General features: G+C 42.4%; 4 protein-coding genes and 1 pseudogene across 5 annotated transcripts; all 5 read right to left on the bottom strand.

The window, feature by feature from the left end:
- Window positions 1-3507: 3507 nt before the first annotated feature.
- On the bottom strand, window positions 3508-7476 carry s1pr1 (sphingosine-1-phosphate receptor 1). Its single transcript, XM_064952451.1, has 2 exons — window positions 7305-7476; window positions 3508-6523 (listed from the first exon to the last, which is right to left on the bottom strand). The coding sequence occupies exon 2, from the start codon at window positions 6325-6327 to the stop codon at window positions 5209-5211; it is 1119 nt and encodes a 372-aa protein (XP_064808523.1). The 5' UTR covers window positions 6328-6523; window positions 7305-7476; the 3' UTR covers window positions 3508-5208.
- A 44182-nt stretch (window positions 7477-51658) lies between these two features.
- On the bottom strand, window positions 51659-92522 carry LOC135524695 (zinc transporter 7). The gene is made up of 11 exons (XM_064952450.1): window positions 92365-92522; window positions 91701-91802; window positions 91167-91280; window positions 87916-88003; window positions 87599-87731; window positions 80307-80525; window positions 78826-78873; window positions 77688-77823; window positions 53345-53435; window positions 53102-53251; window positions 51659-52704 (listed from the first exon to the last, which is right to left on the bottom strand). The coding sequence occupies exons 1-11, from the start codon at window positions 92442-92444 to the stop codon at window positions 52657-52659; spliced, it is 1209 nt and encodes a 402-aa protein (XP_064808522.1). The 5' UTR covers window positions 92445-92522; the 3' UTR covers window positions 51659-52656.
- A 14005-nt stretch (window positions 92523-106527) lies between these two features.
- Window positions 106528-121621, bottom strand: LOC135524694 (vascular cell adhesion protein 1-like). Of its 2 annotated transcripts, XM_064952449.1 has the most exons (11): window positions 121213-121621; window positions 120595-120870; window positions 118918-119208; window positions 118281-118541; window positions 117802-118077; window positions 116456-116725; window positions 113843-114154; window positions 113213-113488; window positions 110804-111064; window positions 110265-110405; window positions 106528-110102 (listed from the first exon to the last, which is right to left on the bottom strand). In XM_064952449.1, coding segments are annotated over exons 1-11 (2403 nt in total). In that variant the 5' UTR covers window positions 121250-121621; the 3' UTR covers window positions 106528-110100. The 2 variants fall into 2 exon arrangements, with proteins under 2 accessions (XP_064808521.1, XP_064808520.1); XM_064952448.1 differs by having other exon boundaries at window positions 106528-110405.
- Window positions 121622-124022: 2401 nt separating this feature from the next.
- Window positions 124023-131955, bottom strand: LOC135524693 (vascular cell adhesion protein 1-like). Its single transcript, XM_064952447.1, has 6 exons — window positions 131750-131955; window positions 131368-131649; window positions 130878-131168; window positions 130035-130292; window positions 125822-126097; window positions 124023-125337 (listed from the first exon to the last, which is right to left on the bottom strand). Exons 1-6 carry the CDS (start codon window positions 131895-131897, stop codon window positions 125222-125224), a joined length of 1371 nt encoding a protein of 456 aa, XP_064808519.1. The 5' UTR covers window positions 131898-131955; the 3' UTR covers window positions 124023-125221.
- A 402-nt stretch (window positions 131956-132357) lies between these two features.
- On the bottom strand, window positions 132358-133416 carry LOC135525327 (G protein-coupled receptor 88-like; annotated as a pseudogene).
- Window positions 133417-144179: the final 10763 nt, after the last annotated feature.

Here is a 144179-nt window from a genome sequence, read left to right as displayed (position 1 = left end):
TGGAGGTGGAGAAGGCGGAGAGGCGCTGGTATGAGGAGGCAGCCCGGCGGTGTGGATGGAAGCCTGAGAGTCAGCCCCAAAAATGTATTGGGGGGTGGCACACAGGAAGTGTGGCAAAGCCAGGTAGGAGACCTGCGCCAATTTCCTGTGCTTACCGGGGGACTAGAGAGACCGGGCAGGCACCGTGTTATGCTGTGATGCGCACGGTGTCCCCAGTGCGGGTGCACAGCCCGGTGCGGTACATACCAGCTCCGCGTATCGGCCGGGCTAGAGTGGGCATCGAGCCAAGTGCCATGAAGCAGGCTCTACGCATCTGGTCTCCAGTGCGTCTCCTTGGGCCGGCTTACATGGCACCAGCCTTGCGCATGGTGTCCCCGGTTAGCCTGCATAGCCCAGTGCGGGCTATTCCACCTCGCCGCACTGGCAGGGTGACCGGGAGCATTCAACCAGGTAAGGTTGGGCAGGCTCTGTGCTCAAGAGCTCCAGTGCGCTTGCACGGTCCGGTCTATCCGGTACCACCTCCACGCACCAGCCCTCCGGTGGCAGCCCCCCGCACCAGGCTGTCTCATCCCTGCAGGTGCTCCCGCCTGTCCAGTGCTGCCGGAGCCTTCCTCCTCACCAGTGCTGTCGGAGTCTCCCGCCTGTCCAGCGCTGCCAGAGCTTTCCTCCTCTCCAGCGCCGCCTGAGCTACCCGTCTGCCCAGAGCCGCCAGTGCCGCCAGTCTGCAAGGAGCCGCCAGTCTGCAAGGAGCCGTCAGTCTGCAAGGAGCCGCCAGTCTGCAAGTTGCCGCCAGTCTGCCAGGATCTGCCAGAGTCGTCAGCCAGTACGGAGCTGCCCCTCTGTCCCGAGCTGCCCCTCTGTCCCGAGCTGCCCCTCTGTCCCGAGCTGCCCCTCTGTCCCGAGCTGCCCCTCAGTCGAGTGGGTTCATTTAGAAGGGTCGCCGTGGTTAGGAGGCCACGGAAGCGGACAATGGGGCGGACTAAGACTATGGTGAAGTGGGGGCCACGTCCAGCACCAGAGCCGCCACCGCGGACAGATGCCCACCCAGACCCTCCCCAATAGGTTCAGGTTTTGCGGGGGGGTACTGTCACACCCTGACCATAGTTTGCTTTGTATGTTTTTATGTTTTGTTTGGTCAGCGTGTGATCTGAGTGGGCATTCTATGTTGGATGTCTTGTTTGTCTGTTTCTGTGTTTGGGCCTGATATGGTTCTCAATCAGAGGCAGGTGTTAGTCATTGTCTCTGATTGGGAGACATATTTAGGTAGCCTGTTTTGTAGGTGATTATTCCTGTCTTTGTGTTTGTTGCACCAGATAGGGCTGTTTCGGTTTTTCACGTTTCTTATTTTGTATTATACATTGTTAAGTTATCATCTTGATTAAAGATGTATAAAAATAACCACGCTGCGTTTTGGTCCGCCTCTCCTTCCTAGGAAGAACCATGTTACAGAAAGAGCAGCAGATTCTTTAGTTTAGGCAGGGGATGCACATAATGCAATTTTTTTTATTTAAAAAAACGCTGGATTCCAACTCCGACTGACAACTCTATAACGATCAGGATAAGCACGGATACACAGTAAATGTTAGAAAGGATCATTGAAAATGTATTGAGTGGTAGCGCAAGGTTGTAGTCGTAATATTTGCCTTCATTGGGAAACAGTGGATTACGGAGCGCAATTTGACAGACGTCACAACAAATGGTGTTTTAATCAAAAACTACGGATTTCAGCACACAAAGAAAAGCCTACATGTACACAGGACAAACATAGGTACACGACAGGCATTTAAAGATTAATATTAGTTTTTACAAGTATCGACTGACACTCGACACTCATTGCAACTCAACTCAAACCAGATGTCTATGGAGTTGAGTTTACTCAGTAACACAGTTCTATGTGATGTCTCTGTATACTATGTAGGTAGTAGTTTATCCGCAAAAGTTTAAATAAAGACTTGCCTGCGAAAGTTGCAAAAAACGTATCCAACAGCTTGAATCGAGTTTGAAGGGCTCGATTCCCTTGTCAGTTTGTCTGATAATGAGCAGCAGTATTTGACATTATTAAGGATCCCCATTAGTTACTGCCAAGGCAGCTGCGACTCCTTCCTGAGGTCCAGCAATATTAAGGTAGTTATATACAATTAAAAATATTACATGACAAATAACACTTCACAACACATTAAGTGTGTGCCCTCAGGCCACTACTCTACTACCACATATCTACAATACATGGTAGTAGGCTCTTACTGGAGGGAATTATTGAGTATTTTATTATTTCATTTAGGTAGATTAATCTCTTAAAAGATAACTAAGTTAGTTTAATCTTGCATAGAGCAAGCTAATTCAATGTAGGCCTGAATACTAGCTAGCTAAAACATGCAAGCTAGTTTAGCAACAGCCAATGAAAGGACAATAACAGAACAGCCGATGAAAGGACAATAACAGAACAGGTGGTGGACAAGGAGAGTAAGGGCCAGGTAGGTCATTTTCATTCAAGTTTTTCCTAAATAGTTGGCGTTAAACATATGATACATAATATGAACGTGATGTCAGTAGCAACATTGTTCATTGGTGCAGGCGCAATCTCATAATGCGTTTGAATTACACCTGCCATACATATTAATGTAAAGAAATGTAAATGTTGTACCAAAAAACAACTTTATGAAGCAATAACAGCAGATAGCCACAGGGAGGCGCTAAGTATCTTATCATAATCCAGCACGACTTGAGTTTGCCTCCCCATAGACTTTAAAGGCCCAGTGCAGTCAAAAATGGGATTTACCTGTGTTTTATATATACGCTACATGAGTATGTGGACACTTGCTTGTCGAACATCTCATTTGACAAACCATTTCTGTATGGACTTCGCTTACTGCACAGAGGCATTGTCATTCTGAAACAGGAAAGGGCCTTCCCCAAACTGTTGCCACAAAGTTGGAAGCACAGAATCATCTAGAATGTTATTGTATGCTATAGCGTTAAGACTTCCCTTCACTGTAACTAAGGGGCCTAGCCCGACCAATGAAATACAGGCCCAGACCATTATTCCTCCGCCACCAAACTTTACAGTTGGCACTATGCATTGAGGCAGGTAGTGTTTTCAGCTGACCCTTGGCATTGCATATGGGGATCTTAGGCTTGTGTGGCTGCTCGGTCATGGAAACCCATTTCATGAAGCTCCCGACAAACAGTTATTGTGCTGACGTTACTTCCAGAGGCAGTTCTTGGAATTTTGCAACCCTATTCAGGACTGCTGTTGAAACAGCTGGGTAAGTTGTTGGACCTGTCCCCCAAACTAGTTGCTTTCAGATGACTAGCCTATTATTAACAGATATTTATCCAATTTCCACTACTGTCCCCCACCTTTAGGTGGCAGTATATAGTCGGAACCCCTCATTTAACCCAACTTTGACAACTTTAACAATATGACCACTTATGTTACAAAAATGTTTTTTCTTTAATGTCACAACATTCTGTACTGAGCCTGTCCATTAAGAAAAGACAACAAGAGAAGACAACAATACATTTTTTTAATTTCCAATATTTATTAAGAGCTAACCAAAACACGTGCAAAATAAGACTTGGGTCCAGATGGGAGTTTGGCAAACTGTGATTACGTGACCCCTGAAAAGCGACATTGTACTTGTCCACGGGTGTTTAACGGTGCTCTCAAAAACACATCTATATGGGAGGATTCCAGTGAGCTATTGGTGATGTGTGTGCCCATTGACATTAACTTATTCCGTTATGAAAATGTAAGTAATTATTGGGCTCGGTACTTTCAGGAATGGACCAGTGCTATTGCTTATCCTTTGACGTCAATCTTTTTTTGTTTTCAACCTCATGACCTTCCCTATTACTGGGGCATGCTGGTTTTCACAAGAGAGTTGAAATGATTTTTGAGAGTGGTAACTGAGGGACATACAAATATGTTGAATACGGTATCTTCATCTAAAAGTGAAACAGAAAGGACAATAAAATCATGACTGGATAAAAAAGATAACCTTTGTCACACAAACCAAACGCCTTTTTCACTTTTGAATATAAATTATTATTGCAACTACATTGCTTTGCTACAAAGAACTTTATCCAATGAGAGTGAAATAAACCAAATTACAAGTACAAAATACATTCTCAATCAGGGGGAAGAATTGACATTGTACTAGCCTTCAGAGTTAAGTCGAAGATACACAAGCACTTCATTCATTGTATTTCTTAAATATTTCAATAAGAACAATAAGCACTACAAACAATTTTTACTCTTCCATCAACACCCATTATAGAGAATCAGTAAACGCCTATAATGGGTTGATGGTTCTTATTTAGCCCTTTACAACAAGTGCTGTACTAAATACAAAAAATACCTTTGACAAAAACGTCTTCTCATAATACTGTAAACCAGGTTTACAATGTAGGTGCTATACTGTAAATTAGGTTTACAATGTAGGTGCTATACTGTAAATTAGGTTTACAATGTAGCTGCTATACTGTAAATTAGGTTTACAATGTAGGTGCTATACTGTAAATTAGGTTTACAATGTAGGTGCTATACTGTAAATTAGGTTTACAATGTAGGTGCTATACTGTAAATTAGGTTTACAATGTAGGTGCTATACTGTAAATTAGGTTTACAATGTAGGTGCTATACTGTAAATTAGGTTTACAATGTAGGTGCTATACTGTAAATTAGGTTTACAATGTAGGTGCTATACTGTAAATTAGGTTTACAATTTAGGTACTATACTGTAAATTAGGTTTAGGGTTTAGGTGCTACACTGTAAATCAGGTTTATAGTTTAGGTGCTATACTGTAAGCCAGGTTTACAATTTAGGTGCTATACTGTAAATCAGGTTTATAGTTTGGGTGTGTGTGCTTCCCATTGTCTTTTGAATATGAACATATTCAGATCAGTGCTGGCAGTCCAAGGTGTGAGGGGAGAAGAAAACAAACTAAACAACTCTACATCTCTACTCTGACATGGACAGACACTTTGTGAATTGATAAAACAAATGGAAACTGAAGAGGCAACTTACTGTACATACTGACATACTGTACATCCACACATCCACAGGGCAACAAAACCACACACACAACGTATACACATTTATATACATAATGTACAAACACAATTGCACACTGCACAAAAACATATATACATCCATACTTCCTAAGCAGTGGAGCTACTTTTCACACAACAGTCCAGAAGGTTCTTTAAGAAGAGGAGGTGATATTCCCAGAGGATACGATGGTCTCCCTTGGCAAGTACTCCGGCTCATCCTTATTGGGGTGGGATGAGTTGTCCGACTTGCTCCGGCTGAACTCGGCACCAATAATGGGCTGGGAGAACTTGCCGGAGGGCTGGGTGCAGACGCTGCAGCACAGGAGCGTTTTGAGGAAGGCGCGACGCATCTCGTTGCTGGTGAGTGTGTAGATGAGGGGATTCATAGCCGAGTTGAGCACGGCCAAGGCCAGGAACCACTCGGCCTTGTACAGGATGGGGCACATGCGGATGTCGCAGGCCACGTCCAGCAACAGAAGGATGAAGAGTGGGGCCCAGCAGGCGATGAAACAGCTCAGCACGATGATCACGGTCTTCAGCAGGGCCATGGACTTCTCAGAGCTCTTGCTGCTAGTGCTACCCCCGCCGCGGCCGTTGGAGACCTTGCGGAACACCATCTTGCGGCTGCGGGTGCGCACCAGGGCATAGATGCGCGCGTACAGCACCACAATGGCCATGAGGATGATGCTGAAGACGGTGGTGCAGAACAGGATGTAGGTCTTGTGGTAGAGCGGCAGTACGGTGGAGCAGCTGGGCATGCTCTGGATGCAGTTCCAGCCCATGATGGGCAGGCCGCCCAAGATGGCTGCAATCAGCCACACGGTGCTGATGAGCATGAAGACACGGCACGTGTTGCCATTGTTGTGTAACTTCATCTTCAGCATGGTGAGGTGGCGCTCAATGGCAATGGCCAACAGGCTGAAGACTGAGGCTGCCAGGGCTACAAACATACTACCCTCCCGGAAGAACCACTGTGTGGGGGTCAGTTTGTATGTGTTGGCACCTGACAGCAGGATGTTGGCAGTGTACACCACCCCAGCCAGCAAGTCTGATAAAGCTAAGTTCCCAATAAAGTAGTACATGGGCTTGTGGAACTTCTTGGTCCTCCAAATAGTAAGTAGTACCAAGACATTCTCAAGAATAATGAAGCAACATACAATGATGAAAACCACAGAGTCCGCTTTGAGCCTGGAATCCTGCTCAACTTTCCGGAGCTTCCCTGTGAAGTTGTAGTGTCTGGCTATCAAGTCAGAATACATGGAGTCACCCATGGTTCTGTTTTTAATGAAATCCCCCAAATTCTTTAGTTCAAGATTTTAGTCCATTGAGTGGAGCTGGTGAGTCAAGGCACAGCTGGCAATGGTAATCCTACACGCTTGATGGGTTGTCATTGCAGACGCTCAAATCAAATAATCCTCAATGCCACAGGATATTCTGAGAATGTCATTGGACCCAATCATGAAACTCCTGGAAAAAAATAGAAAATACCAATTTAGAACAGTCATGAGATAATGTTTTGTTGTAGATTTTTTTTATGACTCCAAAAATTAAATCTATTTACTAGTTCATTTTTATATGGAATGGTGATTGAGTATTCAGTAGGCTAATCGAACAAAAGACAAAGACAGAACAAAAGTCCTTCTAAAAACAAGTGAACATCAGAACGAGGCAATTATTTTGTAAAAGAGTTGAGGATAAATCTATTTTCTTTTTGAATATGTGATAAAGCAAACAATCAGAAAAGTCGGACCCAGATCGGCCCTTTATGGACATGACGATCATGATACCTGATTTTGAACTGTGTGCTGAATTCCACAAGATGGAAAAGTATCGCGATGATGCATATTACCATCATAATAGGCTATTCTGATTTTGAACTGGGCTAAGAATGAGATGGAGGTGACGCATTGGTAAACTATGAAGTAACCTATAAAAAAAAATGTGTTTGGAAAAAAAATGCATGAACTTCAGAACAAACTTGTAAGAACTAACTTGCAAAACTATCTAACGGCGTCTTAACATTCACTTGAAATGCGTTTAAAACTCATGGGCAAGTGATGAGCAAGATTAACGTTATTTTTGTTCAAACATGTTTTTTCGATTTCTTCTGTAGGCCTATTTAAGATATGAACTTAAATTACTTTAGAAAGCAAATAGTAAAAACCTACTAATAATGATGGCCAGACATATAATTAGGCCAAATACATTGATAAAATCTAGACATTATGTCAATGTCATGTTTCCTTACCTTTAATAATAGTCGTCATCAATACGAATATTCTTTACAAGTGTCAACCTTTTATATTGGTACAATTTGCTAAGTAAGAAACCTTTTTGTGCCTTTCCCAGTGGCTGAGTTGTTTCTCCACAGTGATCCCATGGACTGAGCACGGTGCGCAAGATAGGCTAAGTAAAAGCGAATATTTTTGTCAGTTCAACCCACTCAACTCAACCCTCCCCTCTCATACCGTCCCAGTCGCGTTGTCCAGCAGTAAATTCACAGAGATTACATTTATTTAGAAATTCTAAATTTAGTGTGCCTTACATTTAGAAATTCTGCCAATTTACCACAAGAACACATACATTAAATTAATATAGGCAATGAAATCAGTGTAATTTTTTTTATATATATATTTGTCAAATGTATGTGCTTTCAAGCTATTTAGCGTCTGTTAATGAAGTGGTGGTTTGATATGGCCATTTGTGTTGCACTTTATTTTAAAATGCATAAATGACCAGGTACATACAAGAGATTACATTGTAAAATGGTAATTGCGTAATAATAATCTGAGTTACTAGATAGATAGATAGATAGATAGATAGATAGATAGATAGATAGATAGATTGTGTAGATAGCTTTCATATCCATGGGAAGATGATTATGGCTTCAACCCAAATGTTCCTCCATTGTAATCTGAACAGAATAGCCTGCCAAAAAATACCAACGTCTGTCCTGACGATGTGGTGCAGTTGATTTAGTATGCTTACTAACATGAATTTAGATATTCAAATGGGCACAGATGAATAATTATTATGATACGTCTACTACAATTACTTTAAGTATTTGCAAAGCCAGCAGTCATTGTGGTAGTAATTATAACAAAACAATAATGATACAAAAATACCATTAATAAATTCAGTTATCAGAATTAATTGTGCTTTTATCTCTGGGAATGCACCAGCTGTGCACATTATTCCACCTCCTGATGACACCCCCTTCACCAAATTAAGTCAAGCTATATGTGCATGAGAACCCCCCTCCGTCCCCTGTGCTCCATGAGTAATCCCCCTCTGTCCCCTGTGCTCCATGAGTAACCCCCCTCCGTCCCCTGTGCTCCCAGAGTCCCAGCTCCGTCCCCTGTGCTCCCAGAGTCCCAGCTCCGTCCCCTGTGCTCCATGTCTTCTGCCCATTAACGTGTGTGTGTGTGTGTGTGTGTGTGTGTGTGTGTGTGTGTGTGTGTGTGTTTCAAAACCACCCTTAGTTTCAAGCATGATGGTGCCTGCATTATGTATTGGGAATGATTTAACCAGAAAATGCTCACGACTGTAATTGCTGCCAAAGCTGTTTTCACCAAGCATTGCCTCAGAGGATGCATACTTAGACCTATGCAATCACAACATCAAATGTTCTTGTATTAATTACTTTTTTTTTTTTTACTTTGAATTAGTGGGGGGAAATCCTTACGTGTTTGTGTCTGTGTGAGACAGAGAGCAAAGAGAGAGGAAAATAACTCAAAGGAAAGAGGATAACATGGAAAACTTCCTTCAAGAGGTCTCTTTGCTGAATTCTTTGACAGGGGGAGAATATCTATATCCCTGCTCCAGTAGGTTGTCTGTGAGCGAGCGTTGGCACCATCGCTGTCAGCTCTCTGGACCATCAAACCAAGTGAGATCACAAGCCTGCTTGCAGAGAGAGACATGGTCTTTATTTTGGGAAGTCCCACTGCCATCTCCCTTTCTTTGTTTATATTTGATCTCCTTCACATAGACAGTCTTTATCCACCACAGGACCCTGGCCCATTTATCCTCCAATAGTGGTTGCTCCCAAAGTAGCCTAATGGAAGCAGAACATCAGCATGAATATAAAACAAATTGACCATCCAAATAAGCCCTCTAGACTTTATATACGAATCATTTCACAGTAATGCTTTGCTACAGTACACATTGCTGTTGTATTTGATACATTTGTGTGAATGTGATCCAAAGCAGCTGGGACCTTAGGCATGTTAACCCCCCCCCCCCCCTCTCCAATGTCTGAGAGGTCAGAGGGAGAGTAGCCATGCAGAAAGAATACGTGGAGGGGCGAGAGGAAGAAAGGAGAAGGGGAATGAACAAACAGAGGACTGTGCTTTTGAGCTCCAAGGACTTAGTTTCATGACTCTCAGAGGAGAGAGTCGAGGAGGTGAATAATGTTGGCCCCATAAGGAAGAGGAGAGGCCCCAACATAACAAGCTCCGTTAACACACTGGTACGGTTTGAGGAAAACCAAGAGATGTGCTCATTGACATTGATCCACCATGATACTTCAACTGTGACATTCTTTACATCCATGTGCCAGCTGAATTCGGCATCTCACCATCACCCCATTCTACTCCCTTTCTTGCTATCTATTCATTCTGTTGCATCTGGTTGGTTTATCCTTATCCCAGTCCTTCTCCAGGTGCAACCCCACCAGAATCTGTATGTCAAATACCCTAACACGCACACCAACACAGTCATTGGATTGTGAGAAGATTTGAAAGTCTATTGGTTGATCGTCCTTTATGCAATAAATCCCTCCCCTCCATACTAGTACTGTATGCGTTTGATAAATGTTAACATACCCAGACTTAAATTGATTTATGTTTGTGTAGTATATTTTTCACAGGGTGCCAAAAGTTATAGTAGTTATATATGAGCTACAGAGACTTTACATCAAGACAAAGTCACACGTTCAGAGGCCACCCCTGAGCATAGCCTAGAAAAATATGGAGATGTGACATATGTTGGACAATGAGAGCACATTGGCCACTCAACCCAGTAGGCGGTACTACTCTAGGTTATTGTTGCAGTTTAGCTTCATAGCCATAGGTTTAGACAGCTAGACAAATCAAGTTTGAGTGCAAATCATCTGTTTAAAGAAAGCAATAAATACAAGAAACAGACTAAGTGCTGCAGGGCAGGTTAAGTGCAGCAAATCATTTATGGAACACAGCAAAGTCAATTTAGTGTCTGGTAACATGACTGTTGTTCTGTTGACCATGTCAGATGTCAGTGTGGAAAAGGAATCCCCCCAAAAAAGAAAAGCAGGAGTGGAAAGGAAAGCCTTTCTCTCAAACAAGTGATGGATTTACCTCGAGGTGAAGTAAAACATGTGGGAGCTGTAGGTGTTTTTAGAACTCCCTCAAGTCATGGGTTGTAAAAAATACCGATGGCGTGTACTCACAGCGTTACACTGCTCTCATAAAGCATTCCACAGGAATATGATCGCAGGAAATGGTCAATGAAGGAGAGGACAGAAAACAAAAGTAATTCTGGAGGTTTTTACAAGGCCCCCAAGGGTTTCATGTTACAATTAATAGGCCTAAGTGTAAAGTAAAATAAAAATGGCAACAAAGTATGTCCTTATATCAAGATGTTTATTAGTCCCATTTAAGACACACGGATAAGCACAATTAGTATGGTAGGAGTAATTGAAAATAGACTGAAAATAATACACTTAGTCCTAAAGCAGGATTTCAATGTCCCTGACTAACCTCAAGCACAGACATTAAAGTGAGTCCCAATTCTAATCATCTACCCCTTCACCACTTATCTAAAATCCTTCACCAGTTCAACCGGGTCAAATATAAGTTGTAAGGGGAGGTGAAAGAACAACATTTCACGAAAGATAACAATCCCCACATCCTTGTCTTTTCCTTCCAATGCCCTAAAAAAATATACCTTTTCTCCTTCCTCTATCCGGTTCTCACAGTCGGTATAGATAGCGCGAATCAGGCCCACACTAAACATTGCTATACTAACCATAAAGGCCACATACAGAAAGAACTGTCATCAAAATGCAGGTCAAAAGGACAACGCTGGCAGGTCAAAAAACTTAGGATGATCAATACAATGCATTGAATTATTGAATTTTAGATGAGCATGTTCCCATTATATGTATCACCCAAACAGAGGAAGGTTTACAGAGCATGTAATTGAGATTGTCACCATTTAAGAGTCTGTGTTAACCTGTAAGGACAAACAGTATGCAATGGCATGATCAGTAGACACAACAATGAGATGTGGTCCTGTGTGCCTCAGTTGGTAGAGCATTGTGTCTGCAATGCCAGGGTTCTGGGTTCCATTCTCACTGGGAACAAGTATAGTATTAAAAGAAGGTAAGTCACTCTATATAACACTATCTGCTAAATAACAAATAAAATGTGATGCCAAGTACAATATGGGGTGAGATTGCAAGGCATATGTTACATGTTCTTCACGTCATGGCTAGCTGTGAAGTCCCAGGAATGTCTCTCACCCCCCGAGAGTAAAATGGTTGACAGTGACACTTCAGTCTTTTCCATTTGATTGACATATAAATCATGGGAGCTTCATTCTCAAAGGGAGGGATTCATCAGCAAATGCAGGACTGGGATGGTCAACATTGTTGCTGTTCATTAGGTGTTGTGATAGAGGCTTTGCAAAGCTAACAGTAATTGAGGACCGCTGGTTATTTCAGTTCAATTATTTGTTACAGCATGAGCATCATTAAAGTGAGCATTGGGGAAAGGCTTGAGAAGTAGCTAAATGCTCAGGGTTAACCACCATTGCCTAGTTACATTTTTAAAAACAATATAAAAAAAACAGAAGGTCTATAAGATGGAGACTGTTCTGGACATGCCAGGACTGTGTGGAATACTGGAACCATTTTGGCTCCATGAGAATGTGCCAGACTTTTCTGAAACTTTTGAAAATGCTTGTATCATATACATCTGTGTTCCTGGACATGCAACTGGCCACACACAAGTAAGTAGAACAAAAGAGTAAGAACCTCCCTTTGTTGTCGTGGGCATCAAATCAGAGCGTGACGTGATCCAGCTCAGCGTAAGCCTTTTGGCTTTTAGAGGGCCTTTTCAGATTGGTCCGACAAAATAATGCTTTGTGTTTTAAATGCAGAAGAATAAAAAAATAACCACACACACTCGCCCAAACACACAGATCTTGAACAGGGAGGGGAGAAGTGAGAACAAGCTACAGAGAAATCACTAGTCTTCCGTTATCAAACTGTGGGGTTCAATCCAGTTATGGGAGCTCTTAATATGATCTGTCAGCTTCAGTGGAAAAGATTAAAGCAGAAAAGTATTTCCTAGTAATAATCTCTGCAGGAATTAAATACATCTTTCTGTTTTGATTGGTTTCTCTGGAGTTAAAGTAGAATAGGAAATATGAATGTGTGCATTGCAATATTCAGTAACATCAAGCAAACTATGTTTTGGTCGTACTATGTTTTGGTCTGATATGTAGACCACCATTTATTTTTCACCCCACTTGCTTGTTAATTTTCTCTAGTTCTGACATGGCAAGCCGTATACTCTTATTTTTGACTGTCATGGATAATCATATTCAGAAAGGTTAATGGCTACTGTACACAGGTCTTTGTCATGATTAGTTTGATGATTATTTCAGGCAAAATCATTGTCCTGTAAAGGGTTAATTCTATATTGTTCAAAGTTCAAAGACCAAGATGCATGTCCTGTATTGTTTCCATATAACTTCCTGTTACCTTGACACGTCTGTCGGTCTCATCCATATAGCTTATAACATAACATGGTGTCAGAAGTGGCATCCAAACTCATGCCATTGGCAGGGCTTGCTGACTGACATTAGAATGTAAACTGTGGAAGGACATCATCTCCATCCCTCACTGGAAACTCTAGAGAACTGTGCCACTCCCACCATCTATCTAATTGGAACTATTCTCCAAAAAAGCATTGGTTTGGAATCAGGTGAGAGGCTATATTTTGTGAAGCTCTCTGTCAAGTTTGGTCTCTAAAACTGTTATAGGCAGAAGTAAAGAACTATGCACTCGACCACCTAAACACACCTTAAGATTAATTTCACGTGTTCCTGTGTGTTTCTCTCTGATGAATCTAACATTACCGTAACTTTGGGAAAATTCACTTCCTCCAGTGGAGGTTTTCTTAAGGCACCCAGGAGAATGAAATGACACAGGCGCATTGGCACTGCTAGTTCTTCAGCATGTCGCCATGGTGCTTAGTAAACTATGCCAAGCTCTGAAAAGGGTGAACTGCACTCAGAGGAAAGTATTTTGTCGGAGGAACGCCCCCTTCATAACTCTTCTCTTTCTCGTCACCTTTTCTCTGATTTTGAGAGTCTTTCAGTTGAACAGGAAATGGGATTTGGACAGGTCATGAGCCTTGGTCACTTGCCCTGAACTGCCATGTAAAAATACCCCATGGACAATTAGTTCAGTCCTACCCCAAGTTGAGATTAGCTAACATGCCAAGATTGCAGCAAACACTACATTGTAATGTCTAGTTTTTGGTTTGAATCCAACTTTCAATGAGTCTGTGTCTTTGAAACCTCAAAACACAAATGATTGATGATGATCCTAAGAGGTCTACTATTACTCAATGCTCTGGAGCGTAAAGGACTGGTCAGTGGCAAACCAAAGCCTGCCTTCCAAGACCTGGCACAAAGCCTTCTGGTACAAACCAAACTGGATGTTGTTTATGAAGGAATGAATTCCATGCTGGCAGGTCTCTGTTATCACATCTAAAATGGAGATGTTGCTACATATAAAACTCTGACTCATGTGAACTCAGCAAAAAAAGAAACGTCCTCTCACTTTCAACTGTGTTTATTTTCAGCAAACTTAACATGTGTAAATATTTGTATTAACATAAGATTCAACAACTGAGACATAAACTGAACAAGTTCCACAGACATGTAACTAACAGAAATGGAATAATGTGTCCCTGAACATAAGGGGGGTCAAAAATCAAAAGTAACAGTCAGTATCTGGTGTGGCCACCAGCTGCATTAAGTACTGCAGTGCATCTGCTCCTCATGGACTGCACCAGATTTGCCTGTTCTTGCTGTGAGATGTTACCCCACTCATCTACCAAGGCACCTGCAAGTTCCCAGACATTTCTGGAGGGAATGGTCCTAGCCCTCACCCTCTGATCCAACAGGTCCCAGACTTGCTCAATGGGATTGAGATCCAGGCTCTTCTCTGGCCATGGCAGAACACTGACATTCCTGTCTTGCAGGAAATCACGCACAGGACGAGCAGTATGGTTGGTGGCATTGTCATGCTGGAGGGTCATATCAGGATGAGCCTGCAGGAAGGGTACCACATGAGGGAGGAGGATGTCTTCCCTGTAACGCACAATGTTGAGATTGCCTGCAATGACAACAAGCTCAGTCCGATGATGTGTGACACACCGCCCCAGACCATGACGGACCCTCCAACTCCGAATCGATCCTGCTCTAGAGCACAGGCCTCTGTGTATCACTCATTCCTTCAACGATAAACTCGAATCCGGCCATCAACCCTGGTGAGACAAAACCACGACTCGTCAGTGAAGAGCAGTTCTTGCCAGTCCTGTCTGGTCCAGTGACGGTGGGTTTGTGCCCATAGGCGACGTTGTTGCCGGTGATGTCTGGTGGCCTACAAGCCCTCAGTCCAGCCTCTCTCAGCTTATTGCGGACAGTCTGAGCACTGATGGAGGGATTGTGCGTTCCTGGTGTAACTCAGGCAGTTGTTGTTGCCACACGAGGTGTGATGTTCGGATGTACCGATCCTGTGCAGGTGTTACATGTGGTCTGCCACTGCGAGGACGATCAGCTGTCTGTCCTGTCTCCCTGTAGCGCTGTCTTAGGAGTCTCGCAGTATGGACATTGCAATTTATTGCCCTGGCCACATCTGCAGTCCTCATGCCTCCTTGCAGCATGCCTAAGGCACGTTCACGCAGATAAGCAGGGACCCTGGGCATCTTTCTTTTGGTGTTTTTCAGAGCCAGTAGAAGGTCTCTTTAGTGTCCTAAGTTTTCATGACTGTGACCTTAATTGCCTACCGTCTGTAAGCTGTTAGTGTCTTAACGACCGTTCCACAGGTGCATGTTCATTAATTGTTTATGGTTCTTTGAACAAGCATGGGAAACAGTGTTTAAACCCTTCACAATGAAGATATGTGAAGTTATTTGGATTTTTACTAATTATCTTTGCAAGACAGGGTCCTGAAAAAGGGACGTATCTTTTTTTTCTCAGTTTATATACAGTTTTTCGTAAGAAAACAAGGTACCCTTGTACTATTTCGTCTCGCTGTCAACAGAAAGGTTATAAATGTCCACGACTTGTTGGTCTCAGGATGTTTGAGTGACCCCACCTAGGTGAACCTTGACGCCATTGTCCAGAAGACAACAAGTTACATATTTTGTAACACAGTCTCTGTGATTTTAAAATAAAACATTCAGCACTTGCCGCAATGCAATCAATATATGATGAACTGGAACTCACAAATGGAGTAATGGAAATTGCTGTTCTGTGTCTTATTTTCCAGCCCCATTTCCTGACTTGGGATCTGTTGGTATGCACTGTCCATTCTAGAGGCACGACGCCCCTAAACAATGGCTTGGCTCGAACTGACCGGCCACAACACTTGACCCAGGATGTGTGTGTGTGTGTCGGAGGGCTTATTCAAAGAGGTAGTGAGGTCAGAACGCATACACATGCCTGAGTCCTAGAATGGCTGGGAACCTTCCATTAAAGGTAGGGCAGCCATGTCACCCAAAATTCAATCAAAACACATGACCATTGCTACAATCACCATGGTGATTATTATTGTTGTTGACTTCTGACTCTCTCTCCCAGGATGTAATTCCTGGTTTTCAGTTGGTACACTTTATCTGAATCCCTTTTTGTGTTGATTAACATCCATGGGTTATTAACTGAGTAGTTTCTCTATCATGAAATTGCGCTCAAAAGCAGAGACCGAGATGCAGTTGTGCTCCCTGTACCTCAAAGGGCCTCTGCAACAGCTAATTGGGGAGCCTAATAAATACTACTAAATACTACCAATGGACATTTTTGCAGTGGTTGAATTTTTCGTAAGGGAAAATCACTTTGAAATTTCTAAGTGGAAATTACAAACTTTAGATGTCTTTTTAAACCTCAAATACACTACAGGTTGTACATTTCCTGCATTACAGGAAAGTTATCCAACAACAGGAAGATGTTAAATTAAGATCCTACATCTGTACCATCATCTCTCAAAGTGAATGTCCCTTGTTACGTAGCCTTACATGGAAGACCCCTCGCTTTGTTGTATCTGTTTGCCTTGGCTCAGGTGTGACTGAAATGGGCCCCGATTGTTCTAGGGAAATCTAATGGTAACCGGAGTGAGAAATGTCAACCTCTGGCGAGACGCCAGACGGTACAGTCTATGCCACTACAGATGCTCCGAAGAAAGTGGGATAATTCAGTGGAAGTAACAGCTGGCACCTGATGTCACTAGGAACAATAGTGATGTTTGGAAACATCAGGGTCGGCCCACTGAGGTCTCCCTGCTGGGAAATAAAAGGCACGCTTGCTGGTTTTGCTCTTCCCAAGCTAATCTTTTCAATTTAAGCTATTACAACCCATCCACCAGCACAATATATTCATTAACATAGAATGGAACAATCATGTGTAACAGAGAGGAAACATGATTACAAACACTCAGATTTGTACAATAAAAAAGCATTAATTAAGTTAGCTATCCAGTTTTGGGGAGATGAAGAAAATTGACTGACTCCATGCCAAAAACACATGTCCCACCATCCAAGATTTTGTTGAAAAAACATGCAGAATTGTAGGTTCGGTATAGTTGTTGATATAATGGATTAGTTGAATAGACAAACACTTTAACAACACATTTCAGCTAAAAACCTTCATCAGGGTGCTATGAAAATGATATCAATTATCATCTTGAATCATCTGTAAATCATCCAATAAAATGTCAGTCTCTTGTGAGAGGACAATGTAGTGATTGGGCCAAACTCTACTCTTTGTAGTCTCGAAAGATAGATGTCCGGGTCCCTTTCCAGGGGACTTCCTGTATCACCGTGGAGAGTTGGACCACAGGGAGATCCAGCTCACTCTCTGCCAAGTGACAAACCCCCTCAACTCGGTGTTCATCATTTAGCTTTGTCCTCATGTCTCACAGTCTTTCAGTTGATGAGATACTGTGCTGTCAGACAGCCAATGCCAACCAGCCAAATGGTACATAAATAAAGAGTGAGAATATGGCACAATGAACACCTTGATCTCTAGAAAGTCAAAGATATATTATGAGGATACACTTGAAGGTTAACAATATAAGGCCCAGTTAATGCTTTCAGTAAACAAGCACCCAGTGGAGATTACTACATCGTAATCTGTAAACACCGGTGTGCCACAAGGATGTGTGCTATCCCTAATGCTGTTCATTCTTTGTTCTATCAACTGCACAAGCCATAGCCCCATCTTCTCCATTGTTGGCAGCAGCACAATCTTTAGCCATAGAAGGCTGGACTAGACATCAACTAGACTCCTCCCATCAATTTACATAGCAAAAATGTATTGTTTGAATGCACCATGAGAGCATAAATCATGTGTTGTACATAATTTAATATTACAGGATAGCATAGTTCAGTTGAAACCAGCCTTCTATATAAACACACAATGAGCATGGAATTTTCCAAACTGTAATCACTCCAATTATTCCTTTATCGCAGGCTACCAGCTCTTGGCATTGGTGTTTAAATTCATTATACATTTAAATGAAATCAGTGTTATCAACAATGTGCAAATGTAATCAAGTGCATGTCATTAAAAGCACATCTCACGCATGCACTCTACTCTAAATCACTGGTCACGATGGCAACACCCACCCATAGCACGTGCTCCAGCAGGTGTATCTCACTGATCATCCCTAAAGCCAACACCTCATTTGGCCGCCTTTCCTTCCAGTTCTCTGCTGCCTGTGACTGGAACGAATTGCAAAAATCGCTGAAGTTGGAGACTTTTATCTCCCTCACCAACTTTAAACATCTGCTATCTGAGTAGCTAACTGATCGCTGCAGCTGTACATAGTCCTTCGGTAAATAGCCCACCCAATTTACCTACCTCATCCCCATACTGTTTTTATTTATTTACTTTTCTGCTCTTTTGTACACCAGTATCTCTACCTGCACATGATCATCTGATCATGTATCACTCCAGTGTTAATCCGCTAAATTGTAATTATTCGCCTTCCTCCTCATGCCTTTTGAACACAAGGTATATAGACTCTTTTTGAAATTTTTTCTACTGTGTTATTGACTTGTTTATTGTTTACTCCATGTGTAACTCTGTGTTGTTGTCTGTTCACACTGCTATGCTTTATCTTGGCCAGGTCGCAGTTGTAAATGAGAACTTGTTCTCAACTAGCCTACCTGGTTAAATAAAGGTGAAATTAAAATGTAAAAAAGGTCAACAGAAGACAAACCGAGCCTCTTGACATTTGAATTCAGTTGTCTTTCAAGATTTTTCTGGATTATTTTCATTATAAACACTATGCTACCTCCATCTTTGACTTTACTCTGACTGAGATCTTGCTATAAAATACAACTCAGGTGCCCTACTCTACTTACATATGGAAAATATTTAGGTAAATCTTTGATGAAAATGTAATATAGGGGACCTTTTAAAAAAAAGAGCTAATAACTGATTAACAAAATCAGCAGGCCAAAGGACACTCATCAGCACAATGTTTGGACTGCTCTAACAAAAACCTCTTGTAATGTGTAGGAATGTCACAACCAACTGCCACTGTAGCTATAATTACTGCCAACTGTCTAAAGAGGGAACAAACTGGAACAAGAACTGGAGAAAAAGAGAACAGTACTGTAGGACCCTTGCCCCAACCATACCCATGGAAGGCTTGTTGGGGGAGGAGGGATGTTGAAGTAGTGGCTGGGTTTGGGCGGCTCACTGAAGGATAGAGGGGAATTGGGGAAGAGGGTGGTTGATTTAAAGGGTTAAGCATGTCATAGGAATGTAAATGTATTTTGTCTAATTGAAGCGAGCCATTAGATGGGTTAGGAGCAGACAGAAGAAGTCCCAGAGTTGGAATGCGCAACCTGTAAATGAAAAGTCGGTCTATGAAACAATAATCAGAACCCACCTACCACTTCTTCCGACATACTGTAGCAATGTTTACACAGTTGATTTTGTTTACACATTTCTGCCTGTGTGTGCATGGTCTTACGTGAAAGTATCTACGTCTGAGGGGAGTGTACCTGGTGGGAGTAGTAGGCTACTGTTGTAGTATATATGAATAGTTGCATCATTTTATTTGGTATGTCAATGCTCTTCATAAACGACAAGCGTTATATTGCTACTATTGTAGGTCAGTATTATGACAATGCCTGGGTCCATAAAGTCACGTGTAACCAAAGTCACGTGTAACGCAGTAGCATTAGAATGAGTCAGTGAAACTTGATTGTACAAATCACACCCATGAAAAAAAGTGCTTTTAAAGTGCTCCTCTAACTATGACAGACTAGTTACTTCTTGTGGCCTCCTTGGGAGGTAACTTTCTATTGGTTAAATAGAAAGATATAAAGGCAGTCAAGCTCTCTGGAGTCTGGGAGAGGGAGGGGGTGTAGTGGTGACGTGACCACAGGAGCACAGGAAAGCACTAGACTGCTCCCTCTCCATCACTTCCTCTGATGTCATACACTGCCCTTTCTGGTAACATAGCGGTGCTTTGGGAAGGCCTACTGACTCGTCATATCCCACATTACTTCAAATTCTAACTTTGGAATAGTCAGGACTCTATGAAGTCTGTATGGTTGAAGTGTGATAGAGATGTAAAGGTCATTTCCAACTGAGCCGACATATACCACATTTCCGGTGAGTTCAGTCTCTGCTAACGCAGGAACATTGCCTTTAATCACTCTGTAACGGTGAACCTCCGCGATATGGGTTGAATAAGGCTCATAATAACACTTGTGGGGAGACTGATTACAGTTGCGTGTTCATCAGATCATAGGAAACAGTTGTATCGTGCTTACTAAAGGGAACCTAAGAATTATACGGCATGAATATTTATAAAATATAATTATTTTTCTAGTAAATTTTCATTGTCCTCCAAGATATTATGTTGGAACTGATCAAATGAATGATGTGCTATAATTAAGCTGGAGACCAAAGTGGGGCATTTTTCCTCTTATATACTGTACATAGCAGGTGAGCTTAGTTTCTTTGCTCTAATAATAACATGCTATTATCCAACCTCACTGATCCCAACAGACCACCCATTAGATGCTCTTAGTGGACCAATGGTGAAAGGGGAAACAATCAAGGGATGTGGACTCAATGCATAATGGTGAGCTGAAGAGATCCTATTGCAATTATTAGTTGTTGTTTTAAGCAAACATGGTCTAGTAATACATTTTGTGATAAAGGCACAAACATACATAGTATACTGTACATTCACACACTAAATGCCAATACAAACGTGTGTGTGTGTGTGTGTGTGTGTGTGTGTGTGTGTGTGTGTGTGTGTGTGTGTGTGTGTGTGTGTGTGTGTGTGTGTGTGTGTGTGTGTGTGTGTGTGTGTGTGTGTGTGTGTGTGTGTGTGAGCTGAACAGCTTCTTGTGAGGGGACACTGTGTTCCAAGTGACAATAGAGCAACAAGAAATGTTATCAGCAGAGGAAATCTGTTGGACAACTGAATTAAAAAAGAGGGGCGTGGTCAGAACTGTGGCTATTTGCTATAATTAACATGCTTTACCAGCTTTCACAACCGTGGATTCATGTGGAACACTTAATAATGTAGACATCCAAAGATTTGGAACGTAGAGGAAAATGTTATGTAGTGCTGTGGTATATCATTATATCAGGGTTAATTATTATGACAAGGGACATGATGATCATAGTAATGGAGCCAAGCCTTTTGTTTGTCTGATTAATACCTGGTACGATGACGGAGCTGAAACATGAGAGTGATGTGTATCTGTGACTTCTCCCCGCTAATGTCTCCATTAATGTTGCCAACGTACTGATAAGCAGAAATGCATGGCATTCATAAGTGTGTATAAATCACATTACTGCCTTTCACATTACTCTGTCATACACACACACACACACACACACACACACACACGCACACGCACACGCACACGCACACACACACACACACACACACACACACACACACACACACACACACACACACACACACACACACACACACACACACACACACACACACACACACAAATTCTCATCCAGTGCTGCTTCTCAAGCCAGTACTAAGACAGTGCCAGTGGCCTATAACAATGAGAACCAGGAACACCAAGTCCACAGAACAAGTGCAACCAAGCCAAGTGAGCGGGCCAGGGGTCCTGAGAACAACCTTTATTACCACTAAATGGATTAGGCATTCCCTCCAGACAGAATCTGTTTAATAAAATCCCTCTTCTCCTACAGAGAAAGACATATCTAGAGATGTTAAATAAGAGTGTTAAACAATGTGATTTCTGGTGTGTCTGCCATTTACTGTAGAGGTCCAACATCAGGACCCAGGCTGGATCATAAAGATGGCTATTAGATCTACTGGATGTTGTGTCTGGGGTCTACTGGCCTCCTTCCTATGTCACTGCTATAAAATCTGACATCGATCCTGAGTCATTAGTTTAACCCAAGACTGTGTTGGCCTGCCAAGCTAAAGCCTGCATTATATCTCTGGTAGCCCACATGTCTCTCCTAACCTATGGAATCTCTTTGGTTGATTTTCATCTTCTTACTGACAAGTCAGACCACAAACAGAGAGAGAACCTCCTTGGCGTCACCCATTCAGGTGCATGTCAGTCACTGACAGTTAACAGTAGAGAACTCCCTTGGCGTCACCCATTCACGTGCATGTCAGTCACTGACAGTTAACAGTAGAAAACCCCCTTGGCATCACCCATTCAGGTGCATGTCAGTCACTGATAGTTAACAGTAGAGAACCCCCTTGGCGTCACCCATTCAGGTGCATGTCAGTCACTGACAGTAAAAAAAATGTCTGTCCTGTCTGTCTGTCTGTCTGTCTGTCTGTCTGTCTGTCTGTCTGTCTGTCTGAATGTGTGTGTCTCTGTCTTGTGAATGTGTGTTGATTCAACATTGTGATTCGATGATCCTTATTGGGGATTAATTAATTGTTATTGACGCACACTCTCACCCAGTGGCCTCCAAGTACAATAAGAAACACAATGTATTGGGCTTAGAAATCTGCACAAGAGCTGATCTAAGGTCATTTTCATGTTTTAATTCCTGGTGGTTAATGCTATAAATAGGGGTATGTTAAGCTGATCCAAGACCTCAGTGGTGTAAAGTACTTATGTAAAAATACCCCAAAAAACGACTCCATCTGTACTTTATTATATATATTTTGGATTACTTTTATTTCCCTACATACCTAAAGAAAATAATGTACTTTTACTCCAAAGATTTTCCCTGACCCCCAAAAGTATTTAAGTTTCCAATGCTTAGCATGTCAGGAAAATGGTCCAATTCACTAATTTATCTAGAGAACATCCCTGGTCCTCCCTACTGCCTCAGATCTGGCAGACACACTAAACACATGCTTCAAATGTAAATTATGTCTGATTGTTGTAGTGTGCCCACTATTTATACATATATTGATAATATATATATATATATATATATAAAATCCTCCACAATTCTGGTTCGTCCTTGGGAGCAATTTCCAAATGTGCCCACTATATATATATATAAAATCTTTAGATTTTTCCCATGATGTCAAGCGAAGAGGCACTGAGTTTGAAGGTAGGCCTTGAAATGCATCCATTGGTACACCTCCAATTGACTCAAATGATGTCAATTAACCTATCAGAAGCTTCTAAAGCCACGACATCAATTTCTGGAATTTTCCAAGCTGTTTAAAGGCGCAGTCAACTTAGTGTATGTAAACTTCTGACCCACTGGAATTGTGATACAGTGAAATAATCTGTCTGTAAACAATTGTTGGAAAAATTACTTGTGTCATACACAAAGTAGATGTCCTAACCGACTTGCCAAACTATAGTTTGTTAACAAGACATTTGTGGAGTGGTTGAAAAATGAGTTTTAATGACTCCAACCTAAGTGTATGTAAACTTCCGACTTCGTGTGTGTGTGGTGCGCTGTCTGGTTTGCTTAATATAAGGAATTTGATATGGTTTGATACAGACGTATATTTAAAACCAAATACCTTTTAGACTTTTACTCAAGTAGTTTTTTACTGGGTGACTTTTACTTGAGTCATTTTCTATTAAGGTATTTTTACTTTTACTCAAGTACGATAGTTGGGTACTTTTTCCACCACTGCTTGACCTGAGCTGGTGGGCAACTCCTTACTAGAGTTTGTGAGTGACTTCGGGCTGCTGTGTTTGTCTGTTATCATGGGTGTCCTGCACCCAATGAAGACGTCTGGGTAAGGCATTAAAACTCTAAACAAACACAGAGCTGGCTTATCCAGATAAATCCTGACCAAGCAGACGTGCATGTTTTTTCTTTGCTGCCCCTCTGGACAGAACTACAGCAAAGTAATAATCTAACAAAAATCTTTATTGAATAGTAATGTCTAAAGTTGGTTTAAATATGTCTTACCCCTGTAGGAAAATGCACATGACAATAAGGGGAAACAGAAATACTGAGGCTCAACCCTCCATATTATGTCAGCTGAACTGAGAATTGCTGTTATTGTTTCTCTCCAATAATGATACAGAAATCAGCTTTATTTGTACAATCGTTAGTGGTAACTAAGTTTAATCTTAAACAGTAACCAGGCTATTCATTTCACAACTACTACATGCTTCTTACACAATATGTTGTACCACAGACATACAGCAGTTCAGCCTGAGAGATGTGGAGTAGATGATCAACAGTTCAGCCTGAGAGATGTGGAGTAGATGATCAACAGTTCAGCCTGAGAGATGTGGAGTAGATGATCAACAGTTCAGCCTGAGAGATGTGGAGTAGATGATCAACAGTTCAGCCTGAGAGATGTGGAGTAGATTATCAACAGTTCAGCCTGAGAGATGTGGAGTAGATTATCTGCAGTTCAGCCTGAGAGATGTGGAGTAGATTATCAACAGTTCAGCCTGAAAGATGTAGAGTAGATTATCAACAGTTCAGCCTGAGAGATGTGGAGTAGATTATCTGCAGTTCAGCCTGAGAGATGTGGAGTAGATTATCAACAGTTCAGCCTGAGAGATGTGGAGTAGATGATCAACAGTTCAGCCTGAGAGATGTGGAGTAGATTATCAACAGTTCAGCCTGAGAGATGTGGAGTAGATGATCAACAGTTCAGCCTGAGAGATGTGGAGTAGATGATCAACAGTTCAGCCTGAGAGATGTGGAGTAGATGATCAACAGTTCAGCCTGAGAGATGTGGAGTAGATGATCAACAGTTCAGCCTGAGAGATGTGGAGTAGATTATCAACAGTTCAGCCTGAGAGATGTGGAGTAGATGATCAACAGTTCAGCCTGAGAGATGTGGAGTAGATGATCAACAGTTCAGCCTGAGAGATGTGGAGTAGATGATCAACAGTTCAGCCTGAGAGATGTGGAGTAGATGATCAACAGTTCAGCCTGAGAGATGTGGAGTAGATGATCAACAGTTCAGCCTGAGAGATGTGGAGTAGATGATCAACAGTTCAGCCTGAGAGATGTGGAGTAGATGATCAACAGTTCAGCCTGAGAGATGTGGAGTAGATGATCAACAGTTCAGCCTGAGAGATGTGGAGTAGATGATCTGCAGTTCGACAGCTGGCCTTGGCTGTCCTGGGAAGCATTGCCCGGTGAGACTAACCTTTCAGACTGAGTCAAACATCAAAGTTGGGAGCCCCTGTGTATACTGTGTATGGCGGTGATTGACGGTAGGGTAATAATAACAGTATGTAACAGCATTTAGCCACCTTTTTGAATTTGTGTATTTTTTTACGAGGGGCTCCATTGTGTGGCATTGTATTTCTTTCCACAAGGACTCAAATGTCACATTCTAAGCCGGGGAGAAGTGTAAGGTCTTCGAGTTATTTTCCCAGCCTGGGTCAGAACAATGCAATAGCTGTCGACCAGCCGAGGTGACTTCAGGAGGAGAGCAAAAAACAAACCTATTGAACAATAACAATTGCCTTTTCACATGGTGTGTCCTGCACTTTGAGTGGCACAACGCTCTTGCTGGTTGTAGCATTTCAACTCTTGTTCAGTAGAAACTTGTATAATGACTGGTTTTACAGCTAGCACTTGCGTTTTATGTGAGAATGAGGAGAACATCGTAGCACAAGAGAGCGAGAAAGACCTAAAGTCTTAAAGGAATGTAGAATTACCTAGACTGACTCCACTTCAATTGAGCAGTTTAGAGCGGTAAGGCCCCTCTAATGATCACTATCTACCTGTGTCCCCAAATACACTTTCAGTCAATACACTTACAAACTTATGTCTACATTATTGTCTGATTTATACACTACTGGTCTAAAGTTATAGAACACCTACTCATTTAAGGGTTTTTCTTTATTTTTACTGTTTTCTACATTGTAGAATAATACTGAAGACAAACTATGAAATAATGCATATGGAATCATGTAGTAAACCCTGGAATGAGTAGGTGTGTCCAAACTTTTGACTGGTACTGTATTTAAAAAAAAAATATTTTCCCCTAACCCTACCATCCCTCCCGTAATTGGAGTAAACTACTGGACAACAACTCTTAGGCTTCTACTTCCAGTTTATACATACTATACATACATTTTACGGACACAGTATACTTTACAATAGATATATTTTGTTTGTTTTTAGTCACATCCTTCAAAACGCATGGGGCTAAAACTGTGTCTAACCAGAATAGAAAGAGGAGTGGGTGGCCCGGTGCACAACTGAGCAAGAGGACAAGTACATTAGAGTGTCTAGTTTGAGAAACAGATGCCTTACAAGTCCTCAACTGGTAGCTTCATTAAATAGTACCCGCAAAACACCAGTCTCACAGTCAACAGTAAAGAGGCGACTCCGGGATGCTGGCCTTCTAGGCAGAGTTCCTCTGTCCAGTCTCAACGTCAACAGTGAAGAGGTGACTCCGGGATGCTGGCCTTCTAGGCAGAGTTGCAAAGAAAAAGACATATATGCCAGTTGATGCGTCTGTTCCTCAAACAAGACACTTTAATGTACTTGTCCTCTTGCTCAGTTGTGCACCGGGCCACCCACTCCTCTTTCTATTCTGGTAGGGCCAGTTTGTGCTGTTCTGTGAAGGGAGTAGTACACAATGCTGTACGAGATCTTCAGTTTCTTAGCAATTTCTCGCATGGAATAGCCTTCATTTCTCCTCATTTTTATTTTGTATTTAACTAGGCAAGTCAGTTAAGTTAAGAACTTACAATGACTGCTTAGGAACTGTGGGTTAACTGCCTTGTTCCGGGGCAGAACGACAGATCGGCGATTCAATCTAGCAACCTTTCAGTTACTGGCCCAACGCTCTAACCACTAGGCTACCTGCCACCCCTAGAATAGACTTTCATAGGAAAGTCTTTGTTTCTGGCCATTTTGAGCCTGTAATCGAACCCACAAATGCTGATGCTCCAGATACTCAGCTAGTCTAAAGAAGGCAGGATTTATTGCGTCTTTAATCAGCACAACAGTTTTCAGCTGTGCTAACAATTGCAAAAGGTTTTTCTAATGATCAATTAGCCTTTTAAAATGATAAACTTGGATAAGCTAACACAATGTCCCATTGGAACACAGGAGTGATGGTTGCTGATAATGGGCCTCTGTACGCCTTTGTAGATATTCCATTCAAAATCAGCCATTTCCAGCTACAAATAGTCATTTACAACATTAACAATGTCTACACTGTATTTCTGATCAAGTTGATATTTTAATGGACAAAAATGTGCTTTTCTTTCAGAAACAAGGACATTTCTAAGTGACCCCAAACTTTTGAACGGTAGCGTATATAACATTCTATTCCTACATTTTGAATCCAGCATTGTTTTGTGTATCAGTTCATAAACCATCTGCCATGTAATTGCTACATCAAAAATCTCTTCCCTACTATTTTGTCATCTGTATGACACAGCTGTCAATGAAACTGGTATACTTTTTTATTTATCACAATTTCTTTAGCCAATTTTGGTCTTTAATGCAGGTCCGACAGACAAGTTCCTTACTTTCTCCCCCTTCCACTTGCCTCTTCCATTTTTTGCAGTAATGCTGCAATTAGTTGGTTGTAATTATGAGTAGAGCAGACATTTACAAAGATTTAACCCTTTTATTTTATATCCAAAAAGATTGGATTTTTAATCATTAGTATATTTGAGTTTAACCATAATATTTGTTGTAATATTTATTCTGTCTTTTCTGGTTGATTAAACTGAAATTGCAAACAACTTTCTATGGCTTGTTTAAAAATAGTGATTTTTTTTTAGATTTTCAAATAACTGAAAGTGAGAGGTTGTAATCTGAATAAAAGGAAAAAGGCCATTCTTGAACATGGGGTGAGACATTCTTACTAATCTGCTAGAAAACCAGTTCAGATTTAAATATGACTTTTTGAGTGACTGAAGCTTTAGTGAGAGTTCTATCTTGCATCTTGTTTTACCCAAATATCTAGAATTGCTGAACAGGAAACTAAGTTACTATCTTACTTTAGTTATGACACTGTCTTTTCCATCTAATTGTATGTGTTAATCTCCCATAATCTTCTACTTGTAAAGTGGATTCTGGATTTTCAAATTCAACCTTCCGCCTCAGACAGGACATTCCAGCTGAGACAACTATAATTCCTTGCTTCAAGATCCTGTTTGCATAATGTATGAAGGTGGGAAAAGCACTTGACCAGAAATTGGACAGGAACTTATGGATTCTCTTGATGTTGATTCAGCTGTAGCAGAAATAGGCTATATACAAAGTGCATTCTGAAAGTATTCACATCCCTTGACTTTTTCCACATTTTACAGCCTTATTCTAAAATGTATTGAATATAATTTTTTCCTCATCAATCTACACACAATACCCCATAATGACAAAGCAAAAACAGGTTTTCATAAATTTTAACAGATTTTTTAAAATAGAAAACTTTATCACATTTAGATAAATATTCAGACTCTTTACTCTGTACTTTGTTGAAGCACCTTTGGCAGCTATAACAGCCTTGAGTCTTCTTGGGTATAATGCTACAAGCTTGGCACACCTGTATTTGGGGAGTTTCTCCCATTCTTCAATTCAGGTCCTCTCAAGCTCTGTCCGGTTGGATGGGGAGTATCGCTGCACAGCTATTTTCATGATGTTTGATCGGGTTCAAGTCCGAACTCTGGCTGGACCACTCAAGGACATTCAGAGACTTGTCCCAAATCCACTCCTGCATTGTCTTTGCTGTGTGCTTAGGGTCGTTGTCCTGTTGGAAGGTGAACCTTCACCCCAGTCTGATGTCCTGAGTGTTCTGGAGCAGGTTTACATCAAGGATCTGTTTTGTACTTTGCTCCGTTCATCTCTCCCTCAATCCTGACTAGTCTCCCAGTCCCTGCCGCTGAAAAACATCCCCACAGCATGATGCTGCCTCCACCACCATGCTTCATCGTAGGGATGGTGCCAGGTTGTCTCCAGATGTGGCTCTTGGCATTCAGGACAAAGAGTTCAATCTAGGTTTCATCAGACCAGGAAATCTTGTTTCTCATGTTCTGAGTCCTCTAGGTTCCTTTTGGCAAACTCCAAGTGGGCTGTCGTGTACCTTTTACTGAGGAGTGGCTTTTGTTTGGCCACTCTACCCTAAAGGCCTGATTGGTGGAGTGCTGCAGAGATGGTTGTCCTTCTGAAAGGTTATCCCATCTCCACAGGGGACCTCAGGAGCTCTGTCAGAGTGACCACAGTGTTCTTGGTCACCTTCCTGGCCAATGCACTTCACCCCCGATTGCTCAGTTTAGCTGGGCGGCCAGCTCCCGGAAGATTCTTTGTGGTTCCAAACTTCTTCCATTTAAGAATGATGGAGGCCACTGTGTTCTTGTGGACCTTCAATGCTGCATACATTGTTTGGTACCATTCCCCAGATCTATCTGTGCCTCGACACAATCCTGTCTTGGAGCTCTACGAACAATTCCTTAAATCTCATGGCTTGGTTTGTTCTCTGACATGCACTGTCAACTGTGGGACCTGATATAGACAGGTGTGTGTGCCTTTCCAAATCATGTCCAATCAATTGAATGTACCACAGGTGGACTCCAACCAAGTTGTAGAAACATCTCACAGAGGATCAATGGAAACAGGATGCACCTGAACTCAATTCAATTTTGAGTCTCATAGCAAAGGGTTTACAAATACTTACGTAAGTAAGATATTTCAGTGTTTTTTATTTTTAATACATTTGCAAAAATCAAAAAAACAGTTTTTACTTTGTCGTTATGGGGTATTGTGTGTAGATTGAGTAAAATGTTAATCCATTTTAGAATAATGCTGTAACGTAACAAAATGTGGAAAAAGTCAAGGGGTCTGAATACTTTTGAATGCATTGTACCTGCAAATATCTGCAGTATTTAGCAGCTAGAGAAATAGGTTCACAAGTGCTCAAAGGAAACAATGTCAAGGACTTTGAGAAAGTTATTTTCCCAAAAAACATAAATCAATCCCAGACATTCGTGCTCTGTTTGTTTATATGCATTTATGCAAAAAGTTACACAATTGTTGGAGCAGAGTGTTTGGAGAGCGTGATGAGAATGACAGTGGTGAAGAGAAAGAGGGGAAGGAGATAGGGAGAAGGAGGGGAGGCCCAGCACTTCATTGTTTCCCCCCACAGAACCATCTCCAATTACTGCACAAAGGGGGCTCATTCAGGCCCCGTGGACTTGAACACTGTGCTTCAATGAATGCTAAGAGGAGCCCAGAGAACGAGAGGGCCATTCTACAGGGATTCACTCACAGACTGGGGTCTGCTATCAAACACTACTCTACCCTGCTAAATCACAACCATACAGGCTCATTTACCTATAGGGCCAGATTCACTAGACGCTTTGTGTCACTGCAAGGTTTGCACAACATTGGCTGGCTACAGCTTTTAAATCAACCTGCCAAATTCTAAAACGACGCTGGAGGCGGCTTATGGTAGAGGAATGAACATTAAATTATCTAGCAATAGCTCTGGTGTACATTTCTGCAGTCAGCATGCCAATTGCACGCTCCCTCAACTTGAAATATCAGTGGCATTGTGTTCTGTGACACAACTGCACATTTTAGAGTGGCCTTTTATTGTTCCCATGACAAGGTGCACCTGTGTAATGATCATGCTGTTGAATCTGATTCTTGATATGACACACCTGTCAGGTGGATGGATTATCTTGACAGAGGAGAAATCTTCACTTACAGGGATGTAAACACATTGTGCAAAAAATGATAGAAATAAGCTTTTTGTGCGTATGGAACATTTCTAGGATCTTTTATTTCAGTTCATGAAACATGAGACCAACACTTTACATATTACATTTATATTTTTGTTCAGTGTACATTTTCACTGTTAGCATTCATTTACTCCTGAAGTTGGGAAATGTGTGCGGCCTCAAACATTTCCGAATGCCCCATGATGTAGTGGTAACCTTTTTATTTTCAGGAGATCCAGGTGTAAAAACATCTGGTTATAGCATATTAAAAACCCCACTAAGGAATGTATGGCTGGATGCTATTAGTCAACACCAGCTAAAGGGCGTTAGGTTACAGTAAAGCTATGGCCTGAACTACTCACTACTCACTGCCTCGTCCCCTCAACTTTTTGATCAATTGCCCAGAGAACATCCCATTGTTACCAGAGCCATATTTAGGTTGTCACATTTTGCAATTGCAAACTCACCTCTCCAACTTTTTCCTTTGAACTGAGTCCGTGTGTGTACCCTACAATTGTTGGAGAACGATGTATGTATCACTGTGGGTTAGGACACGCTACTGACAGGAAACCTGGATGTCACCAGGAAATTAGACACTCTCGTCTGTACATCCCATTGCATCACATTTCTGGAAATGCATTGAATTCCTCTCATAGTTTCAGGGATGCAATTGTAAAGGTGTTTTCTCCTGGTAGTCATCCACATAGCGAACAGCTTTGTCACCTCTCACATTGACCTTCCATTGTTTGCATGTTGGGTTTATCCGTCGTTAGGATATGTGTTATGATATGTGTGTGTAAGGACTTTTCTAAGTCCAACAGTTTTGTCTCATTGCTGAAACATGGTTATCCTGCCATGAACATTGCTCGTCAGTCCAATGAAATGCATTTGGTCGAAATAATCGTTGTCATATTTCACTTAGTTATTTTTATAATTCACTAAGGCTCATTAATAAAATGTAGTTTTTATTTTTAGTCATTCTTATCCAGAATGACTTGCAGGAGCAATTCAGATTAAGTGCCTTGCTTAAGAGCACAGACATATTTTTCACCAAGTTGGCTCAGGGATTTGAACCAGCAACCTTTTGGTTACTGGCCTAATGCTCTTAACCACTAGGCTAACTGCCACCAGGAATGCTTCAACTTGTGAAGTACTCCATCCACTTTTCTCTTAGTCTGAGACAAAAATGTTGTCTCCATGGTTCCAGTGATAAGACGTCATCTATGTTCTTCTACCCTCATTTCCTTGTTACAATACCACATCCACCATGTCAAGAGCAGGTTTCTCTCCAGTGTGAGCCTTGGGGGTTGTTGAGGGCATCGGGGTGCTATGACAACAGACCAGGTCTAAAGAAACACATTCTTGACAATTCCCCTGACATACAGTTTCTGGTTCACAGTCAGCAACATCTACCTGACATAGAGGTCACTGTGAGATGTGGGAGAGGTCTGACTGCAGCCAGTGGAGGAAACTAGTCGTTTCATGCCCAGATAAGAGCGTAGGAATACAAGGCAGCCTTCCTGCTGTTTATATTAGTTGCTTGTAGTTTGTGCTAAATTTGTTTCTACTAATTCTAATTGTTATACTGCACTGTCATGTTGACATGTGGGCAGTGATGCCTGCTGGCTAGGCCAAGGTTATTGGTTCTATTCCAGTGGGATCGCATAATTGTAAGTGGTTTTGGATAAAAGCATTTGCCAAGTGGCATATATTATATTAAAATAAGATTGGGAACTTCTTTTTAATAAAATGTCTCCAAACAGCCACATTCAAACACCATATTTACACCCACTCTCTTTTAGTCCACACTGTATCTCACTTTCTCTACACATCTCTCCCCATCCCCTCTCTGACTCCTATCCTTTTTGGGATACAAACAAGTTGCACCTTTACTCTGAAAGTCCTCCCGATGCTGAGTTATAGTAGATTTAACCAAGGGGCTAATGACTGGGAAATAGTTAATGTTCATGTGTGTGAGGACGACACTCACCAGAACACAGTCCAACCATATTGCCCCTCACTGCAAGGACAATTTTCCACTGGCTGACTGGACTCAAACAAAACGGGAGAGAAAAGGGAGCACAGGACAACAGAGTTCCAGTGAAAGCTGGCAGACTGAATCCACTCAGAGGAGCACAGAATTCCATTACATAATCAGCCACTAAAAAAACAACCACAGCCATTAATTGGGCCTCAATCACAGGTTTGCGGAGGAGCGGTGCCAGGGGAGAGCCAGGCTGTTTACCACTTGAAGGGTTAATCAGAGAGTCTTGCAATATATGGTGAATTCTGTAGAGCTGAAAGCTTGATAAGCCTAGATACCTAATACGAGACAGAGAAGAGTGGCACGCTTCAAAAGTGTATCATATCATCTACCCATTTTTCCAGTACAATTATAAGGAGAGACAAAGCAACACATCTATTATACTTCATAAGGAAAAGAGCATCATTGCAGTATTGTATTGGGAGCCGAGAAGCATCAAAACTGCTGCTCTAATAGAAAAAGAACACCGTGGCCCAGACATTATTCCTTCAAGTACTGTACATAAACAGGCACAGGGCAGTCCATGTTGTGTCCAAGGAGCAGAACTCAATTCCTCTTTCCGTCATCTCTCCCCCTCTCTTTCACCCCCCCATTTTCCCACACCACTTGTGTGAAGTAAATTCTCATTAAGAACCAAATTGTTTTCAGATGCTGGCCGGGTGAAGTTTCCCAGGAAACGGCTGGGAAGCAGGGAACAGGCTGGGGTGGCAGGCAGTGTTGGAATGGGCAGAGGGAGAAAGAGAGAGATCCGGGCATGCCTCAAATCCCATTGCCAGGGTTCAGTGAGCTCCTTTTGCCATGTAAAATGTCTACTGCCAGGCTCTTTTTGGAACTTTACAAATGGCAAGGAAGAAGCACTGTCAAGCCCTTAAGGAAATCATTTTCTTTCACGTGCATTACAAAATATACAGTATTTAATTCCTCACTTTTAGGGAAAACAAATCATTCTGATGTTTTGCTAGAAACAAAGTTTAAAAATGTGAAGTAGATCAAATCAAATTTTATTTGTCACATGCCCCGAATGCAAATGCTTACTTACAAGCCCCTAACCAACAGCGCAGTTTTAAAAATAAGAGTAAGAGATAAAACAAACAAGTAATTAAAGAGCAGCAGTAAAATAACAATAGCGAGACTATATACAGGGGGTACCAGTACAGAGTAAATGTGCGGGGGCACCGGTTAGTTGAGGTAATATGTACATATTTAAAGTGACTAAGCCTAGATAATAACAGAGTAGCAATGGTGTAAAAGACAGGGTGGGCAATTCAAATAGTCTAGGTAGCCATTTGATTAGATGTTCAGGAGTCTTACGGCTTGGGGGTAGAAGCTGTTTAGAAGCCTCTTGGACCTAGACTTGGCGCTCCGGGTACCGTTTGCCGTGCGGTAGCAGAGAGAACAGTCTGACTGGTGGCTGGAGTCTTTGATCATTTTTAGGGCCTTCCTCTGACACCGCCTGGTATAGAGGTCCTGGATGGCAGGAAGCTTGGCCCCGGTGATGTACTGGGCCATTCGTACTACCCTCTGTAGTACCTTGCGATCGGAGGCCGAGCAGTTGCCATACCAGGCAGTGATGCAACCCATCAGGATGCTCTCGATGGTGCAGCTGTAAAACCTTTTGAGGATCTCATGACCCATGCCAAATATTTTCAGTCTCCCGAGGGGGAATAGGTTTTGTCGTGCCCTCTTCACGACTGTCTTGATGTGTTTGGACCATGAAAGTTTGTTGGTGATGTGGACACCAAGGAACTTGAAGCTCTCAATCTGCTCCACTAAGGTCCCGTCGATGAGAATGGGGGCATGCTCAGTCCTCCTTTTCCTATGTCCACAATCATCTCCTTTGTCTTGATCACGCTGAGGGAGAGGCTGATGTCCGACAGGAAATACAATAAAACATTTTTTTAATTAACTTTATTTAAAGGGAATTAAATATTGACAACCATGTTTCAATTAGTAACTTGAATCACAAAGAAACAGATAATTTGACACGCTATTCAAATAACAACCTTTTACCAAATGGTTCATTGGTGGATGTGTAGGGGATGTGTTCCAATTCTTTCAACTCTCACTTCAACTGTTAGATCTATAATACCACATTCAATTAAGGGGCCCATTTAATCAAGCCGGGAAATTAGGTTTCTAGAGAAATCCAACCTTGGTCTTCAAAGATGAACGTTTGGATGCGTGTCCTCAGCAAAACAATGCTTAGAGTGAAACCAAAATCCACATTGATTGAAAAAAACCTGTGAATGAATATGTGACTGAATGGTATGTTTAACTAACCCCGAAACCCAGTTTGCAGTCTTGATTGAGTAGCTTCTAATAAATAGAAACCACCTTCATCACATGAAGTAACCCTTCCTCTTTTTCCTGTTTTTCGAGATGGAAGACAAAAATATCTGATCTTTTTAAATTGGTGCTCTTTTAATTTACACCACATAACTCTTCCCCAGACAGTCCTGATAATACCTTTTATTTGTTTCTGCACACAACGGCAGGCTATCAGCTCTAGACGATCTTTACAGGCAGTTGTATGACTGCCCTCTGTCGCTCTTCCTTCAACCAAACCCTTTCTCTAATCTAGATTTTCATTACCAAAGTTCTCCATTTGGTGCCAAAATGCTCAACATGTAGGAAGCCTACATGGAAGCAATCTCACCATCATCTCACCATCATCAGGTTTCATATGTCTTCAAATAGATCATAAAATAGTCTTAATTTCCTCACTTGGTGTCAGTGAAATCACACTCTGATCTTGTGAGAGTTAACCCCTGTTTACTGTAAATTTTGTTGGCTGAAACGCTGAAACGCTGAAATGAGTCCAAGACTGGAGGTTTAGGAAACACACACTGCTTCCCCATCCCAGCACAATGGTAGTGCCTCACTCACTCTGTTCATTCAAAGCAGGTCATTGAAAGAGCTGTTGTGTAGAGACAAGATGGGGCCCGCAAACCCCTTCACTGTTGCTGCATGTTGGCCTCAAACCCTTTCTCTAAATCTAGGTTTTCATTACCAAAAATTCTCCATTTGGTGCCAAAATGCTGCATTTCTCTGAACATTATATTGATTTAATGAAACATGGTCAGATAATGTCAAATACTTTATTGAAGGGAAGGAGATTGGATTACAGGTCTTTTCCACATCATCTCCAGGCATCTTTGTTTACACTGTAGGCTACACTGATGCAAGAGCTTGGGTATTGCCTGAACCAGCCCCATAAAAGTTCTGCTCCCTGGGTATAGTTTTACAATACACGAATGACCTAGAATACAATGAATCAACTAGAATCTAAACTCCAAACACATTCCAGTCAGATTGGAGCAGGGGCCTCAAACTCTTCTTCCTTTTTGGTATAATGTTGTTTGCAACAATTTTATGTGCATTTCGCCACCTACTGTACAGGTGGATAATAATGATCCAAAAAGGAACAAATGTGGGGTAAAATATTTAAATTCCTTACAAACTATCAGTAATGAAATATTAAACTAAATCAGCCTGGTTTTCTGTTTTAATCAGGTCCCGACACATTCTCAGAAGGATTCTGTGATGGCAGGACATTTCCTGGCAGTGCTTCTGCTGTTAAGTCTTGGAGGCCCAAAACCTTCTCTGCTGCAGATATAATGTCCAGCTTCTTGGACTTCTTGGACACTTGTGCAGTACAATTAATAACTGTGACTATAAATGCTACAAAAAACACCTTTTCACGATAAGTGTATCCAGATCACTTGATTGAAGAATAACATCAAAGCTGTTAACTTCATGCGTCGATAATTTCGTGAGGCACAATGCACACTGCTTTTGCTCTTTAGATACACACCATATTACTCCTGGTTACTTTGACTACATCCACTTTTTCCAAGGCCGCCTTCACCATCCTTGTGGCTTCAAAAGGGTTTCCCAAATAAACATCTTGATCCAAATAAACATCTTGATCCAAATAAACATCTTGATCCTAATTGATCCAAATAAACATCTTTATCCAAATAAACATATTGATCCAAATAAACATCTTGATCCAAATTGATCCAAATAAACATATTGATCCAAATAAACATCTTGATCCTAATTGATCCAAATAAACATCTTTATCCAAATAAACATCTTTCTCCAAATAAACATCTTGATCCAAATAAACATCTTTCTCCAAATAAACATCTTTATCCAAATTAAACATCTTTCTCCAAATAAACATCTTGATCCAAATAAACATCTTTCTCCAAATAAACATCTTTCTCCAAATAAACATCTTGATCCAAATAAACATCTTGATCCAAATTGATCCAAATAAACATATTGATCCAAATAAACATCTTGATCCTAATTGATCCAAATAAACATCTTTATCCAAATAAACATCTTTCTCCAAATAAACATCTTGATCCAAATAAACATCTTTCTCCAAATAAACATCTTTATCCAAAAAAGTACTCTAACAAACAAAATTCATCACTCATTTTCCACAACCATTTTAGCCCTTTTTGTTCCATTCTTGGACTTCAATGTCCTTTCATCTTCAAACAACACTTCTGCTTCCGTCATTTTACGGTCATCGCTTTCCAGCCACAAACTGATTCCATGGAGGGCCTAGTGTATGCTGGTTTTTGTTTTTTCCTTTCAAGTAAAACCTAGACAATCAGGTGAGGGGAGATACTTACTTACTTACTAATTAGTGACCTTAATTCATCAATCAAGTACAAGGGAGGCGCTATGGAATGTGTTTGACATGTGGATTAGAGGAACTCTGTGGCACAGGAGGTTGGTGGCACCTTAATTAGGGAGAATGGGCTCGTGGAAATGGCTGGAGTGGAATAAGTAGAATGTTATCAAATAGACTCAGCAAAAAAAGAAACGTCCTCTCACTGTCAACTGTGTTTATTTTCAGCAAACTAACATGTAAATATTTGTATGAACATAACAAGATTTGACAACTGAGACATAAACTGAACAAGTTCCATAGACATGTGAATAACAGAAATTGAACAATGTTTCCCTGACCAAAGGGGGGGTCAAAATCAAAAGTTACTGTCAGTATCTGGTGTGGCCACCAGCTGCATTAAGTACTGCAGTGCATCTCCTCCTCATGGACTGCACCAGATTTGCCAGTTCTTGCTGTGATATATTACCCCAATCTTCCACGGTTCCCATCGTGAAGCAAGTTCCCGGACATTTCTGGAGGGAATGGCCCTAGCCCTCACCCTTCAATCCAACAGGTCCCAGACGTGCTCAATGGGATTGTGCAGGTGTTGTTCGGATGTACCGATCCTGTGCAGGTGTTACACGTGGTCTGCCACTGCGAGGACAATCAGCAGTCCGTCCTGTCTCCCTGTAGTGCTGGCTTAGTTGTCTCACAGTACGGACATTGCAATTTATTATCCTGGCCACATCTGCAGTCCTCATGCCTCCTTGCAGCATGCCTAAGGCATGTTCACGCAGATGAGCAGGGACCCTGGGCATCTTTCTTTTTTGTGTTTTCCAGAGTCAGTAGAAAGGCCTCTTTAGTGTCCTATGTTTTCATGACTGTGTCCTTAATTGCCTACCGTCTGTAAGCTGTTAGTGTCTTAACGACTGTTCCACAGGTGCATGTTCATTAATTGTTTATGGTTCATTGAACAAGCATGGGAAACGGTGTTTAAACCCTTTACAATGAAGATCTGTGAAGTTATTTGGATTAATACGAATTATCTTTGAGACAGGGTCCTGAAAAAGGGATGTTTCTTTTTTTTGCTGAGTTTACATCAAACATGGCTTCCATGTGTTTGATGCCATTCCATTCACTCCGTTCCAGCCATTATTATGAGCCGTCCTCCCCTCAGCAGCCTCCTCTGGTACGTGGGGCCCAGTTCCAGAGCTAGACTTGGGCTGGAACATTGACAACTGTATCCTTTTTACTTTCACTATAGTCTCTACAATCAGAGCAAATCACAACCCCATGATCTCGTCTGACTAAATAAATTGTGATTGTGAATAGAGGCTAGTAAAGGCTTAGTGACTTTAGAAAGTGAAATATGTATATATTTGGTTAGCAATGACAACATGCCCTCTGCACTGTGGTTGTATGATCTTCCTACATGCCATTAACAATCCCATTACTTTGTGCATTTATACTTATTATAAACAATCCAAATATGCAACCTGTGCCTACTATACCTGACAGTCCACGGTTGTCTGACTGTTCTAATGACGGCTGGAAAATGGCCACATTGCAGGAAGACATGCAACTCTGTTGTAAAATCAATAATATTTTGAGTCAAGACGTACAGTACCAGTCAAAAGTTTGGACACACCTACTCATTCAAGGGTTTTTCTTATTTAAAAAAAATATTTTCTACATTGTAGATTAGTAGTGAAGACATCAAAACTATGAAATAATACATATGGAATGTAGTAACCAAAAAAGTGTTAAACAAATTTGAGATTATTTCTAGAAGTAGTAGTAGTTGTATTGATGACAGCTTTGCACACTCTTGGCTGTACTTGGTAGTAACCTAGAATGCATTTCAATTAATAGGTGTGCTTTGTTAAAAGGTAATTTGTGGAATTGCTTTCCTTATTAATGCTTTGAGCCAATCAGTTGTGTTGTGACACGGTAAGGGTGGTATAAAGAAGATAATCCTATTTGGTAAAAGAACAAGTCCATATTATGGCAAGAACCGCTCAAATAAGCAAAGAGAAACAACAGTCCATCATTACTTTAAGACATGAAGGTCAGTTAATCCTGAACATTTCAAGAACTTTGAAAGTTTCTTGAAGTGCCATCAAGTGCTATGATGAAATTGTCTCTCATGAGGACCGCCAGTGGAAAGGAAGACCCAGCGTTACCGTTGCTGCAGAGGACAAGTTCATTAGTTGCCAACCTCAGAAATCGCAGCCCAAATAAATGCTTCACAGAGTTCAAGTAACAGATGCATCTCAACATCAACTGTTCAGAGGAGACTGTGTGAATCAGGACTCCATGGTCGAATTGCTGCAAAGAAACCACAACTAAAGGACACCAATAAGAAGATACTTGCTGGGGCCAAGAAACATGAGAAATGGACATGAGACCAAGAAACATGAGAAATGGACATTAGACCAGTGGAAATCTATCCTTTGGTCTGATGAGTCCAAATGTAAGATTTTTAGTTCCAACCGCTGTGTCTTTGAGACGCAGAGTAGGTGAACAGATGATCTCTGCATGTGTGGTTCCCACCGTGAAGCATGGAGGAGGAGGTGTTATGGTGTCGGGGTGCTTTGCTGGTGACCGTGTCGGGATTTATTTAAGGCACACTTAACCAGCATGGCTACAGTACCACAGCATTATGCAACGCCATCCAATTGGTTTGCGCTTAGTCCCACTATCATTTGTTTTTCAACAGGACAATACCTCAACACACCTCCAGGCTGTGTAAGGGTTATTTGACCAAGAAGGAGAGTGATGGCGTGCTGCATCAGATGACATGGCCTCCACAATCACCCAACCTCAACCTAATTGAGATGGTTTGGGATGAGTTGAACCACAGAGTGAAGGAAAAGCAGTCAACATGTGCTCAGCATATGTGGGAACTCCTTCAAGACTGTTGGAAAAGCATTCCAGGTGAAGCTGGTCGAGAGAATGCCAAGAGTGTGCAAAGCTGTCATCAAGGCAAAGGGTGGCTACTAGGAAAAATCTAAAGTATATTTTGATTTGTTTAACACTTTTCTGGTTACTACATGATTCCATATGTGATATTTCATAGTTTTGATTCTACAATGTAGAAACTTTTGACTGGTACTGTATGTGAAAGTGTATAGTGGCTACACAAGCTTTTAGTGCCAAGTGGCTCCAAACAGTTTTGTAAGAATTGTGCTTTTTATTCTTAAGTGAATTCTTTAATGAATGCAAGCATGTTGTAGGTACCAGCTTGTATATCTTCTGTCATAACTAATGCTGGACCATTTTAAAACTGCAGCGGTCTGTTTTCTGCTAGGTTTAGCACTTTAGCTAGCTAGCTAGCTACTCTGTGGTCAAGACAGTTGTTAAAACGTGTGGTGTTAGTCACACATAAAAAGAGTGATATTTCGACATTACGAAGCAGTACTTTATTGGGCTTGGGTTAGTAGGTGCAAAGGACATCACCGTAAAGGGATTAGAAATGGTAAAACAATGAATTTGTGTCAACCCGGAAGTGTCCACGTCCACATTGACAGTTGGCAAAGATGCACTGGTATGGTTAATATTATATACTACTTGTGAATGCGGTGACAGTGATATTGTGTGCATGCTACAATCCCTCGATCACCTATAGATTTTGAAGTCAGCCCTCAAGTAGTCCAGAGCAGGTGAGAACTGCATCAGGGTATAATCCCTTCTGAAGTGCATGTTATTGACTTTGCTTCTAGTTTCAGATCAAAACAAGAGTACTGGTATGACATTACATTCAAGTTTCTTTAGTTGAAATGACCATTGTACTGAGTGGCTGGAAATCTTACAGACTGCGGCTTCAGTGATTGTTCCCACTCCTAGTGTTTTCTTAAAAATGGAGTAAAGGTCACAAATTGTATAGTTTATAGACACACACGGTATGTTTGCTAAACAACAGCTCAAGCTGGCAGAATGGGGACAAAGGTTGCCATCAGATAAAATGAATCCATTATTGCATATAACATGACACCACTGTTTTTTAAGCAAATTCAAAGACATTGTGTGTTTTGAGTGTGATGATCTTTGACCTTAGGAGGACTATGGACGGAAGCTGATACTGGCTGACGGGGACATGGTGAAACAGAAGGCTGATGAGCTCCTGAAAGAGTCTGAGGTCAGTGAGGTGGAATTTCTTGTGGTAGGAGATCCATTTGTGTAAGGGAGACCATTGATTACTGGACTTGTTTTTTATGCTGTAAAAGTTGTTCATTAACCTATTAACCCAGGCCTTAGTCAAACTGTCTCACCACTGTCTCACCACTGTCTCACCACTGTCTCACCACTGTCTCACCACTGCTCCACCACTGTCTCACCACTGCTCCACCACTGCTCTGTCAGAATGAGGCTCAGTAGTGTGTGTGTGGCCTCCACGTGGCTGTATGACCTCCCTACAATGCCTGGGCATGCTCCTGATGAGGTGGTGGATGGTCTCCTGAGGGATCTCCTCCCAGACCTGGACTAAAGCATCTGCCAACTCCTGGACAGTCTGTGGTGCAACGTGGCGTTGGTGGATGGATGAACATGATGTCCCAGATGTGCTCAATTGGATTCAGGTCTGGGAATGGCGGACCAGTCCAAGCATCAATGCCTTCCTCTTGCAGGAACTGCTGACACACTCCAGCCACATGAGGTCTAGCATTGTCTTGCATTAGGAGGAACCCAGGGCCAACCGCACCAGCATATGGTCTCACAAGGGGTCTGAGGATTTCATCTCGGTACCTAATGGCAGTCAGGCTACCTCTGGCGAGCACATGGAGGGCTGTGCGGCCCCTCAAAAAATGCCGCCGCCAAACCGGTCATGCTGGAGGATGTTGCAGGCAGCAGAATGTTCTCCACGGCGTCTCCAGACTGTCACGTCTGTCACATGTGCTCAGTGTGAACCTGCTTTCATCTGTGAAGAGCACAGGGCGCCAGTGGCGAATTTGCCAATCCTGGTGTTCTCTGGCAAATGCCAAACGCTGTAAGCACAACCCCCACCTGTGGACGTCGGGCCCTCATACCACCCTCATGGAGTCTGTTTCTGACCGTTTGAGCAGACACATGCACATTTGTGACCTGCTGGAGGTCATTTTCCAGGGCTCTGGCAATGCTCCTCTTGCTCCTCCTTGCACAAAGGCGGAGGTAGCGGTCCTGCTGCTGGGTTGTTGCCCTCCTACGGCCTCCACCACATCTCCTGATGTACTGGCCTGTCTCCTGGTAGCGCCTCCATGCTCTGGACACTACGCTGACAGACACAGCAAACCTTCTTGCCACAGCTCGCATTGATGTTCCATCCTGGATGAGCTACACTACCTGAGCCACTTGTGTGGGTTGTAGACTCCGGCTCATGCTACCACTAGAGTGAAAGCACCGCCAGCATTCAAAAGTGACCATAACATCAGCCAGGAAGCATAGGAACTGAGAAGTGGTCTGTGGTCACAACCTGCAAAACCACTCCTTTATTGAGGGTGTCTTGCTAATTGCCTATAATTTCCACCTGTTGTCTATTCCATTTGCACAACAGCATGTGAAATGTATTGTCAATCAGTGTTGCTTCCTAAGTGGACAGTTTGATTTCACAGAAGTGTGATTGACTTGGAGTTACATTGTGTTGTTTAAGTGTTCCCTTTATTTTTTTGAGCAGTGTATATGTCACAGGCGCCACCCTACTTCCGACACCAGTGTAGTGAATAGCATCAGTGTGGTTCTTGAAATCATGTCTCCCTGGCAGTGGGCAGAACAAATCAGCAACACTTCACTTGAAGTGTTGTTCAAAATCATGACGCAGCCATAACAGTAGCTAGGTTTCCATCCAGTTGGCGGCAGATTTTCATGTGAATATTCTGTGGATGAAAACGGGCTTAGTGTCATAACCTGCATCTTAAAATGTCATAACGTCATCATTTTATTTCTATATAGAAGGAACTGGAATGACGTGACTTATTGTCCCTTGTGGCTCAGTGGGTAGAGCATGGTGCTTGAAATGCCAGAGTTGTGGGTTTGACTCCCACTTGCTGTAAGTTGCTCTGGATAAAAGCATCTTCTAAATGACTGAAATGGACTTTTCCTGTTTACACTGCTCTAATGAAATGAATGTACTAACACTTCTTGACACACAGTGATGGACTATGGTGAGATGTTATATCACTCACACATCACTCACCATCATACGTTAGTAAGTTTTTACAGTTACCTCATTATAAACAGGTTAGAATCTGGTTGAAATAACATCATTACAAACTGGTTGAAATAAGTTGCTTTGATGAACACCACTGTTTTTCCTCTAAACCTGCAGTTGATGCTTGCCATCATAAGCAACATCGCATGCCACAAATATTTAAATCTCATGACCTTGGTATGTTTCAGTCCGCAATGACTACCAACTGCAGTTTCCATTTGCTTTCCATACAAATGGAAACGGAACTAATTGAAATTGCTACAAAAACACTATCTCACAAAATCGTTTGGTATGACTGCGATGTTCAACGGAGCACCACACAATTAAGCAAAGTGTTTTTGCAGCTATTTTCCAATGGGGAAATGTTCTATGGAAACTAGTAGGACAAAACTGGACCTAACTGCTGTGTAAACACAGCAAAGTCTCTGGAAAGATCCACTGATTCATTGTACTGCACTCCCATCTGCTAGAGCCACTTGAATGGTACTCAACGTCCTGGTGAAGATCAGAATGTTTCTCTGCTCTTCTCCCCACCAAAACCACTGACCAGGAGGAGGGGAGCAAGAGTTCAGTCAAATTCTCCACTTTCCATCACGGTCACGATTTGCTCCAAGGAATGTTGGGGTTTAATAATGTTAATGACATCTAAAAACCAAGGATTCTGTTTGGGCCAAGTTTGGCTTTTGAAATAAATAAATCAAGCAGTCGAACAATAAGAGTCTGACTGCCCAAAGTACATCCAAAACCAACCTTACTGTAGCAAACTGCCAGTTGGTTTGGAACGGAAATAGAGCAGCAAAGTGAAATGGTAGACTTCATTGCTTTGTGAGGTTTCTAAGGCAGCATCAGGCCATGTTTATAGTAACACTTGATGTTTATTTGGTTCTACCTCCACCACCCACAGTGACATGGTCCAGAGAGAAGTGAATGCTGGAATACAATGCAGGGTCATCCATAATGCCTCCATGAACGCAGTTGAATGCTGTGGCCTCCAGGTAAGTCCACTCAAAGACATGTTGTAACCTAAAACTCACTACATCCCCACAAACATTGTCAAAAGAGCCATCATATTACGTCTGGTCTAGTAAGCCCCTTCATCTTAACTATTCTGTAGCAACGTCCCATGAAAGCAATCAAAGAACATAAATGCCATTGGGAAAGAATATCTTTGAACTGAGACGGCAGAGCAGCACGTATCCCGCTGAATGTCCAGGTCAGCCCAGGACATCATATTGTGGCCCTGCATTGACCTGTCAGGGGAGCATTGTGAGCGCGCGAGCCCAGCTGTCCCACCCTGCCTCTGATGTGGGGGCTGCTAGCTTAGTACAGCTGTGTCTCTCTCCAGTACCTCACGGATTAGCGTCGCTAACATCAGTGCTGGCAATTGCCAGGGTCTTCTTTAGTGGGTAGTGGAGCACATCAGATGCACTAATTGGAAGCGATCTGGCATCTCAAAGCCATTACCAGTGAGCAACGACCGAAGAGAAGGAGGCTTTGCTTTTCTAATGAAGTGCCTAATGCCCGTCACAAGGGGTCAAGATTTGGTGTGTTTTCCCTGCCTGTGGAACACATTGTTTCTACTGTGTTTCACCATCTCTCTCAGGGGAGGGGTATACTCCCTGAGGGCGTATACTATATTTGCCTGTAGAATTTACCTTTCTACTGTGTTTTAAATGTATTCCTCGTGATACTACTAATAACACATGTTAGAAAATGACCAAATTCAGCTCATATTACTTGGAATATGTGGGTGGAGAATTAGTATATTTTGTAAAACATTAGTGTAACAATTTGAAATTGGTTTCAAATAAGAGGTAAATAGATGGCTAAAATGAGCTATTACATCTGGTCTCTAATTCATTTTTTTAAATGGTAAGAAATATATTATGAAAATGCCGGTTTAATGTGTCTTATCAGACCGGCCCTATCAAACAGTGTTTTGTTCTTGCACTGCAGGGATCTTGTGTTAGCTTATTGGGGAAAGGGGTGGGTTGGGTCGGGTCCGAGTGCATGTCTTGGGTCTGTGTGCTTGCACGTCTTTGCCATGTGATTTTTTATATACTGAAAAACGAAGTTGGTTAAAAACACACACACACACACACACACACACACACACACACACACACAATCGATAAGCTCACAGGAGCACTAAGAGATGCACTGATTTTCAGACAAGTGAACCAGAACCACAAACTCTTTATTTGAGAAACTGACCATTCTTGTCCAATGCTGTTGTACCTCATCAGAATGCAAAATATAAGCTTGTTTTACACCAATGTTTGTAAACAATGTAAACAAAAACGGTATATTCTCAACATGGTTAAAAATATTGTCATGATATTCCAAAAGTTTCCCACAATAAGTTGGGGGAATTTTGGCCCATTCCTCCTGACAGAGCTGGTGTAACTGAGTCAGGTTTGTAGGCCTCCTTGCTCGCACACGCTTTTTCAGTTCTGCCCACAAATTTTCTGTAGGATTGAGGTCAGAGCATAGTGATGGCCACTCCAATACCTTGACTTTGTTGTCCTTAAGCCATTTTGCCACAACTTTGGAAGTATGCTTGGGGCCATTGTTTATTTGGAAGACCCATTTGCGACCAAGCTTTAACTTCCTGACTGATGTCTTGAAATGTTGCTTCAATATATCCACCTAATTTTCTCCCTCATGATGCCATCTATTTTGGTAGAGATGGTGTTCTTCGGCTTGCAAGCCCCCCCCCCCTTTTCCTCCAAACATAACGATGGTCATTGTGGCCAAACAGTTCTATTTTTGTTTCATCAGACCAGAGGACATTTCTCCAAAAAGTACGATCTTTGTCCCCATGTGCAGTTGCAAACCGTAGTCTTGCTTTTTTATGGCGGTTTTGAAGCAGTGGCATCTTCCTTGCTGAACGGCCATTCAGGTCATGTGGATATAGATACCTTTGTACCTGTTTCCTCCAGCATCTTCACAAGGTCCATTGCTGTTGTTCTAGGATTGATTTGCACTTTATGCACCAAAGTACATTAATCTCTAGGAGACAGAACGCGTCTCCTTCCTGAGCGGTATGACGGCTGCACGGTCCCATGGTGTTCATACTTGCGTACTATTGTTGGTACAGATGAACGTGGTACCTTCAGCCATTTGGAAATTACTCCCAAGGATGAACCAGACTTGTGGAGGTCCAGCATTTTTTATTTTTTTTTATTTTCCCATGATGTCAATCAAAGAGGCACTGAGTTTGAAGGTAGGCTTTGAAATGCATCCATTGGTACACCTCCAATTGACTCAAATGATGTCAATTAGCCTTTCAGAAGCTTCTAAAGCCATGACATCATTTTCTGGAATTTTCCAAGCTGTTTAAAGGCACAGTCAACTTAGTGTAAGTAAACTTCTGACCCACTGGAATTGTGATACAGTGAATTATAAGTGAAATAATATTTCTGTAAACAATTGTAAACAAACTGTAAAAATGACTTGTGTTATGCACAAAGTAGATCTGCTAAACGACTTGCCCAAACTATAGCTTGTTAAGAAGAAATTTGTGAAGTGGTTGAAAGACGTGTTTTAATGACTCCAATGTAATGACACCAACCTAAGCATTTCACATTAAAGTATTCACCTGTTCGGCGCAGGTAACAAATAAAGTTTGATTTTTATTTTATTTTGTGTGTTTGCGTGTGTGTCATTCATTTCTACACACTTTCACCCTTGGGAGGCTGGGACTGAACAAAGCCCTCATATTATGACTGTTTCTGCTCCAAATACAAACAGCCCTTTCCCCCTGTGTGTGCCATCCCTGGGTGCATATTAAGCAGGCCTCAATCACAGTCACAATAGCAGACTGTTTGTTTCTGTAATGGGGAGACGGCTATGAGGCAGATGGCCCGAAAGCTCATAATTTATATTTATTTGAGCTAGCGAAGCGCACACGGGAGAGCCCTATAATTCAAGGTAATGGATGCTGGTTGAAGCGGAGTCTGTGAGTTTAGGGTCACTCCCCTAAGTGTCCTATGTGTCCCCAGCTGCAGAAGGGTGTATGTGTGGGTTTCTATATATGCGAGTTCTCTGATGTTAACCCCATTGACATTAACCCCCTTATTCAATTGTGTAAGTGGGGAAGCCTGGCATTAGCAGTCACCTCCACACCCCAAAAGTGTGAACAAGTGCAGACAACAAAAGCAGAGGCATGCATTACTCTGATTGGGTCATCTATCATGATGACTCCCTCAGACAACATGTACTCCATAATTCTACATGACAAAGAGGGAATCCCCATCACTATAATGGAACTAGCAGGACCATTGTTGATTGTCTTTGTGTAAGTGTCAGTGAAATTTGATGTGTCATATTATCCATCAAAATGATGTATGACTATTATGCTGGTGTGGTTTTGCATTCACCAGAAGCATTTTCCTGAAAATGTAATGGTGCAAAGGTGACCAGAGAAAGCTAAAAGAGATAGATAATCAAATTGGTCTTGGGTCATTTGGAAAAGAAGTTGTTCATGGCCAGTTTAAGGGAAAAAACAAATGGTCCAGATCTGTGGAATGATTCTTCACCACTAAGTAAATCACTTTGTAAATCAACTGTTTTGGACAACAGTTAATCTTAACTGTAACTGTAACTGTTACTTAACGTAACAACATCTCCTCCCCGCTGATCCTCAACACTGGGGCCCCACAAGGGTGCGTTCTGAGCCCTCTCCTGTACTCACTGTTCACCCACGACTGCGTGGCCACGCACACCTCCAACTCAATCATCAAGTTTGCGGACGACACAACAGTGGTAGGCTTGATTACCAACAACGACGAGACGGCCTACAGGGAGGAGGTGAGGGCCCTCGGAGTGTGGTGTCAGGAAAATAACCTCACACTCAACGTCAACAAAACTAAGGAGATGATTGTGGACTTCAGGAAACAGCAGAGGGAACACCCCCCTATCCACATCGATGGAACAGTAGTGGAGAGGGTAGCAAGTTTTAAGTTCCTCGGCATACACATCACAGACAAACTGAATTGGTCCACTCACACAGACAGCATCGTGAAGAAGGCGCAGCAGCGTCTCTTCAACCTCAGGATGTTGAAGAAATTTGGCTTGTCACCAAAAGCACTCACAAACTTCTACAGATGCACAATCGAGAGCATCCTGGCGGGCTGTATCACTGCCTGGTACGGCAACTGCTCCGCCCTCAACCGTAAGGCTCTCCAGAGGGTAGTGAGGTCTGCACAACGCATCACCGGGGGCAAACTACCTGCCCTCCAGGACACCTACACCACCCGATGTTACAGGAAGGCCATAAAGATCATCAAGGACATCAACCACCCGAGCCACTGCCTGTTCACCCCGCTATCATCCAGAAGGCGAGGTCAGTACAGGTGCATCAAAGCTGGGACCGAGAGACTGAAAAACAGCTTCTATCTCAAGGCCATCAGACTGTTAAACAGCCACCACTAACATTGAGTGGCTGCTGCCAACACACTGACACTGACACTGACTCAACTCCAGCCACTTTAATAATGGGAATTGATGGAAATGTAAATATATCACTAGCCACTTTAAACAATGCTACCTTATATAATGTTACTTACCCTACATTATTCATCTCATATGCATACGTATATACTGTACTCTATATCATCGACTGCATCCTTATGTAATACATGTATCACTAGCCACTTTAACTATGCCACTTTGTTTACATACTCATCTCATATGTATATACTGTACTCGATACCATCTACTGTATCTTGCCTATGCTGCTCTGTACCATCACTCATTCATATATCCTTATGTACATATTCTTTATCCCCTTACACTGTGTATAAGACAGTAGTTTAGGAATTGTTAGATTACTTGTTGGTTATTACTGCATTGTCGGAACTAGAAGCACAAGCATTTTGCTACACTCGCATTAACATCTGCTAACCATGTGTATGTGACAAATAAAATTTGATTTGAACATGCAACAATTTCTAAGATTTTACTGAGTTACAGTTCATTTAAGGAAATCAGTCAATTTAAATAAATTCATTAGGCCCTGATCTATGGATTTCACATGACTGGGCAGGGGCTCAGCCATGGGTGGGCCAGCCAATCAGAATGAGTTTTTCCCCTCAAAAAGGGCTTTATTACAGACAAATACTCCTGTTTCATCAGCTGTCCGGGTGACTAGTCTCAGACGATCCTGCAGGTGAAGAAACCGGACGTGGAAGTCCTGGGCTGGATTGGTTACACGGTCTACGGTTGTGAAGCCGGTTGGATGCACTGCCAAATTCTCTGAAACGGAGGCGGCTTATGGTGGAGAAATTAACATAACATTTTTTTGGCAACAGCTCTGGTGGACATTCCTGCAGTCAGCATGCCAATTGCACGCTCCCTCAAAACTTGGCATTTTTAGAGTGGTCTTTTATTGTCCCCAGCACAACATGCAGCTGAGTAATTATCATGTGGTTTAAACTTCTTGATATGCCACACCTGGTAGATGGATGGATAATCTTGGCAAAGGACAAATGTTCAGTAAGAGGGATGTAAACATATTTGTGCACATAATTTGAGAGAAGCCTTTTGTGCTTATGGAAAATTACAGGTATCTTTTATTTCAGCTCATGAAACATGGAACCAACACTACATGTTGCACTTATATTATAGTTCTGATCTAGCACCAGAATGAAGCACTGGCAACAACAAAAAAACAGCTAGATTTCAATGTGCTGAAATAAAATAGAGATATTCCATTTGACCTACACAGTACAGTACTGGGTGCTTGGCATAAGGCCACGTCCTTCATTGTGAATGTCTTTACTGCTTACAAAGGGCTTGTCTACACCTGTCAATTAGATGCAGCTTTTAAATTCCGAACATGATGTCTCCTCCACAGCACTTGTAGCAGTGGAACCTGCTGAGGGGAGGACAGCTCATAATAATGGCTGGAACAGAGAGAATGGAATGGCATCAAACACTGGAAACCATGTTTGATGTATTTGATAACAATCCACTCCAGCCATTACCATGAGCCCTTACTCCCCAATTAAGGTGCCACCGACTTCCTGTGACTTGTAGGTCTGGTCAGTATGAACCCATTGGCCTTACATTACTCCAGACCTCCACGGCAGCCATTGCATTGTTTTTCAAACGAAGTAGTGGGCTTTGAATGTAGACATAAAAGCAATAATACTGTCTCTCTCCCTCCCTCCAGCCATTAGTGAGGAGAAGATATGCGTGGGTCTGGCCAGGGTGGGAGCCGAGGACCAGGCCATCCGCCATCCAAGACAGCATCTTGTGACCTGGCGGCCCGCTACACTCCATGATCCTGACGGGTCACCTGCACCCGCTGGAGATAGACATGCTATGTCTGTCAGCCATCACCCCCGACATACAGCAGGACCTCATGACAGACAGCTCAACGTACAACTCCTAATGCACACACCCCATCTCAAAACTGACTCTCAGGATCTCTGAAGGTTCTCCACAAAGACAGTCTGAGACAGTTCCACCCAGGGCCATGTGTTGTATAGGCCTACCAACTCTTATCCATACCGTTGTTGACTTGACTCGCCTAACAAATGAACGACACAAATGCAGCAGTAGGGTCAGGGTGATGGATCAACATCATGCCATAAAAGGAGAGCCAGTGATTGCTTTAGGGCTATTGTACTCTGAATACGCCAATGTATCCGGTAGTTTAATCTCACTATGGCCTTGGAATCAGGATCAACAAATTCTTGACGCTCGCTGGTCGTTGTCTGTATTGTCATAAAATGTCATTAGCCTGATTGAGGAGGAAATGAAGAAAATGTCATTAGACTGATTGAGGAGGAAAAAGGTCAGAGGAACACAACTGCTCAGTAACAGTGTCTTGGTAAAAAGTGAAGCTGTTCTGTAGTCTTGTATTGAAAAATGACAACACAGACTAAGGAAAATGCAATCAGTTATTTTAGGGTCAGTTACCCAGACCAACCAATTCCCGGTCTTTAGAACCACTTTCTAATTGAGATTATCCAAAGAGAATGCTTTTAGGTGATCAAATTGTTACGAGTGTTTGCTACTTCCCATTTTTATTTTCTTAGGCAAATCGGAGACAACCTGGAATGCTATAGCCACCTTTTTCTGGGTCTGTAAAACCAGCCTTAATAGTATGACATTTGGTAAAGTAATTATTTACAGATAGGAAATCATGGATGACAAACAGAGCAATTTCCTTGTTTAAAGATATGCACCACCTGTGTCAAATATGTAACAATTAACAGTGGAACTAAACAAACATTGAGATATAGACAAGCTTAGCCAAACCTTTTCAAGGTGAAGTTTAAACTATTATCCCATGTCAACCTCCATTCCTGCAAACACAAATAATGAGAAAGAATATAAAATGTGCAGTAAAATCATTTATTACATTTCAAAAGAAGATTGGAACTGGCCAACTGCAAACTTAAGACCAATGAGGATAATAAAATCCTGGGTTTTAGGCTAACTTCATTTTGATGTCTGTTTCAACCATCCCCTTTAACAAGGTGGTGAGCAGCTGTTCATGGTTCAAATAAAGCTGCTGTGTGCCATCCAGGGAATTATGTCAAGCGTGGTCAAGAGGAATTCTTACAACTTTCCCTTAGGAAAAATTACCCTGACAACTCTCAAAAGGATGTTCGATCAAAGATGGAACCAAAAGAGTTGGAATAAGACCCATGTCGGCCGTCTGATTCCCTCCGGGTCTTGAAGGACATGATGATTCCAGTCGCACATACGTAAACGAATGGCTTCTCACATGAGGATATGACTGATTGTCCATTATTTGATTCAAAAGGCACTTAAGAAACCCAGAATGACAGTTGAATGGCTCAAATGTGCAAAGTGCAACTAAATAGCCAAACGGAATATGCCCCCTAGTTAATTATGTGGGACTGGTATGATAGACGTACAAACGTTGGCTTAACACAAAATGTCCATTGAAGTGTACTTAAACTCCTATCAGACAATAGTTAAATTAATTAAAACCCCATCTTAATGGGAAAAAGGATCTAACCAAGACATGCAGTATGGCCCGTGAGTTCTCAGACAAATGTCCTAAACAGTAGAATGGGTGGAAGTGTGTGTGCGTGTGTGTGTGTGTGTGTGTGCAATGTCTGAAGCAAAGTTCTTGTTTTCCTCGCAGACGTCACATAATTGGCAGGTTTTGGTTTACATCGTTTTTTTGTTTCCTCCCAAAAGTCAGTGTACTTGTCCTATAGCTGCTTCTGTCTTGGTCCTTGGTTTGGGATGTAAACTTTGAGATCCAGAGAGATGCGGGGGGAACATGGTGGGAAGGAACCCCCACAGCAGCACAGAGGGCTTTGGTCCCAGGACTCCCGGGGACATAGAGAGGAACGAGTCCCCCTACATCGCTGCCACTTCAATCTGGACATACAGTTGCCGTATTCCAGCCTGTGGATAAGTACAATTGAGACAAACTGTCAAGCTTTGCATCAACATCGGTCACAGTGAAGATGTTTTCCTTTCATGTCTCTGACATTTGTGGCCCGTCATTACCTAGTACAGGTGTAATGTCATTCTAATGTGGTCATGGCAGAGCTCTTAATACCTAGCTTGTCGAACTTGGCTGCTACATCTGTTTCACACCTTCCACCTGGACTTGAATAGACTGATCATCTGCCCATAAACCAAGGAGCAACTTCATTTTGTCTGCTGACCAGTTGGCTGCTGTTTTCAAATGTTACCAGTGATTTTGTGGTTTCCTATCTGCTGCTGGCTAATCAGTATGTGTACTTTTAGGAGAATGGCCATGTGTGTTAAATTACAAAGGGATGGCGTCCGTTCCTACCTGTGTGAAAATGTTGTGTGTTTGGCTAAGAATCCATTTGCCATCAGCATCGGGTGCGATTAGCAGCTTGAGAGTGCCGATATAGACATCTGTGCATAGGGTCCAGAAGTGAGGCTCCTGCAGGTTGTACACACCCTGTAACTGCTGCACCTGCAAACACACACAGATGTATAGTACCATTACCCACCATGTTTTCAGCTTTGATGTGAGGGTATGGTTGAGGCATGGTTGTGCAGCACTTACCCTCTGGTAGCACTCTGGCAGGGTGTTGTCCAGAGAAGGTGGAGTTCGCTGCATCAGAATCCCAATGGACTCCCTGAGCAAGGGCACCACACTGGCAGAGGGAAAGGACCAAATAAAAGTTCAGCGTGACTCATTTACCCCAACCCTACACTTTCCTGTTAACACTCACTGACCTGGCAGGCCCAGGGTACAAGGCATGCCAAAGTGATATTTGTGCCACTGGGTCGGAAGTCAATCTGAACAACATGAACCCTGGACAATGACAGAGCTTGCTCGGCGAGGCAGGCAGGTAGGTAGGGACCCATAACACAGGAGTGACAAATGTTACTTTAAATTAGTGGAAATATGGGTAATATTTCTGCTCTAGGGCTCAATTCAAGCCCCATCTCACAAGTTCAGTTTTACATTGTGATTTAAATTTAACGGCAATGGACCTGCTCTAGCAGAGACCGCAATAATGGTAAATGCTGCATATGAAGGCTTTCGGAAATTCCCTTCCCATTTCTATCGCGGAATCTGTAACACTTAAGCTTTCCAGATTGAAGAGCCCCCAAGTCTCTTCGTTCCAACATAAACCTCTCAATTATCTAGAATTCCTCACAAATGGCATGTCTAGGTCAAATAGGGATGTTTTTCCATCAAACCACCTAGCCATACCTTGCAGAGTTGGAAGTCACAGAAGCCTCTATCAGAGAGCAGGAGAAGTACTTGGCAGACCAAGCCGGCTGCAGTCGAAACTACTCACATACTTGGACAGTGCCTTCATGAGGCTGGACAGTGCCTTCATGAGGCTGGACAGTGCCTTCATGAGGCTGGACAGTGCCTTCATGAGGCTGGACAGTGCCTTCATGAGGCTGGACAGTGCCTTCATGAGGCTGGACAGTGCCTTCATGAGGCTGGACAGTGCCTTCATGAGGCTGGACAGTGCCTTCATGAGGCTGGACAGTGCCTTCATGAGGCTGGACAGTGCCTTCATGAGGCTGGACAGTGCCTTCATGAGGCTGGACAGTGCCTTCATGAGGCTGGACAGTGCCTTCATGAGGCTGGACAGTGCCTTCATGGAGGCTGGACAGTGCCTTCATGAGGCTGGACAGTGCCTTCATGAGGCTGGACAGTGCCTTCATGAGGCTGGACAGTGCCTTCATGAGGCTGGACAGTGCCTTCATGAGGCTGGACAGTGCCTTCATGAGGCTGGACAGTGCCTTCATGAGGCTGGACAGTGCCTTCATGAGGCTGGACAGTGCCTTCATGAGGCTGGACAGTGCCTTCATGAGGCTGGACAGTGCCATGCCAGCCACTCTTGCGCCTTTCTTTCGTCTCCTCTCAACAATCTTGCGCCCACAGTCTCAAAAACCCATCTGTCATGACACGTTCCGCCAGACCTGTATTCCAAAGCCACAAGGCCGACCACCACAGCATATGTGAGCCATTAGAGGGTTTGGAGTCTTTCCCTGTCCCCAAAACCACACCCTCTCCATCATCCCAGAATCCCCCCCTACACTCCTTGCCAACATGGGAAAAATAAATGTTGCCCTTCCTCCACATCTACAGTCTTCCTTGCACTACTGTACACCACACATTAGTAACACTACTATAAACAGCTCATCAGCATAATGTGTTATTTAATCAGGCAAGTCCATTAAGAACAAATTCGTACTTACAATCACAGCCTGGCAAGAGGCGAACAGTGTGTGTGAAGTAAAACATGCTTCCATACATAAGGCAACACAAACTAGTGACATCGGGTGACAACTACGTGTCAAACTATCAATTTGTCCTTTGAACTCCTCCAGGGACACCAGGTCCTGTAGTTTTAGGTTGGTTTGAAGGGAATTCCAAGACCAGGGAGCTGAGTAATGAAAGGAACGTTTTCCATGCTTGGTTCTAATTTTCGGGACTGTTAGCATAAAACAATATTGAGATCTGGCCTTGTGTATGTTTTCATTTCGAGCTCGGAGAGATGATAGATAAAATGGCCTTATAAATAAGAATGTACCAGTGTTTGAGCCTGCTTGTTGCTAGGCTATTGTACATTCTTCAGCTTCACCTTTGATGAGTCATACGAGTCTGGTCCAAATGTAGCAAATCTCTCTACCCTACAATCCACCATGTAATTATGAAACCGAATATGGGTGAGGAGAAAAGAGAACCTTTGAGCAAATTTGAAGTCAGGAACAACTTCAATCTGCAAACAGATTACTGCACTAGTCTGAAGCCAAACAGAATAAGTAGAACAATAATTGTAAAAACAACCATGACATTTTTGTTTTGTGTCATTTTGTAAAAACTTGGAAAAGCCAAACAATTTACTAGATGTCCTTGAATTGCAGCTAAATGAATACATTAAGTTTGTTTACGTTTGTCTGTACTGTACTTTTAGAATAATAGCTTACTCGGTAATACAGAAGTTAAGATTACAAAGGTATGGGCAGCCATTACAGAAGCTTTTATTTGTGCCAGCCTGACATTAACAGTAATGAGGAGCCTTTTAGAGATCCATCCATTTCCTGACTGCTCAGCAAAGTTGGCCAGTAAACTGTGGTACCACACTTAAATTCAGCACATACAAGAGGTTTGTGTAATACTGTCTGTTGTACTGAACCATGTATGCTACTGAGGAAGAAGCCAATAACCTCAGTGTATTAAGGCCATAATGTATTGCTTGAAAAGTCATTTTTGTAGTCAGGAGCTTGTCTCTTGTGTCGCCTCATGATTTGATTCAAGAAAGTAAGTACCATCAAATTCATAACTTTCTGTAAGCCCTTTGTGCTTAATGTCTGCTAAAATACAAATGTTAATGTAAAGTGACATTTATGACCTACTCAGCTGCCTCCATGTTTGCCAATACTCTGGACAATCATCTGAAAACAGGAAAGCTCCCAGCATGCGGAGATTGTGCTCTGACATCATACTATTGTTCCAAGCCTTCCTGTGTAGCCGAGTAGAGGCAACATCATGGACTGAGTCACCAGAGGCCCACATAGCAAAGCTTAATCATACTAATTCATTTTAACAGACTTAAAAACATTTAGCTCCTCCTGGCTTCCACACAGCCTACAAGCCACTGATCCAACATAGGATTTAGATTTTTTGTTTTTAAACGTAAATGTTCCATTTAATATAGCCTACACCTTCACAATAAATCCATTATTTATTTTAGACAGGTCTAAAGAAGCATGATTTGAAGAAAATGTAGTCTATTTCAGAAGAACAGAATAACATACTCTGAGTTGTCCTTATGTTAGGTCCTGATCTGGCTGTGCCATATGGCTGTGGGCTACACTAGTTCAATTAGCAGACAAGATTTTCTTAGAATTCCACTGCATATTTTATAGTATGAAGAACACAATTGAACTAAGCTGAATAAAATTGAAAGGATATTTTCTCCAAACGATTTGAGGAAGTATGCACATGCGGCTATTCTGTGTTGAGCAGTTTAAGAAATAGGTACTCCTATATGCTTAATTGGATTGAAACGGGGGGGATACATGGCATCTAGGCTAATACCTCAGAAAGTATTCAGACCCCTTGACTTTTCACATTTTGCTATGTTACAGCCTTATTCCAAAATCAATTAAATCAAAGGAACTCCTAAGCAATCTACACACAATACCCCATAATTCAAAGCGAAAACAGGTTTAGAACATTTTCCAAGAATGAATGAATGAATGAATGTATGTATGTATGTATGTATGTATGTATGTATGTATGTATGTATGTATGTATGTATGTATGTATGTATGTATGTATGTATGTATGTATGTATGTATGTATGTATGTATGTATGTATGTATGTATGTATGTATGTATGTATGTATGTATGTATGTATGTATGTATGTATGTATGTATGTATGTATGTATGTATGTATGTATGTATGTATGTATGTATGTATGTATGTATGTATGTATGTATGTATGTATGTATGTATGTATGTATGTATGTATGTATGTATGTATGTATGTATGTATGTATGTATGTATGTATGTATGTATGTATGTATGTATGTATGTATGTATGTATGTATGTATGTATGTATGTATGTATGTATGTATGTATGTATGTATGTATGTATGTATGTATGTATGTATGTATGTATGTATGTATGTATGTATGTATGTATGTATGTATGTATGTATGTATGTATGTATGTATGTATGTATGTATGTATGTATGTATGTATGTATGTATGTATGTATGTATGTATGTATGTATGTATGTATGTATGTATGTATGTATGTATGTATGTATGTATGTATGTATGTATGTATGTATGTATGTATGTATGTATGTATGTATGTATGTATGTATGTATGTATGTATGTATGTATGTATGTATGTATGTATGTATGTATGTATGTATGTATGTATGTATGTATGTATGTATGTATGTATGTATGTATGTATGTATGTATGTATGTATGTATGTATGTATGTATGTATGTATGTATGTATGTATGTATGTATGTATGTATGTATGTATGTATGTATGTATGTATGTATGTATGTATGTATGTATGTATGTATGTATGTATGTATGTATGTATGTATGTATGTATGTATGTATGTATGTATGTATGTATGTATGTATGTATGTATGTATGTATGTATGTATGTATGTATGTATGTATGTATGTATGTATGTATGTATGTATGTATGTATGTATGTATGTATGTATGTATGTATGTATGTATGTATGTATGTATGTATGTATGTATGTATGTATGTATGTATGTATGTATGTATGTATGTATGTATGTATGTATGTATGTATGTATGTATGTATGTATGTATGTATGTATGTATGTATGTATGTATGTATGTATGTATGTATGTATGTATGTATGTATGTATGTATGTATGTATGTATGTATGTATGTATGTATGTATGTATGTATGTATGTATGTATGTATGTATGTATGTATGTATGTATGTATGTATGTATGTATGTATGTATGTATGTATGTATGTATGTATGTATGTATGTATGTATGTATGTATGTATGTATGTATGTATGTATGTATGTATGTATGTATGTATGTATGTATGTATGTATGTATGTATGTATGTATAAATATAACAGAAATTCCTTATGTAAATAAGTATTCAGACCCTTTGCTATGAGATTCATAATTGAGCTCAGGTACATCCTGTTTCCACTTTATCCTTGAGATGTTTCTACAACTTGATTAGAGTCCACCTGTGGTAAATTCAATTGATTGGACATGATTTGGAAAGGTACACACCTGTCTATATAAAGGTCCCACAGTTGACAGTGCATGGCAGAGCAAAAACCAAACCACGAGTTTGAAGGAATTGTCCGAGGTACGTCTGCAGAAGGGTACCAAAAAAATTCTGCAGCATTGAAGGTCCAAGAATACAGTGACCATCATTCTTAAATGGAAGAAGTTTGGAACTACCAAGACTCTTCCTAGAGCTGGCCAACCGGCCAAACTGAGCAATCGGTGGAGACTGCCTTGGCCACGGATGTGACCAAGAACCTGATGGTCACTGACAGAACTCCAGAGTTTCTCTGTCGAAAGACAACCATCTCCACAGTACTCTACCAAGCAGGCCTTTATGGTAGAGTTGCCAGACCTCAGTATAAAGACATGACATGCGCTTAGAGTTAGCCAAAAAGGCACCTACAGTCTCTCAGACCATGAGAGACAAGAGATTCTCAAGATTGAACTCTTTGGTCTGAATGCAATGCCACCCCTACGGTGAAGCATGGTGGTGGCAGCATCAGCATTTTTCAGCGGCAGGGACTGGGAGATTAGTCAGGATCGAGGCAAAGATGAACGGAGCAAAGTACAGAGAGATTCTTGATGAAAACCTGCTCCCGAGTGCTCAGGTCCTCAGACTGTCACCTTCCAACAGGACAACGACCCTAAGCACACAGCCAAGACAAGGCAGGAGTGGCTTCAAGGACAAGTCTCTGAATGTCCGAGTGGCCGAGCCAGACCCCGGACTTGAACCTGATCTAACATCTCTGGAGAGACCCGAAAATAGCTGTGCAGCAATGCTCCCCATCCAATCTAACCGAGCTTGAGAGGATCTGCAGAGAAGAATGGGAGAAACTCCCCAAAAACAGATGTGACAAGCTTGTAGTGTCATACCCAAGAAGATTCAATGCTGTAATCGCTGCCAAAGGTGCTTCAACAAAGTACTGAGTAAAGAATCTGAATACTTATGTAAATGTAATATGTTTATTTTTAATAAATTAGTAACAATTTCTAAAAACCTGTTTTTGCTTTGTCATTATGGGGTAGTGTGTGTAGATTGAGGGAAAACAACTATTTAAATCAATTTTAGAATAAGGCTGTAACGTAACAAAATGTGGAAAAAGTCTAGGGGTCGGAATACTTTCTGAAAGCACTGTAAATAGCGAATGAAGGATGCTTTTCCCATTTTCATGCCAGCCATGTAGGCTATAGTCCTGTTGTAAAGAGTAGCAATGTGCTTAATATGATTAAAGTTTATGTCAGAGTGGTTAGTGGGACAATAGAGTGTTGAGTACCAGGCAGTTAGCAAGTTTGGTAGGCTACTAATGACCATCGGGGGCATCAGAGCTTGGAGAAGCCTGATAACCGTGACTAAACGGTAACATGATTTTGACTGTACGGTCACCGCAACAGCCCTACCTCCATCCACACATTCTGAACGGAAGCATATGTTCATTGTTACAACATAAAAAAATTAAGGGACACAGACCCACCATGAATAAAAGTGGGCTGAGAAGTTAGCCATTTTGAGAAGGCAAGATGGATGCATAAATAGTCTCAGATGCAAGGCCTTGAACATGACCAAAGCCACTGAAAAGAGGATGAGGCGAAATAAGAATTCAAAAGGAACTCGGAAACCTGTAATTAACGAAATAGAGAGCCAATGGCAATGCATGACATGCTAGTGAAATCTCCGCCCCACAACCAAGACCAACGCTTCAATCTGAAGTCCCTCTGATTGAAAGGATCAAGTGAAAACCTGTTATTACTGCTGGCTACACTAGAATGGTTACATTAAACAAATGGGGGAGCGAGGGAGACAGGGGAAGCAGAAGCTCCTCTGCATTGTTATCCAAGAAATGTAATAAAAAAAAAAAACACATTTATAAGAAACTACAAAATAGGTGAATACTGGTTGTTTAAGAGCTATTATGCATTAACTCATTGAGTCAAGAAAACGGGAGGGAACAAAGACAATGAAAGATAGCGTCCTGTTTACATTGTTCAATGTGACCACCAGAAAGGGCTTTCACAGTAGTAATGTGGAAGAAGGGTTCCATATCTCCCTTGGTCATTACCTGACCTCAGCCTGAAATCTCACATTCATTACCTGCCAAAACAATGTCTACTGCCAAGTCCAGTTCATGAGGGAATGATGGAACAGAGGTCAAAACGTAAGAGTAGGCCTTTTTGACTAATTGTGTCATTACAGTGGGTATAGAAGTGACATATCTTAGAGAATGCTTTCCATTTCTATGAAGGACTTGTTCGTTAAGCCTTCAACAATTGGGTCAATATATACTCCCATTCATGTCTACTTACCACCACTCAACCCTGTTAGGCCTTTATGTTACCCAAATTAACCTTTGTATGGCACCTGGGTATGTACTGTCCAAACACATCTGTGACGAGTTGCCACACTAACACGAATCCCTCTCAGTACACAATCTCTAATCAGCATGACCATAAAGAGTCTTCCATTTGTATTTTTTTACAAAAAATCTTAGACTACACATATACTGGTATGTGAACTTGAGAACGTGTCACGTCTTAACAACTACCTCCGGAGGTACAACACTCTCCCGACAGTTGCCCCCCTCTTAGCAGGGCAGTGTAAACACAAAAGTCTCGTTGAGCCAACAACCTTAGGGTGTTGTCACACTTGGTATGGAAGGGGAGCTGATTGTGGACTATAGGAGAAAGAGGGGAGAGCATGCCCCAATACACATCGATGTGGCTGTTGTGGAACGGGTTGAGAGCTTCAAGTACCATGGCGTCCAAAACACTAAGGACTTAACATGGTCCACACATACCCACGCAGTCGTGAAATGGGTATGGCAGCACTTCTTGCCTCTGAGGATGAAAAGATTTGGCATGGGCATTCAGATTCTCAAAAAGTTCTACAACTGCCCAATTTAGAGCATCTTGGCTGTATCACCGCTTGATATGGCAAGTGCACCTCCGCACAAAGGGCGGTGCGGACAGCCCAGTACATGACTGGGACCGAGCTCCCTAACATTCAGGACCACTATATCAGGCGGTGTGTGGAAGACTCGACTGCTCACTCTGCTACCGTCCGGCAAATGGTACCGGAGCATCGGCTCTCAGACCAACAGGCAGACAGTTTCTACTCCCAAGCCATAAGACTGCTAAATAGTTATGGTACCCAAACTATCTGCAATGACTATCTTGTACTGACCCTATGCACACTCACTAGACCTGCACAACATTCTCAGTGGGGGGACAAAATAGCCACAAAGGGGATTTTTTTTTTCAAATCCCTGGTTGACAGCCTCCCTCTCGCCATTTTCTCCCATCCAGTCGATTAACAAACAAGCTCAAAAATGCTGAAATAAGACCCCAAAAACTCAAAGATAAGGTTAATTGTATGTTTTTAAATTTGTCTTATATTGGGGTTTACATCTGCTTGTCAATGTTTTGTGCTATTTAATTGCTCCTCCCCCCTTTTCATTCTTCCGTGACTTGTCCCATATCGCACCTGTATTAAAATGAGTCCTTCATGAGCCTTGCTCTGTTCCAAGAAGGAACGCAACATGCTGTAAAATAGGCCTAGGCGGGTTCCCTTGTCCTTACTGTCAAACATGTGAACTGTAAAAAACATATAGCCTTTCACGGATAGCTTGCGACAAAAACGCTTTGGCTTAAGTCTCAATGACAAAACCCCACTCAGGCAGAGAAAGAGGGAGAAATTCACACTCAAGGATGGCTTTGTTCACAGATATTAACAGAACAATCACATTCCAGAGAGGAAGAAAGAACTGACTCAAACACTATGAAATGGAGAACAAGTCTACCAGAGAGGCTGAGTTTATCATTTGGATAGAGGGGCCCACACCCTGAACACTTTGCCTTTACTGTACAACATACAGCGGCACACCAAGGAAAATCCCCCTAAAACATGAGCAGCAGAACCACTATGGAGACTACTCATGCCTCTTTCCTACTCTGGGTCTCAAGACCCATTCCTCACCAAATAGACCCTCTGGATTTCACTAGTTCCACCAATCACTGCGTAACAAAATATGAAAAGCAAGATATATTTTTAAGATGCCAAAATGTCACCTCACTTCTCATAGGGCCACACACTGACTACTAGTTGGGCAGCAGCACCTACCACTGTCTCTGTTGGGAATGGCGAGGTGATCAAGGAAAAAGTTGTGTTGGGCTGAAACCTGATGTAATCACAAATCATGTTGACTTCAGCTACCTAAGTCAGATACAGGCTACAAAGAGCATCCCAATCAATGCTTGGCATTCTTTAGGGCTGGGTTCAACCTGTATCACTGAAGATCTGCGTTAATGTAAAAGGTCATTTCCGATTGAGCCGTCTGTGACTGCAGTCTCCGCGAAAGAGGGAACATTGCATTTAAATCGAGCTGTAACGCAGATCTTCCGCAATACTTTGGCGATACGGATTGAATCCAACCCTTTGTGTATAGGTTTGAAGCAGCGAAACATGATAATGCACGCAGGCCTTCGGTCTTTCCATCTTGTTCTGCAGCACCAGGAGCAGTTGTCTATGGTGAACACTGATCCACCACTAAAGACTAGGGCCGGGACAATACCATCATCGCGTCATAGCGGGGGGGGGGAGAGACGACACTTCCTCAGGAAACCAAACTTTTTTATGTTGTCATCCAGATTTAAAATTATTTATTTTGCAAGCTAAAGCACACAATATTTACAATATTTTACATCCAGGTTTACATCCTATTTTTCTAACTTAATTGAGGACAATAAGAACAATCCAAAATTCCTTTTTGATACGGTCGCAAAGCTAACTAAAAAGCAGCATTCCCCAAGAGAGGATGACTTTCACTTTAGCAGTGATAAATTCATGAACTTCTTTGAGGAAAAAATTATGATTATTAGAAAGCAAATTACAGACTCCTCTTTAAATCTGCGTATTCCTTCAAAGCTCAGTTGTCCTGAGTCTGCACAACTCTGCGTGGACCTAGGATCAAGAGACGCTCAAGTGTTTTAGTACTATATCTCTTGACACAATGATGAAAATAATCATGGCCTCTAAACCTTCAAGCTGCTTACTGGACCCTATTCCAACTAAACTACTGAAAGAGCTGCTTCCTGTGCTTGGCCCTCCTATGTTGAACATAATAAACGGCTCTCTATCCACCGGATGTGTACCAAACTCACTAAAAGTGGCAGTAATAAAGCCTCTCTTGAAAAAGCCAAACCTTGACCCAGAAAATATAAAAAAACGAATCGGCCTATATCGAATCTTCCATTCCTCTCAAAAATCTTAGAAAAGGCTGTTGCTCAGCAACTCACTGCCTTCCTGAAGACAAACAATGTATATGAAATGCTTCAGTCTGGTTTTAGACCCCATCATAGCACTGAGACGGCACTTGTGAAGGTGGTAAATGACATTTTAATGGCATCGGACCGAGGCTCTTCATCTGTCCTCGTGCTCCTAGACCTTAGTGCTGCTTTTGATACCATCGATCACCACATTCTTTTGGAGAGATTGGAAACCCAAATTGGTCTACACGGACAAGTTCTGGCCTGGTTTAGATCTTATCTGTCGGAAAGATATCAGTTTGTCTCTGTGAATGGTTTGTCCTCTGACAAATCAACTGTAAATTTCGGTGTTCCTCAAGGTTCCGTTTTAGGACCGCTGTTGTTTTCACTATATATTTTACCTCTTGGGGATGTTATTCGAAAACATAATGTTAAATTTCACTGCTATGCGGATGACACACAGCTGTACATTTCAATGAAACATGGTGAAGCCCCAAAATTGCCCTCGCTAGAAGCATGTGTTTCAGACATAAGGAAGTGGATGGCAGCAAACTTTCTACTTTTAAACTCGGACAAAACAGAGATGCTTGTTCTAGGTCCCAAGAAACAAAGATCTCTTCTGTTGAATCTGACAATTAATCTTAATGGTTGTACAGTCATCTCAAATAAAACTGTGAAGGACCTCGGCGTTACTCTGGACCCTGATCTCTCTTTTGAAGAACATATCAAGACCATTTCAAGGACAGCTTTTTTTCCATCTACGTAACATTGCAAAAATCAGAAACTTTCTGTCCAAAAATGATGCAGAAAAATTAATCCATGCTTTTGTCACTTCTAGGTTAGACTACTGCAATGCTCTACTTTCCGGCTACCCGGATAAAGCACTAAATAAACTTCAGTTAGTGCTAAATACGGCTGCTAGAATCCTGACTAAAACCAAAAAATTTGATCATATTACTCCAGTGCCAGCCTCCCTACACTGGCTTCCTGTCAAAGCAAGGGCTGATTTCAAGGTTTTACTGCTAATCTACAAAGCATTACATGGGCTTGCTCCTACCTATCTCTGATTTGGTCCTGCCGTACATACCTACACGTACGCTACGGTCACAAGACGCAGGCCTCCTAATTGTCCCTAGAATTTCTAAGCAAACAGCTGGAGGCAGGGCTTTCTCCTATAGAGCTCCATTTTTATGGAACGGTCTGCCTACCCATGTCAGAGACGCAAACTCGGTCTCAAACTTTAAGTCTTTACTGAAGACTCATCTCTTCAGTGGGTCATATGATTGAGTGTAGTCTGGCCCAGGAGTGGGAAGGTGAACGGAAAGGCTCTGGAGCAACGAACCACCCTTGCTGTCTCTGCCTGGCCGGTTCCCCTCTTTCCACTGGGATTCTCTGCCTCTAACCCTATTACAGGGGCTGAGTCACTGGCTTGCTGGGGCTCTCTCATGCCGTCCCTGGAGGGGGTGCGTCACCTGAGTGGGTTGATTCACTGATGTGGTCATCCTGTCTGGGTTGGCACCCCCCCTTGGGTTGTGCCATGGCGGAGATCTTTGCGGGCTATACTCAGCTTTGTCTCAGGATGGTAAGTTGGTGGTTGAAGATATCCCTCTAGTGGTGTGGGGGCTGTGCTTTGGCAAAGTGGGTGGGGTTATATCCTTCCTGTTTGGCCCTGTCCGGTGGTGTCCTCGGGTGGGGCCACAGTGTCTCCTGACCCCTCCTGTCTCAGCCTCCAGTATTTATGCTGCAGTAGTTTGTGTGTCGGGGGGCTGGGGTCAGTTTGTTATATCTGGAGTACTTCTCCTGTCCAATTCGGTGTCCTGTGTGAATCTAAGTGTGCGTTCTCTAATTCTCTCCTTCTCTCTCTTGGAGGACCTGAGCCCTAGGACCATGCCCCAGGACTACCTGACATGATGACTCCTTGCTGTCCCCAGTCCACCTGGCCGTGCTGCTGCTCCAGTTTCAACTGTTCTACCTTATTATTAATCGACCATGCTGGTCATTTATGAACATTTGAACATCTTTACATTTGAACATTATTATCATTTGAACATTATTATTATTATTATATTAACATCTTGACCATGTTCTGTTATAATCTCTACCCGGCACGGCCGGAAGAGGACTGGCCACCCCACATAGCCTGGTTCCTCTCTAGGTTTCTTCCTAGGTTTTGGCCTTTCTAGGGAGTTTTTCCTAACCACCGTGCATCTACACCTGCATTGCTTGCTGTTTGGGGTTTTAGGCTGGGTTTCTGTACAGCACTTTGAGATATCAGCTGATGTACGAAGGGCTATATAAATAAATTTGATTTGATTTGATTTAAAGGACTGTTGAAATATACTTACTCATGTTTCCATACTAGAACTTATTGATTACTTTACATTTATTTAATTTATTTTATTTCACCTTTATTTAACCAGGTAGGGAAGTTGAGAACAAGTTCTCATTTACAATTGCGACCTGGCCAGGATAAAGCAAAGCAGTTCGACACATACAACGACACAGAGTTACACATGGAGCAAAACAAACAGTCAATAATACAGTATAAACAAGTCTATATACGATGTGAGCAAATGAGGTGAGATAAGGGAGGTAAAGGCAAAAAAAGGCCATGGTGGCAAAGTAAATACAATATAGCAAGTAAAACACTGGAATGGTAGATTTGCAATGGAAGAATGTGCAAAGTAGAAATAAAAATAATGGGGTGCAAAGGAGCAAAATAAATAAATAAAGTAGGGAAAGAGGTAGTTGTTTGGGCTAAAATATAGGTGGGCTATGTACAGGTGCAGTAATCTGTGAGCTGCTCTGACAGTTGGTGCTTAAAGCTAGTGAGGGAGATAAGTGTTTCCAGTTTCAGTGCTTTTTGTAGTTCGTTCCAGTCATTGGCAGCAGAGAACTGGAAGGAGAGGCGGCCAAAGAAAGAATTGGTTTTGGGGGTGACTTGAGAGATATACCTGCTGGAGCATGTGCTACAGGTGGGAGATGCTATGGTGACCAGCGAGTTGAGATAAGGGGGGACTTCACCTAGCAGGGTCTTGTAGATGACATGGAGCCAGTGGGTTTGGCGATGAGTATGAAGCGAGGGCCAGCCAACGAGAGCGTACAGGTCGCAATAGTGGGTAGTATGTGGGGCTTTGGTGACAAAACGGATTGCACTGTGATAGACTGCATCCAATTTGTTGAGTAGGGTATTGGAGGCTATTTTGTAAATGACATCGCCAAAGTCGAGGATTGGTAGGCTGGTCAGTTTTACAAAGGTATGTTTGGCAGCATGAGTGAAGGATGCTTTGTTGCGAAATAGGAAGCCAATTCTAGATTAACTTTGGATTGGAGATATTTGATATGGGTCTGGAAGGAGAGTTTACAGTCTAACCAGACACCTAAGTATTTGTAGTTGTCCACATATTCTAAGTCAGAGCCGTCCAGAGTAGTGATGTTGGACAGGTGCGGGTAGCGATCGGTTGAAGAGCATGCATTTAGTTTTACTTGTATTTAAGAGCAATTGGAGGCCACGGAAGGAGAGTTGTATGGCATTGAAGCTTGCCTGGAGGGTTGTTAACACAGTGTCCAAAGAAGGGCCAGAAGTATACAGAATGGTGTTGTCTGCGTAGAGGTGGATCAGAGACTCACCAGCAGCAAGAGCGACCTCATTGATGTATACAGAGAAGAGAGTCGGTCCAAGAATTGAACCCTGTGGCACCCCCAAAGAGACTGCCAGAGGTCTGGACAGCAGACCCTCCGATTTGACACACTGAACTCTATCAGAGAAGTAGTTGGTGAACCAGGCGAGGCAATCATTTGAGGCTGCCGATGAGGATGTGTTGATTGACAGAGTCGAAAGCCTTGGCCAGATCAATGAACACGGCTGCACAGTAATGTTTCTTATCGATGGCGGTTAAGATATCGTTTAGGACCTTGAGCGTGGCTGAGGTGCACCCATGACCAGCTCTGAAACCAGATTGCATAGCAGAGAAGGTATGGTGAGATTCGAAATGGTCGGTAATCTGTTTGTTGACTTGGCTTTCGAAGACCTTAGAAAGGCATGGTAGGATAGATATAGGTCTGTAGCAGTTTGGGTCAAGAGTGTCCCCCCCTTTGAAGAGGGGGATGACCGCAGCTGCTTTCCAATCTTTGGGAATCTCAGACAACACGAAAGAGAGGTTGAACAGGCTAGTAATAGGGGATGCAACAATTTCGGCAGATCATTTTAGAAAGGGTCCAGATTGTCTAGCCCGGCTGATTTGTAGGGGTCCAGATTTTGCAGCTATTTCAGAACATCAGCTGAAAGGATTTGGGAGAAGGAGAAATGGGGAAGGCTTGGGCGAGTTGCTGTGGGGGGGTGCAGTGCTGTTGACCGGGGTAGGAGTAGCCAGGTGGAAAGCATGGCCAGCCGTAGAAAAATGCTTATTGAAATTCTCAATTATGGTGGATTTATCAGTGGTGACAGTGTTTCCTATCTTCAGTGCAGTGGGCAGCTGGGAGGAGGTGTTCTTATTCTCCATGGACTTTACAGTGTCCCAGAACTTTTTTGAGTTAGTGTTGCAGGAAGCAAATTTCTGCTTGAAAAAGCTAGCCTTGGCTTTTCTAACTGCCTGTGTATAATGGTTTCGAGCTTCCCTGAACAGTTCAAATTGTTTGGGTCCAGACCTGGATAGTAGGACAGAACTGTGCAGGCTATCTTTGCAGTAGATTGCAACACCGCCCCCTTTGGCAGTTCTATCTTGTCTGAAAAGGTTGTAGTTTGGAATTAAAATTTCAGATTTTTTGGTAGTCTTCCTAAGCCAGGATTCAGACACAGCTAAAACATCCGGGTTGGCAGGGTGTGCTAAAGCAGTGAATAGAACAAACTTAGGGAGGAGGCTTCTAATGTTAACATGCATGAAACTAAGGCTATTACGGTTACAGAAGTCGTCAAAAGTGAGCGCCTGGGGAATAGGAGTGGAGCTAGGCACTGTAGGGCCTGGGCGCGGCTCAAAGCAATAAGAATTGGTCGTCTAGAACAGAGAGTAAAAGGAGGTTTCTGGGGGCGATAAAATAGCATCAAGGTATAATGTACAGACAAAGGTATGGTAGGATGTGAATACAGTGGAGGTAAACCTAGGTATTGAGTGATGAAGAGAGATAGTCTCTAGAAACATAATTGAAACCAGGAGATGTCATTGCATGTGTGGGTGGTGGAACTATATATACTATATATATACATGTATAAGGAATGTATAGGTTGGGGTCAATGAAAGGTGGATAGGAATTTGAGCTATGGAAAGTTACTGAGTGAGACAAGGGGAAATGCAGAAAGTTCATATTCTGGTCCTATGCAGAGAGGCAAAAGGGCAACATTCTAGTTTCAATTCCTGATAAGGCAGGTTGTCTGTGGAACTATGGAGGAATTTGGCTCGAGGTCAAGTCAACAGATGATTTGAGAATGAATTCATTGAGAAACCTCTGGGAGGGGGGCCCCCACAATGACCCTCTTACTTACAGTCCTCTCTCACAAACATCTCACAAACATACAGTACCAGTGAAAAGTTGGACACCTACTCATTCAATGGTTGTTTTTTTTTTTTTACTATTTTCTACATTGTAGAATAATAATGAAGACATTGTGAAATAACACAATGGTGGCAAATAACTCTGGCTGTACATCTGACTGGCATAATAATGCACATTGAGAAATTGTGACTAAACTCCAAAAAAACTAAGAAACTTTATTATGAAGCCAAGATCAATGATGAAGAATGACAGAAAAAAACTTGAGTACTTTATATGAAATTATGGGCAGAAAGCAAAATTCAACTCTTTCATCGAATCAGAGGGCTTATTCATCACATAACCATTTGATGTTGCCAATTATTTTAATGAATATTTCATTGGCATCGTGGGCAAACTTAGGCAGGAAATGCCCACAACAAAGTGAGCAATTATATCAATGTATAAAAAAAATAATAATGGAAGAAAAGCAGTGCAAGTTTGAATTTTGTCAAGTTAGTGTGGGAGAGGTGGAAAATTGTTGTTAACGATCAATAATGACAAACCTTCTGGCATTGACAACTTAGATGGAAAGCTACTTAGGACGGTAGCTGACTCTATAGCCACTCCTATCTCTCATTTTTAATCTTAGCCTCGAGGAAAGTCTTTGTCCTCATGCCTGGAGGGAAGTCAAAGTAATTCCGCTACCCAAGAGTGGTAAAGTGGCCTTTGCTGGTTCTAACAGCAGACCTATAAGCTTTCTGCCAGCTCTTAGCAAACTGTTGGAAAAAATGGTGTTTGACCAAACACAATGCTATTTCTCTGTAAACAAATTAATAGACTTTCAGCATGCTTCTAGGGAAGGGCACCCAGCATGTACTGCACTGACAAATGACTGATGATTGGTTGAAAGAAATTGATAAGAAGATTATGGGAGCTGTGCTGTTAGATTTCAGTGCAGCCTTTGATATTATTGACCACAACCAGTTGTTGAAAAAACTTAAGTGCTATGGCTTTTCAACCTCCGCTCTGAATCCACAATATGGCAATCTAATAGAACTCAAAGGGTTTTCTTTAATGGAAGCGTCGAATGTCAAACATATAAAGTGTGAGGTACCGCAGGGTTGCGCTCTACTCTTTTCTATTTTTACCAATGACCTTCCACTAGCATTAAACAAAGCACGTGTCCATGTATGCGGATGTTTCAACCGTACACGCATCGGCAACGACAGCTAATGAAATCACTGAAACCCTTAAGAGTTGCAGTCTGTTTTGAAATGGGTGGCCAGTAATAAACTGGTCCTGAACATCTCTAAAACTAAGAGCATTGTATTTGGTACAAATCATTCCTTAAGTGCTAGACCTCGCTGAATCTGGTAATGAACAGTGTGGCTGAGGACACTGAGGAGTTGAGGAGACTAAATGACTTGGCGTTACCTTATATTGTAAACTGTCATGGTCAAAACATAGCTTCAATGGCTGCAAAGATGGGGAGAGGTCTAGCCATAATAAAGAGATGCTCTGCTTTTGACACCACACTCAAAAAAGACAGTTCTGCAGGCTACAGTTTTGTCTAATCTTGATTATTGTCCAGTCGTGTGGTCCAGTGCTGCAAGGAAAGACCTAGTTACGCTGCAGCTGGCCCAGAACAGAGTGGCACGCTTTGCTCTTAATTGTCAGAGGGCTAATATAAATACTATGCACGCCAGTCTCTCTTGGCTAAGAGTTGAGGAGAGACTGACTGCATCACTTCTTTTTATAAGAAACATTGTGTTGAAAATGCCAAATTGTTTGCATAGTTACTTCCACAGCTCTGACACACACGTATCCCACAAAGGGTGTTTTCATTGTCCCCAAATCCAGAATAAATTCAAGAAAACGTACAGCATGGAACTTCTATTTCATATTGCTCAAATAAACAGCAAACCTGGTTTCAAAAAAACAGATAAAGCAACACCTCATGGCACAAAGCCTCTCCCTTATTTGACCTAGACAGTTTGTGTGTATGCATTGATATGTAGTCTACATGTGCCTTTTTAAAAATGTATGTAGTTCTGTCCTTGAGCTGTTCTTGTCTAATGATGTTCTGTATTATGTTTTGTGTGGACCCCAGGAAGAGTAGCTGCTGCTTTGGCAACAGATAATGGGGATCCTAATAAAATACCAAAAACCAAACAAAATACATTTTATATTTGAGATTCTTCAAATTAGCCACCCTTCACCTTGATGACATCTTTGCACAATCTTGGCATTCTCTAAACAGCTTCATGAGGTAGTCACCTGGAATGCATTTCAATTAACAGGTGTGCCTTCTTAAAAAGTTAATTTTTTAATGTGTTTGAGCCAATCAGTTGTGTTGTGACAAGGTTGGGGTGGTATACCCCAAGATACATTCAACATGATACATGTTGAAAGATAATGATAAAATAATTCCACTCTGAAACCTTATAACTGTATGAAATTGATTAGAATCATAAAATTATAATCTGATGTGTGTAGTTTTAGTCAGAATTAGATTAAACAATGTATCTGTACAGTGGAAAAACACAGACTGTCAGAGCAATGCGTAGCTTAGGATTTGAACTTGTATGTTTGTGCCGAAGAAGAAAACCGAGAACAGTTACTGTTTTTGGACCGACCTGGCTAGGCCTCTGAGGAACCTATGATAGCATAGGGAGTACTTCTAAAGGTTTCCCTAATCTCAGGGGAATGGAACTGTCGGCTGGGCAGTGATACACAGTGGTGAGAACTATGGAGAAGGATAAAACTCACCTACAGTTTTTGTGGAAGTATGTGCGTAAGATACCTACTGTGTGGAAGTATGTGCGCAGCTATAAAATGGATGTCTTTGTATAATGGACTTTAAAACGTTCTCTGAATTAACTTTAACTTTTTGCATAAGCTGAGTCTGACTAATTATTATTAAACCCATGGTCTTACAGATCTTGGGGATTGGTCAGAGCTATTGATTGTATCATTGGGATTGAAAATTCTCGTGACAGTAAAAGACCAAGTCCATATTATGGCAAGAACAGCTAAAACAAGCAAAGAGAAATGACAGTCCATCATTACTTTAAGACATGAAGGTCAGTCAAAGCGGAAATTTCAAGAACTTTGAACGTTTCTTTAAGTGCAGTCGCAAAAACCATCAAGCGCTATGATGAAACTGGCTCATGAGGACAACCACAGGAAAGGAAGACCGAGTTACCGCTGCTGCATAGGCTTCAATAGAGAGTTACCAGGTTACCAAGTTCAATAGAGTTACCAGACTCATAAATTGCAGCTCAAATATCAACTGTTCAGAGGAGATTGCATGTATCAGGCCTTCATGGTTGAATGGGAGTAAATAAACCACTACTAAAGAAAACCAATAAGAAGAAAAGACATGCTTGGGTCAAGAAACACGGGCAATGGACATTAGACCGGACATTAGCTTTTTGGTCTAAACGCCACTTGCCATGTTTGGAGGAAGAAGGATGAGTACAACCCCAAGAACACCACCCAAACCGTGAAGCATGGAGGTGGAAACATCATTCTTTGGGGATGCTTTTCTGCAAAGGGGATAGGGTGACTGCACAGTATTGAGGGGAGGATGGATGGGGCCCTGTATCGCGAGATCTTGGCCAACAACCTCCATCCCTCAGTAAGACCATTGAAGATGGGTCGTGGCTGGGTCTTTCAGCATGACAACGATCCAAAAAACACACAGCCAGGGCAACTAAGGAGTGGCTCCGTAAGAAGCACCTCAAGGTCCTAGAGTGGCCTAGCCAGTCTCCAGACCTGAACCCAATAGAAAATCTTTGGAGGGAGCCGAAAGTCCGTATTGTCCAGCGACAGCCCCAAAACCTGAAAGATCTGTATGGAGGAGTGGGCCAAAATCCCTGCTGCAGTGTGTGCAAACCTGGTCAAGAACTACAGGAAACATATGATCTCTGTAATTGCAAACAAAGGTTTCTGTACCAAATATTAAGTTCTGCTTCTGATGTATCAAATACTTACGTTATGCAATAAAATGCGAATTAATTACTTAAAAATGATAATGTGATTTTCTGGATTTTTGTTTTAGATTCTCTCACAGTTGAAGTGTGCCTATGATAAAACATTACAGACCTCTCCATGCTTTGTAAGTAGGAAAACCTGCAAAATCAGCAGTGTATCAAATACTTGTTCTCTACACTAACTATTCACCCCCCCCAGAGTGAATACTTTGTAGAGACACCTTTTGCAGCAATTACAGCTGCAAGTCTCTTGGGGCATGTCTCTATAAGCTTAGCACATTCTAGCCACTGGGATTTTCAACCATTCTTCAAGGCAAAGCTGCTCCAGCTCCTTCAAGTTGGATGGGTTCTGCTGGTGTACAGCAATCTTTAAGTCATACCACAGATTCTCAATTGGATTGAGGTCTGGGATTTGACTAGGCCATTCCAAGACATTTAAATGTTTCCCCTTTAACCATTCGAGTGTTGCTTTAGCAGTATGCTTAGGGTCATTGTCCTGCTGGAAGGTGAACCTCCGTCCCAGTCTCAAATCTCTGGAAGACTGAAACAGGTATCCCCCATGAATTTCCCTGTATTTAGCGCCATCCATCATTCCTTCAATTCGCACCAGTTTCCCAGTCCCTGACAATTAAAAACATACCCACAGCATGATGCTGCCACCACAATGCTTCACTGTGGGGATTGTGTTCTCGGGGTGATAGTTTACGCCAGACAAAGCGTTTTTCTTGATGGCCAAATAGCGCAAATTTAGTCTCATCTAGCCAGAGAACCTTCTTGCATATGTTTGGGGAGTATTTTATTTATATTTTACCTTTATTTAACTAGGCAAGTCAGTTAAGAACAAATTCTTATTTTCAATGACGGCAGTGGGTTAACTGCCTGTTCAGGGGCAGAACGACAGATTTGTATGGGATGTTCAAAGTTTGATTTTATTTTTTAGAACCAAACCCTGATCTGTACTTCTCCACAACTTTGTCCCTGACCTTTTTGGAAAGCTCTTTGGTCTTCATAGTGCCACTTGCTTGGTGGTGTTGCAGACTCCGGGGCCTTTCAGGACAGGTGTATATATACACTGAGATCATGTGACAGATCATGTGACATTTAATTAGATTGCACACAGGTGGACTTTAACTGTGACTTCTGAAGTTAACTGGTTGTACCAGACCTTATTTAGAGGCTTCAGAGCAAAGGGGGTGAATACATATGCATGCACCACAAAACTTTTTTTTGTGTGATTTTTTTTTAAAGTTATTTTTTTAATTTCACTTCCCCAATTTGGACTATTTTGTGTATGTCCATTACATGAAATCCAAATAAAAATCAATTTAAATACAGATTGTAATGCAACAAAATATGAAAAACACCAAGGGGGTGAATACTTTTCCAAGGCACTCTAGTGGGACTATGATATGTTTTTCAACAGGACAATGACCCAACACACACATCCAGGCTGGGTAAGGGCTATTTGACCAAGAAGGAGAGTGATTGAGTGCTGCATCAGATGACCTGGCTTCCACAATCACCTGACCTCAACCCAATAGAGATGGTTTGGGATGAGTTGAACTGCAGAGTGAAGAAAAGCAGCCAACAAGTGCTCAGCATATATGTCGGAACTCCTTCAAGACTGTTGGAAAACCATTCCTCGTGAAGCTGGTTGAGAGAATGCCTAGTGTTCAAAGATGTCATCAAGGGAAAGGGTGGCCATTTGAAGAAGCTCAAATATAAAATGTATTTTGATTTGTTTAACACTTTTTTGGTAACCACATGTTATTTCAAAGTTGATGTCTTCACTATTATTCTACAATGTAGAAAATAGACAAATAAAGAAAAGCCCCTTGAATGAGTACATCCAAACTTTTGACTTATACTGTACATTTCGCGCCCACGAAGGTTCTAGCATCAGGCAGGGCCATGACTACACCAGTGAGAGGAACCAATTAAGTTCCTGACTAGCTACAGAGATGTATTATTGGCTGTCTAGATGTGTAAGGATTGACCCCACCTAGGAGGGTATAAATATGTGTTTGTGTAATCATGCTTCGTCTTTGCAGCTGTATGACAGTTTTTTAAACGTTTTATTTATTTCACCTTTATTTAACCAGGTAGGCTAGTTGAGAACAAGTTCTCATTTACAACTGCGACCTGGCCAAGATAAAGTATAGCAATGTGAACAGACAACAGAGTTACACATGGAGTAAACAATAAACAAGTCAAAAACACAGTAGAAAAAAATAGAGTCTATATATGTTTTGTGCAAAAGGCATGAGATAGGCAAATAATTACAATTTTGCAGACTAACACTGGAGTGATGAATGATCAGATGGTCGTGTACAGGTAGAGATACTGGTGTGCAAAAGATCAGAAAAGTAAATAAATATAAACAGTATGGGGATGAGGTAGGTAAAATTGGGTGGGCTATTTACCGATGGACTATGTACAGCTGCAGCGATCAGTTAGCTGCTCAGATAGCAGATGTTTGAAGTTGGTGAGGGAGATAAGTCTCCAACTTCAGCAATTTTTGCAATTCGTTCCAGTCACAGGCAGCAGAGAACTGGAAGGAAAGTCAGCCAAATGAGGTGTTGGCTTTAGGGATGATCAGTGAGATACACCTGCTGGAGCGCGTGCTACGGGTGGGTGTTGCCATCGTGACCAGTGAACTGAGAAGGCAGAGCTTTACCTAGCATGGACTTGAAGATGACCTGGAGCCAGTGGGTCTGGCGACGAATATGTAGCGAGGGCCAGCCGACTAGAGCATACAGGTCGCAGTGGTGGGTGATATAAGGGGCTTTAGTAACAAAACGGATGGCACTGTGAAAAACTGCATCCAGTTTGCTGAGTACAGTATTGGAAGCTATTTTGTAGATGACGTCGCTGAAGTCGAGGATCGGTAGGATAGTCAGTTTTACTAGGGTAAGTTTGGCGGCGTGAGTGAAGGAGGCTTTGTTGTGGAATAGAAAGCTGACTCTAGATTGGATTTTAGATTGGAGATGTTTGATATGAGTCTGGAAGGAGAGTTTACAGTCTAGCCAGACACCTAGGTACTTATAGATGTCCAGATATTCTAGGTCGGAACCATCCAGGGTGGTGATGCTAGTCGGGCGTGCGGGTGCAGGCAGCGAACGGTTGAAGAGCATGCATTTGGTTTTACTAGCGTTTAAGAGCAGTTGGAGGCCACGGAAGGAGTGTTGTATGGCATTGAAGCTCGTTTGGAGGTTAGATAGCACAGTGTCCAAGGAAGGGCCGGAAGTATACAGAATGGTGTCGTCTGCGTAGAGGTGGATCAGGGAATCGCCCGCAGCAAGAGCAACATCATTGATATATACAGAGAAAAGAGTCGGCCCGAGAATTGTACCCTGTGGCACCCCCATAGTGACTGCCAGAGGACCGGACAACATGCCCTCCGATTTGACACACTGAACTCTGTCTGCAAAGTAGAACCAGGCAAGGCAGTCATTAGAAAAACCGAGGCTACCGAGTCTGCCGTAAGAATAAGAATATGGTAATTGACAGAGTCGAAAGCCTTGACCAGGTCGATGAAGACGGCTGCACAGTATTGTCTTTTATCGATGGTGGTTATGATATCGTTTAGTACCTTGAGCGTGGCTGAGGTGCACCCGTGACTGGCTCGGAAACCAGATTGCACAGCGGAGAAGGTACGGTGGGATTCGAGATGGTCAGTGACCTGTTTGTTGACTTGACTTTCAAAGACCTTAGATAGGCAGGGCAGGATGGATATAGGTCTGTAACAGTTTGGGTCCAGGGTGTCTCCCCCTTTGAAGAGGGGGATGACTGCGGCAGCTTTCCAATCCTTGGTGGGTGAATAAACTTGGTTTGAGCTTTTTCTAGTCGTCCGTTTGAGTTTTTACTCTGTTCAGAACCTAACATGATCAGAGTTCATTTTTGCCATTGAAAGAAATATTGTAATACTAGCATCAGCCCTACTAAAGACATTAAGCTGGATACAAATACCTATATTCAATGTCATGGGAGAAGCCAGTGTGCAATATTCCTTGGGTGTGGCCCTACTTGTGGAGCATTCAAATTTCTCTGGAGTTCTCTGCTACCATGGCAAGTCAAAAACAATCCAAGTGAACTACACTAATGAGTCCAAAATCACAACTATTGGGCTGTGAATTAAGAACTGTTTGCAATAGCGCAAAAATCAAACAAAGGAAGTCTATATAACCTAAAAAGTTATGTCATGGTTTGAGCTGTACTTAGGGTATCTGGTTCCATCATGAAGATAATGCTTCCAAACTGTACTGGTGAAAACCCTTTCTATGTGTATGTGCTACTTTCCGGCAGAAGTTTGACGATGGTAAAATGAGTGTGTGACCTGTTGGGAATTTACTGCTGTGTACGGTCATCTCACCTGACTCCGATCAGAATGGAGATGCACATGGAGCAGATTGGGTCAGCGATCATCAGGTCATACTTCTGCATCAGGATGGCCGAGATGATCACGCCAACGCTGCCCAGGGTGTCTGCTACGATATGTAAAAACACCCCTGCAAAACAACATTAGTTGTCATAAGTATTTCATATCATCCTTATCTACAAATAAGTCCCGCAACCAACACTGGGCAGAAGTTAAAACATTTATTTTTATAATAATTTTAAACTTTTTAACATTCATGCTCAACACATAAGTACTCAGACTTCGGAAATCAAGCTACTGTATCAGTTACAACTGAAGTTTTTTTTTAGCCCAGTTGGGCAGGTTGATTTGGACTTTATGTAAGGTGCAGCTCTGACACTGGACTCACTTCCGCTGACTCTGGGCTGACATGTCACATGTATGTCACATTGTTCACATGGGCTTATGCATTGCACCGCTCTCCTTGAGAGCAAGCTACAACTTCCCCCCACAGTCCCAAGGTCAAAAGGTTATACAACTCCAATTTCCCCACAACACAGACTGTTTAGTCCTTTCATATTCACGTCGATTTAAACTTCAGAAGTTAAGATATAGGCGGCAGGTAGCCTAGCGGTTAGAGCATTGGACCAAAAGGTTGCTGGTTCGAATACCTGCGCCGACAAGGTAAAGAAATCTGTCGATGTGCCCTTGAGCAAGGCACTTAACCCTAATTTGCTCCAGGGCCGCTGTACTATTATTACTACACATTTCACTGAACCTCGTCGGTGTGGAGAATAAAAACTAAGACAGTGAAATTATATTAATAGGTACACAACATTTTTTTAGCCTCAAAACATTTTCCCGGTGTTTAAAGGGCACTTCAACCACAAATTGCTACTGTGCCTATAACTTTGATTTGGGGCATTTTTCTGAAGCCCAATCTAGCACTGCAATTGTACAGGAGACAATACATTTTATTTTATTATCTTGAACTGGATGAAAATTCATGACTACAATCTCACTCCGTTACGGAGGTGACGGATGGTGGCATAAGCAAATATTTTAAAATAAAAATTACAGTAGGTGAACAAATTAGTCAATAGCTAATTTGATGCACAGCATAATCCAGCTAAGTCGTTTAAATGTTCAGTACCTTGCAAAATCTGTTTGCTGGAACCCTTGCCCGGTGTGTGCAGTTCATCTGGAATAAATAAATACATTAAATACAGCAGACAATTAGTATAGAAAACAGGGCAAACAACAAATTGGATTCACAACAGCATTTCAACTGCCTGCACAGGTTCAGCGAGACAATATATAATAACAACTGTCATTTGGCAGACGCTTTTATCCAAACGTATGGGTGGGTGGCGCCAGGACGTATGGGTGGGTGGGTGGCGCCGGGACGTATGGGTGGGTGGGTGGCCCCGGGACGTATGGGTGGGTGGGTGGCCCCGGGACGTATGGGTGGGTGGGTGGCCCCGGGACGTATGGGTGGGTGGGTGGCCCCGGGACGTATGGGTGGGTGGGTGGCCCCGGGACGTATGGGTGGGTGGCCCCGGGACGTATGGGTGGGTGGCCCCGGGACGTATGGGTGGGTGGCCCCGGGACGTATGGGTGGCCGGCGCCGGGACGTATGGGTGGCCGGCGCCGGGACGTATGGGTGGCCGGCGCCGGGACGTATGGGTGGCCCCAGGAATCGAACCCATAACCCTGGCAGTGCAAGCGCCATGCTCTACCAACTTAATCATACAGGACCGTGACTGAAAAGGTGATTGAAGTGTCAGCTCACATGTCACACCGTGTAGTGCTAGCAAAGACTGAATTGTGGTAAAAGTGTTAGACAACGGTGAGTGAAGAGTCAATTACACATACTGAACAATCAGGCCTTAAAAAAACAGCTCCCTTTCCCCAACACTACATCTTTGAGTCCCGCTTGTAGAGCTGACAGGATTTGGAAGGTATCAGCAATGTGGTAATAGCACCACCTAGCGTTATAGGCAAAGAGTCATTTTCAGCTAGAGGGCACTAATTCAGTGTGTAGAGATTTACATTTAAAGGGTAAATATGTTGTTCAAACATATTTGATTTGATAAATAGTTGAGGTATGGGGCTGGAAAAATGTGACCGCTCAAATTCATAGACACCATGGATGGTCAAACCATTTGAGGCTATACAGTGTTTGTTTACAATAGCGTTAAAAAAAAGCATATGTTTGGGTTTCTGATGGGGTACGACAGTCGAACTAAGCTCATAGGCATTTATAAGTTACACTAAGAATCATTGGGTATCATGAATTTAAAAGTCCAGAAATGGATGTAGCAACCCAAATTGCACCTTTAACAAGGAATGGTAAGAATTTATTTGGGATTGGTTCCCTAAATAATGCCAACACATTGAGAAGCAGAAAACTCATTTAAAGTATCTTCAATATGAATCTACAACTAATTATTGGGAAAATGTTGCTGGTGTTTGCATTTTCATACATATTCACTCTCCTCAAATGTTTTGTGTATTTACCTCAATGGAAATAACACATTGTAACCCACTGAAATAACTACCAATTCTGGAACAAGAGACTGAGAATTCACACTGCATTACAGCCATTTAGTTCTGTGCCGGGTGTGGTCTCACCATGGCAGTGGGGGTCATCATGGGAGTGACCGTGCCCTCCATGGCTGTGCCCATGTCCATCTCCATGGCTGTGCCCATGTCCATCTCCATGGCTGTGCCCATCTCCATCTCCATGGCTGTGCCCGTGCCCATCTCCGTGTTTGGACTCATGCCCATGCCCCCCATGGCTGTGTCCGTGGCCCGTACTGCCATTGAACAAAGAGTGACTGTGGCCATGACCTGCAGAGATAGAAGACACAGATTATCATCATTATTATTACTGAAAAAATGTCAGCGGCACAGTTTATTCTTGTGCTCAAACACCTACATCTGTGTCAAGAGGAAAACATGTAAATCAGTTGACATTCTATTGAACATAAAGGTGAAAGAATATACACTTGGCATTGGTGCTCTTCTATTCAGGGTGCTCCCTGCTTGAGGAACGTGTTCAGCTAATTAACCTGACCAAAGTCATACTTTAGTAAATGTCAAATCAAATTACATGTCACATGCGTGGAAAACAACAGGTGTAGACCTTTCATGGCTTAGTTACAAGCCCTCAACACTAATTTTTCTTTAACTGCATTGTTGGTTAAGTAATTGTTTATTTGTTTAAACAAGGGGTCCTGGTACAGAGTCAATGTGCGGGGGCACCGGGTAATATGTACAAGTGGGGGGGGAGCTGTTAAGTCTGGAGCTCCGGTACCGCTTGTCGTGCGGTAGCAGAGAGAACAGTCTATGACTAGGGTGGCTGGAGTCTGACCATTTTTTGGGCCTTCCTCTGACACCGCCTGGTATAGAGGTCCTGGATGGCAGGTAGTTTGGCTCCTGTGATGTACTGGGCCTTACACACTACCCTCTGTAGTGCCCTGTGGTTGGAGGCCGAGCAGTTGCCATACCAGGCAGTGATGCAAAAAGTAATGTTGAAAGATGCATTTATATTGCATTTATAAGATGCATTTATATTCCTAAAACTTAAGTTGAAAATGATGCTGTCGCTGCTTCCTGCTGACAAGACATTTAGATAAATATCAGGTTAAATGTCCAAATCAATAACCAATATGCAGAAACAATCTGATGTATTGAAAATATAAATTGTAATATCTGCAGTCGTGGACAAAAGTTGAGAATGACACAAATATTAATTTTCACAAAGTTTGCTGCTTCAGTGTCTTTAGATATTTTTGTCAGATGTTACTATGGAATACTGGAGTATAACGACAAGCATTTCATAAGTGTCAAAGGCTTTCTGACAATTACATGAAGTTATTGCAAAGAGTCAATATTCGCAGTGTTGACACTTCTTTTTCAAGACCTCTGCAATCCGCCCTGGCATGCTGTCAATTAATTAATTTCTGGGCCACATCCTGACTGATGGCAGCCCATTCTTGCATAATCAATGCTTGGAGTTTGTGGGTTGTTTGTTTGTCCACCCGCCTCTTGATGATTGACCACAAGTTCTCAATGGGATTAAGGTCTGGGAGTTTCCTGGCCATAGACCCAAAATATCAATGCTTTGTTCCCATTTTGCCTTAAGGCAAGGTGCTCCATCATGCTGGAAAAGGAATTGTTAGTCACCAAACTGTTTCTGGATGGTTGGGAGAAGTTGCTCTCGGAGGATGTGTTGGTACCATTCTTTATTCATGGCCGTGTTCTTTGGCAAAATTGTGAGTGAGCCCACTCCCTTGGCTGAGAACCCACCCCACACATGAATGGTCTCAGGATGCTTTACTGTTGGCATGACACAGGACTGATGGTAGCGCTCACCTTGTCTTCTCCGGACAAGATTTTTTCCGAATGCCCCAAACAATCGGAAAGGGGATTCATCAGAGAAAATGACTTTACCCCAGTCCTCAGCAGTCCAATCCCTGTACCTTTTGCAGAATATCAGTCTGTCCCTGATGTTTTTCCTGGAGAGAAGTGGCTTCTTTGCTGCCTTCTTGACACCAGGCCATCCTCCAAACGTCTTTGCCTCACTATGCGTGTAGATTCACTCACACCTGCCATTCCTGAGCAAGCTCTGTACTGGTGGTGCCCCGATCCCGCAGCTGAATTCATTTTAGGAGACCGTCCTGGTACTTGCTGGACTTTCTTGGGCGCCCTGAACACTTTCTCACGATAAATGGTTGATTTAGGTACAATCTTACTGGCAGCAATATCCTTGCCTGTGAAGCCATTTTTGTGCAAAGCAATGATGAAGGCACGCGTTTCCTTGCAGGTAACCATGGTTGACAGATGAACAATGATTCCAAGCACCACCCTCCTTTTGAAGCTTCCAGTCTGTTATTCGGACTCAATCAGAATGACAGAGTGATCTCCAGCCTTGTCCTCGTCAACACTCACACCTGGGTTAAGAGAATCACTGACATGTCAGTTGGTCCTTTTGTGGCAGTGCTAAAATGCAGCGGAAATGTTTTGGGGGGATTCAGTTCATTTGCATGGCAAAGAGGGACTTTGCAATTAATTGCAATTCATCTGATCACTCTTCATAACATTCTGGAGTATATGCAAATTGCCATCATACAAACTGAGGCAGTTTTTCAACCACTCCACACATTTCTTGTTAACAGATTATAGTTTTGGCAAGTTGGTTAGGACATCTACTTTGTGTATGACAAGTAATTTTATCAACAATAGTTTACAGACAGATCATTTCACTTATAATTCACTGTATCATAATTCCAGTGGGTCAGAAGTTTACATACACTAAGTTGACTATGCCTTCAAACAGCCTGGACTATTCCAGAAAACTATGTCACAGCGTTTGAGACTTCTGACAGGCTAATTGACATAATTGGAGTCAATTGGAGGTCTACCTGTGGATGTATTTCAAGGCCTACCTTCAAACTCAGTGCCCCTTTGCTTGACATCATGGGAAAATCAAAATAAATCAGCCAAGACTTCAGAAAAAAAATGTTAGACCTCCACAAGTCTGGTTCATCCTTGGGAGCAATTTCAAAATGCCTGAGGGTACCACATTCATCTGTATAAACAATAGTACGCAAATATAAACACCATGGGACCACACATCCGTCATACCGTTCAGGAAGAAGGCGCATTCTGTCTCCTAGAGATGAACGTACTATGGTGCGAAAAGATCAAATCAATCCTAGAACAACATCAAAGGAGCTTGTGAAGAAGCTGGAGGAAACCGGTACAAAAGTATCTATATCCACAGTAAAAACAAGTCCTATATCGACATAACCTGAAAGGCCACTCAGCAAGGAAGAAACCACTGCTCTAAAACCACCATAAAAAAAAGTCAGACTACAGTTTGCAACTGCACATGGGGACAAAGATTGTATTTTTTGGAGAAATGTCCTCTGGGCTGATGAAACAAAAATATAACTGTTTAGCCATAACGACCATAGTTATGTTTGGAGGAAAAAGGGGGAAGCTTGCAAGCCGAAGAACACTATCCCAACCATGAAACACGGGGGTGGCAGCATCATGTTGTGGAGGTGCTTTGCTGCAGGAGGGACTGGTGCACTTCACAAAATAGATGGCATCATGAGGTAGGAAAATTATGTGGATATATTAAAGCAACATCTCAAGACATCAGTCAGGAAGTTCAAGCTTGGTCACAAATGAGTCTTCCAAATGGGCAATGACCCCAAGCAATACAGTGGGGCAAATAAGTATTTAGTCAGCCACCAATTGTGCAATTTCTCCCACTTATTTATTTGCAAATTATGGTGGAAAATAAGTATTTGGTCAATAACAAAAGTTTCTCAATACTTTGTTATTGCCAACAAAGGGTATATAACAGAGGTCAAACGTTTTCTGTAAGTCTTCACAAGGTTTGCACACACGGTTGCTGGTATTTTGACCCATTCCTCCGTGCAGATCTCCTCTAGAGCAGTGATGTTTTGGGGCTGTTGCTGGGCAACACGGACTTTCAACTCCCTCCAAAGATTTTCTATGGGGTTGAGATCTGGAGACTGGCTAGGCCACTCCAGGACCTTGAAATGCTTCTTACGAAGCCACTCCTTCGTTGCCCGTGCGGTGTGTTTGGGATCATTGTCATGCTGAAAAACACAGCCACCTTTCATCTTCAATGCCCTTGCTGATGGAAGGAGGTTTTTCACTCAAAATCTCACGATACATGGCCCCATTCATTCTTTCCTTTACACGGATTAGTCATCCTGGTCCCTTTGCAGAAAAACAGCCCCAAAGCATGATGTTTCCACCCCCATGCTTCACAGTAGTTATGGTGTTCTTTGGATGCAACTCAGCATTCTTTGTCCTCCAAACACAACGAGTTGAGTTTTTACCAAAAAGTTATATTTTGATTTCATCTGAACATATGACATTCTCCCAATCTTCTTCTGGATCATCCAAATGCTCTCTCACAAACTTCAGACGGGCCTGGACATGTACTGGCTTAAGCAGGGGGACACGTCTGGCACTGCAGGATTTGAGTCCCTGGCGGCGTAGTGTGTTACTGATGGTAGGCTTTGTTACTTTGGTCCCAGCTCTCTGCAGGTCATTCACTCGGTCCCCCTGTGTGGTTCTGAGATTTTTGCTCACCGTTCTTGTGATCATTTTGACCCCACGGGGTGAGATCTTGCGTGGAGCCCCAGATCGAGGGAGATTATCAGTGTTCTTGTATGTCTTCCATTTCCTAATAATTGCTCCCACAGTTGATTTCTTCAAACCAAGCTGCTTACCTATTGCAGATTCAGTCTTCCCAGCCTGGTGTAGGTCTACAATTTTGTTTCTGGTGTCCTTTGACAGCTCTTTGGTCTTGGCCATAGTAGAGTTTGGTGTGACTTTGAGGTTGTGGACAGGTGTCTTTTATACTGATAACAAGTTCAAACAGGTGCCATTAATACAGGTAATGAGTGGAGGACAGAGGAGCGTCCTAAAGAAGAAGTTACAGGTCTGTGAGAGCCAGAAATCTTGCTTGTTTGTAGGTGACCAAATACTTATTTTCCACCATAATTTGCAAATCAGAAAAAAATCCTACAATGTGATTTTCTGGATTTATTTCCCTAATTGTGTCTGTTATAGTTGAAGTGTAGCTATGATGAAAATTACAGGCCTCCCTCATTTTTTTTAAGTGGGAGAACTTGCACAATTGGTGGCTGACTAAATACTCCCCCCCCCCCCCACTGTACTTCCAAAGTTGTGTCAAAATGGCTTAAGGAAAACAAAGTCAAGGTATTGGAGTGGCCATCACAAAGCCCCGACCTCAATCCTATAGAATATTTGTGGGCAGAACTAACAAAGTGTGTGCGAGCAAAGAGGCCTACAAACCTGACTCCGTTACACAGCTCTGTCAGGAGGAATGGCCCAAAATTCATCCAACTTATTGTGGGAAGCTTGTGGAATGCTACCCGAAACATTTGACCCAAGTTAAATTTAAAAGCAATGCTACCAAATACTAATTGAGTGTATGTAAACTTCTGACCCACTGGGAATGTGATGAAAGAAATAAAGGCTGAAATAAATCAAATCATTCTCTACTATTATTCTGACATTTCACATTTAAAAAAAAGTGGTGATCCAAACTGACCTAAGACAGGAATTTTTACTAGGATTAAATGTCAGGAATTGTGAAAAACGGAGTTTAAATGTATTTGGCTAAGGTGTATGTAAACTTCAGACTTCCACTGTACATGTGCAACAATAGCAATCATATCACTTGCATTTTTTTTTTAAACAAGCACCTTAAACTGCACACGCACCAAACACCGTTTGTTTTGACAAGTGGCAACAAATCACCGCTGTCGAAATTAGATTCCATGCTGTTCAAAGTAACTAAAAATGGAAACTGGAGATTTCTTTTAATCACTGGCTAGAGAACCTGCAGAAGACCGTCGGCTACATTTTGGAGTGATGCATTTGAATTTGGTGGTCAACAAAACGTAAAGAGAAATGTAACACTTATTTGTCAATTACTCATATCGATATCACGTTGAAATCAATTGCGCAAGAGGTTGCACGTCCTGTTAAAACTAACAGCTCAAAAACCACATTTTGAAGTGTTGCATTTTTTTTAATGTGGGTCGCAACACGGTAAGTGTAACGCAACACTTTTGTTAATCACTTCCATTAATATCACACTGAAATCAATAGAACGTTTGTGGTGTAGCGCGGTTTGAACTAACACTATTCAAAAGGCCACAGGGACACTGAGTAACCTATACATGGCTGGTTAGATGGAACTTGTAAAAGGCTTATATGTATATTTTGGAATGTCGGATGTTTATTTTGGGAGGCTGCCATCATGGAAGACAGAACATACAATTGTTTTGTTAGTTCACTTAAAAGAATCACAACAAGGCATAGAATACCAACACTGACAACAGTTGACTGCTATGCAAGTGATGATTTGACAGTCAAATCAATGTATTGTTGTGTGGCTAGAAACTTAACTATTCGTGTTATTTCATTAACAAGATTTAAGTCCTGAGCATCCCAGCGCGAGTGATAAAATGAATGGCACAAAGATATTGATCTGTTTAAAGCAATCAATGTTATGTAATCGTGATGACTAAACTTTTATACTAACATTACCAATCTGAGGTAAAACGGGTAATTCCACAATTTTATGGGGTGAAAATGCAACATTGTGTAAGGTAGTAGTAGCAAACTGTCCACATTAGCGAAATTAACATAATTTAATATGCCAAAATAATTTAACATGTCAACTCACAAACTATTGCAACAATGACATCTATTTCTCACTCATTTAGATTTAAAAAATGCTCTCGAACACAATTTACCGAGCGCTCTAGACTAGAGCCTTCAGTGTCTGTGCAGCAGGCTGAAAGTTTGACGTCCATAAGAGGAGTGTTTCTAAACTCTAATCGCATGTGAAGCTCAGCTTCAAGTCATGTGCATTTTGTCTGACTAGTTTCCCGACAAAACTAGCTTTCCTTCATACATTATATGAGACAAGCTAATATTAGTGTGTTTGAAAAGGGTACAGGGACTGGTGACTTCAGAGTGGACAGGGGTTAGGCGGAGAGCAGAGGGATTTGGGAAAGAGAGAGATACTTGGGAAAGAAAGAGTAGAGAGAAAGCCAAATGTGAGCCTGGGAAGGATGAGTGAACAACTTGGGGGACAGGCAAGTAAAGGAACCTTAGGAGAAAAATTGATAAGGCAAACCACCTCATGGCTCCACCCCAATACTATATGCTCTTAGACCTAGCATAGAAGCACAAGGAGGAAGTACAGGAACTTTGAAGAGAGAAATGATCAGGAAAGGACTGACCACTTGGGAGAGTGTGATGATTAGGGGATTGTGTAGTGATAGAGGTGCAAAGTGACACTGGAGAGCGAGAGAGAGATGTCCTGGTCCTACCTTCATCCCCGCCGTGAGAGTGGCCGTGGCCCCCGTGCTGGAACACAAAGATGCCAACCAGGTTAACCAGCAGTCCAGCGACGGACACTGGTAGCAGGCGATCGTGATTCACGTGTGGCGGCTCCAAAGCCCTCTGTCAGGAGCAGCAGGAGACGAGACCAGTCAAACATCAAAAAAACGTTATTCAGAATGGATCATCTTAAATAAAAAAAAGGTAGACAATTGTCACTTTCAGTTTAAAAAAAATAATTGTCTAAACACTAGGCCCATCAACCTGGTTTCATTATGTGATATCATGAAAATGACTTGTGACATACCTCTACACCTTCTGAGAAAATGAAGAAGGCAGTGAAGATGAGGAACAGGCCATTCACAAACCCTGCCAACACCTCTGCCCTCACATACCTGGAAAAAGAGATAAGAATTAGAAAAACAATACACACAGGTAAACAATAAAAGGCTGATCGCCTATCCAAATACCAATGGGATTTAAAACAACTGCACCACCTTTGTTACATGAGTAGCAATACACACATCCAAATGTGTACTGAAGGTAGGGCTGTGACAGTCATGGAATTTTACATGTCTTATTTGTCAGTCAAACGACCACCGTTATAGTCGTTCATGAAGCACATTGCTCCTCTCCTCCTAACTGTCACAGTATGCCCTGTTTTTGGTAAGCCATTGAGTGAATGCATTTCATGATAATAGTTTGCAACAAAACCTTGCTGAAACAAGGAGCAATGAAGTTTCATCACGGTGTAGAATCCATGTGCCCATGGAAATTTAAACTTCCGAATTCAGCAGTCTTCAGTCAGCCGTTTGTTCCACAACACAAAATTCTAAAACTTTCTCTCCGCTCCTCTCGCTTTATAACAGCTGTTATGTGAACCAGGCTTACTTTTACTTGACTACTTTTGGGTAGAGTTTATCGACTTAAAAATTAAGTTCACAAAAAATAAATGGTTATGACTTATTTTAATCACAGTCTTCATCCATAATCGTCGGTTACACAATTATACAATTACCGCACCAGCCCTAAGTGAAGGTGCACATTCTGTCACAGAAAGTTTTAGTGCTCACCAGGAGGATTGGAAACCCTGGATATCAATAAAGGCATAAGATCACAAATAATGCAGGTATCCGTATATGCTTGGAAAATGGAGACATCACAAACGTCAATGTAAACATGAGCAGACACACCTTATTAGTTTGAGACAACGTAACCTTTGTAGCTTCACTCTTTGCTAGCACTCTATATCAGAGGTGTAAAGCTCAATTTGCCCCACGGACCACATACAGTCTTAGTTGAGGTCTGGAGGGCCGCTCTAAAAAAACGTTATATTTATTTGTAATGGGAATATTTAAGATGAATAAAGTTAATATTCAGTTAAGAGTAATTAACACAATGCTAGACATTTATATGTTTTCCCTTTCTGCAACACACATGATTTCCAGAGTTATGTTTGTGATACTGATGTGTGTTGGGGTTGATGGTCACTAGACTTGATACTTGAATGTTATAGGTTGTTCTCATCTGATAGTGATTGACATCAGAGCTACTGAAGGAACAAGTACTGAGAACACACTGATTATTATAAACTGAGAAAAAAAAGAAACGTCCTCTCACTGTCAACTGCGTTTATTTTCAGCAAACTTAACATGTGTACATATTTGTATGAACATAAGATCCACCACTGAGAAATAAACTGAACAAGTTCCACAGACATGTGACCTACAGAAATTGAATGTGTCCCTGAACAAACGGGGGGGGGGGGTCAAAATCAAAAGTCAGTCAGTATCTGGTGTGGCCACCAACTGCATTAAGTACTGCAGTGCATCTCATCCTCATGGACTGCACCAGATTTGCCAGTTCTTGGTGGAAGAGTGAGGTAACATCTCACAGCAAGGCACCTGCAAGTTCACGGATATTTCTGGAGGGAATGGCCCTAGCCCTCACCCTCCGATCCAACAGGTCCCAGACGTGCTCAATGGGATTGAGATCCAGGCTCTTCGCTGACCATAGCAGAACACTGACATTCCTGTCTTGTAGGAAATCACACACAGAACAAGCCGTATGGCTGGTGGCATTGTCATCCTGAAGGGTCATGTCAGGATGAGCCTGCAGGAAGGGTACCACATGAGGGAAGACAGCGTTGAGAATGCCTGCAATGACAAGCTCAGGCCGACACACGGCCCCATACCATGGCGGACCCTCCACCTCCAAAACGACCCCGCTCCAGAGTACAGGCCTAGGTGTAATGCTCATTCCTTCGACGATAAACACAAATCCGACAATCACCCTTGGTGAGACAAAACTGTGACTCGTCAGTGAAGAGCATTTTTTGCCAGTCCTGCCTAGTACAGAGACGGTGGGTTTGTGCCCATAGGCGACGTTGTTGCCGGTGATGTCTGGTGAGGACCTGCCTTACAACAGGCCTACAAGCCCTCAGTTCAGCCTCAGCCTATTGCAGACAGTCTGAGCAGATGGAGGGATAGTGCGTTCCTGGTGTAACTCAGGCAGTTGTTGTTGCCATCCTGACATCTGCAGTCCTCAGGCCTCCTTGCAGCACGCCTAAGGCACGTTCACGCAGATGAGCAGGGACCCTGGGCACCTTTCTTTTGGTGTTTTCAGTATCGGTAGAAAGGCCTCTTTAGTGTCCTAAGTTTTCATAACTGTGACCTTAATTGGCTACTGTCTGTAAGCTGTTAGTGCCTTAACGACCGTTCCACAGGTGCATGTTCATTAATTGTTTATGGTTAAATGAACAAGCATGGGAAACAGTGTTTAAACCCTTTACATTGAAGATCTCTGAATTATTTGGATTTTTACAAATTATCTTTGAAAGACAGGGTCCTGAAAAAGGGACGCTTCATTTTTTGCTGAGTTTAGTATTGATGACATTATTAACACCGATTCTGTAGCAGGTGGCATAGTCATCGCCTTTTGTTTTGACTTCATACAAGCCCCTCGGGCTTATGTTTAGAGAACATTTGATACTGTCCGATTAGAATATAAAGGGCGTTGCCAAGAGGCCTGTTAGACATTTTCTCTTCTTCTGTTCTGGAGATGTCTTCCTGTTGCAACTTATCAACAATTGCGCTTCTTTTTTATTCACCTGAAAATATCCTTTACATAATAGCGACGAGGATGGGATGCTAAGGATTTTAGCCGTGTTGGTTGAAAGCAGCTTCAGAATCAGCTCTCTGGAGGGGAGTCAAACGTGAGTACTCCTCTTTTGTGGAACCTCCTGTTGGGGTTTCCCTTGGCATCTAAAGAGTACCACGCAAGAACCTTGTTGTCAAGAAATAATCTTGGTTTTATTAGTCAACTTGGTTAATATGATACCAGTTTAAATACACTTCTGGAGCCGTACGACAGTGTAGTCTGTTGGTACGTGGTGGAAAATCCTCTAGGAGCAACACTGAAAACACGGGAGACAGGTACGTGAGTGCTCGGTGTACCTCAATTAAAACATCTTACAAACTCCTTTCGATACTGCTATAACAAAAGATCAAACACCCACCTATGTTTGAAACCCCTGGTCTACATTGATTGCATACGTACCCATATGAGAAGGAGTCATTTGACCTCCACCTGGAGATCACTGAGGCTGCAAGTCCGGCTAAAAGTGCAGTGCAGTCGAAGAACATGTGAAAGGAATCTGATATCAAGCCTAAACTGAGAGCAAAAAAAGAACACAGTACTTTTATGAATGACTAAGAAATGGCTGATAAAACAATAACATATTTATTCTTGCATATATTAGTTCTAGCTAGCTCGTTACTTGTCTATGGGAAGACATTACATTTTATGATAGTGACATTTGAATACTAGCCTGGGAGACCAGACAGATAATCAGCTGGTTCCAGGTAATTTGTCCTAGCAGAAATTAATGTACAGACGTCAAGCTGAATAGACATTTTAATACACATTAGGGTATAACAATTATCAAAGTAGCTCAAATATATATAGTTTGTGGTGCATTCCCACTGATAGGGGCAGTGCAAGCAACGGTTTATGGCACAATGCTTAGACATACGTGGCACATCCTGAAATAAGAGTTGCGTGTTTTTCGATTTATATACGGTCAGAACTTACCTGTTACTCCATATGCCGTACGATAATTCCACAAAAGCAAAGGACAGATTCAGACAGAGAAAGAAAAACAAATTGCGTGATGTTGTATCAGATAGGATTGATCTGGAAAATAAGAAATTGCACCGAGTTAGAATCCCAGCTGATGAAAGCCGCAAGCTAGCGCGAGTTATCAAACAAGCTAGCCCTGCGCTAATCACAACAGTCAAGCGTATTGCTTTTGTTTGGCAGTTTATGAATGAGAAGTAACGTTAGCTATAGCAAATATTACATATATTTAGCTGTAAAGCATGTTGACCGCATATAAATATTGAATATTACACAACCGCCCTAGGTTAGATAGCTACTACTAGATAGCTAAGTAAGTCGGAAGTAACGTTAACGTTAGCTAACTTCCAGCTGTGTTGGCTAGTTAAGACATCCATTCCAGCATCTGAAGCTAAGTTAGCTAGCCAGCCAGCTAATGTCCCCTATAAATATGTCTATGTAACGTTAGCTGACAACAATATCTCTGGTCAAACAATATGGATTGTAAAGTAGATAGCTAATAAATCCATTATGTTTCAAGAAGCATCAGATTTTGGAATGATTTTCAGATATCTGAATTAGCATAGATTCAAAATAGCTAAATAAAACATAAAAAGACAGTACGAACAAAACAACTTACCTGAACCATCCTGAAATCTTGGCAAGGAGGTTGAATTTGGCTGGCTTGTACTCGTCGTCTTTTATAGATAATGGTAACATTTTAGCAGTCCCAGACTGTGGCTAGGTAGCGACTGTTGGTTTGTGCTGCAACCACCAACTCAGCTCCTTCAAACAGGAGATGAGACATGCATCCGGTCGATAGAGGGCGCTCGCGCTGCCAAACATATTTTACTATAAACCTAAAGCGAGTATGGCACAGGTTAAATAGAATAATAAGGTGGATAGGTTTTGAGACATAACTAAAATAAAGCCAATGATATGTTGGTGTATGGATACAGTTGGCTATCCTACATTCGGAGGTTCTGTTCCCCATCAGATACTACTGCTATCCAGAATCCTTAATCGTAATAGAAGGCTATGCTGCTCCCCATCATATAGTTATCGTTCAGTTGCAGTGATGGGACAAGACTGTAACTACCAATTGGATACCACAAAATTTGGGAGAAAAAGGGGTAAAAAAAAGAAACAACTTTTTTTTAATACAACACTTTCGCCATCACATCAGATACTGTCTCAGATCAATTCAGCCTACAGTTCTTCATCCTAAATAGGCTACATTACCCTGATTGCACAATAGTGCTTACAAATACAATGTCATTACAAAAAGTAATTAAAAATGTTTATCCTGTGTCGCAGAGTAATTTCTGATTTATTCAACAAAATAATATATTTATTTTAATTTGAATGAAAAACATGCTCATGGAAGCTTATAATTCACGTTTCCCAAATAAAGTCTAAAATGGAACAACGTTTGAGTTCCTCATTTAACAAATCTAGTATTAAGGTTGCCAAAATTCAGTTTTCCATTATAGGAAAAACATAGGCTACCCTATATATTTTTTCATATAATAGAAAACTTGTCAACTTTTATCAGAAATGTATTGAAATTAAGCCCTCAATGATGTAATGCAATTTTGTTAAACTTTAGGCCGAGTTTGCTAAAAGAAACATACAACATGCAATATGAAAAATCTGCCAGTGTATTTATCTTTTTGACCACTAGATACCCCCCAAGCTCTGGATAAGCAAGCTAGACCCCATTGCTGGTGATGACATGAAATCTACATTGCTGTTTAGGCTGTTGAGTAAAAAAGACAAAAATTAGAGCCAATATATTTAGAAAACATATGACTGGCTATACATTGGACTGCAAACATTACAAAACATTGATTATTCCACTGTGAGAATAGTGCTGCAAGTGCATCCATATAGGCACTCATTTCCTGCTCTTTATTATAAAAGGATAATGCATGAATCCCAGTGAGGATACCACATTAGGGGAAACCAGGGAGTGCTGGGAAATAACCATCTTCTATCAGGAATCAAGGTAAGAGCCAAGTGCAGACTGAAGTAACAATGTTTATTGTAACCACAGGAGCAGGAAAATGACAAGTCAAGGTAGGCAGGGATCGATAATCCAGAGCAGAGGCCAAGGACGACAGGCAGATGTCGGTAATCTAGAGGTGGCAGAAAGGAACGGCAGGCAGGCAGGCGGGTCAGGACAGGCAAAAGTCAAAAACCAGGAGGCCGAGAAAAGTGTGACTAGGGAAACCCAGGGGCTGAGACAAACCACTGGTAGGCTTGAACGAACAAGATGAACTGGCAACAGACAGATCGAAAACACAGGTATAAATACACAGGGGATAATGGGAAGATGGACAACACCTGGTGGGGGGTGGAGACAAGCACAAGGACAGGTGAAACAGATCAGGGCGTGACATCATCTCAAGTTTGGCAACTTCCTGTGCTTATAAAAATATCCAAGGAAGGTCCTCTCCTCCCCTGTGTTTTACACCAACACTATTTCCCTCCTTTGCTTAGAGAAGGATGATGTCTGTGCTACAAGTTTGTTGTTATATGTTATTCAATGTAGGTATGCTGGCCAATGCATTAATTGTATCTGTCTGGTGAAATAAAATAGAAAAGTGGAAGCAAAGAGGTGACAAAGAGACACTTCACAAACTTGAGAGCTGTTAGATTCTCAGATAATCAAGCAACAAGTGAAGGTAATGATGAGAAACTGGGCATAAGGGCTGAATATTAAACAGTTGAAAAAAAGCAATGTTTGTGAACATTAAAACTGTGCTTCCAGAGGGGAAATGTTCCCATGGTAACTTTGTCTGTTGATCCAAATGGAAGAACCAGACACACCCAATACGTGTATAAAATCCCAGAATTGACGAAAGTACCAAAAAGTTTGGGTGCCTAAAAAGTTGAACAACACCCATGCCCATCTCATAAATTACCACTAGGACAATGTTGGCGAGGATTGATTTAGTTGAACAGTTGTTCTTCTGTGAAAATGTTTTTTGTGTTTTTTTAGCAATTTGCATAAGTATGGGAACTGGCATCCAAACTGGTTGTCACGTTGCAGTGCCATAAATTTGCTACCCAAAATTGGGTAACATCCTTCACCTAATGCCAAGCCTTCATTTAGCCTCGGAAATTGTAATCCTTATTAAACTGTTGGTACACTTTGAATAATCTTAGCATTATTCAACAATCTGAAATGAAGAAAGAGAAGTATAGTCCCAAAACTTTATTGTATAATGACTTTCATATTCTTTTGCCATTTTTAATCACAGTACAGTACTGATCCAAAAGACAAAGAGACTGGTGTATAAGGCAGAGTATGAAATAAGGGTCAACGTCTTCAAAGTCTTCTTTCATTCAATAACTTTATGAATATGTATTACAACAGTATAATAACAAGTGTTTTGTTGGGGAGTATAACACATAAATCGTGACTGTCAATGAATGGCTAACCCATTCTGGTCTCATTAACATGAAGTGGTCTGCAAAACAACAAGTCACAAGATGTTGTCTAATACATGAAGCAGGAACAAGTTCCTCTTTTATGTCTACAGAATAACAGATGCTCCTCAGATGGAAAAATGTACACAAGGTTATTTTGTAAAGGATCCTGTTCCACACATCCCTTGATTCTGTATGTCACCTATGATCTGTCTTGCCTGTTTATTCCTGAAGTTGTATAATCTGAATTGTCAAAACAACAGTGCACAAGACATCCAAACCTTGCCAGGATTTTTTTTCAGCCCTTGTGTCCATGGTACAAGCTATGTGTTTTTGAACATCTTGCATAATGCATTATTGCAATATTACTTTGTAAATTTAGTGTATAGTACAGTATAGAGAATTGGAGCGTCCTCCTGTTAAGAAATAGCCCAGAGTTTTCATCTTCAGACCACCATCGCACAGTTCATCTCTCCAAAGGCATGTCTGACTAAAATAATTGTGTTTACCTTGGCACTTCTCCAGCAACCAGACACTGGGTCAAAGTGTAAGTCAGCCTGGTTTCAGTTTGCATACCCATTTCTAATCAAAGCCCTGAAGAATGTGAGTCTCTTCCTTTACAAGACTGGGGAATCGCTATATACAGTAAACCATCACTTATAAACCCTCACTTTTGTGCTGAAATCTTTTATTATGCTTATGATAAATTAGCATACAAATGTATGCATGTCAAATTTGTACTGATTTGTACAAATTTGTTCTTGGTGAACTTGTGAGATATAGTTGCCTGTCCAATGGTGCTCTTTAACCCTTGTGTTGTCTTAAGGGTAAAAAAAATGACCCGCCCCGATGTTTAACAGCAGAGAAAAAACCCCAAGAACACAAAGGCAACCTGCCTAAATAACTACAGACCCGTAGTACTCACGTCTGTAGCCATGAAGTGCTTTAAAAGGTTGGTAATGGCTCACATCAACACCATTATCCCAGAAACCCTAGACCCACTCCAATTTGCATACCGCCCAAACAGATCCACAGATGATGCAATCTCTATTGCACTCCACACTGCCCTTTCCCACCTGGACAAAAGGAACACTTACGTGACAATGCTATTCATTGACTACAGCTCAGCGTTCAACACCATAGTACCCTCAAAGCTCATCACTAAGCTAAGGATCCTGGAACTAAACACCTCCCTCTGCAACTGGATCCTGGACTTCCTGACAGGCCTTCCCCAGGTGGTGAGGGTAGGTAGCAACACATCTGCCACGCTGATCCTCAACACTGGAGCTCCCCAGGGGTGCGTGCTCAGTCCCCTCCTATACTCCTTGTTCACCCACGACTGCATGGCCAGGCACGACTCCAACACCATCATTAAGTTTGCAGATGACACAACAGTGTACTACCTCACCGACAATGACGAGACAGACTATAGGGAGGAAGTCAGAGACCTGTCCGGGTGGTGCCAGAATAGCAACCTATCCCTCAACGTAACCAAGACTAAGGAAATTATTGTGGACTACAGGAAAAGGAGGACCGAGCACGCCCCCATTCTCATTAGTGGAGCAGTTTGAGAGCTTCAAGGTCCTTGGTGTCCACATCAACAACAAACTAGAATGGTCCAAACACACCAAGAAAGCCGTGAAGAGGGCACGACAAAGCCTATTCCCCCTTAGGAAACTAAAAAGATTTGGCATGGGTCCTGAGATCCTCAAAAGGTTCTACAGCTGCAACATTGAGAGTGTAACGGATGTGAAACGGCTAGCTTAGTTAGCGGTGCGCGCTAAATAGCGTTTCAAGAGACCTCTGAGACCTTGAAGTAGTAGTTCCCCTTGCTCTGCAAGAGCAGTGGCTTTTGTGGAGCGATGGGTAACGATGCTTCGCGGGTGACTGTTGTTGATGTGTGCAGAGGGTCCCTGGTTCGCGCCCGGGTATGGGCGAGGGGACGGTCTAAAGTTGTACTGTTACATTGGTGCCGTGACCCGGATCACTGGTTGCTGCGGAAAAGGAGGAGGTCAAAAGGGGGGTGAGTGTAACGGGTGTGAAACGGCTAGCTTAGTTAGCGGTGCACGCTAAATACCATTTCAATCGGTGACGTCACTTGCTCTGAGACCTTGAAGTAGTAGTTCCCCTTGCTCTGCAAGAGCCGCGGCTTTTGTGGAGCGATGGGTAACGATGCTTCGTGGGTGACTGTTGTTGATGTGTGCAGAGGGTCACTGGTTCGCGCCCGGGTATGGGCGAGGGGACGGTCTAAAGTTATACTGTTACAAGAGCATGGTTGCATCACTGCCTGGTATGGCAACCGCTCGGCCTCTGACCGCAAGGTACTACAGAGGGTAGTGTGTACGGCCCAGTACATCACTGGGGCTAAGCTGCCTACCATCCAGGATCTCTACACCAGGCGGTGTCAGAGGAAGGCCCTAAAAATTGTCAAAGACCCCAGCCACCCCAGTCATAGACGGTTCTCTCTACTACTGCATGGCAAGCGGTACTGGCGGCAAGTCTAGGACAAAAATGCTTCTCAACAGTTTTTACCCCCAAGCCATAAGACTCCTGAACAGGTAATCAAATGGCTACCCGGACTATTTGAATTGTGTGCCCCCCCCAACCCCTCTATTTACTACCTCAATTGGGCCGACCAACCAGTGCTCCCGCACAGTGGCTAATCTGCATTGTGTCCCACCCACCACCTACCAACCCCTCTTTTACGCTACTGCTACTCTCTGTTCATCATATACGCATAGTCACTTTAACCATATCTACATGTACATACTACCTCAATCAGTCTGACTAACCGGTGTCTGTATGTAGCCTCACTACTGTATATAGCCTGTCTTTTTACTGTTGTTTAATTTCTTTATCTACCTATTTTACACCTAATACCTTTTTTACACTATTGGTTAGAGCCTGTAAGTAAGCATTTCACTGTAAGGTCTACTACACCTGTTGTATTCAGCTCACGTGACAAATACACTTTGATTTGACTTAATAAATTATATTTGTTCAAAATGAAATTTGATTACTTTTCCTAGAGTGACCCCAACATTAGAAAAAGTGAAACATCGCCTTTGTTCATATTTCCATGAAAGCTGTACACCACCAGGGTACAAAGATTGTGTTAGGGCATTTTTGACCCGACAGTTATAAAATCAATTACACACCACAAAGACACACACACACACGCACACGCACACACACACACACACACACACACACACACACACACACACACACACACACACACACACACACACACACACACAATTAGAAATGTAGATTATGTGCGCTACTGATTGAACTCAGACAAAACTAAAACTTTATTGTGCAGGTGCAGCATCTCAACACCACACGACCCCTCCACGACCCCACACATGATGCAAGTTCACAGACAAAATAAACAAAATTTCAGACAAAATAAGAATTACTTGGAAGCCTTGTTTACTAATTGGGAATGCAGTCAGAGGCTATAAAGGTGCTGCAGGTGACAATCCACCCAGTTCTCTCTGCTGAAGCCATGAGTGCACGTTTCACTGCGCAACAGGTCGTAGATCAGATTTTTTTCAGATGTCCAGGAAGAACAAGAGAAGAATGATTTAGAAGAGGAGGAGGTATCTGACGAAGAAGATGGGGAAGAATACAACCCAGAGCACAATGCATCATCTTCAAATTAAGAAGAAATCTCCCATGCTGAAAGAGAGACATTTTTGTCAAAGAACAGCAAAATAACATGGTCCTTGTCACCATATGACAACCAGGTTAGGATGGCAGGACAAAATGTCATAAGGATGACCCCAGGGCCCACAAGACATGCAGTTGCCCATGCCCAGGACATCGCCTCAACATTCTACATGTTCATCACACCAGCCATCGAAAAAATCCTCCTGGAGATGACAAATTTGGAGAGTTTCCGTAAATATGGAGACAACTGGAAAAGAATGGATGAGATTGACCTGCGTGCCTACACAGGGCTGCTAATCTTAGCGTGTGTGTGTAGGTCCCAAGGCAAGGCTACACGTAGTCTCTGGGATGCAGAGAGTGGAAGGGCAATTTTCCGTGCCACTGAAAGTCTTTCACACTTTCTCAAGAATGCTACGATTTGATAACCTTGAGTCAAGACCTGCAAGACATGTGAGAGACAAACTGGCAGCCATAAGAGAGGTCTGAGAGAAGTGGGTGGAGCGTCTAACATGCCTCTACCACCCTGGGCCTGAAGTAACAGTGGATGAGCAACTGGTTCCATTCAGAGGTAAGTTTTTATTTTCATATCTGTAATGTAAGTGATTTTCAAATGTTAATTTTATTATGTATTGCTGTAATATCATTGATTTATGTGATTGTTATCTGTGACACTGATACTAATTGCTGATAGTAATCTCTTTTGTCAAAAGGTCGCTGTCCTTTCCGGCAGTATATGCCCAGCAAGGCAGCAAAGTATGGCATCAAGATATGGGTGGCCTGTGGCGCACAATCCAGTTACCCTTGGAAGATGCAAGTCTACACAGGGAAGCCAACCTGTGTTGAGAAGAACCAGGGGATATGGGTTGTGCTTGATGTGACAGATGGACTGAGGGGGCACAATGTGACAATTTCTTCACCTCTTATGAACTCAGCCAGCAGCTCCTGAAGAGGAAGATCACCATGGTTTGCCTTCTCATCAAAGTTTGCCTTCACCCCCACCACCACTCTAGTTTCTTACCTCCCAAAGAGGAACAAGAATGTGGTCCTCCTGAGCACACTGCACAAAATGGCTGAGATCAGTGATTGTGAGGACAGGAAGCCAGCCATCATCCTGGACAACCACAACAAAGGAGGCATGGACAACCTGGACAGGGTGATTGGAACTTACAGCTGCAGGAGGATGACTGCCCGCCGGCCCCTGGTCATCTTCCATAACACATTGATGTGTCCTCATTCAATGGCTTCGTGATATGGAAGAAGAGCAACCCTACCTGGATGCCTGATAAGTGCAACAAGAGGAGGGTGTTCCTGGAGCAGCTGAGAAAGGCACTTGTAACCCCACACATTCAAAGAAGGGAGCGCCTCCCCACCACAGCAGCCCCTGCAGCGCTTGTGAAAGCTGTTCAGGGGGCTGAATCTTGTCCTGATCCACCTGAGGCTACAGCTGTGTGAGGCAAGAGGAGGAGATGGCAATTCTGCCCCCCCCCCAAGAAAAACTGCAAAACAAATGCTATGTGCTGCACATGTGAGAAATACATCTGCAAAGTCCATGCACACACACTTGCATACTGTCCTACATGTGCTAATTAGAGTTGATGTTCTTCACGTTTTTGTTTTGTATCTATTATCTTATTTTATTCTTATTTATGGTTGTTGTTTATACACCTTGTGAGTGGGGGCAATGGTTAAAAAATGGGAGAAGACTAGTATTTTGTAGTTGAATTCCTCGTTGTACAGTATATAAGAATATATCCCTATGTTGCCAAAAAATTTCAAGACTGTTATTGTTTCCGTTCAATAAAATGCATTCACAACTACTTTCTGCACATTTCTGCTACTTTCTTAGGCTATACAAGTGCTATCTCTTGCAAAAAAAGATGTTTACACCTATGCAGTACCTTTAGCAATAATAATAATAAACCTCTACTTTAGTAAGGAAAACAATTATGACAGGTGTGTTGTAATAAAAACAAGTGGTGTCCACTGATTAAATGCAGTCTTTCTGCATTGTGAAGAGGGAAAACCCAGATATTCACAAAGTTTGTGATAAATGACAAGTTGTTTCTTCATGCAAAATAGATTTGGTGTCACGCCCTGACCTTAGATATCTCTGTTTTTCTATATATTTTGGTTAGGTCAGGGTATGACTAGGGTGGGTACTCTAGTTTTTGTATGTCTAGGGTTTTTGTATGTCTAGGGGTTTTTGTATGTCTATGTTGGCCTGATATGGTTCCCAATCAGAGACAGCTGTTTATCGTTGTCTCTGATTGGGGATCATATTGAGGTTGCCATTTTCCTAATTTGTGTTGTGGGATCTTGTCTATGTATAGTTGCCTTAGTGCAGTAGCGTCTTGGTTCTTGTTTTGTTAGGTGATTTTAAGTTTATTAAAATTATGTGGAACTCTACTCACGCTGCACCTTGGTCTCATCATTATGACGACCATGATATTTGGGGTATAAAATTAATTTAAGATGCTTTGTTTTAGGGGTTTAGTGAAGGAGTGTCTTTTTTTAAAACCGTAGGACAAGGGGAGTATACAGAATGTTAAGACTACACAAAGGTTAAAGGGCTGTATTGATGTCTATTCAACCATTCTAAGGTCATCACAAATTATGCAGCCTGTTGCTCTCCAAGAGCAGAGAACACACAGACAGTACAGATTTCTGCTTAATTAAGAATGCAAGTCTTGGCCAAGCATTTTTATCATCATTGCTAAAACTACTTTAACCAAGGTAGACACGTGGCAGGACAAAGTATCCATTCAATGGGTCAAGTACTTCGGCCAAAGGCAAAGTTCCACCGTAGATTAATAAAACAATTCATTTATTCATGTTTTATTTAACCTTTATTTAACTAAGCAAGCCAGTTAAGAACAAATTCTTATTTACAATGATGGCCTACCCAGGCCAAACCCGGATGACGCTGTGCCAATTGTGCGCCGCCCTATGGGACTCCCAATCACAGCCGGATTTTGATACAGCCTGGATTCAAACCAGGGACTGTAGTGACACCTCTTGCACTGAGATGCAGTGCCTTAGACAGCTGCGCCACTGAGTAAATAAACCCATCTGCAGCAGGCAACAGGAAAGCAAGCATAACTTTGGTGTCACTTTGAATACTTCTTAGTGCACCTCGTGCAACCGCTTTATCCCGGACAAATTGTTATTTCGAGACACAAGCACTTGCTTTCCTCGTTGATTTTCATAAGGAACTTGGAACTTCAAACATAGCGTTCCTGCATGGATCAGCAAGCTTTGGGAAGGCCTTAGGGATGTGGGGGAAGGCAGGGGGAACATGCAATAGGGAACATGGAAACACAGGTCATTGGAGAAGATAAACACTCTACTGCCCTTGTACTCCCTTACATTTTTCTCCCTATACAAATGTTCTGACATTTATTGACTAATATTAATGGTAAGTAAACTGGCAAGCATTCTAATGAAATATTCCAAGTCAACTGTTTTGTGTGATGCAAATATAAACTGTGAGGGCCTCCCAAGTGGCGCACAGTGGTCTAAGGCGCTGCATCGCAGTGCTTGAGGCGTCACTACAGACCCGGGTTTGATCCCAGGCTGTGTCACAGCAGACCATGACCGACAGACCCATGAGGCGGCACACAATTGGCCCAGCGTCATTAGGGGAGGGTTTGGCTGGCCGGGATTTCCTTGTGCCATCGCGATTTTGCGACTCCTTGTGGCGGGCCAGGTGCCTGCAAGCTGACACCAGTTGCCAGCTGGACGGTGTTTCCTTCAAACATTGGTGCGACTGGCTTCCGGGTTAAGCGAGCAGTGTGTCAAGAAGCAGTGCAGCTTGGCAGGATCGTGTTTTGGAGGCGGCATGGCACTAGACCGTTGCCTCTCCCGAGTCCGTAGGGGAGTTGCAGCGATGGAACAAGACTGTGACTTCCAATTGGGGAGAAAAAGGGGTACAAGTACAAAAAAAACAAGTATAAACTATGAAGATTTCTCACCCAGTCTTGTCGTGCAAACTACACAAACAACAATCAAAATCAGGTCTGTTGGAGACTGGTCGAGTTCAACCCAAACCCGGACCACATATGCCCCTCTGGCAACAGGGGTTCGAGCCCTGTCTCGACCATTCTGTCTGTTCCCCAGCTCACAAGCCTTGTCTATACCTGATTCTAATATGCATCCTATGTCCTGATCTTGTCCACATTCTGATTGTGCCCACATTTTCAGACGTGGGCTTACACATTGTGTTAAAATGTGTCTTTTAACCGTCCATTGTGATCACATTTCTTGAGCAAGAAGTGAACAGGACCTCAGAGGGCCCTCGAACGTGAAAATGTAATTTTTCATGTAAAACAACCTATATGGCTCAAATAAGTGAAACCAACTTTTAGTTCCATAGGGACACTGTTTTCTATAGGCGAAAATTTGCTTTTTTTTGGCATGTTTTAAAGAAAAACGTAGTGATCTTGCTTTTATAAAATATATTGATCACATTGATATTGATGCTGTATTTGACTCAAGTTTTGCCGACAGCAAAGGCCCCATTCATTCATTCTATTGCTTACTTGGTGGAGATTGTTTAAATCAATCCCAAACAAAAAAGCAAGTAGGCTATTTTATAGGTTATTATACTGTAATTACAATTTTATCAAGTCCTTTCTGAGTACATACTTGGTCATTTATGTTTTGTAATAATAAGTGCTACCAAATTGCAATCAACAGAACATAATACATAGCCTGGTCCCAGATCTGTTTGTGTTCTTTTGCCAACTCCTATAGTCATAGGCAAGACAGCATTAACAGATCTGGGACCAGGCTGTATGAAACAACCCTGGTGCAGCCGACATCTGCTAAACCACAGGGGTCCCCATCCATAAAAAAGGTTGGAGTGGTAATCAAACAAACAACAACCCTCGGCAGCAGCTTTAGTCTAGTTCTAAAATAAAATATGTCTATTTAATCTAGTTCTAGTTATAAAAAATACGTCGTCACAAATCTGGAACCAGCGGCGTTGCTAACTACCAGCGCCATTGCTAACTGCCATTGCTAACAACCAGCGCCGTTGCTAACTACAAACGCCCATTGCTAACTAGCGTAGCTGGTCCTAGAGCCATATATTTTTACATATTTATTAACTTATCTCCGGACATCTTCGGAACTACCCACAATACACATTTCTCAATGTCATATGGCGAACTGGTGCTACCTATCTAGTTCCAGCTGGCTAGTGTTAACTACTAGCCGTGCCAGTGTTGGCGCGACTGTGTACATCCATAAATTAATGCAAAGACTGCCGCTCTTTTTCTCCTGTGCGTTTGGTATTGGTGGTCCAGCAAACGAGTGAGTGTTGTAATAGTTTTCCATCGTTTGTAGCTGGTGCAAGTAATACCCACAAGGATGGGGTTACAACTCATTTGTGGCCCAAAAAACGAGAAGCAAGCGTTGAGGTCGGAATAGTTTACCCAATTGAAGCTAGCGTGTTGGAGTATGAGAATCATGCCCACATCTACTGTATGCAGTGCTTGTAACGGCTGTTTGAAGAAGAGGACCAAGGCGCAGCGTGGAAAGTGTACATGATTTATTAATAGAACTGAATACTGAATAACAAAAACAAAGAGAACGAACAAAACCGAAACAGTTCTGTCTGGTGCAGCCACAAAAACAGAAAACAACTACCCACAAAACACAGGTGGGAAAAGGCTACCTAAGTATGGTTCTCAATCAGAGACAACGATAGACAGCTGCTTCTGAGAACCACAACCGACCAAACACGCAGAAATAGAAAACATAGAACACAAAACGTAGAATGCCCCCCCCTCCCCCCACCAAATGCCCCCCAAAGGTGCGGACTCTGACCGCAAAACTTAAACCTATAGGGGAGGGTTTGGGTGGGCATCTATCTGCGGTGGCGGCTCTGGTGCGGGACGTGGACCCTTCCGCTGACCTCGGACTGGGGACCCACACTCTAATGTGTTCAAAGTTAGGCTGTGGAGAGAACCTAATACAACAATATATACTATAGGAAGAGTTTTTAATTGCACATCTGACCAAAATAAGATTCAAATGTGGTTTTTGATCAAAATCAAAAGTGATATTGATTTCCAATATCCCTCAATGTGCTTTTTCACTCCTTATTCAGGTGTAAGTACAGGGCTGCTTAGTATATCGGAAACCAATCAAATCACAATAAAATCATGAAGTATATTTTATATAATTATAAGTATATTATAAGTCTTCATAAATTAATAACAGTTTTTCTACTTAATGAAGGTGAACAGTAAATGTATTCCAATGAAACTGCTTGCGAACACTAATTATTTCCAGAGATGGACTGTTTTTTTTCTTCATATTCAGCAACATGCATTTTTAACCCATTCAGCAAAATAGCATTTTTAACCCATAGTCTTGGGATCCATATGATCACAAAATAGACCTATACCCAATGAGATCCTCTTCAACCTTAACATGTTCCACTACCAATGGGTCTCTCGCTCACTGTCTGTAAAATTTGAGACATCAGTGGCCTGGATAAACTTACTTTGCCATCTCTCCAAGACAGACCACAATGCTCCATTTGCCCCTCCCCTACTCTCTCACACGTCTTTGTCCTCTGGGGTTGTCTTTGTCCTCTGGATATTACACCCGTCTTTCCTTCTAAAGCCAGGCATCGGGGCTGTTTCCATGGCGACTAGCCAATATGGTGGAAAGGGAAAAGAAAATAGACAATAGACAATGTGCTGAAGAAAGGAGCTGGGAACATTATAAAGCCTTGTTAAAGCAGCAATGCCTTGTTCTGATTTGTCCACCCTGATTTCTTTGCCACATTGACAACGACTATCAGTGCCCATGGGGGCTCAATATGCGTTTGATTAAAGACATCAATGGCCATCACTTAAAGTAACCTTTAAAGACAGAACATGGAAGCTTGTTATGGACACTAATGATGTTTGAAACCCAATGATTCAACAGTTTAGTTTGGTGTGACATATCCTCAGTGTGCTAGAACTTTCTGAACATGCAATCTGATTGTATAAGACACCTGGGTCTCTTTTCACTACATAATTGAGAAACTCAATGTTCCCTGTAATTAAGAATAGATACTACACTCTTATAAATTAAGGTAACAGTTGAAACCAAATAAGGTTCTTCAGAATGATGCCATTGGGGAACCTCAAAGGGGCATTTCACCACTGCTCTAGTTAACAATATATGTCCATTATCATGTTATTAACATATCATATGTTTCATAAAAATCGAGAATTTTCTCATTACATGCAAAAAATAGCGTTTCTTCATTTTAGCGGTAGAAACAGGCCAACTAAATTTTCTGGTTGTAAGGAAACCACAATGTCCAGAATTCTTATTGATTTCAGGACGTGGAGGACCGCCCCGTTGAGGTGTATCCAATTGATGTCAGAAATATAAAAATGTGTCTCCCCAGCCTTCTCTTTGGCTCTCCCTCCTGTCCAGCCCAGGCGTTTGGCATCCCCTGCCAAACATACTGCTGGCAAATGCCCTTCACTCATCAACCCCGGACTTGTCTCGTCATCATTACATACACGTGGTTCCAATCCCTACTCTATCACTGTATATACAGTGCCTTGCGAAAGTATTCGGCCCCCTTGAACTTTGCGACCTTTTGCCACATTTCAGGCTACAAACATAAAGATATAAAACTGTATTTTTTTGTGAAGAATCAACAACAAGTGGGACACAATCATGAAGTGGAACGACATTTATTGGATATTTCAAACTTTTTTAACATATCAAAAACTGAAAAATTGGGCGTGCAAAAAATTGGGTGTGCAAAATTGGGCGTGCAACAGTTGTAGACCTTACGGTGAAATTTATAAGCCCTTAACCAACAATTCAGAGTATGAAAATATGTGCTAAATAAACTAAAGTAACACAATAAAATAACAAAGTGGCTATATACAGGGGGAACCGGTACCGAGTCAATGTGCAGGGGTAGGGTAATTTTGGACACCGATTTGGCCGATATTATTATTTTTTTCTTACACCTTTATTTAATCTTTATTTAACTAGGGAAGTCAGTTAAGAAAACATTCTTATTTTCAATGATGGCCTAGGAACGGTGGGTTAACTGCCTCGTTCAGGGGCAGAACGACAGATTTTAACCTTGTCAGCTCGGGTGATTCAATCTTGCAACCTTACTAGTCCAACGCTCTACCCACCTGAGTTACTTTGCACTCCACGAGGAGCCTGCCTGTTACGCGAATGCAGTAAGCCAAGGTAAGTTGCTAGCTGGCATTAAACTTATCTTATAAAAAAACAATCAATCAATCAATCATAATCACAAGTTAACTACACATGGTTGATGATATTACTAGTTTATCTAGCGTGTCCTGCGTTGCATATAATCGATGTGGTGCGTTTTGTTGCTCCAATGTGTACCTAACCATAAACATCAATGCCTTTCTTAAAATCAATACACAGAAGTATATATTTTTAAGCCTGCACATTTTGCTAAAAGAAATCCAGGTTAGCAGGCAATATTAACCAGGTGAAATTGTGTCACTTGCGTTTATTGCACGCAGAGTCAGTGTATATGCAACAGTTTGGGCCGCCTAATTTGCCAGAATTTTACGTAATTATGACATAACACTTGCCAGTTGGTCAGCACATGCTCGCGGTACACGTCCTGGTAATCCGTCTGGCCCAGCCTGAAACACCCTGGGAAAACACTCCAAATAGTGTCTAGCGGTGAGGTTTCCCGTTAACCCTTTAAATGGGATGGTTATTTGAAGAACCATACAAAAATTAAAAGCTCCAAAGAACCATTATTGTTTCTATAATATTATGGAACCAATAATGGTTATTTTGATGTTTTTGGGGTGTTGTTCTGGGTGTTGAGCCTGATTTGCATATTTCCCATGGTGCATTTAGAGGAAATGTTAGAGTTAAAATGATCTATATATTGACAAGATATTGGACTGACCACTTTAACAATGCGATTAAATGTCTGCAAAGGTGGAAGACAGGCGGTAGCAGGCAGGAACATTCTAGCCAACAATAGGGAAGACGCACGTGAACAACAGGCACAACTCTGATATAAAATAGTTTTTCTGAAATTTGCCGTGAAGCCTTGTGCGTCCAAATATATCCCAAACAATGTTAAACACTTATGTTCTAAACAACCTTAACATTACGACACTTCTATTTGATCAAATAAGACCCACTTAGCAAATTGGGAATAAAATTTTATGTTGACCAAATTCGACACTCTCATTGACCTTCAGGCAAAATATCCCCATGTCACGCAGACAAATTTTAGCCCTCTTGGTTCGCTTCTTTCTCTCTGATACCACCCATTACTGTGTTTGGGGTCTTATGTATCAAGTGTCTCAGAGAAGGAATCTTGATCTAGCGTCTAAATAATCTGATTCAATATGATCTAAAAGGGAAAACTGATGCTAGCACTTTGATGACGCTTTTTGACTACGGCATAAGAGCAACGCAAGATGTACATTTTCCAAAAATTCCTAATCTTCTATTGTCCTCAACGTATGATTCATGACAGGATTCAGCCCAATATAATATATATGAATATAACATCCCAATCAACCAGTCATGTGGCTTTCACCCAAGTGAGATCCTAAGTGAATATGCTGTCATTGCATTATTTAAGACGATACAATACATATTTCATAAGGCCTTATTTTGAGGGCCTAGTTTACACTAATACAGTGGCCTGAAACTCACATTTTGCAGGCCACATCAGGCCAGCAAGTCGTATTATACTGGCTTGCAAAGTGATGTGTAATTCCGATTGGAATCCAGCCAGAGTGGGGACAGCTAACATTTCAAATTTTTAAGAGTTAAGAAGACTAAGATAAGAGACTACATAAAGGATCTAAACTCTGCATCGTTGGGAAAGAGCTTGTAAGATCCTGAGTGGCGCAGCGGTCTAAGGCACTGCATCTCAGTGTTAGTGGTGTCACTCCAGATCCTGGTTTGAATCCCTGCTGTATCACAACTGGCCATGTTTGGGAGTTCCATAAGGCGGCGCACAACCCAGCGTTGTCCAGTTCAGGGTTTGGGGTAGGCGGTCATTGTAAATAAGAATTTGTTCTTAACTGACTTGCCCCGTCAAATAAAAATAAATAAAGCATTCAGCACAAGCCCCTGATACTTGTTGAAACGTTCCCTGGCTTTCCCCACTGCAACAGGAGACCCCAAACCCAAAGCTCCTATTTCAATGAACAGCTTTTAGTTATGGAAATAAATATTTAATAATGAACATCTCTACAAACATTTCAAACACAAAAAATTCACAAAAAATAGGGCACAACATATTCACAACACACAAAGGAGTATGAACAGTCATAAACATAACAAATACATTCTATATAGGCTTTGATTTAAAAACAACAGCTTCTTTAATCACGTACCAAACCGGCTATAATATCCCACAGCAATAAAGAAAATGGTGTGGGACAAAAATACTCCATGCACATTGCACACATGCAAACACTTCTAGTAAGTGTCCACATTAAAGCTGGAATCCTTAATGGTGAAATTGCCACATCCGTTTGCGATATTACAACAACCAAATAAGTTAATGCAAACAACAAACACTGTTTTTTCCCCTGGCGCGGACATGATTGCACGCGCGAAAGAACACCAGCATATGTACTGCATTTTTTGTAACTACGACACTCCCCAGCTCTGCTTCGTCAACAAAACAAAAACAACAGCTGTGGGGGCGGACAGTGGCGCTGTTTCCCCTATATACAAAAAAAGCTATGAGGCAAATACAGTTTACCTTGCTTCTCTATATTACATTACCACAATACCGACTTCACCTATTGTTGGGAAACCACCTTCCCATACTGATATAACAAAGTTAATTTAAACTGTACATTTCAAATGCATTGTAATTAACTCATTAAACATTTCAACTTTTTATCACAGCCAATTGCAAATTGAAATTTTGTTTAAAAACATGAAACATATTGCATTCATCCAATAGTTGTGACACTTAGACATCAATGGGTTCAATGAAAGCTGCCAAGAAGTGGAAAAAGGAGCAAATGATAGTTAGTTGCAGACAGTTAGATTATTAAACATTTGACTGACTTCTAGCTTAGGTTTAATAAAAATGAAAAACATCCAGAAGACCACATATCCTTAAAGGTACTTCTCTTTTCCTCTTCCAGTAACATCCAAAGGTCATACGGCCTTGTCCTCTGCACTTCAATGGAGACCTGACAGTGGACGAATCTCTCGTCTGTTCCCTCTCCACTCCAGGTAGGTCTGTCCCTTGGTATGCCTCTGAACACAGTGTAAAAGTCATTTTGCCTGAGGAACCACAAAACACTCACTGATGTGATACTCATACAGTACATGGTCATTTTGGTAGCACAAGTGGGGGCCACAATCTGGCTCTGGGCCAAAGGTTTTAGACTCCTCTAGTCTATGCAGACCCGGGCTTACACTTTGCCAGCTCATAGAAGCCCTTCCTCCTGGCTCTCCTCAGGTAGTCCAGGATTAGGCCCGTGGTGGTCACCATGATACCCACACAGACAGCAGGAATGACTACGTGGTTCCAGTCTGGTGAAGTACTGGAGTGCTTCTCTGGAGACCAAGGGAAGAGGGGAAGAACAGGGAGACAGTGAGGACGAGACAGATTGGCCTACATTTTTGATTTTATGTTTCAACAGCATTCAAGTCCTCTCAAATGACACCAGTGTTTGTTATTGGTGGATGGAATTTCCTTGGCTTTTGCAAGCTTCACTGTTCTCAAACTACTGTACACTGTTGTCAGGTCTATCTCCGAGTTCACTTGTTCCCAATTTCTCAGTTCATCATGGGGTTCAAAGTGGTTTCAAGTAACTGGTTTTATTGTGAATTATATTTCATATAATAATAACAAATATAATAATTATATTTGTGGTGAAGGGAAATAAAGAGCTCTCTTCCTGTTTCTTCTAGCATGCCAAGCTAAAGAGCAAACACTGAACCACATCACTCACCTATGACGTTGATGCTGAAGATCTCGGTCTCATAACCCAGGTCATTGGTAACATTCACCTGGTATAGGCCTGTATCATTGGGCGTAAGGTTAACCAGCAGGAAGTTCCCATCCGGGGAGTAGAGCTCTGTGCCATTATCCAGTTTCCTTAAAACCACAGCAGGTGGGGGGAAACTGACGGAGTGACAGCAGATGGTGACATTTTGGCCTTCCTGCACCTCAGCAGATGGATATATCAGGACTGTTGTGTTCCTAGGAGGTGCTGGACACAAGGGAAATAGAACACACATCAATGCTGAGGGAAGACACTTGAGACTGCTTTGAGACAACAAAGGAATTTTTTTAATGAATATAGTACATTTATAGTCTGAAATACTGTACGACATTTAGTCTATTGGCAGTTTACAATGCAACATAGAATATTTATATAAAAGTATGTCGACACCCCACTGTCATAGGATGCCACATTCACAACAAGCCAGTTTGTCAAATTTCTGCCCTGCTAGAGCTGTCCCGGTCATCTGGTAAGTGCTGTTATTGTGAAGTGGAAATGTCTAGGGGCAACAAAGGCTCAGCTACGAAGTGGTAGGCCACATAAGCTCACAGAACAGGACCGCAGAGTTCTGCGATAAAAATCATCTGTCCTCGGTTGCAACACTCACTACCAAGTTCTAAACTGCCTCTGGATGCAACGTCAGCACAAGAACTGTTCATCGGGAGCTTCATGAAATGGGTTTCCATGGCCGAGCAGCTACACACAAGCCTAAAATCACCATGCTCAATGCCAAGCATCGGCTGGAGTGGTGTAAATCTTGCCGCAGTTGGACTCTGGAGCAGTGGAAACGTGTTCTCTGGCGTGATGAATCACCATCTGGCAGTCCGACGGACAAATCTGGGTTTGGTGGATACAAGGAGAACGCTACCTGCCCCAATACATAGTGCTAACTATAAAGTTTGGTGGAGGAGGAATAATGGTCTGCGGCTGCTTTTCATGGTTCGGGCTAGGCCCCTTAGTTCCAGTGAAGGGAAATCTTAACGCAACACCATACAATTATATTCGAAAAGATTCTGTGCCTCCAACTTTGTGGCAACGGATTGGGGAAGGCGCTTTCCTGTTTCAGCATGACAATGTCCCCGTTCACAAAGGCAAGGCGAGGACAATACAGAAATGGTTTGTCAAGATCAGTGTGGAAGAACTTGACTGGCCCGCACAGAGCCCTGACCTCAACCCCATCGAACACCTTTGGGATGAATTGTAACGCTGACTGCAAGCCAGGCCTAATCCCCCAACATCACTGCCCGACCTCACTAATGCTCTTGTGGCTGAATGGAAGCAAGTCCCCAGAGCTATGTTCCAACATCTAGTGGAAAGCCTTCCCTGAAGAGTGGAGGCTGTTATTGCAGCAAAAGGGGGACCAAATCCATATTAATGCCCATGATTTTGGAATGAGATTTTCGTACAATTACTGTCTGTTACATTGTTGATTACTGAGAAAAATGTGTGAAACTACTGACAACAGTGTGTGAAATATCAATGAGGCATGTTCTATAGAACCCATTATCTAGAATGACTTTATGTCATTTCATGTTGTTGAGTTCCTGTGCAGTGTTAAGTGTGGTATAAGTGTGATATTCTATTTTGGTACAGTGTGACAACAGCTCAGCCAATGACAAACGTATAGAGCATGTTCTTAGATACTGACAGCGCCCCAGACGTGGAAAAAGTACTCAATTGTCATGCATGAGTAAAAGTAAAGATACCTTAACAGAAAATGACTCAAGTAAAAGTCACCCAGTAAAATACTACTTGAGGAAAAGTCTAAAAGTATTTGGTTTTAAATATACTAAAGTATCAAAAGTAAAGGTATAAATAATTTCACATTTCTTATATTAAGAAAAACACTATTTTCTGTCTTATTTTTTTTAAACGGATAGCCAGGCACACATTCCAACACTCAGACATAATTTACAAACAAAGCATTTGTGTTTAGTGAGTCCACCAGATCAGAGGCAGTAGGGATGACCAGGAATGTTCTCTTGATAAGTGTGTGAATTGGACAATCAAAATGTAAAAAGTACATTATTTTCTTTAGGAATGTAGAGAAGTAAAAGTTGGCAAAAATATAAGTAGTAAAGTACAGATACCAAAAAAGTACTTAAATACTTTACACCACTGCAGCTGCCACATGATGATAGAACGGCCACACTCCAACAAATGAGAGCAAATAACAGACCATAAACAAGAAGCAAAAACAAGAGATCTGTGGGTGTAGAGAACAGTGACTTCATTGAAGAAGCAAAAAAAAGCTAATCAGGGTTAGGGAAAGTTTACTGTTGTTGCCAGTATGAATCCGTGGGAGCGGAATAAAGACTTGATGTGGTGTGTTCTTGCCAGAAGCCTGGCACCCACCTTTGACTGTAATGTATGTGCTAGCTCGCTGGCTGCCGAGCTCATTGAAGGCCTCACACCGGTAGAGAGCAGAGTCTGCTAGCAGGGCAGAGGAGAGGGTGAAGGAAGTGGAGGAGCCATTGCTGGATTGGAGTTCTATATCCTGGTCCTCAGAGAGTCTCCTCAGCACCATACGTCCCACCGGAACTCCGTCCGACAGGCAGGACACCGTCACGCTCTCCCCTTCCTTCACCTCATTGGCTGGGCTCACTGTGATTGTGGTTCCCCTGGGGGCATCTGCACAACAAACATCAGACTCAGTTTAGGTTTATAAATACAGACATAGGTTATAAACCCTCACTACACAACTGCCATTCACACCTCAAGGACTGAAGTTCGGCATAAAGGATTCCCTAAGTTGCAGGCACCAAGGGGTTGGACAACCCACCATAAACACATGTGATTCAAGCAATTAACTGTTCATGGTCCTCCATTCAGAACACAATGTGTGGAATCCGGTGTTATAATGATGGGGCGGAACAAAACCCTGTACCACCTTGTGGCTCTCTAGGACCATCCCAATCCTTATCTACCCCACGGCCATAAAAAAAAGTTTTTTTTCAGATTTCAATGATTTGTAAAACCACTTACAGTGGAGCTCCAGTACAGTCACTGCCTGCCTCTCTCTCCCACTCTGAGGGACTTCATCCATCTGAAGACTGACTCTGCAGGTGATCTGTCTGCCCTGGTCCTCCGGTCCAATCGAGAAAGAAAGCGTTGACGTCACATTCTGGAGTTCACTGGAATACTGTCCCATCTCGGAGGCCAGCTCAATTTCCCCATCAAGCCACTGGATCTGCAGGAGATTGGCTGGATAGACATTGGCTACCGAACAAAAAAAGATGCCAACACCGTGTTCCAGAAAGGGGCCAGTGTTCTCGATGATAGGGTCCGAGGGGAAAGCTGGGGGAGGAGAGAGAAATGGGTAGATTAAAATATTAATATGTGACTAAAAGAAGCTGAGACCAGATAGAGATGTGAGCGAGTTAGTCAAGCATGTTGAATGGTAGACTCTTCACTTTGAAGGTTCAAAGATGGGGTGTTTCAAATCCTAATGTTGGGACCTGACAAATTCCCATAAGATATCGTTTTTTTAAATGACTTCCAGTAAGGGAGGCATTAATCCACACAACTTGTGAAACATCCCTCTGGACATAATCGTGGGTCAAAGACCTGGAATACAGCAAACCTTACCCCCTTCAACACAATGACATTCACAGCTAGGAAATATGAAATGTCTTCACTTCAGTGACCCTGGAGTGTATTCATTATTCTTCACTTCTTGGTGATCCCTCTCCCACATTGAACCAGACTACTGATCCCAGTGCAATCCGACAAAAGCAAACTGGACCTCTGCCCATGTTATGTGGGAGAGCAGCATGAGGGATCATTCAAGCTTTAAGTCCTACGTTTGGTTTCATAAGAGGAGGAGTATTCTTCTAACCTCCTACAAAGCGTCACTGTACTCTTTCCAAGTCAGTGAAGTGAACCTAAGCATTACCCAAAACTGAGCAAAACAGTTACTGTATCAACATAAACCTGTAGAATTTAATGTGGCCATGGTACCACTGAACAAGTGTAAGGCAAAAAAACACACAACCCCAACTAACTTTGTCTTCAACTGGACATTTCCAAATAACCTTGAATTCGTCGTATCAATCTGGCATTGGACTTCTGTAAAAGGTGGCTGATGCAAAGCATGTTTCAAAGCAAATACATTGACCTAAACCAAGCCATCTTCCTGATGATGTACAGTGGCAAGAAAAAGTATGTGAACCCTTTGGAATTACCTGGATTTCTGCATAAATTGGCCATCAAATTTGATCTGATCTTCATCTAAGTCAAGACAATGGACAAACATAGAGTGCTTAAACTAATAACATACAAATTATGACTTCTACAAAAGCTAATTGGGGGTCAGGAGTCAGCTAACCTGGAGTCCAATCAATGAGACGATATTGGAAATGTTGGTTAGAGCTGCCTTGCCCTATAAAAACCACTCACAAAATTTGAGTTTGCTTTTCACAAGAAGCATTGCCTGATGTGAACCATGCCTCGAACAAAAGAGATCTCAGAAGACCTAAGATTTAAGAATTGTTGACATGAATAAAGCTTGAAAGGGTTACCAAAGTATCTCTAAAAGCCTTGATATTCATGAGTCCACGGTAAGACAAATTGTCTATAAATGGAGAAAGTTCAACACTGTTGCTACTCTCCCTAGGAGTTGCCGTCCTGCAAAGGTGACTGCAAGAGCACAGCGCAGAGTGCTCAATGAAGTTAAGAAGAGAGTGTCAGGTAAAGACTTATAGTGATCTCTATAACATGCTAGCGTCTCTGTTGATGAGTAAGATATGTAAAACACTAAACAAGAATGGTGTTCATGGGAGGACACCACGGAAGAAGCCACTGCTGTTCGTCTGAAATTTGCAAAAATGCACCTGGATATTCCACAGCACTACTGTCAAAATATTCTGTGGACAGATGAAACTACAATTGAGTTGTTTGGAAGGAACACACAACACTATGTGTGGATAAAAAAAGGCACAGAACACCAACATCAAAACCTCATCCCAACTGTAAAGTATGGTGGAGCTGCTTTGCTGCCTTAGGGCCTGGACAGCTTGTTATCATCGACAGAAAAATGATTTCCCAAGTTTATCAAGACATTTTGCAAGAGAATGTTAGGCTATCAGTCTGCCAATTGAAGCGCAACAGAAGTTGGGTGATGCAACAGGACAATGACCCAAAACACAGAAGTAAATCAACAACAGAATGGCTTCAACATAAGAAAATACACCTTCTGGAGTGGCCCAGTCAGAGTCCTGACCTCAACCCGATTGAGATGCTGTGGCATGACCTCAAGAGAGCAGTTCACACCAGACATCCCAAGAATATTGCTGAACTGAAACAGTTTTGTAATGCGGAATGGTCCAAAATTTCTCCAGACCGTTATGCAGGTCTGATCCCCAACTACAGAAAACATTTGGTTGAGGTTATTGCTGCCAAAGGAGGCTCAACCAGTTATTAAATCCCTGGGTTCACATACTTTTCCCACCCTCCACTGTGAATGTTTGCAGTCTGTGTTTGTCTATTGTTGCGACCTAGATGAAGATCAGATCAAATTTTATGACCAATTTACGCAGAAATCCAGGTATTTCCAAAGGGGTGCACATACCTTTTCTTGTCACTGTATCGAATACTCACAGAAGACCTTGACCTCAGCGTGCTTGGCCTTGATGACAGAGCCACACTTGGCCTCACAGGTGTAGGCTTGCTCGTTGATCAGCCCAAGTGGGCCCAGGTAGAGCTGGGAGAGGGAGTCCTGGGTGTGTGCACGGCTATGGACGGGCATGTCCAGCATGCTCCTCCAGTAGAAGACTGGCTGGGGACAGCCCCAAGCCCGGCAGGAGAGCACCAGGTTGGATCCCATCTCAGCCGTCACCCCCACATCCATCGCCACCTCCAGGGGATACTCTGAGAGAATAAAACCACAGGAGAGAGGATAGATGGCGTTGCAGTTTCTATGCCCAGTTCAATTGAATAGAGAGAAATTCAGTTCAATTTGATTCTGTTCCATTTTGGAAAAATTCTGTTCAGTTAATTGAATTAAATTAAAACTACTATCCTGCAAGAAAAGCTCTTAGCAAAATCAAATATCTCTACATCTTAATCTACAACAGAAAAAACAAGGCAAACATTACAGTGTATTAAGAAGAGTAAACACACATCACAAAGTAAAGTTTCATCACAAAAATAATCTGATGGGTAACACAATGAACATTTTGCCAGAGCCCTCCACTCCACATGATCATCACCAATAGTATTAGAAACATGTACTTTATTTATCAGATTCTCTTTTCCAGAGCAACTTTAGGAGCAATTATGGTTACGTGCCTTGCTCAAGGGCATATCAGCAGCTCCTGTACTTATCTCATCATACCTGGAGGTGTGAAGCCTATCCTCAGAGGGAAAATAGCAGCAATCCACATTGGAGAGTCTCTCAAATGTCTGTATGAGTGTGAACAGATCATTTACTATTTCTGCTATCTGCTATGCCACTGTTCTATGGCTCTTCTACCCAGGTTGAAGCTACTGGCTTGGTGACGCAACACTGTTTGCTCCCCAGAGAATGTGGGTTATCAGTAAGTTTACTAAGACAAATTCCCCGTTTACGATAGTACGTGCCTCTTACCTGTACATTACTAAAGTAACATTCTGTTCATTCTTATAGTTCAACTGAAGGACAACCACCCAGACATACTGGTGACCTTTTTGCAGAACAACAGGGCATACTGTATTTAGGTTACATTTGACATTGAAATATATTATACAGCTACTTTGGTAATTATATGTAATACACTGAAACAAGGCAACTATTTTGAAAAATAATTTGGCCAGTTTCCATTATTAGAATCCTGCCCTTGTTTAATGTACAAAGTTGAAATTACATAATTCGCCTCTGGTAACTAAAGTAGTTATAGTAACTACTGTGCAAAAGCATAAAGTCAACTTAAAATGTAATATTACCCAAATGTTTAAAAAAATCTCACCTTCAACAGAGAGCAAGGCGCTGACCTTCTGACTGCCGTGTTCATTGAAGGCCTGGCACTGGTAGAGAGCAGAGTCTGCTAGCAGGGCAGAGGAGAGGGTGAAGGAGGTGGAGAAACCGTTGCTGGACTGGAGTTCTACATCCTGGTCCTCAGACAGTCTCCTCAGCACCATGCGTACCACCGGAGCTCCGTACGACAGGCAGGACACCGTCACACTCTCCCCTTCCTTCACCTCACTGGCTGGGCTCACTGTGATGGTGGTGTTGGTTGGGGGAGCTGCCAGAAGGTAAATCATCCAGGATAGAGAGCACAAGACAAAACTTTAGCTTGCTAGTTTAGACATTGTTTTGAGATTGCTCCTCCAAACATACTTTTTAGACAAAGCAATAAAGATTACTCCTAACTATTAAACTATCTAGTGACACCAAACAGTAATGATCCAAAATACAAAACTAAGGGGAAATTCAAAGTCATCCTACCTTGAACAATGACGTTCACGCTGGCTGTGATGTTTCCAATGGTGTTGCTCACCACACACTCATATTGACCAGCATCCACCAGTTTCATCTCTGTAAGGATAAGCTCCTCGCTCTGCCCCACAATAACAGCCTGTCCATCTGGACCAATGGCCTTCCACTGTGTATCTGGTCTGGGGTTCCCTTCAGCATGGCATGACAACGTGAGACTGGAGCCACCTCTCACAGCAGTCGGCTCAGATATTGATATATTCTGTGGCGCATCTGGAGAAAATAACACATTAGGTAGGTCTCAATCTAATCCTTATGCATGACTCAAATTCCATTGCATTCCATTGAGACACTGTTAATTGCTAAACTGAGCAATGGTAAGTGTATCTTTTGAATTCAAAAGATTATTTGTTGCCGTTATGAAAGTTAAGTTCCAAATGTTTCCAAACTCTATAGTAGTTCAATTGAACCAGTGGTCCTGGGGAAGTCCTGGGTGTGTGATTTTCCTTTTGTGAGGGTGGAGACAGAACTCTCAATTTCTAACACATATAAACAGAAAATAATCACACAGCTGACCAAATGTCGCAAGATTTTACACTGGGTTAACAGAGATTACCCTTTGTCTAACATTTATACTTTAGTAACTTACAAAGCACTGTGAGAGATACAGTGGTTTCCTTGGTCTTCTCTTCATCAGGCACACCATCCTGATCGTGAGAGGCTCTGCATGTGATGCTTGTCTCTTTGTCCTCTGGGGTGGGCGTGAACCGGTAGGTAGATACAACGGACTCTGCGTCTGTCTGGAGCATGCTGTCTCCTCGCAGCCACTCAAGTCGCAGGTGCTCCACGGGATAAGCATCTATCACCTCACATGTCAGAGTGTTGGACTGGCCCAAGAGAAGATGGTCGTAGCCTGATATGACAGGTGCCTCTGGAAATGCTGTAATATCAAATGTCGATCGTAGGGCAGCTACACATGTTTGACATTGAAATTCGTAGACCTCCTTTCAACATGTGCAGTGCCTTCAGAAAGTATTCATACTCCTTTATTTATTCTACATTTTGTTGTTACAGCCTGAAATCAAAATTGATTACATAGATTTTTTTTTACCACCCATCTACACACAATAACCCATAATGGCAAAGTGAAAACATGTTTTTAGATAGTTTAGCACATCTATTGAAACTAAAATGCATCTCTAATACATGTTAGAATCACTGTCGCCAGTGATTATATCAGTTTTGAGTCTTTCTGGGTAAGTGTTTAAGAGCTTTGCACACCTGAATTGTACAGTATGTGTACATTATATAAAATGTCTTAAAACTGGTTGTTCATTGCTAGACAGCCATTTTCAATTCTTGCCATAGACTTTCAAGCTGATTTAAGTAAAAACTGTAACTAGTCCACTTAGGAACATTCAATGACATCTTGGTAAGCAACTCCAGTGTATATTTGCCTTGTGTTTTATGTTCTTGTCCTACTGAAAGGTGAATTTGTCTCCAAGTGTCTGTTGGAAAGCAGAGAAGCTATTCCATTTATTAGTATTCATAAAAACTCTGTAGTCCTTGCCGTTGACATGACAAGCAAACCCATAACATGATGCAGCCACCACCATGCTTGAAAATGCGACTCAGTGATGTGTTGGATTTGCCCCAGACGTAATGCTTTTTATTCAAGAAGTAAAGTACATTTCTTTGCCACATATTTTGCAGTTTTACTTTAGTGCCTTATTTCAAACAGGATGCATGTTTTAGAATAGTAAGTCGCTCTGGATAAGAGCGTCTGCTAAATGACTTAAATGTAAATGTAAATGTATTCTGTTCAGGCTTCCTTCTTTTCACTCTGTCATTTAGGTTTGTATTGTGGAGTAACTACAATGTAACTCCTCAGTTTTCTCACAGCTATTAAACTCTGTAACTGTTTTTATGGGGTATTGTGTGTCAGTCAGTGACACAAAACACAAATTTAATCAATTTTAAATTCAGGCTGTAACAAAACAAAATGTGGAAAAGTCAAGGGGTGTGAATACTTTCTGAAGTCACTGTAGAACTGATTCAATTGGACTGAATAAATTCCCTAATGAATTAAGTTACATACGGCTGACTTTATAATACGTTGTGTGATTATTAAAGTATTAATAAACAATTTATTGATCCATTCATATTTCATTTATAAGCATTTATAAGTATGATAAGCATTACAATTCAATAGCATTCATAATATTTATAATAATCATTGACAAACTTATAAGCATTCATGTGCATTTTATATTGGCTAATTACAATGGTTTATGAAGGCTTACTGAATCAAGTTTAATGGACTTACAGTACACTTTGACAACCACACGCTGTTGTTTGGTCAATGCTCCGCAACTGACTTTGCAGAGAAGTATGTCATCATGTACTGTCATCACAGGGTCAAAGGCCGCCACGGATTCCGATCCTGAGGTGTGTATTTTAGCAAACATGGGCTTATCCCCCAGCAAAGCCCAGGACATAGTAACCTTTTCGTTACAATCCTTCACCGAGCATCGCAGCTCCTGCCGATCACCAACTCTGAAAAATGCACTCTTTGGTTTTAGCTCCACATGAAATGCAAAGGCTGAAATGTAAAATGAGAATGAATTAGAATTCCCATATTCATAATCAATAACACATAACGGTAGCTAGAAAGTAGTCTTAGGAACGTTGAGGTCATGACAGTCAATTCTTAGTCATAAGGTAGGCCTATTAGTAAATTATAATATTTAGCCTACTATGGCTGCATATGTAAATATCGTCAAGTACAATACTGACATTTTCTGATTAGTTCACATCACAAGCCTACCCATAATCATATTAAAATGCATGAAACACAGTAGGCTTCCTACAGTATATAGATTGAAGACAAGTCACACTGATTGTAAAGTATAAATCTGTTGGAATGATAGAAATATAAGCTTACCTGTTACTGGCAGTATCACTATCCATAACAGAGACATTGAGCTAGACTGTAAATTTCCTTAGTCCTCCTTTGTTATGCTGTGGATGTTGTGTCTGGTCTGCCCAGTGTCCAGATCCAGAGCCTGTGGATTTATCACTTGTAATAGGGGGGATACAAACAGGGGGAAAATATATATTTAAAACACCCCCTTAAAATACCAAGGATGAATTCCCCCACTCTTTGAGTGGCCTCTAGTCTCGGTCTCTGTCTCTCTCTCTGTCTCTCTCTCTCTCTCGCTCTTCTTTCTCTCTCTCTCTTTGTCTGGTTTGGTTGTGAATGACAACCCCCTCTGCTGGTTTAAATGGAACACAAGATGGTTTCCTTTAAAACGTGATTAAATTATCTTTTAGCAGAGGAGCAAGATATTTGGGATCCCTCTGAAAATCACAGACATGATAAGTTAACTAACATTGCCATGTTCCATATTTATGTATTTTATCTGTCTGGTTGCCTGCCTGCCTGCCTGTCAAGTATTTTTTTAAATTTAATTTAACCAGACAAGTCTTATTTACAATGACAGCCTCTCCCAACCCGGATGACGCTGGGCCAATTGCACAATGGGACTCCCGATCACGGCCAGTTGTGATACAGCCAGGGTTTGAACCAGGGTCTGCAGTGATGCCTCTTGCAGTGAGATGCAGTGCCTTAGACCACTGCATTATTAGGGAGCATAAATATATACAACACGTATTGAGCTAAATTAAATCTCCATTAACATAAATATGTGTATGGTTTACCACCTAAATGCAGCATTAAGTATATCCATAGCAATATAACTAGAATGTATTTCTAGGACAACACCAATGCATCTGAAGATATAGATGTCCATGTGATAAGACCAGTCTGATTTACAGACCAGTATCCTCTCATATACAGTGCATTCAGAAAGTATTCAGATCCCTTGACATTTTCCACATTTTGCTACGTTACAGAGTTATTCTAAAATTGAATCCATAGTTCGCCCCTCATCAATCTACACACAATATCCCATAATGACCAAGCAAAAACAGATTTTTAGACATTTTTGTAAGTCTATTAAAAATACAAATCTGAAATATCACATTTACATAAGTATTCAGAACCTTTACTCAGTACTTTGTTGAAGCACCTTTGGCAGCGATTACAGCCTTGAGTCCTCTTGGGTATTACGCTACAAGCTTGGCACACCTGTGTTTGGGGAGTTTATCCCATTCTTCTCTGCAGATCCTCTCAAGTCCTGTCAGGTTGGATAGGGAGTGTCGCTGCACAGCTATTTTAAGGTTTCTCCAGGGATGTTTGATCGGGTTCAAGTCCGGGCTCCGGCTGGGCTACTCAAGGACATTCAGAAGCCATTCCTGCGTTATCTTGGCTGTGTGCTTAGGGTGTGCTTAGGGTCATTGTCCTTTTGGAAGGTGAACCTTCACCCCAGTCTGAGGCCAAGAACACTCTGGAGCAGGTTTTCATCAAGGATCTCTCTGTAGTTTGCTCTGTTCATCTTTCCCCATCCTGACTAGTCTTCCAGTCCCTGTCACTGAAAAACATCCCTACAGCATGATGCTGCCACCACCATGCTTCACTGGATAACAGCTGCACCCCACCCCCAAATTACTTCCCGCGGCTATGGTCAGGCGCCTTTTGGATCGTATGAAATTGCTGTGGTATCTCAATGATATTTCAGGGGTGCTGGAGGGTGTGGAAGAGCACTGCCCTGGTATAGAATGTACACTCTAAATCAGTCTTACTTGTTGAAAAACAGACACAGAGAGATTCTAGTACACAGAGTGCTCCGTGTTCATCAATTTTAATAATAACTTTTAGCCAGCTGAGTGCACAAAGTTTCTTCAGGAATGTCCTTTTCTTGTTGTTTTGTTTTAAAATCTCAAATTGATAAAGTGGTAATCCGCTGATTCTCTTCACCGCAGATCTAACCCATCACACCCCTCTTCAAGAGGGTCACTACGCTCCAGATCGCCTTATGTGCTCAGAGGTCCTTGATGAGGATCTACCCCATCAATAACCCATGATCTATTTTAAATGTAAGACTATGTTGCATATTTAAAATTAAATTGGTGACTATGGAAACAAATAGAAATGTGATTAACAATATTTTCAATATCCAACTTTATCCTCTGCAATACTTTTTACAGTAGGTAATAAGCTGTAGCTTTTCCTGGTAGAAAATATATAAACAACACTGATTGCAATCTGGTATGAAACAATCAGAAGCAAAACGAAGGATCTCTTGGACTTCCTTGAATTGTTGTTATATCTGGATTACTATTCTTATCATGGAAATCTTCTTGCTTCAAAACATTACAAAAATATAACAAGTGTGTGTTTGAGGTGGGGGAGAAGGGCACCGATCATATTTGCAATAGAGATGGTATAGCATTACAGTAAAACCCATACACAACCTATGTTGTAGACTTTCTGGTAAGGTTCAAATCCTTCCATTGAACACAAGCATTCCATTTATTTCCGTTTGATTGTTAAGAACAACCTGTTATCTTCACAATATACACTGAGTGTTCAAAACATTAGGAATATCTTCCTAATATTGAGTTGTACCCCCTTTTGCCCTCAGAACAGCCTCAATTCTTGCGGGACTGAGTGGCGAGCGGTCAAAGGCACTGCATCTCAGTGCTAGAGGCATCACTAGAGACCCGGGTTTGATCCCGGGCTGTATCACAGCCAGACATTGAATATCCCTTTGAGCATGGTGAAGTTTTTAATCACACTTTGGATGGTGTTAGGTTCTGACTTTTCAGAGTAAATAACTCACGGACACTAGAGAAGCTTAACCAAGTTTAATTCTTCCCAAAGGGTCATTACAGCTGTATTCAGACAAAATAACATTTCTCACCATTACAATTATATATACCCCACTTTAGACACTCCGGCTCTCCAAACCTTACATCTTATGGTTCCACAGGAAGAGAGTAATAGGGTAATAAACCCTTATTACTCCCTTCAGGGGATCTGACCTGACCTCAACCCCTCCTTCCACAGATATCCATCTGCTCCCCTATAGCAATCCTATGATCTCCTCCCGTACACACAACACATTCCAAAGCCATGTCTTTCTACAGAAAACAATTAACTTCTGACATAAAATCCAGTCTCTTTCACTCCTTATAATCAATGCTTATGATCATTTATTTAATATCTCAATGTTCAGAGTTCATCCCGAATCCAACAATGGTGTATCAATACACCCAGTCACTACAAAGATACAGGCTTCCTTCCTAACTCAGAGTTTAATGGCTGTGATAAGAGAAAACTAAGGATGGATCAACAACTCCAAAATACTAACCTAAATGACAGAGGGAAAAGCAGGAAGTCTGTACAGAATAAACATTTTCCAAAACATGCATCCTGTCTGCAAAAAGGTGCTAAAGTAAAACTGCAAAACATGTGGTGAAGAAATTAACTTCATGTCCTGAATACATAGCGTTATGTTTGGGGCAAATCCAACACAAAACATCACTAAGTACCACTCCTATTTTCAAGCATTGTGGTAGCTGCATCATGTTATGGGTATGCTTGTAATCAGCAAGGACTAGGGAGTTTTTGGGGTTAAAAAGAAACTAAATAGAGTTAAGCACAAGCAAAACCCTCGAGGAAAACCCGGTTCAGTCTGCATTCCAACAGATACTGGGAGTCAAATTCACCTTTTAGCAGGACAATAACCTAAAAACAAGGCCAAATATACACTGCAGTTGCTTACCAAGACAACATTGAATATTCCTGGGTGCCCTAGTTGGAGTTTGGACTTAAATCGGCTTTAAAAAAAACGATTTAATCTATTTTGAATTCAGGCTGTAACACAACAAAATGTGGAATACATTAAGGGGTATGAATACTTTCTGAAAGTACTGTACATTAATCGCTGTTAAACTCTGCTGTATGAATTGATAATAAGGCACTCTGGTTGAGACCATCTGAATGTCTCTGGATTAGATCCCACACAGTGAGGTGATTTAAGGTAGCATCACTTCAGCCATTTAGCTAACATGAATCCTGCCACGATGCCTCCTGTGATTCCGCTGACAAGACTGCCAGCCACTGCACCCACCATCTGAGTGAACACCTTAGACTCGGGCTCCGCTGCAGGCACAAAAGAGGGACACCACAGTTAAATAACATGGCATTTTAGGGAATGTAGTACAAGTAGTGCAAAAGCCTGTATTACTAAGCCGTTTAAAGATGTGGAACTGTCAACATTAACAGCAGTTAGCTTTGACTGGTTAGTCTCCATGTAGAAACCTCCACTTAATTCCTTAATTCCTTGATAGCATTTTCTATTTACTTATACCAGGGCTCTCCAACCCTGTTCCTGGAGAGATACCGTCCTCTAGGTTTTCACTCTAATCTAGCGCACCTGATTCTAATAATTAACTGGTTGATAAACTGAATCAGTTAGTTGCAACTGAGGTTGGATTGAAAACGGGACAGGAGCTCTCCAATAAGAAGGTTGGAGAGTCTTGACTTATACATGGACTGGTAATTTGGTGAATCAATATCAATTTATTGATGGAGGAAATCATTACAAGGCAGCAAATATGACAACACACGGGTGGCTATTACGTACCTTGAACAGAGGCGGTATAGAATGCTCTCTCTGTATTCCCACTGTGGTGAATCACTCTACACTCATAGATGCCTTGGTGGTGCTCTTGGAAGTTATCTATGATTAAATGGCTGTTTGTAACCATGGCCTCCTTGGGTAGGGCCATATCTGGGATTCTGGTCCAGATGTACTGTTTGGCTTTGGGGTACATGTCTGACAAGCAGGTAAGGTTCAGCTGAACCCCATAGGAAATGGCCTGCAGTGGGAAGGACTGGATACTTGTGTTTGCTGGTCCGTCTGCAAAGATCAAACAAATGTTGTTAAAAATGCATAGATAATATGAAAGTATATACACTGAACAAAAATGTTATATTTCAATTTCAAAGATTTTGCTCAGTTACAGTTCATATAAGGAAATCAGTCAACTGAAATAAATTCATTAGGCCATTATCTATGGATTTCACATGACTGGGAATACAGCTGTGCATCTGTTGGTCACAAACACCTTTAAAAAAAAGGTAGGGACGTGGATAAGAAAACCAGACAGTATCTGTGTGACCACCATTTGCCTCATGCAGCGCGACACATCTTGTTTGCATATAGTTGATCAGGCTGTTGATTGTGGCTTGTTGTCCCACTCCTCTTCAATGGTTGTGCAAAGTTGCAGGATATTGGTGGGAACTGGAACACGCTGTCGTACACATCAATCCAGAGCATTCCAAACATGCTCAATGGGTGACATGTCTGGTGAGTATGCAGGCCATGAAAGAATTGGGACATTTTCATCTTCCAGGAATTGTGTACAGATCCTTGCGACATGGGGCCGTGCATTACCATGCTGAAACATAAGGGGATGGCGGCGGATGAATTGTACGACAATGGATACTGAGGTATCTCGTCATGGTATCTCTGTGCATTCAAATTGCCATCGACAAAATGCAATTGTGTTCGTTGTCCGTAGCTTATGCTTTCCCATACCATAACCCCACTGCCACCATGGGGTACTCTGTTCACAACGTTGACATAAGCAAACCACTCGCCCACACGTCTGCCATCTACCCCATACAGTAGAAACCTGGATTAATCCGTAAAGAGCACAAATCTCCAGCATGCCAGTGGCCATCGAAGGTGAGCATTTGCCCACTGAAGTCGGTTACGGCGCCAAACTGCAGTCAGGTCAAGACCCTGGTGAAGACGACAAGCACGCAGATGAGCTGATATGGTTTCTGACAGTTTGCACAGAAATTCTTTGGTTGGGCAAACCCACAGTTTCATCAGCTATCCGGGTGGCTGGTCTCAGATGATCCCGCAGGTAAAGAAGACGGATATGGAGGTCCTGGGCTGGCGTGGTTACACGTGGTCTGCGGTTGTGAGGCTGGTTGGACTGCCAAATTACCTAAAACTATATTGGAGGTGGCTTGCAGTATAGAAATTAACATTAAATTCTCTGGAAACAGCTCTGATGGACATTCCCACAGTCTGTGTTGCCAATTGCACGCTCCCTTAAAACTTGAGACATCTGTGGCATTGTGTTGTGTGACAAAAGTGTACATTTGAGTGGCCTTTTATTGTCTCAAGCACAAAGTGCACCTGTGTAATGATCATGCTGTTTAATCAGATTCTTGATATACCACACCTGTCAGGTTGATGAATTATCTTGGCAAATGAGAAATGTTCACTAATAGGGATGTAAACAAATTTGTGTACGAAAATATGAGAGAAATAACCTTTTTGTGCATGTGGAAAATTTCAGGGTTCTTTTTTTTCAGCTCATGAAACATGGGACCAACACTTTACATGTTGTGTTTACATTTTTGTTGAGTACAGATGTCAAAATGCTGTCATTTGTAAATGCAAATAGTACAATTATGAATCAAACGATGATGCGGACACGGTCAACCACTCACCACTGCGACCTGTATGAGCTAGACAGCTGGCCCTTGCTACATATTCATTGCCAGACCCACTGGCTCCAGGTCATCTATAAGTCTATGCTAGGTAAAGCTCCGCCTTATCTCAGCTCACTGGTGACGATAACAACACCCACCCGTAGCACTCGCTCCAGCAGGTATATCTCAGAGGTCATCCCCAAAGCCAACACCTCTTTGGCCGCCTTTCCTTCCAGTTCTCTGCTGTCAATGACTGGAACGAATTGCAAAAACCGCTGAAGCTGGAGACTTATATTTCCCTCACTAACTTTAAACAGCAGCTATCTGAACAGCTAACCGATTGCTGCAGCTGTACATAGCCCATCTGTAAATAGCCCACCCAATCTACCTACAGTGCCTTGCGAAAGTATTCGGCCCCCTTGAACTTTGCAACCTTTTGCCACATTTCAGGCTTCAAACATAAAGATATAAAACTGTATTTTTTTGTGAAGAATCAACAACAAGTGGGACACAATCATGAAGTGGAACGACATTTATTGGATATTTCAAACTTTTTTAACAAATCAAAAACTGAAAAATTGGGCGTGCAAAATTATTCAGCCCCCTTAAGTTAATACTTTGTAGCGCCACCTTTTGCTGCGATTACAGCTGTAAGTCGCTTGGGGTATGTCTCTATCAGTTTTGCACATCGAGAGACTGAAATTTTTTCCCATTCCTCCTTGCAAAACAGCTTTTGCTTTATGTTTTGGATCATTGTCTTGTTGGAAGACAAATCTCCGTCCCAGTCTCAGGTCTTTTGCAGACTCCATCAGGTTTTCTTCCAGAATGGTCCTGTATTTGGCTCCATCCATCTTCCCATCAATTTTAACCATCTTCCCTGTCCCTGCTGAAGAAAATCAGGCCCAAACCATGATGCTGCCAACACCATGTTTGACAGTGGGTATGGTGTGTTCAGGTTGATGAGCTGTGTTGCTTTTACGCCAAACATAACGTTTTGCATTGTTGCCAAAAAGTTCAATTTTGGTTTCATCTGACCAGAGCACCTTCTTCCACATGTTTGGTGTGTCTCCCAGGTGGCTTGTGGCAAACTTTAAACGACACTTTTTATGGATACCTTTAAGAAATGGCTTTCTTCTTGCCACTCTTCCATAAAGGCCAGATTTGTGCAATATACGACTGATTGTTGTCCTATGGACAGAGTCTCCCACCTCAGCTGTAGATCTCTGCAGTTCATCCAGAGTGATCATGGGCCTCTTGGCTGCATCTCTGATCAGTCTTCTCCTTGTATGAGCTGAAAGTTTAGAGGGACGGCCAGGTCTTGGTAGATTTGCAGTGGTCTGGTACTCCTTCCATTTCAATATTATCGCTTGCACAGTGCTCCTTGTTTAAAGCTTGGGAAATCTTTTGTATCCAAATCCGGCTTTAAACTTCTTCACAGCAGACCTGCCTGGTGTGTTCCTTGTTCTTCATGATGCTCTCTGCGCTTTTAACGGACCTCTGAGACTATCACAGTGCAGGTGCATTTATACGGAGACTTGATTACACACAGGTGGATTGTATTTATCATCATTAGTCATTTAGATCAACATTGGATCATTCAGAGATCCTCACTGAACTTCTGGAGAGAGTTTGCTGCACTGAAAGTAAAGGGGCTGAATAATTTTGCACGCCCAATTTTTCAGTTTTTGATTTGTTAAAAAAGTTTGAAATATCCAATAAATGTCGTTCCACTTCATGATTGTGTCCCACTTGTTGTTGATTCTTCACAAAAAAATACAGTTTTATATCTTTATGTTTGAAGCCTGAAATGTGGCAAAAGGTCGCAAAGTTCAAGGGGGCCGAATACTTTCGCAAGGCACTGTACCTCATCCCCATATTGTTTTTATTTACTTTTCTGCTCTTTTACACACCAGTATTTCTACTTGCACATCACGTTCTGCACATCTATCACTCCAGTGCTAATATGCTAAATTGTAATTACTTCCCTACTATGGCCTATTTATTGCCTTACCTCCTGATGCCATTTGCACACACTGTATATAGACTTTATTTTTTTTCTATTGTGTTATTGACTGTACGCTTGTTTATTCCATGTGTAACTCTGTTTTGTTGTCTGTGTCACACTGCTTTGCTTTGCTTTATCTTGGCCAGGTCGCAGTTGTAAATGAGAACTTGTTCTCAACTGGCCTACCTGGTTAAATAAAGGTCAAAAAAAGACATTGTCATAACAATTAGCATGGGCATATTATTACAGTTCCAGTACCATCAGATAAGGTATCTTAAGCTTAGCAATGTGGAACCCCTGCTTGTTGGCCCCTGGCTGAAGTAGTTAGTAGAATACTTACATTGCACCTCCAGTTTCATCTCTTCCTTTGCCTCGGACACCACGTTCTTGGCCACACACTGGTAAACCCCTTGGTTGCTGCGGTGTAGCCGGCCCGTGACATTTCCTTGTTCGTGTCGATGCAGATTCTTGGGCCACAGCTCCCCTTTTCTCTCCCACTCAATAGTAGGGGTGGGGTTGCCGTCACTTCTACAGCTCATCACCACTTCCTCCTCTTCCATCCCAGATGAGGAAGCACTGATGTTGATCTTAGGTGCATCTGGAACACAACAACACGTTACTATGAGATATCTGAGGACATATCATACTATCATATTGCTTCAGGATCTATCTGATCCTGTCTGATCTACATGAGTGCCCAGGGAGTGGCGCCTTGAGGGCGATTAGTAATTCAGCATAAGTCAAACAGTTCAATAGCTCAAGGATTAAGTGTACTGTACTGCCATCAAGGTTGGAAGGAGACATCTTTGAACACAGTGAATCATTTCGGTAACACTCTACCGAGAGCATCCAGGTACAATGGTTTCTAACCTGTTAAAAGCATGTAGGAGTCTTTACAATGTCTTATAACAAGTCTTATTTGCTATGTTTCTCTATGTGTAACATTTTCTGACATCCCAGACTGGCTGGTATTGTAGTCCAGATCATTAGGATTATAAGACGTTATAAAGGGGTTCAAACATACTCATGACAAGTCTTACACTGCATAGCTGCATCATAATGCATTATGCATGGATGCTTTCAGTAACGTGTGAGCATTATTATTCACAAACTAACTAGGGCCTATCACTAAGACACCGTATACCCATTCTGAAGTGAATTGGAATTGTAATAAGGTACTCACAGTGTATGTCGAGACAGTAAGAAACCTGTTTTGAGTTATTTCTCATGTCTGCTTTCACTTCACAGGTCAGACTCTTCCCAGTATATTCCCTCAGGGCAGTAAGAGTCAGTGTGTCCGACACGTTAGCTGCATCCAAAGTCTGCTGAGTTTCATCTTTAAGAAGCTCACTTCCTAGATACCAGCTTATGTGGACACTGTCAACGTGGTCAAATGCATCAACACTGCATGTTACATCACAAGCCACATTTTCCGTCAAAATACTTGGCATCACCAACAAAGGTTGACTAAAAGCTGTAAAATCAGAGGGAAGTTGATGGAGAGTGATTTTGCTCTTTCACACGATGGCAAAACAAGTTATTTAGGCCTTGGCTAAAGTAGACTAGCATTATAATTTACAGTGTAAATATGTCAAACTATTCAAGACATTACTCAAGGCATTGACAGTAGTTTTTGAGGTTATGTCATCACATGCTACAATTATTCTACTTACCATAGACAGTCATCTTGACAGATTTGAGTTTTTTCTCTGAACTGCCATCACACTTTGCATCACAGGTATATCGACCCGCATCCTCAATCTTCACGTTGGAAAATTTGAGAGTGCTGTTTTTGGTTCGTATACGATCAGAGTCAGTAGTAGCTCTTGTCCAGCTGAACTGTGGTGTCTTACAACTACCAACGCAAGCACAGGTGAACTGGAAGGCTGAACCTGCTAGCACAAATACCTCATTCCCAGGAGGTGAAATGGCGACTTCTTCTATCTGACTACAGACTACAAAACAACAATACATACATTAATTGAATGCATAAAATATCCAAAGCATAAATGGAATTAATAATATGAATTTATTGATCAGAGAAAATATGTTTACCAGTGACATGGAAGAAGGCACACAGTTGAAGAAGTTGCATCTTTTTCATATCCAGGTAGAATATTGAGCTTGAATGTAAAGTTTTGCTGCAGAGCTTGGCCACTTGGTGTGCAAGGTATCCACCCTTTACTTTAAAAAGACTGGACATTCCATGATTCTGATGCCAAAAGGGCTAAGCTAGATCTTTTCCTGTTATTATGGGCTCCTTAAGTCATTCCCAAATGGAAACAATGATGGCGACAGGAAACCGTGTGTGTGTGTGTGTGTGTGTGTGTGTGTGTGTGTGTGTGTGTGTGTGTGTGTGTGTGTGTGTGTGTGTGTGTGTGTGTGTGTGTGTGTGTGTGTGTGTGTGTGTGTGTGTGTGTGTGTGTGAAAGTGATGAAGCAACTAGTCTCCTGTAATGGCCAGATGTGACACAAAGTTTTGCACTTAAAAATGTTGCTTTATTAAAATGAACACAAACTGATTTACAATTAGCATATAATAATATTACAACCATGGTCCATAAAACAGTATATTGAAAAATACATGAAACTAGACAAACTAGTGTTATACACAATGTTGTTACAAATATTTTACAAATTTGTTGAGTGTGCTTCCAGTTGACAGTGTATTCCATAATGGACCTACAGAATAACGCTGTAACAGCATCACTAACATTTTCCAATTGAGAGTAACATTATAGTGTAATTTTTTTATTGCGTTGTCAGGTAGGCTTTCTAAAACACTGTAGCAGCTGTATCCTTACAATAACCAATGTCATAGCAGTTCAGATTATGTTCAAAAAATGTGCTGTTAATAACACCCGGAAATGGGGCTCTGTAGTGAGGATGAATATGAAACACACTGCCAACACGTAGAACCCCCAACGTTTGTCCTTTCTGGGGAGCGAATAGGGAAGGTTATTCACGATAGGAAAATGTAATATGTTGACCCTCTTCACACCCATCTGCACCCTTCGAAATATTTTGAAATAACAATACAAAACAACCATTGTCTGACCAATAATAGTCAACACCAGGGTGCCAGCTTCAAATGGGTCAGAGAGAATGGGCTTCCCTCCTTTGAGCAATGATGCTGCGGAAGTAGGGAGATATGAGCATCCTTCCTGTGGGTACCGCGAAGACGTGATCCAGGGTAGAAGAAATCCCAGCGCCGAATGCCAAGACGCAATTAGCATCCATCATGTGTGTCTTTTTTGGTAGGTGGACAGATACGTCGCTGGTGATTTGGTAATCAACCCGTATCGATTGACGGCTATGAGGGAATGGGAGAATAGAGAAGCGATGCCGAGGAATAGGAGCGCATCTTTGAAAGCTTGGTACCCAGCCGGAAAAGGACTACCAGAATAAATCTCCACTGCCCCGTGCGGCATCCAAATCGCGCACACCAACAGTTCGGCTATACAGCCGTTCACAATGAACGCATTACTAGCCGTTCGAAGTTTCTTAAATGTCTTGACCAGGTAGACAACCAAAAGGTTTAAAATTGTCCCAGACAAGCACATGAGAGAATAGACTGCCGCAAGTTTGATTTTGCATTGTGTCCCACATCGCAGTCTATCAGTTGCGCCGATTCGTTTGGCATGTTTGAAGAATAAAAAAGGGTTTTCATACGAAAGGATGAAAAATGAGTCCTTATGCAATATTGTTTATGCCAATCTCCTATTCAGTGGATATGTTCCCCATGTTAATGCGGCAGTGATACAGTTGCATGTGGGGGTAATAGACTATGCGCGCAGCGCGCCTGTGGTGATGCTACAGAGTGCAGACACTCGCTCAACAAATACCTATAAGAAGAAGAATGGAGCAGCACGCAGGTTCATGTTAACACATCTAGCCTATTGCACCCAGCGTCTTCATTAATGTTGAATGATTTCCAGATACTGAAATAACTAGAAGCGCAAATAGGCAGGGACTGATTAATGCAGACAGGGTAAACAGGGGAAGGCCCTGGGCCCAGGCCAAAAGAGGGTCCAATGGGCAAAAAATAATAAAATATATTCAGTATATATTATATATACAGTATACAGTTGAAGTTGGAAGTTTACATACACCTTAGCTAAATACATTTAAAATCAGTTTTTCACACTTTAGTCCTAGGAAAAATTCTGTCTTAGGTCAGTTAGGATCACCACTTTTTATTTTAAGAATGTCAAAATAATAATAGAAATAATGATTTATTTCGGCTTATATTTCATTCATCACATTCCCAGTGGGTCAGAAGATTACATGCACTCAATTAGTATTTGGTAGCAATGCCTTTAAATTGTTTAACTTGGGTCAAACATTTTGGGTAGCATTCCACAAGCTTCCTACAATAGGTTGGGTGAATTTTGGCCCATTCCTCCTGACAGAGCTGGTGTAACTGAGTCAGGTTTGTAGGCCTCCTTCCTCGCACATGCTTTTTCAGTTCTGCCCACAAATGTTATATAGGATTGAGGTTGGGGCTTTGTGATGGCCACTCCAATTACCTTGACTTTGTTTTCCTTAAGCCATTTTGCCACAACTTTGGAAGTATGCCTGGGGTCATTGTCCATTTGGACCCATTTGCAACCATGCTTTAACTTCCTGACTGATGTCTTAATAAGATGTTGTTTCAATATATCCACATCATTTTCCTCCCCCATGATGCCATCCATTTTGTGAAGTGCACCAGTCCTTCTTGCAGCAAAGCACCCCCACAACATGATGCTGCCACCCCCGTGCTTTACGGTTGGGATGGTGTTCTTCGGCTTGCAAGCTTCCCCCTTTTACCTCCAAACATAACGATGGTCATTATGGCCAAACAGTTCTATTTTTGTTTCATCAGACCAGAGGACATCACTCCCAAAAGTACGATTTTTGTCCCCATGTTCAGTTGCAAACCGTAGTCTGGCTTTTTTATGGCGGTTTTGAAGCAGTGGCATCTTCCTTGCTGAGCGGTCTATATCAGGTTATGTCGATAAAGGACTCGTTATACTGTGGATATAGATACTTTTGTACCTGTTTCCTCCAGCATCTTCACATGTCCTTTGCTGCTGTTCTGGGATTGATTTGTACTTTTCGCACCAAAGTATGTTCATCTCTAAGAGACAGAACGCGTCTCCTTGTTGAGCTGTATTTTTTATTTTTTATTTATCTTTATTTAACTAGGCAAGTCAGTTACGAACAAATTCTAAATTTAAATTATGGCCTAGTAACAGTTTGTTAACTTCCTTGTTAAGGGGCAGAATGACATATTTTTACCTTGTCAGGTTGGGGATTCAATCTTACAACCTTTCGGTTACTAGTCCAACGCTCTGACCACTAGGCTACCAGCCGCCCCAATAGTATGACGGCTGTGTGGTTCCATGGTGTTTATACATGCTGTGGCAGACCAGGGGGTTGGGTCAAGACGTTTACACAGATCAGACACAGACAGAGTATGATTAGGGTGTTTATTAAATAATAAATCCAAAGAAAAGGATAGATCACCCCCATGAGACCCTCTCCGGGATACCGTCTTCTGGGCTCCAGGTATTGCTGTATCCTGTCGGGCACACAAACTCAAATTCCCTCGTCTTTGCTCGGGCATCGTCTCCAACTATACGGATGTCATCTTACTTCCCCCAGTCCTCTCCTGTGTGCTGCCCTTCTGGCAGCTTTATGGGGCATGTACAGCTGGTGAGCAATCAGACATTGATTACTCACCAACTCCCCAATCACCCCCAATTAGTCCTTGGCGGAGAGCCCGTCGAGACCTGGCACGTCCAGCAGATGGAGCCATCGCCTTGTGATGTACACTCCGTCTGTCACCAGGCCTCGACGAGTCTCCCCCTGGTAGCTGACCTGCTGTACGCAACTCCACCCCCCCCAGCTCTGTCGGGAAGGGGACTGTCATTAGTGCGACGTACGTCTCCCTTCTCGATAGGGCATCCGCGTTTCCATGCTTCGCCCCTGACTTGTGCACAGCAGAAAAAGAGAAGCGTTGAAGGGACAAGAACCACCTGGTAACCCGATCGTTTGTGTCCCTTCCCCTGGCCATCCAGACCAGGGGAGCATAGTCCGTGACCAGGGTGAAGTGGGTACCCAACAGGTAATACTTGAGAGTGTTTAGCGCCCACTTCACCGCTAGACACTCTTTCTCCACAATGGAGTACTTTTTCTCTCTAGGAATCAGTTTTCTGCTGATGTACATGATGGGGTGCTCCTCCCCATCGTGTATCTGGGACAGAACGGCGCCTAGTCCCGTATCACACGCATCCGTCTGGACCACCATCGGAAACCTAGAAATCGGGCGTTACGAGAATCGGATGGGAGCACAGCGCTTCCTTCAGATGGCTGAACGCCGCATCTGTCTCGTTCGTCCATTTCACTGTTTTCAGGGGGCCTTGGTTAGATCAGTGAGGGGAGAAGCTATAGCCGCAAAGTTGGGGATAAATCTGCTAAATAAAATAAAATAAAATCAAATTTTATTTGTCACATACACGTGGTTAGCAGATGTTAATGCGAGTGTAGCGAAATGCTTGTGCTTCTAGTTCCGACAATGCAGTAATAACCAACAAGTAATCTAACTAACAATTCCAAAACTACTGTCTTATACACAAGTGTAAGGGGATAAAGAATATGTACATAAAGATATATGAATGAGTGATGGTACAGAGCAGCATAGGCAAGATACAGTAGATGGTATCGAGTACAGTATATACATATGAGATGAGTATGTAAACAAAGTGGCATAGTTAAAGTGGCTAGTGATACATGTATTACATAAGGATGCAGTAGATGATATAGAGTACAGTATATACGTATACCTATGAGATGAATAATGTAGGGTATGTAAACATTATATTAGGTAGCATTGTTTAAAGTGCCTAGTGATATATTTTGCATCATTTCCCATCAATTCCCATTTTTAAAGTGGCTGGAGTTGAGTCAGTGTGTTGGCAGCAGCCACTCAATGTTAGTGGTTGCTGTTTAACTGTCTGATGGCCTTGAGATAGAAGCTGTTTTTCAGTCTCTCGGTCCCAGCTTTGATGCACCTGTACTGACCTCGCCTTCTGGATGATAACGGGGTGAACAGGCAGTGGCTCGGGTGGTTGTTGTCCTTGATGATCTTTATGGCCTTCTTGTAACATCGGGTGGTGTAGGTGTCCTGGAGGGCAGGTAGTTTGCCCCCGGTGATGCGTTGTGCAGACCTCACTACCCTCTGGAGAGCCTTACGGTTGTGGGCGGAGCAGTTGCCGTACCAGGCGGTGATACAGCCCGCCAGGATGCTCTCGATTGTGCATCTGTAGAAGTTTGTGAGTGCCTTTGGTGACAAGCCAAATTTCTTCAGCCTCCTGAGGTTGAAGAGGCGCTGCTGCGCCTTCTTCACGATGCTGTCTGTGTGAGTGGACCAATTCAGTTTGTCTGTGATGTGTATGCCGAGGAACTTAAAACTTACTACCCTCTCCACTACTGTTCCATCGATGTGGATAGGGGGGTGTGTTCCCTCTGCTGTTTCCTGAAGACCACAATCATCTCCTTAGTTTTGGTGACGTTGAGTGTGAGGTTATTTTCCTGACACCACACTCTGAGGGCCCTCACCTCCTCCCTGTAGGCCGTCTCGTCGTTGTTGGTAATCAAGCCTACCACTGTTGTGTCGTCCGCAAACTTGATGATTGAGTTGGAGGCGTGCGTGGCCACGCAGTCGTGGGTGAACAGGGAGTACAGGAGAGGGCTCAGAACGCACCCTTGTGGGGCCCCAGTGTTGAGGATCAGCGGGGTGGAGATGTTGTTGCCTACCCTCACCACCTGGGGGCGCCCCGTCAGGAAGTCCAGTACCCAGTTGCACAGGGCGGGGTCGAGACCCAGGGTCTCGAGCTTGATGACGAGCTTGGAGGGTACTATGGTGTTAAATGCCGAGCTGTAGTCGATGAACAGCATTCTCACATACAGTGCCTTGCGAAAGTATTCGGCCCCCTTGAACTTTGCGACCTTTTGCCACATTTCAGGCTTCAAACATAAAGATATAAAACTGTATTTTTTTGTGAAGAATCAACAACAAGTGGGACACAATCATGAAGTGGAACGACATTTATTGGATATTTCAAACTTTTTTAACAAATCAAAAACTGAAAAATTGGGCGTGCAAAATTATTCAGCCCCCTTAAGTTAATACTTTGTAGCGCCACCTTTTGCTGCAATTACAGCTGTAAGTCGCTTGGGGTATGTCTCTATCGGTTTTGCACATCGAGAGACTGAAAATCTTTCCCATTCCTCCTTGCAAAACAGCTCGAGCTCAGTGAGGTTGGATGGAGAGCATTTGTGAACAGCAGTTTTCAGTTCTTTCCACAGATTCTCGATTGGATTCAGGCCTGGACTTTGACTTGGCCATTCTAACACCTGGATATGTTTATTTTTGAACCATTCCATTGTAGATTTTGCTTTATGTTTTGGATCATTGTCTTGTTGGAAGACAAATCTCCGTCCCAGTCTCAGGTCTTTTGCAGACTCCATCAGGTTTTCTTCCAGAATGGTCCTGTATTTGGCTCCATCCATCTTCCCATCAATTTTAACCATCTTCCCTGTCCCTGCTGAAGAAAATCAGGCCCAAACCATAATGCTGCCACCACCATGTTTGACAGTGGGTATGGTGTGTTCAGGTTGATGAGCTGTGTTGCTTTTACGCCAAACATAACGTTTTGCATTGTTGCCAAAAAGTTCAATTTTGGTTTCATCTGACAAGAGCACCTTCTTCCACATGTTTGGTGTGTCTCCCAGGTGGCTTGTGGCAACCTTTAAACAACACTTTTTATGGATATCTTTAAGAAATGGCTTTCTTCTTGCCACTCTTCCATAAAGGCCAGATTTGTGCAATATACGACTGATTGTTGTCCTATGGACAGAGTCTCCCACCTCAGCTGTAGATCTCTGCAGTTCATCCAGAGTGATCATGGGCCTCTTGGCTGCATCTCTGATCAGTCTTCTCCTTGTATGAGCTGAAAGTTTAGAGGGACGGCCAGGACCTCTGAGACTATCACAGTGCAAGTGCATTTATACGGAGACTTGATTACACACAGGTGGATTGTATTTATCATCATTAGTCATTTAGGTCAACATTGGATCATTCAGAGATCCTCACTGAACTTCTGGAGAGTTTTCTGCACTGAAAGTACAGGGGCTGAATAATTTTGCACGCACAATTTTTCAGTTTTTGATTTGTTAAAAAAGTTTGAAATATCCAATAAATGTCGTTCCACTTCATGATTGTGTCCCACTTGTTGTTGATTCTTCACAAAAAATACAGTTTTATATCTTTATGTTTGAAGCCTGAAATGTGGCAAAAGGTCGCAAAGTTCAAGGGGGCCGAATACTTTCGCAAGGCACTGTAGGTATTCCTCTTGTCCAGATGGGTTAGGGCAGTATGCAGTGTGGTTGAGATTGCATCATCTGTGGACCTATTTGGGCGGTAAGCAAATTGGAGTGGGTCTAGGGTGTCAGGTAGGGTGGAGCTGATATGGTCCTTGACTAGTCTCTCAAAGCACTTCATGATGACAGAAGTGAGTGCTACGGGGCGGTAGTCGTTTAGCTCAGTTACCTTAGCTTTCTTGGGAACAGGAACAATGGTGGCCCTCTTGAAGCATGTGGGTACAGCAGACTGGTATAGGGATTGATTGAATATGTCCGTAAACACACCAGCCAGCTGGTCTGCACATGCTCTGAGGGCGCAGCTGGAGATGCCGTCTGGGCCTGCAGCCTTGCGAGGGTTAACACATTTAAATGTTTTACTCACCTCGGCTGCAGTGAAGGAGAGTCCGCATGTTTTCGTTGCAGGCCGTGTCAGTGGCACTGTATTGTCCTCAAAGCAGGCAAAAAGTTATTTAGTCTGCCTGGGAGCAAGACATCCTGGTCCGTGACTGGGCTGGTTTTCTTTTTGTAGTCCGTGATTGACTGTAGACCCTGCCACATACCTCTTGTGTCTGAGCCGTTGAATTGAGATTCTACTTTGTCTCTATACTGACGCTTAGCTTGTTTGATAGCCTTGCGGAGGGAATAGCTGCACTGTTTGTATTCGGTCATGTTACCAGTCACCTTGCCCTGATTAAAAGCAGTGGTTCGCGCTTTCAGTTTCCCGCGAATGCTGCCATCAATCCACGGTTTCTGGTTTGGGAATGTTTTAATCGCTGCTATGTGAACGACATCTTCAACACACTTTCTAATGAACTCGCACACCGAATCAGCATATTCGTCAATGTTGTTGTCTGACGCAATACGAAACATATCCCAGTCCACGTGATGGAAGCAGTCTTGGAGTGTGGAATCAGCTTGGTCGGACCAGCGTTGGACAGACCTCAGCGTGAGAGCTTCTTGTTTTAGTTTCTGTCTGTAGGCAGGGATCAGCAAAATGGAGTCGTGGTCAGCTTTTCCGAAAGGAGGGTGGGGCAGGGCCTTATATGCGTAGAGGAAGTTAGAATAACAATGATCCAAGGTTTTGCCAGCCCTGGTTGCGCAATCGATATGCTGATACAATTTAGGGAGTCTTGTTTTCAGATTAGCCTTGTTAAAATCCACAGCTACAATGAATGAAGCCTCAGGATGTATGGATTCCAGTTTGCAAAGAGTCAAATAAAGTTCGTTCAGAGCCATCGATGTGTCTGCTTGTGGGGGAATATATACGGCTGTGATTATAATCGAAGAGAATTCTCTTGGTAGATAATGCGGTCGACATTTGATTGTGAGGAATTCTAAATCAGGTGAACAGAAGGATTTGAGTTCCTGTATGTTTCTGTGATCACACCACGTCTCGTTAGCCATAAGGCATATGCCCCCGCCCCTCTTCTTACCAGAAAGATGTTTGTTTCTGTTGGCGCGATGCGTGGAGAAACCCGCTGGCTGCACCGACTCCGATAGCGTCTCTCCAGTGAGCCATGTTTCCGTGAAGCAAAGAACGTTTCAGTCTCTGACGTCCCTCTGGAATGCTACCCTTGCTCGGATTTCATTAACCTTGTTGTCAAGAGACTGGACATTGGCGAGAAGAATGCTAGGGAGTGGTGTACGATGTGCCCGTCTCCGGAGTCTGACCAGAAGACCGCCTCGTTTCCCTCTTTTACGGAGTCGTTTTTTTGGGTCGCCGGCTGGGATCCATTCCGTTGTCCTGGGTGAAAGGCAGAACACAGGATCCGCTTTGCGAAAATCATATTCTTGGTCGTACTGATGGTGAGTTGACGCTGATCTTATATTCACTAGTTCTTCTCGACTGTATGTAATGAAACCTAAGATGACCTGGGGTACTAATGTCAGAAATAACACGTAAAAAAAACAAAAAACTGCAGTTTCCTAGGAACGCGAAGCGAGGCGGCCATCTCTGTCGGCACCGGATAGTATCTTGCCAGTCCCAGGAAGGACTTGACCTGTGTCTTGGTGCATGGAACGGGCCAGTCACACATCGCGTGAACCTTCCTCTCCTGGGGATTGACGTTCCCCTGTCCGATCAAATACCCCAGGTACTCCACTTCCTCGAAACCTAGTTTGCAATTCTTGAGGTTCGCTGTCAACCCGGCTTGTCTGAGCGGGTCCAGCACCGCCTGGAGGCGCGTCAAGTGCTTTTCCCAGCCTTGGCTGTGGATGATGATGTCATCCAAATAGGCTGCTGCGTACTGCTGATGGGGTCAAAGTACTTTGTTCATCAGCCGTTGGAATGTGGGTGGGGCTCCGCGGAGACCGAACGGGAGTACCCGGTACTAATACAACACGTCTGGTGTCAAAAAACGCTGTCTTCTCCCGGGAGGAGGCTGCCAACAATACCTGCCAATAACCTTTGGTCAGGTCAAGGGTGCTGATGTACTGGGCCTTTCCCAATCGGTCGATGAGCTCGTCCACCCTCAGCATGGGATATGCATCGAACAAGCTGATGTCATTCACCCCCTGGAAATCGTTACAGAAGCGGAGGCTACCGTCCGGTTTGGGCACCAACACGATGGGGCTGCATCATGCACTGTGGGACTCTTCAACGACGCCCATCCTCAGCATAGCCTCCATTTCCTGTTTCACAGTCTTCCTTCGGACCTCTGGTATCCCATATGGCCTCTTTCTTACCATTTAGCCGGGCTGTGTACGGATGTGGCGTTCAATGTGGGTCATGTGGCCCGGCTTCTCGGAGAACACCGCCGTGTTCCGATCGACAAGCTTCCTGAGCTCTTGCTTCTGGGCCGGGTCGAGGTCCTCATTGCTCGGAACCACCACTGGTCCCGTTGGCGTCCTGGGTCCCGACCACAACACGGCCAAGGCTGTTCTCTCGTGCCACTTCTTCAACAGGTTCACGTAGTAAATCTGTTGATGTTTCCGTCTCTCCGGTTGCCGTAGACGGTAATTGACAGGTCCCATCTTCTAGACCACCTCGTATGGTCTGTGCCAGGAACTTTCTTTCAGCTGTGGGGATTAAGACCAGCACCCTGTCTCCCACCTGGAATTCTTGGGGGCTGGATTGTAAAAAGATTGTAGAAATGGGCTTGGGCACGTTGGGCCTTCTCCATATGTTCCCTCATGACGGGCCATATGGCTGTCATCCGCTCCCTCTTCGTCTCCACGTGCTCTACCACTCTGCGTAATGGGGTCGGTTGGGCTTCCCACACCTCCTTTGCGAGGTCCACTAGGCCGTGTGGCCTCCTCCCGTAGAGGAGTTCGAACGGGAAAAACCCAGTGGAGGAGTCGGGTACTTCTCGGATTTAGAATGTTAGGTGGGATAGTAGCTGGTCCCAGTTCTTCCTGTCCTGCTCGATGACCTTCCACAGCATCTGTTTGAGCGTTTTATTAAAGCGCTCGACGAGCCCATCCGTCTGCGGGTGAAAAAGGTCCAGATCTGCTTGATCTGCAGGGGGGGATAAAACTCTTTCATGAGGCTGGACATAAACTTCGTACCTTGGTCTGTCAAGGTCTCATTCGGGATGCCCACCCGGCTAAAGAGATGGAACAGCTCCCGGGCGATTCCCTTGGATACCGCCACCCGTAGTGGAATGGCCTCGGGATACCGGGTGGCATAATCTACTATCACCCGGATGTACCGGTGTCCTCGTGCTGATTTAACCAGGGGTCCCACTATGTCCATGGCGATGCATTCAAAGGGCACCCCGATGATCGGTAGGGGGACCAATGGGCTTCAGAAGTGGGCTTTCGGGGCTGTGAGATGACACTCCGGGCAGCTGTAACAGTAGATGTCCACGGCCCTCCTCATCCCGGGAGGCGATCCGTTCCCGGGTCTTCTCCATTCCCAGGTGCACCCCCAACAGGTGGGTGTGTGCCAGCTGAAGAATGGTTCCCACGTACAGTCAGGGCAGTAACAATACCTCTCGAAGTTCCCCTTTGTTGGCGTGACACCTTATACAAAAGTTTATTCTTGATTTGGAAATGGTGGTATCGCCAGTCACTCACTCCCGGAAGTAGCTGTCCATCCACCGCTATCATTTGGGCTGCGGCAGATTTCAAGTTCGGATCCTCCCACTGGGCCATCCTGAATTGTCCCCTCAGTTGGCCCCCAGCGGGGGTCTCGACTGGACCCTCGAAATCGAGGAGGGGGAGGATGGGCTCCTCTTCCAGAGGTTCCCCAGGGGGTTCGGGTTCTGGTTCCCCCTCCGACTCCAGAGCCGTAGACCCATGCTGGTTAACCGGTTGCTTCCGGGCCACACAGGCTATTGGTCGTCCCCGCTCTCTTCCTCGGCCAGCTTGTACCTTATTCCTCAACTCGTGACCCCATAGGGCTGCGAACAGAGGACAATCCCGTCCCACTAGGAGAGGTACCGGCAGTTCTGGCACTGCACCCACTGTAATCTGGCTGCTCCCTTGTGGTCCATACGGTTGATTATCACTTTGTGTCAACCGTGAACACAGAAAATGGACATCTTCCTACTCCTTTCGGTCTCCTGGATCAGCAGGCACGTGGTTACGAGCGAAACCATACTTCCGGAGTTCAATAGCGCTTCCGTGGCTGAACTGCTGTACGCCACAATGCGTACTATTGTTTGTACAGATGAACGTGGTACCCTCAGGCATTTGGAAATTGCTCCCAAGGATGAACCAGATTTGTGGTGGTCTACATTTTTTTTGGATTTTCCCATGATGTCAAGCAAAGAGGCACTGAGTTTGAAGGTAGGCCTTGAAAAACGTCCACAGTTACATCTCCAATTGACTCAAATGTTGTCAATTAGCCTATCAGAAGCTTCTAAAGCCATGATGTAATTTTCTGGAATTCTCCAAGCTGTTTAAAGACACAGTCAACTTAGTGTATGTTGACTTCTGATCCACTGGAATTGTGATACAGAGAATTATAAGTGAAATAATCTGTCTTTAAACGATTGTTGGAAAAATTACTCATGTCATGCACAAAGTAGATGTCCTAACCGACTTGCCAAAACTATAGTTTGTTAAAAAGAAATTTGTGGAGTGGGTTGTGCCGTGGCGGAGATCTTTGTGGGCTATACTCGGCTTTGTCT

Source organism: Oncorhynchus masou, chromosome 31 (genome assembly GCF_036934945.1).
Source record: "Oncorhynchus masou masou isolate Uvic2021 chromosome 31, UVic_Omas_1.1, whole genome shotgun sequence".
Classification (NCBI taxonomy): domain Eukaryota; kingdom Metazoa; phylum Chordata; class Actinopteri; order Salmoniformes; family Salmonidae; genus Oncorhynchus; species Oncorhynchus masou.
This window is presented reverse-complemented; position numbering and strand designations above follow the sequence as displayed.

What these genes read in the sequence shown, in the direction of transcription:
- LOC135524693 (XM_064952447.1), bottom strand. Translation starts at nt 131,897, where the DNA reads ATGTCCAGTCTTTTTAAAGTAAAGGGTGGATACCTTGCACACCAAGTG. An exon ending in TGCCTTCTTCCATGTCACTG is followed by an intron (nt 131,650 to 131,749) that starts GTAAACATATTT and finishes GTTGTTTTGTAG; the next exon opens with TCTGTAGTCAGATAGAAGAA. An exon ending in TTACTGTCTCGACATACACT is followed by an intron (nt 130,293 to 130,877) that starts GTGAGTACCTTA and finishes GTTGTGTTCCAG; the next exon opens with ATGCACCTAAGATCAACATC.
- LOC135524695 (XM_064952450.1), bottom strand. Translation starts at nt 92,444, where the DNA reads ATGTTACCATTATCTATAAAAGACGACGAGTACAAGCCAGCCAAATTC. An exon ending in TACGGCATATGGAGTAACAG is followed by an intron (nt 91,281 to 91,700) that starts GTAAGTTCTGAC and finishes TTTTGCTCTCAG; the next exon opens with TTTAGGCTTGATATCAGATT. An exon ending in CACACAACATTTTCACACAG is followed by an intron (nt 52,705 to 53,101) that starts GTAGGAACGGAC and finishes ACTTATCCACAG; the next exon opens with GCTGGAATACGGCAACTGTA.
- s1pr1 (XM_064952451.1), bottom strand. Translation starts at nt 6,327, where the DNA reads ATGGGTGACTCCATGTATTCTGACTTGATAGCCAGACACTACAACTTC.
- LOC135524694 (XM_064952448.1), bottom strand. Translation starts at nt 121,249, where the DNA reads ATGTCTCTGTTATGGATAGTGATACTGCCAGTAACAG. An exon ending in CGTGAACGTCATTGTTCAAG is followed by an intron (nt 118,078 to 118,280) that starts GTAGGATGACTT and finishes ACCTTCTGGCAG; the next exon opens with CTCCCCCAACCAACACCACC. An exon ending in CTTCAGCATCAACGTCATAG is followed by an intron (nt 110,406 to 110,803) that starts GTGAGTGATGTG and finishes CTTGGTCTCCAG; the next exon opens with AGAAGCACTCCAGTACTTCA.